General features: G+C 36.2%; 5 protein-coding genes across 9 annotated transcripts; 3 read left to right on the top strand and 2 right to left on the bottom strand.

Moving 5' to 3' along the window:
- Positions 1–2,228: 2,228 nt before the first annotated feature.
- Positions 2,229–20,354, top strand: LOC134843913 (uncharacterized). 3 transcript variants are annotated; one of them, XM_063860254.1, is made up of 2 exons: positions 2,229–2,650; positions 18,614–20,354. In XM_063860254.1, the coding sequence occupies exon 2, from the start codon at positions 18,840–18,842 to the stop codon at positions 20,040–20,042; it is 1,203 nt and encodes a 400-aa protein (XP_063716324.1). In that variant the 5' UTR covers positions 2,229–2,650; positions 18,614–18,839; the 3' UTR covers positions 20,043–20,354. The 3 variants fall into 3 exon arrangements, with proteins under 3 accessions (XP_063716324.1, XP_063716325.1, XP_063716323.1); XM_063860255.1 differs by lacking the exon at positions 2,229–2,650 and adding an exon at positions 6,900–7,141; XM_063860253.1 differs by lacking the exon at positions 2,229–2,650 and adding an exon at positions 6,900–7,145.
- A 27-nt stretch (positions 20,355–20,381) lies between these two features.
- On the bottom strand, positions 20,382–24,155 carry LOC134843914 (protein draper-like). The gene is made up of 3 exons (XM_063860256.1): positions 23,929–24,155; positions 21,225–21,443; positions 20,382–21,001 (listed from the first exon to the last, which is right to left on the bottom strand). The coding sequence occupies exons 1-3, from the start codon at positions 24,013–24,015 to the stop codon at positions 20,702–20,704; spliced, it is 606 nt and encodes a 201-aa protein (XP_063716326.1). The 5' UTR covers positions 24,016–24,155; the 3' UTR covers positions 20,382–20,701.
- An 83-nt stretch (positions 24,156–24,238) lies between these two features.
- Positions 24,239–63,033, bottom strand: LOC134845297 (cilia- and flagella-associated protein 44-like). Of its 3 annotated transcripts, XM_063862254.1 has the most exons (30): positions 62,319–63,033; positions 58,306–58,468; positions 57,747–57,891; positions 54,742–54,916; positions 54,232–54,368; positions 52,956–53,206; positions 52,550–52,654; positions 52,130–52,324; positions 51,616–51,819; positions 50,950–51,216; positions 50,028–50,264; positions 48,252–48,394; positions 47,424–47,718; positions 40,932–41,153; positions 39,639–39,769; positions 39,233–39,435; positions 37,837–38,015; positions 36,476–36,664; positions 35,923–36,110; positions 35,516–35,636; positions 35,013–35,126; positions 34,220–34,431; positions 33,915–33,938; positions 33,384–33,627; positions 32,809–32,995; positions 26,960–27,128; positions 26,402–26,540; positions 25,815–26,014; positions 25,164–25,524; positions 24,239–24,638 (listed from the first exon to the last, which is right to left on the bottom strand). In XM_063862254.1, exons 1-30 carry the CDS (start codon positions 62,999–63,001, stop codon positions 24,459–24,461), a joined length of 6,063 nt encoding a protein of 2,020 aa, XP_063718324.1. In that variant the 5' UTR covers positions 63,002–63,033; the 3' UTR covers positions 24,239–24,458. The 3 variants fall into 3 exon arrangements, with proteins under 3 accessions (XP_063718324.1, XP_063718325.1, XP_063718326.1); XM_063862255.1 differs by lacking the exon at positions 33,915–33,938; XM_063862256.1 differs by lacking the exon at positions 35,013–35,126.
- Positions 63,034–64,961: 1,928 nt separating this feature from the next.
- Positions 64,962–68,412, top strand: LOC134844002 (MORN repeat-containing protein 3-like). Its single transcript, XM_063860442.1, has 5 exons — positions 64,962–65,152; positions 66,855–67,006; positions 67,146–67,305; positions 67,476–67,660; positions 68,203–68,412. The coding sequence occupies exons 1-5, from the start codon at positions 65,005–65,007 to the stop codon at positions 68,284–68,286; spliced, it is 729 nt and encodes a 242-aa protein (XP_063716512.1). The 5' UTR covers positions 64,962–65,004; the 3' UTR covers positions 68,287–68,412.
- Positions 68,413–107,834: 39,422 nt separating this feature from the next.
- LOC134844929 (uncharacterized) lies at positions 107,835–108,671 on the top strand. Its single transcript, XM_063861754.1, has one exon. The coding sequence runs from the start codon at positions 107,835–107,837 to the stop codon at positions 108,669–108,671; it is 837 nt and encodes a 278-aa protein (XP_063717824.1).
- Positions 108,672–112,500: the final 3,829 nt, after the last annotated feature.

Below are 112,500 nucleotides of genomic sequence, written 5' to 3'. Positions count from 1 at the left end.
TATAGACATACATACATACATACATAAATATATACATACATACATACATACATACATATATATATACATACATACATACATACATACATACATACATACATACATACATACATACATACATACATACATACATACATACATACATACATTCATACATACATACATCCCCACATACATCCATACATACATACATACATACATACATACATACATACATACATACATACATACATACATACATACAAACATACATACATACACACATACATATATACATAGATACAAACTTACGCTCCTCGGCCAAACACAGTCGGTTTGTGCTCATCTTCAATTTTTTTGAAAATCGTTTTTTTTTCGGTTGAAAAAAATCCTCGAACGATTGTTTTAATTGTATCGAGCTCTTTGGAAGCGCAATTTTGCATTCGTTTTTCCCCGATTGCTGTTCATTTTCCTCAATTGCTGTTGGTCGCGCCGATTGACGTTAATTTTTCTTCGGTCGAGCCGATCGTGGTTAATATTACTTTGGCGGCGCCGGTAGCGAACACATTGGGTCGATCTGCAAAGTCTGAAATTACCAAACTTTGGTCGAGGCTGCATGGAAATATCCATTTTTGGTCGCGGCAGCCTGGAAATTTGAAAATTTGGGCGCAACCCTCTGGTCATAAAGTACAACCTCGACCAAGGTGGTTATTTATTTACCAGATAAGCTACAATTTTTGTTACAGTAAGCTAATAGTTATTCTAGATTAAGTTCCATAGCTGTTAGTATTCATATTTCTCGCCCAGTCTATGTCTCCAAAAAATGAAAATGATTTTTCTTGAATAAATTGCCATAATGATCCCAGTTGGGCCCATTCGAGCTTCCTGCAAAATAGCTGGCTAATATTGCTTCAAATAGGATTCAGGCGGTATGCAAAATGCGCACTAAGCTGCTTCAATGCGCAATCAAATAACTTTTTTTTTGCGGTCGCGCGGATCGCGGTTAACTTTCATTCAGTCACGCCGGTCGCGGTTAACTTTCCGTTGGTCGCGCCGGTTGTGGTTAATATTCCTTCGGTCGCGCCGGTTTTTCCTCGGTCCGCAAAGTCTGGAAAAACCAAACTTTGGTCGCGGCGGTTTGGAAATATCCAATTTTGGTCGCGACAATCTGGCAATATCAAAGTTTGGTCGCGACCCTCTGGTCATAAAACTACAACTTCGAGCTACGAGGTTATTTCTTACCAGATAAACTACAATTTTGGTACAGTAAGCTATTAGTTATACTAGATTAAGTTCCATAGCTGTTATTATTGATATTTCTCGCCCAGTCTCTGTCTCCAAAAAATGAAAAATTTTCTTAATTAAATTGCTATAATGATCCCAGTTGGGCTCTTTCGAGCTTCCTACAAAATAGCTGGCTAATCTTGATTCAAATAGGAATGAAGCGGTATCCTAAGGCGCCTGAAGCTGCTTCAATGTGCAATCAAATAAACTCCCCGATCAAATTCTATTTGAGCGTCTGTGGAAATCAAAAGTCAAGTCACGGACAGAGTGTTGAAAATTCCAATTGGGTTGAATTGACCCAGCCCTAATTATTTGGCTCAGTTTGGCTCATCATTTTCGCGAGTTCGAATGATGCGTGATGTCATTTTTTAGAAAACTGCTCTCTTTGTTGCTATATTCTGTTCACGTACTAAAAACTAAGGTCAACAAAAAAGTGAAAGAAGAATTGCGCGTAATCCTAATATAGCCCCTTTATAATGTGATATAGCCCAATTTAGAAATCCGCTGATGTCGGGTTCATCTGGATGAATTTTTAAAATCATATAGATAGAAAAAGTGCCCACAGCTTTATGGCTTGGCCTGATTTGATTCTTTCTTCCTTGTGTGAAAATGAGGCTTCTTTTTTGAATGGCATACAGCCAATTTTGAACACTTTGTCTCTATAATATCGGCTTTTTACAGTCTTGAGTTGCACTCAAATCTTACCACTGCCAAATTATGCACAGTTTCGCGTGGTATCTAAAGTAGAGGAGGGTAGTAAGTTAGTCCCAATTACCATTCTCCAATTCCCAAAACCGCTCGCTCCTCATTTTGGACTGACAAAGAAAAAGAAAAAAAGGTAGGTTTTCTTTTTAGACTGAGAACGGAAATGAGAGAACATTCTATAAACGCATTTGCACCAATTAACTTTCCTTTCCCTTATTTTTTCACGTTGTTGCTGCATATTTTTCCGCGTCACTAATGGTCGTTCTGCGCACACCATTTGTGTTACATTAGCCCAGAAATGGGAGTTTAAAACCTTCGAGGCTGCTTTTTAATCTCCTTATCTTATCGCAATTTGATAATTTGTCATTCATTTATTTCAATGGATGAAGATAAATTGAGCGTTGCATCGATTTCTAATCGCTCTCTTACTGCGTTTTTTTGACCTGTGACCTTGTTTTCATTAAGTCGCGAGACTCTTTGTTTTATAGAGTGTGATTTTCTGAATTGTATCACTAACATATGAAATAATTTTTTCTCATACAAGTTTTTCGGTTTTCAGTTGTGAGCAAGTTTTGATTCTATTTTATTGGAATTTTTTGGTTGCATTGAAAATCGTCTTTGCATTATAAAAAGTTATACCGAGGATTTGCTCGATAAAAAACCGTCTCAACATGCTACAAAGGTAGGCCCCGACTTGAGGAAAAACAATCATGTCAATTACCGAGATGTCTTGGATATCCAAATCGTACTGTAAAAAACAAAATTGAACAGCAACATTTAATGTTTTGCATGTTGACCTATGGATAAAGTGGCCGAATACAGTCCTGATTTACATTATCCGAAAAAAACGCAGCGTAAAACTTGAAATTTAAAACACTTTATTTCTCAAACTGGGCTGAGCTTAGGTGAGAACTGATGGAGAAAAAACTTGCTAAGAATTTAAACAGAATTAATATGATGCAATTTGTTCTGCGAAACACGGGCCAAAATTTTACCCCAAAAATGGATCAGCCAAACCTACCAATTAAATTTTTGAAGCATTTATAGAACAAATGAGTCTTGTTTGATGCGCAACAAAGTTTAAGGAGGGTATAAACTCCAAAATTGTTTTCAAACAAAAAAGGGTGTTTCAATTTGTAAAATAGCATTTTTGGCTATCAAACAAAAATGAAAAAATCATAATTTTAAACTTTGTTGAGCTACGTAAGAGACTCTCTTTGACATAATTTTGTCATTAATTGCCTCGGTAGTGTTGGCCTAACTTTTGATTGACTAAAAAAGCCAAAAATGATCCGTTTTTGAGGTAAAAAATTTTTGTCCGAATTTTACAAAACAAATTGTTTCATTTACTTTCTGCTAAAATCCCAAACAAATTTTGTCGCCATAGTTTTTCATCTAAAATAAAACCAATATGAGAAACAAAATGAAAACATTATAAGTAATCTATTGGCATAGCCTTTTTCGGCCAAGCGTCCTTTAAAAAGTTTTGTAAGGCAAATTTACCTAGATATATTTTCCAAACTTCATTTTTCTCCATAAAACAATTATAGTGAATTACCAAAACTTGTATATTTTTAACAGTTTGTTCTGAAACAACGACCTTGCTAAAGATGATTTAATTTTTGGCTCCATAAAATAAGACAACACCAGTATTTATAAAATTTTTAAAATAATAGTTTTTTTGTCAGCTGTTTTTGTCAGTTAACTTAGTTTGTTGTCAACAACAGCTCTCAGATTTTTTTTGGGCATCTTCAGCATTCTTTCAGCCTTGCTAACCGAAATTGACGTAGTTTCACTCATTGGGATATAACAAGGAAAAAACAAAAGCAATTGGCGTTTTAATAATTTTGTCATTAATTGCCTCGGTAGTCTTGGCCTAACTTTTGATTGACTAAAAAAGCCAAAAATGATCCGTTTTTGAGGTAAAAAATTTTTGTCCGAATTTTACAAAAACAAATTGTTTCATTTACTTTCTGCTAAAATCCCAAACAAATTTTGTCGCCATAGTTTTTCATCTAAAATAAAACCAATATGAGAAACAAAATGAAAACATTATAAGTAATCTATTGGCATAGCCTTTTTCGGCCAAGCGTCCTTTAAAAAGTTTTGTAAGGCAAATTTACCTAGATATATTTTCCAAACTTCATTTTTCTCCATAAAACAATTATAGTGAATTACCAAAACTTGTATATTTTTAACAGTTTGTTCTGAAACAACGACCTTGCTAAAGATGATTTAATTTTTGGCTCCATAAAATAAGACAACACCAGTATTTATAAAATTTTTAAAATAATATTTTTTTTGTCAGCTGTTTTTTTCAGTTAACTTAGTTTGTTGTCAACAACAGCTCTCAGATTTTTTTTGGGCATCTTCAGCATTCTTTCAGCCTTGCTAACCGAAATTGACGTAGTTTCACTCATTGGGATATAACAAGGAAAAAACAACAGCAACTGGCGTTTTAATAATTTTGTCATTAATTGCCTCGGTAGTCTTGGCCTAACTTTTGATTGACTAAAAAAGCCAAAAATGATCCGTTTTTGAGGTAAAAAATGTTTTTCCGAATTTTACAAAACAAATTGTTTCATTTACTTTCTGCTAAAATCCCAAACAAATTTTGTCGCCATAGTTTTTCATCTAAAATAAAACCAATATGAGAAACAAAATGAAAACATTATAAGTAATCTATTGGCATAGCCTTTTTCGGCCAAGCGTCCTTTAAAAAGTTTTGTAAGGCAAATTTACCTAGATATATTTTCCAAACTTCATTTTTCTCCATAAAACAATTATAGTGAATTACCAAAACTTGTATATTTTTAACAGTTTGTTCTGAAACAACGACCTTGCTAAAGATGATTTAATTTTTGGCTCCATAAAATAAGACAACACCAGTATTTATAAAGTTTTTAAAATAATAGTTTTTTTGTCAGCTGTTTTTGTCAGTTAACTTAGTTTGTTGTCAACAACAGCTCTCAGATTTTTTTTGGGCATCTTCAGCATTCTTTCAGCCTTGCTAACCGAAATTGACGTAGTTTCACTCATTGGGATATAACAAGGAAAAAACAACAGCAATTGGCGTTTTAATACTTTTGGGCTCAGCCTTCTGACTGAATGATTGATTGATGTATGAATTAAATGCATCCAAATTGTTGATATTGATTAAAGTCAGAGAACCAGGATATAAGCTTCTATTTTTTCATTTCATACTCATTAAAAATTTTCAAAATACTCTGTAAAAAATTTTACAAAAATAAAAAAAGATACCGAGCAATTAACGGCTTCAACTGAACTTAAATTTTTTGCTTCACCAGCGATTTGCTGATAATTCTTTGCCAAATGGTGCTGTACCATTTCCAGCATGAATAAAACGGTTTTGTGAACATCTCTATTTTGTGACATATTAACTCATAAATCCATAGACATTAGTTCAATTTCTACCTCCATGCCGAAGAAGAAAAGACTCTAAGTAAACCATTTCAATTCTTTCAGCAAAGTGCGCATAAGTGAATTTTGGAATAATTTCATGTTAAAGCCCATTTTGCATTCGGGCTTAAAAAAACTATATAAGACTTTATTCTAAAAACCATAAAAAGCGGTTAAAATAATCAACTATGGAAAGATTACAGCAAGATTTTTCGTCTCAACAGAAAAAAAAATGCTAATATTATTTTTTGTTTCAAGCAAAAAAATATCAGTACTTAACTGTTGCCATGAAAAAAATTGTCAAAATTGGCGCTCAATTTAACAACTTATCCTAATTTGCCCTAACTTATCTTCCATATAAATTTGAGATTTTAAACTTTGCTATTTTTGCCCCTTTGAAGATATCGAATCTTTGAAATCAAATCCAAAAAAAATTTTTATTGCGATTACTTTTCAAATTTTAAGGAGCTTGAAAAATGCCAAATTGGCCATGCTCTGGACTTATTTACGCACGATTTGTAGATTTTATCCACAATCCTGAAAACGTAACGCAAGTTATTTATGCGTGGCGCGTCATCTCGCACAACAAAATTGTTTCAAATTGAATTGACTCTTGTTAATTGGTCGTATAAACTTGTACGACTCAAATTTTTACACTTGATCTTTGATAATGTCTAAAATTTTTAGTTTTTCAAAAAAATTGTTTTCAGAAACTATTCGATATGAATTAAGATATATTTTGCCCTGATATACGAGCAATGTCAATAAGTCAATGTTAAAATTGGCAAGGTCAATAAGTCGCAACTAATACTCAATGATGACCTTTACTACTAATAAAAAATTGACAAAAAAATAATATTGTGACAAGTCTATTCGTATATCCTTTTTCGACCAAGCGTCCTTTGAAAAGTTTTCTAAGGCAAGTTTGCGTAAATTTATTTTTCAAATTACTCCGGGATACAATTACAGTGAGTTACAAAATTTGTAAACTTTTTTACAGTTTTGTCTGACACAACGACCCTGCTAGTGATGACTGAATTTTTGTCTCCAAAAGTTAAGACAATAACACCAGTATTTATAGTATTTTTGAAATAATAGTTTTTTTGTCCGCTGTTTTTGTCAGTTAATTTGGTTTGTTTTCAACAACAGCTCTCAGATTTTATTTTTGGGCAACTTCAACGTTCTTTCAGCCTTGCTAACCGAATTTGACGTAGTTTCACTCATTGGGATATAACAAGGAAAACACAACAGCAATTGGCGTTTTAATAATTTTGGGCTCAGCCTTTTGACTTAATGATTGATTGATATATCAATTAAAATGCGTCCAAATCCTTGATATCGATTAAAATAAGAGAACCAGGATAAAAGCCTCTTTTTTTCATTTCTTACTCATTCATAATTGTAGAAAAAGCTTGTAAAAAAATTTTCCAAAAAGAAAAGTAGATACCGACCATTTATCGACTTCAACTGAACTTAAACTTTTTGCTTCACAAGCGCTTTGCTGATAATTCCTCGCCACATGGTGCTGTACCGTTCCAGCATAAATAAAATGGTTTTGTGAACATCTCTCTTTTGTGACATATTAACTCATAAATCCATAGACAATAGTTCAAGTTCCACTTCCATGCCGAATAACAAAAGACACTATGTAAACCATTTTAATTCTTTCAGCAAGTTGCGCTTAAAGCCATAAGATGTGTTGTTTCCTTTTTCGTTATACATCAATTCGCAATGGAGATCATCTGCTCAAAACGTTGGTAAGACGAGAAGCATCTTTTCAAATACAATTTTTCTGGAGACTCCCATCGACAAAATTCCTGAGCACCTTCACTTGTCAGAATGAAAATTTGTATCACCAGTAACCCTAGAGTGGCTTCGTTGGGGGAGATAGGAGGGTAAAACTATCCGGGAACTTTAAGCGCTATCGCTGTCTGAGTACAAGACACGGTGAAAAGTTCAGAACTTCAAACCGACAACTTATGAGTATCTTCAGAGGCGGATCTAGGATTTTCTCGAGGGGGGGGGGGGGCGGAATTTCAACAAAAAAAACAAAAATTTTGTCGACCAAATTGATTTTCCGAGCTCTCCGAAAGCACTAAAAAGGCGCTTTTTGACAAAAATTTCATGCGCCACAGCCAAAATTTTGAAAAAACGGGCCAAAAAAGACGTTCTTAAACACTTTTTGGAAAGTTTTAACCAAAAAATCACGTTTATTCGGCGCGCTCCCCCCCCTCAAAATTAGCATATGTTGGCGCCGAAAGCGCCTTTAGAAAATTTTTATCGCAAATCTTCATCGCAAAAAATGGATATAGCAAAATTGTACAAAGGGTGACCCTTTGGGTCGGCAGGGGTTCAAATCCATGAGGAAAGGAAACATCCCCCCCCCTAAATCCGCCCCTGAGTGTTTTTATAGTTCAACAACTCATCCAAGGCTCGTTTCACCCATGGGATCACATAGTAACACCACCTAAATCATTAGACAAAAATATGAAAATATTAGCAAATTTCAACACTGAGTTGTTGTTGTTTTAACATAGTTTAACACTGAGTTGAACTTTATTGAGTTGTTTCAACTTTTTGACCTTACTCATAACCGATAAGCTCATGCTTGGCATCTATCTCTACCTGAGTATCTTTTTCACAAAATTATACTAATGGGGTTCGATGCTCTTTAAGTTGAGACGCTCGCTCGCATCATGAGCGTTCTTGTCCGGATTTTTCTCACCCAAACATTTATCGTATGGGGCTGAAAATTGGTCCCCTTTTTACCCGGTTTGAGTTCTGCAACTTATATTGCCAAAATTGCGACTCAAAACCGGTATAATCCCTTTTCGGCTCGAGTGACTTTTATTAATGCGTCACTCAGATGGTGGATTTTACGGGAGATGAAAATTTAGAACTTTTTCTTGTCCGGATTTTTCTCACCCAAACATTTATCGTATGGGGCTGAAAATTGGTCCCCTTTTTACCCGGTTTGAGTTCTGCAACTTATATTGCCAAAATTGCGACTCAAAACCGGTATAATGCGCTTATCACAACTCAAAATGGGTGAAGTCGCAACTATGGGCGGCCGAAGAAATTTTGCTCAAAATTGCTATACGAACTATAAGATTTTTTTGCGACTGCAGAGCCCATCACATATCACAGTTCTGCTCGACTTGCGCGACCAAAAAGAAATAATTTGCCTATTGGCGCGATCAAGCCTTTCCTGCGTGAATTTGAGCAACCAAGAACCTTCTGCTCTATTTGCTTGGCCTGAAAAAGATGTAGAGCGGGTTTTCGCGACCCATAATTTTAATTTCACGACTACGCATTAAATTATAATTACATTAAACGACTTATACATGGTTTATGGTTTTCACGTGAATTTTTGAGGAAATAGTTGACCTGAACAAAAAATAACTGTCGCCAGAACGTAAAACAAAATAAAACTAGTATTTTTTCAATTCGATAGTAAGACATATCGAAAAAAAATTTCTAAATTAGTTGCAAAAGTATTAAATCAGTATTTCAAAAATGTAAAAGATTTTCCATTAATTTCATTATTACCAATCACCAGAACCATAGATTTCAAATAGTTGAAATGATCAGGTATTCCCTTTTCGGCTCGAGTGACTTTTATTAATGCGTCACTCAGATGGTGGATTTTACGGGAGATGAAAATTTAGAACTTTGAAAATATTTTTACAATTTTTAAACAATTTTTGAACTTCATTTTGAAAACTTCTCTGAATTTTTTGCGCTATTCATGTTGAGATTTTGTGCGATTACAGTTGCGTTTTCACGGAACTTAGGTTGCAGTATTTGCGTTCTTTTTGGAAGTTGCACAACCAATTTTTCCTGTATATGCTTTAAATCTCAAATCAATCAAAAATTATTTTAAAAATATGGTTCTCATGTGAAATTTTGTGGGCAAAGTTGACCAGACCAGATTCAAAATCACAATCGGAAAATGACCTTGAACTGAAGAGAAAACTTTTCTTTGTTACCCTGACTTAAGGACAAATTTAACTTTTCTTTCTCAATTTGTGACAAACAATTATAAAACATTTGTAATTTGTCACTCGGATGAGTGAATTTTTCGTAGAAAAAATGTTGGTTCATTTTTGTCTGTTGATTTTTTAAAACAGTTTATCAAAATTTTGCCTTATTTATGATGAGATTTTAAATGACTCTTGTTGCCTTTTCGACCAACTTAGGCTGCGGTTATGCTTGACCTAACTGATGAATGATGAATGATTTAAATTTAAGTTAATTGAGGTGGGTTGATTTGTAATAGTTTGATGAAAGTTGAGGATAAGCCTCAACAAGTGAAGAAAGGTTCGGACGAATAGCAACATGGAAAGGTTGGATTTATAGATGATGGAGAAAAAAAATTTGTTTTGCAATTTTAGGTACTCTTAGATTGTAAATAGGGCCACTTAACTCCGTTTAGGAAAAGGATTGAAGATATTGAATAAGATTTTGAGCACTTTGGATGAACAAAAATTAGCGGAGTTGTTTGATAATATTGGGTTCATTCTGAGATCATGGCATGTTTATAGTCGATTGAGTGGAAAAGCAGATAAAAAGCGTCTAGCCTACTAGCAGACTAAGGTAGAGAAATTTTCCTTCAGGAAATTTGTATATTATTGCAAAAGTAGTCCTTGTTTAAATTTCATGAGCTAATTTTGGTCAGAAAGCTGTCTAATTTATCATCGCTATGGAGGAGTTTTGTTCGTGGGTGAATGTTAGTAAAGTAGTTTTTTTTTCGCCTAAACCCTACTAGGAATTGTTGTCAAGAAGAAAATTAAATTCTGTTTCTAAAGAAAGACGCCCATTGTCTCGGAGCTTTTTGAGGTTCAAAATTAACTGACTATGTTATTCACCAATTCTGATATAAACACTTTTTTTTTGTATACAAAGGCTATTCCGAGTGTGTTGGGAAAATGAGCTCGTAAGCAGTAATTCTCTACTGCTGTCGCACCAGTCCTACTAAGAGTACAATGCTGGTAGATCGCCTAGTAAGTTAGCCTAAATTAAAATTCTCACCTAATTTCGTCAATTTTTTTGACAAAAGTCATAGTAGAAAGAAGAGTTAGAAAACGAGCCTAAGATAATGACGTTGAACTTTTAGGAACATAGGTTTGTATTTCAGTCGATTGAATCTAACAGTTTAGAGAAATATAAATTTTTGGAGGGGGTTCAAAAGCCTACGGTACATTTAAATTATATTTTTTTTCTAGGTGTTGAGGTTGATTACTCGAGTGAAATCTGTGGGATGATGCCGGATGCCCTTCTACTGGAGAGTCGTTTGAGTATCCTTTGGTTGAGTGGTCCGTGGTGTACTCTCTTCCACTGGTTGCTGGGGTGATCGCCAGTTTTGTTGTGAGATTGTTGCACGTTTATAGTCGAGTGAGTGAAAAAGTAGACAAAAGGGTGTAGCCTACTAGCAGATTAAGGTAGAGAGCCCTTCGTTCAAAAACTTTGCATAATTTTGCAAAAGTAGTCATTTTTTATACTTCATGAGCTAATGTTGGTCAAAAAGCTGTCTAATTTATCATCGCGATGGAGGAATATTGTTCATGGGTGAAGGTTAGTGTAGGAGTTTTTTTTCGCCCAAACCCGACTAGGAATTGTTGTCAAGAAGAAAATTGAATTCTATTTCTAAAGAAAGACACTTATTGTCTAGGAGCTTTTTGAGGTTCAAAATTAACTGACTAAGTTAGTCACCAATTCTAATTTTAACACTTGTATTTTGAATTAAAAAGCTATTCCGATTGTGTTGGGAAAATGAGTTCGTAAGAAGTACTTCTCTACTGCTGTCGCACCAGTCCTACTAAGAGTACATTGCTGGTAGATCGCCTAGTAAGTTAGCCTGAATTAAAAGTCTCACCTAAGATCGTCAATTTTTTTGAAAAAAGTCATAGTAGAAAGAAGAGTTAGAAAATGAGCATAAGATGATGACGTTGAACATATAGGTGCATGGGTTTGTATTTCAGTCAAATGAATCTAACCGTTTAGAGAAATATAAATTTTTGGATAGTGGTTTAACAAAGCTTACAATACATTTGAATTTTTTATTTTTACTAGGTGTTGAAGTTGATTACTCGAGTGAAATCTGTGGCATGATACCGATTGCCATTCTACTGGAGAGCCGTCTGAGTATCCGTAGGTTGAGTGGTCCGTAGTGTACTCTCTTCCACTGGTTGCTGGGGTGATTGCCAATTTTGTTTTGGCCTTAAAATATCTCGATTTAAAACATAATAAAGCTAAAGAAAAACTCGGAACACTAATTTTTTTTGAGAAGACATTTTCAAAATAGGAAGAAAGGTAAGTTTGTATTCATATCAAAAAAAGCAAATGTTAAAGAATCTCTTTTCACTAAAACTAAATGCTGTTGTCAGCGCAAAAAGTTGCACTGAAGGTTTCAGGCCAGTATTTTTGCTCGCAAGTATAAACCAGCGGCTGTTCTGTCAATCAGAGTACTCAGGCTTCACCTGCTCTTTTATTCTTCCATCATCATGAAAGAATTTTCAACTAAGTTTTGTTCGATATTTTGAACCAAATGTCTTTTATTCATTAGTCAGTTTTTATCAAAACCGCAGCCTTCAGTTCTATTCGGTTCAAATTGTATAGTTTTATGAGTTCAAGGAAGTACAGGTGCAGTCAGTTTCCCGTTCATCTCTGCTGTATCAAAGCAAAAATGAAATCTTGGGTAGCCGACAAGACTAATAAAAAATATTAAATCATTTCTGTTCAATGTTAGATTCAGATGTGACGTATAAGTATTCACCCCTCTTTTTTAGAAAACGAGCTTGGAAAAATGAGAAAAAATGATAGACTTTTCATAAAATAATCAATTTTGAAAACAAGACTTTATAGTCTAAATAAGAGCTATTCAGTCAATTTCTGGTATATTAAATAGTTGTTTTAGTTTCAGGGACACATTTTGATAAATTAGAATTGAGCCGTGTTCAAGTGAACAGTTAAGGCGATAGCCTTGTATCCGTGTAGTATTCACAATACTACAGCCCATCCAATGTGACATTTCGGGTAAAAAATTGCGTGGCTGGGATAGCACTTTTGGCTGTGATCCTCACTCGTGATCTCTGGGCTTTGATCATTATTCGTTGATCATGGCTTTGAGTTTCAAAACATAATGGTTATTGACTCCGCACTATTATACAATGAGTTGTATTCTTTGGATCGACTTTCGAAGAGAGCCGAAAACTTATGCTTGGGGTGGTTGTTTTTGTCTAGTCAATATTTGTCGATTAAAAACATAGCTTTCAAAAATAAACATTTTTTCTGCCCCCTAAAATTATCGATTTTCGGAAATCGAATTTAAAAAGATTTTTGATCTCCAATCAATTTTTTGCAAAGCTTTGAGAGTTTGAAAATGCCAATTTGGCCATGCTCTGCACTATGTTGTGGACTATGTTTTTGGAATAAGCTTTGAAAATATTAGTCATACTGATGAAGTTAAAATGTGAACTGTTTAAGCGTGACAAATTATCCCGCACAATAAAACAGTCCCAAATTGAATTAAGTTAGTCGATCGTTTTAATTTCGCATTTTCAATTTTCACACTTGGTTTTCGATATGGATTCGATATGGATTCAGTGGCAGTCGGAACATTCAAGGTTTTGCCCTGATATACGAGCAGTCTTGTTATTCTAAACAATTTCCTCTCGCATCCAATTGTAGGCGTAAGTAATCGATTATAACTGATTTTTATGATGATTTTTTGACAAATCTCAATTCTAAGTGATTTAAATTACAAAATTAGAAGTTAGAAGGATTTATAAAACATTATAATCGTGATAATTTTGAGGACATTAAAATGTCTCATTATCGATTATAATTGATTATAGTTCAGACAAAAACCCTTAAAAGCATTTATAATCTACTATAATTGATTAAAATCTCTTCTTTTGCCAAAAATATGTCAACCAAAACAATATTCGAATTATATCTTATGGGTTATTAAATTTGTGTCAATAGGGAAACCTCTAAAAGAAAGGTTTCTTGTCCCACTTTGGTTCATCTGATTACAAAGTTTTAATAATAAACAAAAGTTTTCATAGAGATTCTCTCATTCTAGTTGAAAGATTCCAGCGGTAGGTGAAGAATATTTCTTCCGAATCAATCTCGAAGCCAAATTTTTTTGCTGGTGTTTTTGAGGTTAAAAATGCTTAAAATGTGCATCATAAAATAACTCTAATGGGGAAGAAAAGAAAAAATACCTCATAAATTTAAATTGATTTGAAAGTTTTAAAAACAGTTTTTTCTTTTCCTAGAAAACAACGTCTACAAAACGCATTAAGTATGAGGAGCAAATAAAATGTAACTTCGAAGACAAAATGGGCAAACAAAATTGATTATAATCAGTCGTAATTGATTATAATGGATTTTTGTGCAAAAATCATGAATTAGAAATTGGAAAATAAATAATGGTTTATAATCGAATATACTTGATTATAATTGTATCGAAAAATAGACGGATAAAAAATTGACTATAATCGATTAAAAAGTATTTTAATTGGTTAAAATTTGATTTCAAAGAGAGATTTAATAGGTTATAAATTGATTATAACCGATTGTTACTCAAAATTAAATAGATGGTACCAACATTGAAATATAATCGATACTTAACGCTTGAAATTTGATGCGGGCTCCACTCTTTTTAACTGATTCATTTTAGCAACAAAAACATCAAAACAATAAATTTTTTACCATGCCATAATTTTGCCCCTTAAAACATTTCACTCACTTAACACAATTTACTTCGTTTTTCAATTGTAATTTATAAAAGGTAGGGAATCATTAAAATATTGCAACGAGCGATATCGACCGAACTACGAAGCCTTTTGTAGTGCTCCGCATCCAAGTATCTGGAGGATAAGTAAACAATCGAAAGATGCTTTTAATCAATACCTGAATCTCTTGATGCATCTACCAAAAAAATCAAAATAAAAAGTTGCGATTTAAGCAAGAAATTAAAAAAAAAATTACACATACAGTAGGTTTCAGAATAAAGTTTTAAAACATAATTTAACTTTTGGTCAGAGTTAATGAAAACATTTAATTGTGTATAAAAAAGAGCTTTTCTACTCATGTCTGCTTATTTTATTCCAGGGCGCAATTGTATTTTGTATTTGCATGCGGAACGCATGTTCCTTAAATGTATGTGAGAGTGAACGTGAACAATGTTCTAGTCAGATTTCATCACTGGTTAGTCAGATCTCACATTCCAACCAGACTTGGTCATTTGATTAGTTGATCTATCCGGATCTGAAGTTATTTCACCCCTGCCCATTTGTGCTACTTTTTTGGTCACATCTGATTCCTTTTTAGAAAAGTAGTAAGCAAGAACAGGTGTGCCAAGAGTCACAGACTTTAGTACGGGTAGTTAAGGTTTGGAATGTTTAATATAAATTTTTAAAAATTAATTCAGACCAATCCATGAGGTAAGATCGAAAAATGTCAATTACAAAAAGTATTCTGTAGTGGTAATCTTTTATGGGCGCCATAACTAACTATTAAATGATAACAGTGAAAATTTATTTTCTACCTCATCTCTACATCTGCTTGTTTTTTTGTACCTTAAAAAAGAATTCTACAGCGTAATTTTTGAATTACGGAACTCTGCAATTACGGAAGTGACAGTATTGCGCTGTGACAAACACAAGGCAAAACGTGTCTGCAATTGCGTAATGCTGCCACTTTCTATTTTAAAAAACTTTTGGAATAAATTAACGAAATCTTAAGAAATGGGCCCGTGGTGGAAAAGCGGTCAGAAAAACCAAATAATTAGTTTTTTAATGGCTAATAAATTAGTGTCGTAGGCAGTGTATTGACGTATAATGAAAAAATTGTATAACTTATAATCGTGTTATCCGAGTATTGTATAACGCATAATCGTATACTTCGGCTTTTGTAGAAAAAACATATAATCGTTTAATTTTTGCTCAGTTATAGCAATCGCTGAAAAGTTTTTAGATTTTTTTGATGTTCGATTATAATTTTTGCTCGAAAGTCTCTGATTGCTCTCAGATGTTTTTAAATGTTGGAGTTGAGCCGTTCCTAATATCGATCATCCTGCAGTACTCAATGAAAAAATATTTGTCTCACAAAACAAAGAGTCGCCAATTGTCGTTTCGTATGATTGTCTAATTTATCGTATAAATCAATCTGATCTCTGATATAATCGTATTATCTTTTATCGTATAAGGTTTTTCTCGTATAATTTTTCGTATATCGTATGTGTACATAACGCTGGTTGTAGGGTTTTTTTATCACACACATTGCCATGTTTGTGTAACACCTTTTTAAATCACAAAATTCATTGAAAAATTTCAGGCATATAATAGTTTTTGTGCAAAGTGCACTTTAATATTTCAGCTCATCTAAAAACAAGAAAAAACTTTGATCACTTCTTACAAAGTCCTAATCTATTTGTTGACCTTAACCAACCTATTTAGTCAATGGAAATTTTCAAGCTTAATGATTTCATAAATTTTATCTTTGAAGTCGGCTTACAAAAGTAATGGTGAGTAATAAACAAACCAGACTACTGTTTTCAAATTCTTGTCTGATCTCTATTCGCAAAATAGCGGCAACTCATTGGTGATAAAATTAGAGACTGATTTTTGTTAGCTTGCTTTTATTAGGTTTATCTGAAAAACAAAGCCAAAGAAAAAGTGTCTGTCTTTTTCGTGCCGACATCAAAGGTCGCGTCGCTCGTGATGAAGGGATCGAATATTGAAAACAAATTTTCAACCAATTAAAAAGGAATATTCAAAAGTCTCAAACAAAGCGAGAAAATCTCAAACAAGGTGAAAAAATCCAGGCCATGAAAATTTATATTGACCGATAAAAAAGTGAGCAACTATTCAACTATTGTAAATCAAAGTTGGGTATTGGAAGAAAAAAAAAAACCGATTTGGAAAAAACAAAAACCCATATTAGAAAAAAAAACTGAAAAAAAAAATTATTTTATATCTGCACAAATTGTACAGCAAAACATGGCTGCAGAGCTGCTATAACTAGTTTTCTGTTAAGAATGATATCGGTTTTGCGCAAAAAAACTTAAGCTAACAGGAATCTTTAACGATTCTAATTGTTTTAAAGTTTTCCATTATTCGGTCCTTTATCATGAGAGTACCCATGACATCAAAAATAGCGCCTCCTTAGAAGTGAGTTACTTCATAGTTCATACTTGTGAAAAAATATTATAAACTACCAAAATACTTTGGTGTAAGAAAGTTCTGGGATACATTTCTGAGGAGTATAAGATAGACAAGTTAAAAACAGACGGAATCATATAATTTTACCTCCGTAAGAATTTGAAAAAAGTTCAAGTGTATCAAGTCCAGGGAGCCTCTTCTGTGAGCTAAGGACTCTTTGTTCATCGTAACGTCGATTCTTTCAAAAATTAATTGGATTCCGACAAAGCATATTTGTCTTTTACGCTTCATTGGCTAATTGTTTTTCGCCATTTAGGTGTCATCGTAAATTTTGTCTGTTCGATAATTAAAAACAAATTTGAAAAAACGTTTTGTCAATCTACAAAGATTAGTAAAAATTTATTTACCATTTTTATGGACTTCTATCACTTGTCGAAGCATTTTTCCAATTTGATGAGATCGTTTCATCAAATTTCGCGTTTGTCTCGAACTCGTCTAGAGCAAAAACTACATGCATCCGTTCGAGATTATCAAAGGTTTGAGTACAGAAACGGATAGGCACACAGATTTTGAAATATTTTTCCGAAAACTGCTAACAGTACTTTATGCACCAGCTTCCTTGACGTGGGTCGTTGGTTTCCACACCAGGCTAAGCCTGCAGTATTGAATTTTTTTGGTAAGTTTTTGATGACTAGCTTTAAAAGACCCGGATTTAGTTCCGCCCACTGAATGGATAACCTAACGAATCCCATAAAATGATCCGGCAGATCTTCAGTTTTACCGAGCTAACCTTATTTAGGGATATTTTTGTGTTTCCCTACTTGATAAAATTCTGGCAAGGCCTCGTGTTTCATCCTTAAACAGAGCTCCGAAAAGGTAATTTTGAAAATTTTGAGCAGTCCAATATCCATAAAACTTATTTCTTTTTTTTCCAGCAACGTTAGGACATAGTCAGCCGATCACCCATGTTTTTCATTCAGCCTCCTAATTTTTTCAAGTGCAACTGTTTTGGAAATATATGCTTAGAAAAAAATTAGTTTTTCAGTATTATGCAATTTCTTGGAGCCAAGTTCGTCTGGATTTGCTGCGTAGGGAAAGCCAAATTTTCTTATTTGCCTGTCAAAGTTTTGCCTTTTACTTGTCACTGTTTCTGCTTTAGCCGATTTATATCCAATTTAATGCTCAAGCACAACGGTTTTCTGTGTTTTTATGCTAAATGATTTTCGGATAAAAGACTTTTCAACAAGTCAATATAGGCGGCTTCTTGCTTGCCAACAGACTGGCGTGTTCGCATTGATTCCGTTGGAGTAGCAGTGTCAAAAAGTCTGTTACCACCAGTCTTTGAAATAACTTGCTCCAGTTTCAATTTCTTAATTCAATATTCAATTTTTTACCCATATCTGAAGTAGAGTGATACTGCTGTGCATGGGGTATGATAAAGAGCTCTATCAAATGTTTTCATATCCAGTCATTTTTCAAGTAACACAATCGAGAATTCTTAATTTAATTCGAAGAAGACTAGAATAGTGATTGCCCCTGCCGACAAAGAATAGATCAGAAATTTTTGCGACGTGGACAAATACACTCATTTCTGAAGCTCACTTTAACGTCAGATTTTTAAAACGGAACAGAGCTGACCAAAATATGAGCTCTTAAGCACGGAAGTGTACCGATTAGCATGTGTGCCTATTAGCATGCGATATTTGTTTTTAGCTGAGTGTGCATTCAGATGAAAAGCAAATTCGTCTACAATTTCAAATAATTTCGAAAACCATTTGATTTGTTAAGGAAACAAAAGTTTCACTTTCGCTTAATAAAAATTCGGCAAAGCGTACGCTGATAATAATTACAAATTTGATTAAACACAATTTGAAATAGCGAGTCTTCAAACTATATGCTTCTACATGGGCATGCCAATCGACACACATGCTAATAGGCCTGTTTCCCTTCAGCACTTTTCGGAGAACCTCTGTTGTATCCCTGGTTAAGAACTTCATGAATTTTTTTCTTTAGTTGTTTTTTTTTGGCTGGTGTAAAAATTGTTTATGTTTCAGAAACATATTCGCATTAGAGATTGAAGAGCGTCAAGTTTATCATTAAAGTCAATGGCTCAAGCTCATTTTGATTATTTCTCGTCTCTTATACTTGAACCATGTTAAGCTGAAGTTCGTTCATCTCCCAAAACAAAAGGCGGCTCGGAATCACAAATTATAATACACAAAAATTCAAATAGTTATTAATTATACCTTTCTGAAAAACATCGATCTAACGAAGTTAAACATGAGTGTAGACTTGAATTCGTGTTATGAAGACAAAAACAATACTCCTCGTTACTTTTACGCCAGAGAAAGGAGTCCATTATGGTCCAATTACCGAACTCTTGGATCGATTAGGGCATCGGAACTTTCTAGAAGAATTGGGCACATCGCAACACCCACAGGTTTCACGGAGAGACGACTTCAGAATAAGAATCAACAAACCGAAACCCATCAAGATCTCGAAACTAACAAAAACGCGAGCAAAAACTTGAAATGTCTCAACTGCGGTTTGAAAGGACATACAATTTTAAAATGCGATAAGATTTCAAGATTCAATGACTTGAGTTGCCGAGAACCGTCCAACTATTTCTCGGATAGCGAGGAGTCCAAAAAGATGTTCCGAAGAAGCTTCAGTAGTCGAGGTTCAGCAGACCGAAACTCTTCCGGCTGCTTCAGTATTCAGAAAGACATAAGCGTTGAATCGAATGACTCAAAGATTACAAGGTGTCGGCTTTGTGGCCTAAAAGGTCATTTGAGTTTAAACTGTCATCGTAACAGCTCTCCCAATCACAAAAAATGGAGCATTCCTTTTCCCTCCCATTTATCATACGTTGAATCTCCATTATTTTTGAAAAAGAATTTGGATTCGGCTAGTATCGAAGAATCAGATTACGATTCTCCGAGTAAATCAACAACTCAAGGTGCTAATTTCCTTGGTGCAAGCTTGCCTGCGTCATCGCTTCTTCAAACTCCGCTTAAATTCCGACAAGATTTGAGTCCAATTTCCGACAACGAAACTCCGTCGACCATGTCGTTGCCATCTCGATTTAAACGACCAAAACCAAAACGCGTTCGCATTGATGTGAACGGTGAATGTGGGGGTTCGGTTCCGTGGCGACCAGCATTATCAGGTGCCGAAACGGATAACGACAGCGGTCTCGGAGTTTGTTCGAGTGATGCAGATACGAATCCGCTAGACATGTTTAAAATTCTAGAGAATTCTATAAAACAATACGAGAAAGAGTTCGAAGAGAAACTTCACTTCGATTTGGAACATCACAATGAACCGTCCGATATTACGAATGGTCAATTGGCAGATGAACTAAATCAGACAAATGGAGATACAAAGACGGCAACGTCTCATGACCAGCCAGAGAAAAAGTTGCATAAACTGAGACTAAAGCTGATCAAATCTTGGTTCAAAAAATCGACCCAAAATAAATGATTCAATTAATTATTTACATGAATTACACCAATTGCATCAATGAATATGTTTCACGCATCAAAAATAATGGTTTGAGTTAATAATAAATAACATTTGTTAATTTATTAAACCATTTTAGTCAAGGGAAATAAACTTTCAAGCTATGGAAGATTTGGGTAATTTAGTTGTTGCGGCTGGTGATAGTAGTTTAAAGGGCGGGTGCGTCTTCAACCATTCCCCCTTATTTGTCGCAAATGTGACTTTTCTTTCACAAAAAAGTTCAGTCACAAAAACTGCTCTTAAATTTCATTACCCTTTAAATGTTTTTAAGAAAATGATTGCTCAATTTAAAAACCGTTCTGAGACTAATTAGTTGCCTTCAATCAGCAGTTACATTCAAAATAAATGGCGTGTCAAACTTTTAAAAACATTTTTAAAACCTAAAATTTCTACCACGCTTCATTTGAAACTTTTTCAAGTCCAAGCAAAGACTTTTTTATTTCGCGATAGTGCAACTGCAGCTTGCAAGATTAATATTTAGCATGAGCGGATGGATCTATCAAACACGGTTCAGACAAAATTTGATTTAAATTTAAATCCTTCGCATTTCAACTAGCACGTCTTTAATTTTGTCATGTCAAACTCTTTTATCTATGATCTTTGATAGTCTTTAAAACACACTACAGAATAAGTTTCACTACACTACAAATGCCAAGAAGCATGGCCAATTGAGGTCCAGCGAAGGACTCTGCATCACCAAGTACAGTCGGATCGCTGTTGCAGGATCCGTCGGGATGTTTGAACAGTCCCTCGGGACACTTGCAGACGTAGTGTCCCTGGTGTTCCAGGCACTTCTGACCAGACAAGGTGCACTGACTGTTCCAGCGACACTGCTTGAAGCACTTGGAGTCGTATCCGTCGCTGATACAAGTGCCTAACCCTTTAACCACTCCTCGCTCAGTGTTGCACTGAGAACTGCTCTGAAGATTAAAACACGGATTGAAATACACTATTCGATTATAACTTAAAGAAACAATTAGATTTTTTATCAACAACTATGTAATTTATCATGCTTTCAACTCTAAGCTCTTGAAAATTTTACTCAGTTTTCAACCATAATAAAGAATTGATTCTTAAAATCCAAAAGGAAAAAATCCAGCTAGCAAAATCTTTTCTTTTCACAATTTTGTTAAATTATTATACCGTGCATAATCCGCACGTGTTGTCTGTGAGTCGTGTATAGCCATAGTAGCACATGCACCGTCCATTGCTGCCGATAGTTCCTTCTCGACACAAATCGCCCGTTCGCCCGTTTGGAGCACAGACATCGTCTACTGCGAAGTAGCCCTCGTCACATTCACACTTACCCGAGTTGGCGTTGCAGAGCTCGTTGTTGCCGGTGTCACATAAGTAAGTGTTTTCCTGAGCAGAAAAGACAATTGAAAAGATCACAACAGACAACAGAAAAGTGCCAGGGAATTCAAGGAAATAAAAAAAATATATATATTTTTTGAAAAATGATATGATCAAAACATCTTTCATAATATCAATTGATGAGAGGAACAGGGGCCATTTTTTACGTTATTCTTTCCACTGCTATTTCAAAAAGATTCCAAAAATACTCCGACACAGCCAATTGAATAAAAAATGCTCAAAATAAAAGTTCCATTTTAAAATTTAGGCCTAATTTTATGCCCGGTGTGAGGAGAGAACCTAAAAAATATCATACCTTTTTTTTTTTACTTTTCTCCAGAATTCAAAAAGCAAAATTAAGGTTGAGATTAAATACAAAACAACACTGGACTACCTATGAGTACTCTTTCGGTTCGTAAAAACATAGAAAAGTGGCCATATGACATTGTTCTTTCAAAGTTTTGAAATCGCTGAACAGAAAGACATAGCTTTGGATTAATTTTAAAGTGGTTACAAAAATTAAAAAGTGAATTGTTGGGGTAATATTAGAAACAAAGACGATGCTGAGTTTTGCAAACACTAACAAGAAAACGAAAAAAAAAATCAGCTCTATCAATTGAAATAAAAAATGAAAAGAAAGGCCTGAAAATAAGCATTGAAAATTAAACTTTTGCAGTGGTGCATTCCATTCTACGACCAAGAGATTTAAGTTCAGCTGTCCCCGCATCAGCGCCGTGGTCCCTTGTAAATTTATTTACGCTAGACACAACTAAACCACCTACATATTCTAATAAATTGCCAAAGCCATGAAGCGAAAGTGGCACTAAATACGAGTAGTTTTTAGTTTCTTGTAATAGTTAGGAATATATTAAACTAAAAGAGTCCACTTAACTTTATATGTATTAAATTGGAAAGCATAAAGCCAATTTATGTATAAATTATGCATATTTAAAAAATTGCGAGATAATTAATTTTGAAAATGTCAGAACTCGAGTTTTTTAATATCGTAATGAGGCTTAAAACAAATAGTTTTTTTTCGGTTCATTTGAAAAGTTAATACCTTAAAATGCTTTAACTGTGTAAAGCATTTAAAGAATTAATTAAAATGCCTTAACTGTTTTAGCTTACTACTAATCGAATGCGAAAACACACGCTATCAAAAAACCAAAAAAGGACCTCATTAAAAGCACCAAGGTTTGCAATTTAGGTGGGAAAACATAATTGTCGTACTATTTGACTCCAATCGCAACTGTAAATATGTGGAATAACTGCAAATGCAAATTGCGTAGCGTGTAAGTTTTTTGTATAGCAAACTTTTTTGTAGTGTGTAAAAGTCATAACTCAAACTGTTTCGACCACTTCACGAAAAGTGAGAAAATTATAGAGTAGGATAGATTTTTTTTCAGGGCGATTATGAAAAATTTCAGCTGTGATTCGAAAATCAGAAAGAAGTTATCTCGAGGCTGACCTCCAATTTTTGTTCTATTATCATGTTATTATCAACTTATGCATACAGACCATTTATTCATTTATTACAAAAAATAACAAAAAATTAAGGCAAATAAATGGATCAAAGTTTGCTCATATTCAAAAAATTGTTTCGGTTTTCCAGTCTTTCCCATTGTTTTGGTTTTTTTTTCTCAAACCAGTAGGGTCAAAATGTTTTTTTTTCTACCTGAAAAGCAGCTCGCTATTTTTTTTATCTTTACAATCCAATCAGTAGCTGAAATTTCTCTCAATTTTTCTAAAAAGAATTTTAGTCAGTTTTAACTTGCTTTGTAAATAATTAAAATCTTCTAAAAATACGATGTTCTTTGTGTACCGATGACTACACACACTTGGGCTCACATCCAATTGTACTACCTGTGCTGATAGAAGACCAAATTCTTACAGAATAACATATGACTCAAATGAATGTCAACCGAACAAACCAAATCTACCGAAAACTTGGTGGCTGTAATGTAAATATTGAGATACGGATAAAATTTTGAATTTTCACCCTGAGACACAAAACAACAAAACTACTGTGATAAAAAATGTAACAAAACAACATAACCCGAAAAAAACACAGGTCACTTATCTTCTGAAATTCCCATTTGGCAATACTTTGTTTGACATCGCTTCAAACACGCCTAAATCACACCAGGACAGAAAAAATAGGCAAACAAAATAATTTGAAGTTTTGATGCGTTAGAAAATATTTGTTTCCAAAGTCAAAATTTGAAAAAAAAAATTTACATCTCGTAAAGATCATTTTCGATATTTTCAAGGCTGCAGTCTGCATTGAAGTACAAAATCTTCGTGCAATTTGATAACACCCGGTATGGTATGCCTGTCGAATATTATTTTCTATTGCGAACAAAAAAAACGTTTCTGTAACATTCTAAAAAACATTTGAAATCCCCAACTAGCCTGCGACTATGGGAGTGCTTAATTTTATTAAAGATCAAGTCAGGAGTTAGTTTCTTTTGCAAACATCGAACTTATCTCTTACCTGACATCCATATCTGTTCAACTTGGCCTCAGATGCATCCAAGTAAATGCAAAGTACCATGATAACAATCGGCAACACTTTTCTCATGATAAATCAAAGATGTATCTGTTTCACTTAAAGACAACTGATGTTTCTATAAAAATTAAAGTGTACGAATGAATTTTCCTGCATCAATCTGTGGATATTTGCTTGAATAATTGATGAAAATGACAGGTGGATTTTGGCCACTTTTGGAAAATTGTGTGGAGAACAGAAAGCAAAAAGAAAACAATTTTTTTTAGAAAACTAAATTCAAATGAAGCTTGCTTTTATATATACACATGTGCGTGATTATTTATTTTACGCATCATTTTCATTATTTTAGCACATATTTACAAATACAATATACAAGCAGAAGTTTAAATTTGAAATGATTACATCTTTTATTTCAAACAAGTCTTTCCATCATCGATGTTTTCTCCTTGCCACGACAAACGCGCAGCATTCATGATGGGCGGCCGAAAGGTGAATGGACAGGGGGTTTGAGAAAGTTAGGTTTGGTTGACGGGCATGGGAGGTTGTGCGGGTGGTAGAATGTGTCCCCCCTTTCGGGACAAGAGGGTGATCTCCTCCTTCAGTGCCTCTATCTCCTGGCTCTGCAGCTGAACTAGTTGGATCAGCCTTTCTCTCTCCCGCACATCGGCTTTTCTCTTCCCTTCATACTCTCCGCCCTACATAAAGTTAAATTTTTCAGCATATTTCAGCAAAAAAAAATCTAAAGTCAGTTCAAATTTTGATTTTGCACCAGTCTCTAAAGTTGATCTTTGATCTATCAAAAGCTGCAAACATCTTTTATAAGTAAATCAGACATTTTAATGTAATAATTTGGGTGTCAAAAAGGTCGCTAAATTACAGCTGAAGGACAGCCAATTCTCCCATGGTAAATCTTCTGATAACTTGAGAAACTTGCTGCTATGGTACAATAATGAAACGTTGCGTTCACTAAAAAAAGAACAGAAGGTTTCATCAGGAGAAAACAGGGTAGTATGATAGTTGAGTCCCTTGCAAAAGTAAGTTTAAAAACTGGAATAAGAGTAAAACAGTTTAAAAGAGAAATTTATCATTAATTATTAAAAGGACCTATTATTAAATTTCAGCTATCTAAATTTTTTAAGGACCTTAACTAATAAATAACCGAACTCCTAAAAATAGGGGTTCAGAACATGTCGCTAATTTATAAAAATGACAGCACGTACCAGTTTCTTCTGTTTAGCATTCAGAGTGTCCTCTATGACCTTCTGCTCCTCCAGCAACATAGTCATCTGGTTGATTCTTCTGGTGTTATCTCTGGTCAACATGGTGATGTTCTCCTTCTGCTGCTGGATAGTACCATCCCACTGCTGGATTTCCCGGTCACAAAACAGTTCAGTTTGCCGGTACTTTTCCTTCAATTCTTCCAACAGTCGGTTCACAGTTACCATCTCAAGGCGCTGTAGATCCACAGTTCGGCCAAACTTAAGCAGCATCATCTGGTCACACTCGGAAGCGAGTTCTTGTATTTTGGAACTCAGCATTTTCCGGCCCTTTTTCAATTGAACGTTCTGCAATTTGTTCTCTCTGAAAGCAAATCCATTCGGCATAGAGAAAAAAAACAGAAATTACATAAAATACAATATTAAGCTATTAAAATGAAATTAAGATTTTGAATTAGAGTTTAGATTCACGGTAATTTTCTACGCTAATAGATTTTGAACAAATTTCTATTTAACGACTTATTTCGTTCTCGGATTTTCCTTTAGTTTTCATTTCTCGTTTCTCGTTCAAAAGTGTCTTTTCGAAGATTTTCACTTTATTTGGACTATTCTATTTTTGGCTTCCTATGCAGCATTCTCGTTTTATTGACTTACTTCTGTTTGCGGTTCTGTTGCTGTTTCTCGTCGTGTAGTTCGTGGATCCTGGTCTGTAGACGCAGCAATCCGTTCCTCTCGAATACCAGTGCCTCCGAGAGGTCATTAGGCAACACTCCTCCCTGGACCAGGAACTCAATTTGGTGTAACTTCAATACCACAATCATCTGCAGCTGGTTCAACTTACCCTGCTTCTCAACCTAATGAAGCACACGATTAAAGTCATCTCAGCATTTGAGGGCGACACTTAGCTCAATCGTCTCTCAAGCAGAATGTTGATGGTTTGAGGCCTATAGCGATCTGTGTTCATAGCTCTTAGATGAAATCACAATAATTTAAAATTATAGAACAAAATTAACTCGCGGGAAGTTCAGCTGAAAAACCAATAGTCTGAATACACAGCAAACAGAATTCTTAATTTTTTTGCAGATAAAAACCTTTTAGAACCTTGACAACCGGATGAAAATAAAGCAACTAAAACATTTACTTCGACACAATTGCGAATCCATTTTAATCAGCAAATGGCTAGGCTATAGTTTATATGGCTACTAGAAAATTAAGAATTCAAAAGTGAAAGGATACAGCACCTGAAAATCCTCGAGATCTTTCTCGGCGGCCGAGAGGGCATTGTCGACTTGCTTGACCTTCTTGGTCATCGAATCTGCATCCTTCTTCATCATGTCAAAAGTCTTCTTCTCCTCAGCCAGCTGTTCCTCAAGGTCAAGTCTAGAAAAATAACAAACATAAACCCAAGCTTAATTTAAAACAGTGACGAAAAATTGATAAAAGTCACCAAGGGAAATTCAGCAACAAGATAGGCGAATGATGAACGATTCTCGATGATTTCAGATGAAATGAGCAACGAACGAAGGAAAGACAAAACCATTGTAACGATCGTTTTGAATACATTTAGAGGTAGGACTTAGTCCAATTCGAATGTATCAAACGTGCAGCCGAGAAAACTCCTCGCTCATCATCATACGGTTGATTTTAAATCGTCAAGTATTAAAAAAACAAATCATTCACATTTAGGATTCTTTAAATCAAAACTTAAAATCAGATAAATATTTTAACATTATTAAGAACATAAAACGTTACGTTTAGCTTCGTATTAGATGATTTGGTTTTTGATCTAATCTCCTTACCTAGTCTCCCTGAGATTGCACGCCATGTCGTACAATTCTTGTTCGCAACCTGGAGGACAGATGCTGTCGTCCAACACCACTCGGCCCTCGTCATCTTCGTCATCGAAGTCGTCGTCCTCCGAATCGCTCTCGTCTGAGTCACTCTCGTCATCCTCTTCTTCCTCGTCGTCTGTGAACAAATTTATGCGGTGGGTTATCAGAGTTCAGAACAGGTGATACTTTATCTACTATAGTACGATCGAAAGTATTACAAGCGAACCATTTTGTACATAATGCGGAGAAGATTATTGATAAACAGTAAAAATCGGAAGGCAACTTTCTCTTCTTAGACTTTACAAGATATCAGCACAAGATCTGTTTGCAATTTGATGGATTCCAATACGTTGATTCAAAACTACAAACCAAAAGTTGGGAAGTAGTCTTTCAACTTGGCCCAAAAATGTATTTTAAATTCTAATATATTGAGAAAAGATACACAACACATTGATGGATAAGTTAAATGTTATTTAACGAAAAGTTTTAAGCATTTATTATGCCACTAGACATTTAGCTACCGTTTACAAAAGCGACATATATCTCACTCCTTTGAGGAACAAATTGGAACTCTGATCCTACGGAGACGAAACTGCGACAAGTGTTGCGAGACCAACCGTCTCTTCGAGCCCCACCTTTTATATTTGAAAACAAATCAAGAAATTAGTATGGTTCAATTTATTGCTTGCTTTCCACAATAATGAGTTGCTTTTATGAATTGACAAAAACTCAAGACAATAACTTCTTTGACAAAAATAATTCGACAGCTTTGCTTCGAATTAAAAATTCGGTTAAATAATTATATAGTCATAGCAGCGAATACATAAACAGATCTTTTCGCGTTCCGAAACCAAAAAAGTTGGAAGAAAAAAAATCGAATTTTTTTTACTAAACACACAAACCTAATTCAAGATGCTGATTCAGACCTCCTTAAGGAGTCTTCACTGTCAACAGACAGTTGGCAAATATAAATGAGCTACCGAAAACAAAAATGACTGCTTTATGCAACTTTCGAACTTTACAAAAAAAAAACAATTTCAGAATTGTAAGCTAGCCGACAGAAAATGAGGGCAAAGCCATTATAGGGAAACAATTTGAAAAAAAAAGTTTAAAAATTAGAACACAGATTCCAGCGGTAAACGAGCAGGCAAAGGTTACCAAAGGGAAACTAAGCCGACTCCTTGAGTATATGACCGTTTAGTTTAAATCAAAAATGTGTTGTCAAAAATTCAAAAAACTTTGAAACTCGAAGTTACAAAATCCCCTTTTGAAGCACACTCACGCAAAACAACCTATTGCCTCTTTTTAAATGACGCAATATGAGGCGACTAAACCAATAAAATTTACGTGAAAATTATTTCAGCCGAAGCAAACTTTTAAACGAACAAGATTGCTCGTATCAGGGCGAAGCCCTGAATGTTCCGACTGCCTTTTAAGGTCTATAGAGCAGTAATAACATGAAAAATTAATTGTAATAAAATAAAATGAAAAAAAAATTTTTTGGAAAAAAAAAAGATTTTTTTTTTGTGAAAATCATCCCCCCCATGCCATATAAAGTACAAAAAGATAGTACTTGCTTCTTTTTACAAATCAATTATGACAACAAGGCTTCTTTCAACTAATTTGGAACGATTTCTAAGACGGATTAAATCTCCGCTTACGCGTTAATAGCGCGAATAATATCGCGCGTTAATTGTCCAAAATGGCAATCTTTAAACCCCCATAACTTAATGAAAAATGATCACAGGTAAAATATCTTTTCAAATTTAGGCTCAGGAAAACCATACCTTTTGAATGATATAAAAAAAATCCGTCAAAAATGGCTAGTTAAAATTCGAAATTTGTCTGAAGAAAAAAACCCACAAACATTCCGCTACTTTCGTTACTAAAGCCGGAACAACAAATGATCGTATCACAACGCTGCAAGTTAACTTCAAAACCGGCCAGCTATTTAAAGATGGAAATCTCTATCAGTATATGAAATTGGTGAAAAAAATCAATGTAACTGCGATTGTTTGTCACTGGAGTATGGATTCTCTTCGAGCAATCTTGTCAATCTTGCAATCCAGCTATCTGGTTCAGTGATAAAAAAACGCTGTAACAATGATAACAGTGTTTTTTATAGGTTGGTTTTCTCACATTCGGTACTCTGGAATTTCAAAAAAGACTGCTCGTATCAGTGCAAAACCCTGAATGTTCCGACTGCTTTTTAAGCTCTATGGATCAGTAAAAACGTGAAAAAATTAAATGTAATAAACTAAAACGAATTTTTTTTCGTTTGATTTTTTTGAGAAAACAACACCCCACACGCCATATTAAATACAAAGTGATAGATTTTGCTCCTATTTACAAATCAGTTATGGCATAAAAGCTTCCTTGAAAAATTTGGAACGATTTCTAAGACGGTTTAAATTTCGCTTACGCGTTAATAGCGCGAAATATATCGCGCGTTATTTGTCCCAAATTGGCCAAAAAAGCAATTTTTAAACCCTCATAGCTTTACAAAAAAGATCACAGGTGAAGTATCTTTTCAACTTTAAGCCTAGAACAACAATAGCTTTCGAATGATGTAAAAAAAAATTCCGTCAAAAATGGCTAGTTGAAAATTCGAAATTTGTCTGAAGAAAAGAAAAACCACAAACATTCCGCTACTTTAGTTACGAAAGCCGGAACAACAACAAATGATCGTATCACAACGCTGCATGTTAACTTCAAAACCGGACAGCTATTTAAAGATGGGAATCTCTATCAGAATATAAAATTGGTGAAAAAAAATCACTGTAGCTGCGATTGTTTGTCACTGCAGTATGGATTCTCTTCGAGCAATCTACTCAATCTTGCAATCCAGCTATCTGGTTCAGTGATTCAAAAACGCTGTACCAATGAAAACAGTGTTTTTTGTAGGTTGGTTTTCTCACATTCGGTACTCTGGAATTTAAAAAAAAAACAAGACTGCTCGTATCAGGGCAAAACCCTGAATGTTCCGACTGCCTTTCAAGCTCTATCGAGCAGTAAAACCATGAAAAAATTAATGTAATAAACTAAAACGAATTTTTTTTCATTTGATTTTTTTGAGAAAACAACACCCCACACGCCATATTAAATACAAAAAGATAGAGTTTGCTCCTATTTACAAATCAATTATGGCATAAAAGCTTCCTTGAAAAATTTGGAACGATTTCTAAGACGGTTTAAATTTCGCTCACGTGTTCATAGCCCGAAATATATCGCGCGTTAATTGTCCCAAATTGGCAACCTTTAAACCCCCATAATTTTACAACGTGTGTACACTGTGGTTGGCCTTTTAAGCCATTAATTAGGCCTAGTATGAAAAACAGAGAGTTTACCATATTTGATATAGAGAAGTGATTATCTGGGTGCTGCGCGATCTATTCACCGGCTTGCATATATACATTACTTAACTGTTCTTCTACTTTGTTGCTTACATGAAAAATGTTTGTTTCATTAAAGTGCTGTCCGGTCAAAACGTTAATTAGACAGCTCAAAAATTTCTGAATAAAAACAACTGAAATGGCGTGAAAATTATACGTACTGCTTCATATCAAAAAAAACTTGATAATATGGTGCGATTTTATGAAGGATGTCCCGATCAAAGTAAGATTGTCCCGATCATAGTAAGTTATTTTAAAAAATCAAATTTGAAAAAAAGTCTGGTTTTCATCTTTTACAATTTTTTTCTTCTTTTTTTTTGTGTTATATTTTCGTACCTATTTTTGTGTCTAAAATAGGTGTAAATAGCAAAGAACGATAAGCCCATAGTTCCTTTCCACTATTTGAGAGTGGTCGCAGCAAAAACATCCTTTTTGGAAAATTTTTATTTTTATGTTAAAAAGCCAACTATTACAAGAATGTTCGAAAAACTAAGCTTATAGATTCACGTCACAAATTTCAGACCAAAGGCAAGCAAATATTCAAACTCGAACTCATCGTGTATGAAAGCTGTAAAAAAAGTCTTGTGTTAATTTTTTGACACGGAAAATTTCTATTTTATGAATATGCTATGCTTTCCTCTGAAGAATTTCACAGACAAAACTCTGAGTAATATTAGAGAAAATCAATTAAACTACAGCACTCAATCATCATTGAAACACATTGTTTTCCATAATTCAACTCTACATTAGACAAGACTGCTCGTATCAGGGCGAAGCCCTGAATATTCCGATTGCCTTTAAAGGTCTATGGAGCAAAAATAACATGAAAAAATTGAATGTAATAAGATAAAATGAAAAAAATATATATATATAATTTGAGATTTTTTTTTGAAAATCATCCCCCCACACGCCATATTAAATACACAGTTATAGATTTTGCTCCTAATAACGAACCATTTATGGCAAATAAGCTTCCTTCAACCAATTTGGAACGAGTTCTAAGACGGATTAAACCTCCACTTTCGCGTTAATGGTGCGAAATAAATCGCGCCTTAGTTGTCCAAAATTGGCTAAAATGGCAACCTTTAAACCCCCATTACTTTACAAAAAATGATCACAAGTCAAATATTTTTTCAAATTTAAGCTCAGGGCAATAATTTTCAGGGCAATAATGTCATTTGAATGATATAAAAAGATTCCGTCACAAATGGCTAGTTAAAAAGTCGAAATTTGTCTGAAGAAAAAAAAACCCACCCGAGCACAAATATTCCGTTAGTTTCGTTACAAAAGTCGGAATAATAATGATCTTTCACATAACGAACATTCACTATAATTTTTCTGTACAATGAATAATAAAAAAGGCAATAATTATTCAGTATATGCAAACAGCATTTCTTGACGATAAATATCCTAGACAAAACACTCTAAATTTTCTAAAAATTTAAGTCTTTTTTTTGTGCCAGTGTGTAATTGTTTGTAGCAAATATTGTGAATAACTGTGGAAAAAGTGTATTTCAGTGGTCGTAGAATTCAACAGTGGAAACTCTACTAGCAATAAATTGTTAGGAATGCACATTTTTTAAGTCAAAACGCGGGCCCGGAGAGAGCAAAAACGCAATGCAGTAATTTAAATGCTTACCCGAAATCTGTTTCCAAAAAGCAATTAGAACATCACAAGCACCTAATTATTAAGAAATATTATTCAAATTTAGCTGATTTTTGAATTTTGAAGCCCAACACCAATGACGAAATTCTTTTAACAACTTAGTATTCGCTGGGACTGAAGTCAAAGCTCAAAAGTCAACAAAACTAAAAAAGACTACAAACCTAATTAAAAAACTGTTTTATGTCAAGAAAGGAATTTCAAGAATTTACCGAATAAAAAAGTTTGAACTGAAAAGTTTGCAAGTGAAGCGAGCTCATCGCTCTGCTAGTAAGTTACAATTGTAACAATGATAGCAAGCAGCACAGAATGTTGCGAATTTTCTTTAAAAATACATAAAGAGTTTTTTTTCATGTAAAAGACAATCACAGTAAATGGGCGAAAGTTTTTGACAAAATATGACTACCAAAGTCTCAAAAACAAAATAAAAAAAAAATTTCAATTTTCTTTTCCAGAAATTGTTTTGACAATAAAAAAATTTTTTTTTCTTCAAAAATGGCGCTAAAAGACTTCAAAAATAAAATTACTAAAATTTCATGGCTTATCCCTTTAAAATAAGCCTGTTCGCTTGCTTTAATTGCGCAAAATTAGACGCAAAATTGAAAATTTCAATTGAGTTACTTTCAAGAATGAAATTTTTTTCAAAATTTTTAAATTTCGTTTGAATCGAGATTGATGGTGCTTTAAAACGATATATCACTCGAACCATTCCGATGATAATTCAAGGTAATTTGCAGCCATCATTGTAGCATTCAACTCACCGTCACCTGTTTGCTCCTTCTTCTTGGCTCGCTTGATTTTTTTCTTGAACACTTTTGTAAGGAACTCTTCCCACTTGTTGTTCTCGCCCAGCCCTGCTTTGAATTCTTCTAAAAGATTCTTCTGTCGCTCCTCCAATCGTTCAATTTCCAGTCGTTTAGTCTCCACTTTAGTCTTGCTATCGAGGACCTACAAAAGAAGCTTTTAACACTACTACTAGTACTACTAATTCGTTTATTGTCTGTTTTCCCATTGTAGTGGTGTTGGACATCCGGAAAGCGCGTAAACAATGGTTTAGATAAGGGCATTCTGAATATCAGTCAAGCTATTAATTGGAGGATAACACGTTCAAAAGAAGCTTTTTAAGACAACCTAAGCTTTTGTTTTATGTGGTGCGTTTCAGAAAACGGCGACTGAAATAAATTTCAAAAAACTTCAAGAAAAGGGCAGAATACTATCAAAAACATATATGTAGATGTTTCTAAATTGCCATTAGGTCGTTTTATGCTAAATTTTTCGTGGAATATTTTAAAAAAAAATTGTAATACATTCAGTTATTTATACATATATGTTAAACCTTCTGTTCGATGTCCACTTTCTCGTCGTATTTGGCGTCCACTTTAGCGGCCAGATTGTTTTCACGCTTCTCAAACTCCTTCAGCTGAACGAACTCTTCGAACAGAGTGGTGTTCCTCAGGTCAGCTCTCTTCAGATCCACCTGAAGATTGAACTTCTCCGCCCTCAGTGACATCACTTGATCGTCAAAATGGCGCGTCAGTTTTTCAATGCGAGACAGAATTCTGTCCTGCTCGTTCAGCAGTCTGAAAAGGGTTTAAAAAATTTATAAATCAGAGTTAAATCAATATCTAGAACAGCACATAGATATAAACACGAATGCCAGAAATGATATATTTACAGTCGCATAGACTCAATAAGCACAACAATTAAATAAATAGCTAGGCTTCATTCGACATTGAAACTTTCATACTTCAAGAACATCAGCTCACAGGTATAGAACCAAATCAATTCAGAGCAGGAGCAGACAAAATATCAACAACAACAAAATAACAGTTGATATCAATATTAGATGAACAGAACAAACACTTACGATGCCTTTTTACGGAACCCAATCCTGAAAACAACTGATGCAACATGTAAATTGTATAGACAACTGGTCGAAAAGTCAATAATAGATAGTATGGGTTTTGATTTACCCATACTTAAAAAAATCTGAAGAACGTTGGATAAACAACTATAATTGACCTTTGTATGATACGTTTGTAAATCGCTTAATCGTTTCAATTAAATTTAATTTAATTGAACGTTAATTTGAATCTACATTCATTTTAGTGCAAATAAAGCTCAAATTGAACGGTTGTTTTGATCCAACTCAGCTCTAGTCCAACAACATACCTGGTCTGTCGAATTGAAGTGAAACTCTCCTCTCTCTCCATAGACCCCTGCGACTGCTCCTCTTCGTTTTCTCCTTCCAGCAGCTCGTCTCCAAGTAGTAGCCGTGGCACTGAAGAGGTATCGGGTGCGACAGTTGGCCTCTTGTACCCAGTCCCGTCCCCCATTTGATTCGTATTAGCCGAAGAGGGTTTAGTCAGATTGCTCTCCATCATCTAGATAAACATTTCAATTGTTGCTAATTTCGCTTTTCAGAACTTCACAATATTTTTTGTTGAAGAAATCCACAAATTCAGACGATCATGCATTTAGCTGAAATTTTTAAGCACAGCCCGTCAAGAAAAACTGAAAACGTTAAAATTTCGACATAATCCATAAATCAACTCCAATATGCTTTTAATGATACAACGTTCTAATATAAGGAACTCAAGCTGGAGGTTAGATAGTTTTTCAATATGATCAATAAAAGTTGAGAACATTTGAGATTGACATAAAATATTACCATCATTTTGAAAAGAGCAACTTAAGAACATTCTTCAATTTGAAAACACAACTAGTAATCACTTTTATCAAACGACACATTTTGATATTGCAAGAGGAAACTCCTCAAGCGCAGTTGAACATTTGCTGTGGAAAAACAAGAAATTTCATCAGACAAAGATTGCGGACTTCTTTCAGAGCAAACTTAAAACCACACCCACAATTATATGTGCAAATGTAATCGAGGAAAGAGAAATGCGAAAACGATAAGACTCAATCATCCACGCGTTCTCAGATGAGGGAGGGGAAAACATACTGAAGTGGCGGGGGACGGGGATCGGATAGAACCCGACGCTAAATTCACGCTTGGATTTGGGCTAAATCCACTGAACCCAGGCCTCGCGCTCTTTTTATCGCCCGATACAGCCAGCTAAAAGAGTCGAACTCTAACATTTAACTCAAAAAATGTGAAAATAACAGTAAGACAAAATGGAAAAAAAACATCGATAGCATTCAACCTAATGTAGATAGATATCTACTAGTATTTTTTCAAGTAAAATATTTCGAAGTTAAAATTATCTAATTAACTTTTTATCGAAGCTGAAATACAAAAAAAGACGTTCAAAAACGGACCAGCAGGTCTCATGAGAACCTATCAGGCTAATGTGCCTATGATTGTAAATGCCGTTTATGAAACAATCATTTGTCAAAAACCATGAAAACAATATATTATCATTCTGCGAGTTCACGGGAAAAGATTTCGTGATGTTCCGATTGAAGTTACTGAGCATGACCTGTTGACTTGACCATATGTGTTACCTGGTCAGTCTCAGTGGTCTGTGCTGTGAATGCGCTGGCTACTGCCATGGCCATCGACTGATCCTTAGCCGCCTTCTCCAGCTGGAATTTGATCAGCTTTTCCCGAGTGTAGTGGTACAGTCTAAAGCCAAAGAAAACGCCAACTTACACAGAGATAACAAACTTTCTGATATATATGTCATAAAACACACTGAACAATTTCATCATTATTGAATTAAAATCAAATGTGTTGTTAAATACTGGTAGCAAAGTGTAATCAAGGAAAAACATACAATACATTCGAGAAAAACTGTTTAAAATATCTTTAAGTTCCCTCCTAAAATAGAATGTAACAAAATCTAGCATGAAAAAAAAACATATTTTGATGTTTATAGCATTTTTTTGTTTCAGAAAGTAGTAAAACGAACTCTTCTGGTTTTTCGGCATCAGCCAACGTCGGCCTCTCGGGTGCCCTTTTGGTACTCTCGATGTCTTTTAATTCAGTGTGAATTGACTGCAGTTGCTCATTTAGCCGATCAATCTCATCCAGCACATCCGACTTCTTGAACTTCAGAGACAACATGCGCTCATTAAACGCTCGCTTTTTGTTGTACATCTAAGCAAATGAGTTTCATGTAAAACATTTCGCTATGTTTTTCAAATTCGGAAAACTAGTTAAAAAGTTTGATTAAAAACCATTTTAGAAAAACTTTAATTCATTAAGAAAATTCATTAATTCATTGATTAAAAAATATAAGATCCACCAACTTTCATATGTTTCAAAACCATGGAATTAACTGCTCGCATATTTTGAAAAACTAAAACAATGGCATAGTAAATAGCTCACAGTAGATACCAAACTAGACATCTACGAGTGTTTTTAGGTACTTTTTTCAGACTTTTTAATATAGATGTTTGTGACTGATTTTTGAATGAAGTTTTCAAAAAACTTATCATTAAGTGAATTTGGCCCAAACTGACCTTTTCCTGGAGGAGCATCAGCTGGACTAGTTTCCTGGCTGTATTCATACGTAGGTGCTCTGGTACCACGTAGTTTGCCGCCGTTTTCAGTTTGAAGTCCCCAATATGCTCCAATGCATACTTGATCTCAGCGACGTCTCTTGGATCTTCAAAATCATCAGAAGGTTTCTCTTTATTCAGATCTTCCCACTGAAAAGCACAAAAATTATTCTTTCGCCAAACTTTTATGAATTTATTTTTTACACAGAGGCGAAGCTGAGCTTTGCAGCACTTGCGATATAAAAATGAATGACTATGATTAAAATCCAAAAGAAAGAAAAATTAAAACTGAAGAAAAAACATCAAAAAGTCGTATTTGTCACTAAAAATTGCAACGAAAGCCCAAAATATCCGAAACAAAATTAGCTGCACCATTAGAAACTTTACAAGGAGGTCTCGGAATGCTAGAAAGAAGCCGAATTTTCAAAAAAGTCCTTTCTGTTGAACTAAACCGACAAAAATAAGCAGACACATAATAATCTTAGCTAGTCAAAAATTTTCAGTTTGCAAAAAATGATGTCCACTAGAATCTAGCTCCTGGCCTTTATCGCCTCAAGCATCGGTATTGCAGCAACTTGGAAGAAAGTTGAATTTTCAAAAAAAATCGGGCTACCGGAACTAAGCCGACAAAAACAAACAGACAGACGATAGTCCGAAAAAGCACAAAATCTCTAGTTTGCAAAAACATAATGAACCAGAAGCTTGTGCCGTTTCAAGTAGTTTTGATACCTCTACGCCAGATGCTCCGGATAATTGACTGAATTTAAAATTACCCAACGGTAACAAAGTCGAAATGCTTGGGCACAAATTCGTCTTGCCGAAAAAATTTTAAAAAATTTAACCTAATAAAAAATCTGAGTCCCTCTTCCCATCAGAAAAAACATTAAAAAAAAACTTTCAGTCATCCAACATTGCAAAAAAGACCACTAAGTTATATAAAACAGGCCGAAACCTCTTCCCCTGAGAAAAACACATAAATTTTTAAAAATCGAGTTGCTAAAATTACAACAAACATAAAAAGCAAATTTCGATTAGGTCGGATATTTAAAATGCGAAACGGCTCAAAACATGCGTGTTGCAGCAGAAAAGCCCAGCAGATTAATGAATCCAGGAGATGAGTCCTGTGAACAAAGTTATTTTGAGGAAAAAAATTTTGTACTCGATTGCAATACCCTTGCTTATCGCAAGGGTAAAGAAAAAAGAAAAACAAAAAAAGACTATTTGAAAATAGAAGACAGAAAAAAAGAAAAACCAAGTTTTTGAACTAAAAATTTGAAATATGTTGCTTGCTATTAAGTACTTATAAACTGTTCACAACTGGCCTGTTTCTGTCTAGCTAGCCTCCTCTGTCTTTGTTTCTCCATCTTGCCAAGTGCCTTGGCTGCCTTCTCGTCCACCCTGCCCCCACTCTTGTCCTGATCAGTACCCCCTGGTCTGTTCACACTTCCACCCCCTACACCAGCAGAGCCATCTTCATCGTGGCCACCACCCTGCGATTGGGCTAAAATTACAGACAATGAAAAACAAATTAAGCTTCGGATCAATACAAATAATTAAAAAATGGAGGACACGATTGAAATGAGGACACTCAAAAACAAAAAAGTCAAAACTAACTTAAACGTTTTGAATTTTTACACTTTATTGTCAACTTTAATTTTGTAAGTTTTTCAGTAAAGTTGAGTTCAATTAAAAGCTGCAAAGATTAGAGTAAAAACTGTAAAGGAATTAAAGTAAGAATTGAGTGTCATTCGTAAATTTTGTGTATTTTAGGGCTTTTATACAAAAAAAATTACAGCACTTCAAGCTTTCTTTCAATTGATTGAAATTGGGTGCAAAAAAACAGGTTAATCCATTGTTCCCTAAAAATAAATAAATAACAAAAAATAAGGAAAAATTGAAACAGTAAACATAGCCAACAGACAGTTGGAAAAGAGTACCAAACGCAAGGAGACAAAAAAAATACTTTTCTTTTTATGCTGGGAAATCTGAAAAATTCAAGTCCATTTTTGAAAGTAAAACACGGCCAGGGTTTGGCGCTTGATAGTGGTGTCTGCCTTGATTAGAAGAAAAAAAATCAATTAAACTTAAAAAAAATATCCTGAAAAAACAAACATCAAAAACTCAACAGGACCTATAAAAGAGTCTTCACTACGTTCATTGAATGTTAAAAATCATTGAATGTTAAAAATTAGTCTAAATAATGTTTTAAAAAACTATGATTTGGCAAGTATTTTTGTAGTGCGTTCCATGTTTTTTACTCCCAAGATTACGTTACAAATAACAACGAAAACAGTGCATAAGAAAACACTTCAAGAAAAAACGGTGCAAAGCATGAAGATCCATCACTGACAACAATTCGATCTCACACTAGCACATTATATCACTCCAATACCGTAGTCGGTTGGCGTTTCGAAAGAAGGCGTGAATGAATGTGGTCTTGTTTCATCCCGCCTGTCCGAACATGCAAAGACAACCGGAGTGTTAGTCTTCGGCACCGTTTCGACTTCCAGATCTGTTTGATCGACTGTTTTTACGGAAATAAATTATTATTATCATTATTATTGACAAACAAAGTCTTCAAGAAACTTCAATACGTGGGTGGCGAGTATAATAGAAGCTTCTGGAGATAAACCAAATCTTTCTCAACTAAGTAATTTTCTAGTAATTATAACCGCTGTCTGATTTAACAGAACTAGATTGAAAGTTGTTAACAACTACCTGCTTCGTTTTCGGCTCTCTGCTGGCTGATCAACTGTCTAGCCGCGCCCAGAAGACCCGCACCCTTAGACGCCTTGCCTATTAGCTCCAGTTTCTGGCTCTTGAACCCAGGCGGTAACTTCTCGGTACGGAACGAAGACACCTCCTGCTCGCTGCCGATGCATTGAACAATCAGCGAATCAAAGTCGAGTTTTGACTTGAACCTGGAACAAATTTATTAATGAGTGGATCACATCGCCTAATACTAGGATATTCGAAAATAATACGCCATAATTTAAAATTAGTCCAGAAAAACTCAATTCGATAAAATCTTGAACTAATTAAAAATTTGTACCACGAACTTTATGTGCGCTTGTTAATTGACGCATGTGCCAATTGTCCAGTAGGAAGAACAAAGAAGACTTACTGTTTTTCTAGTTTGGCCAGAGCCAGGGACTGTTTCTCGCTGTCCCACGCATACTCCGTCACCGCCATGTCTGTTCGCCCGAGTGTTTCATTCGACAGCATGATCTTACTCTGAGGGTCCAGCTCAAACTCCTAAATGCAAATCCAAATTAGAGTGTACTGCAACTTAAGTCACTCCACATTAATATTTAGATTTAAACCTTTTTCTTAAGCCGCCCACATCGATTTTCCGAGCTCTCTCAAATCACGATAAAGACCTTGTTTTGACCAATTTTTCTCTAAGTTTGAAGAAAAATTAATTTATATTAATTTGATCTTATAAAGTATCGGAGAAAGCTCAAAAACAATTTCTTGAAACCTTGCCTTGATTTATTGTTCCGACCATTGAATTTGGAGAGGAGCTTCGTACTCGGCTGTGTTTTAGTTCTGTTCTTTTTTTGTTTTCAACGCAAAATCAGGTACCACAAATAATCATCGCACTAGGTTGAGTGATATATCATATAAAAGACCGTCGTTATTTCAGTCGTGATTCGAACTACTATAAAAAAAATTCTAAAATTTTTTTCCCAGTGTCGAGAAAAACCGGTTTGAAATTTTTGATTTTTCTTCTTAATTCGAGCGAATAAATAAGCTTGCAATAGCTTATAATAATGGCTTAAAAGCTTACAATAGCTGAATTCAAGCCGTAATAACTTAGTTTTACTCGAGGAAAGATAGTTTTTTCTCAGTACTTAAGCGCTTTTTTGGAATAAAAACTTCAAAAATTCAAAAAAAAACTGCAAAAAAAATTGAATAAATTGTGAATTTTTTTTGTTTTTCTAGTCATTTTTCGACAAAAACTTTTTCCAATATGCTTATTTTACTTAAACTGTCGAAAAGGCCTAAGCTCTCGTTTTTTACTAAGATCATTTTATCACACCACGCCGAAAAAACTACCCTGATTTGAAAAAAAAAATTGTATTTTTTCAAAGACGATGGTCGGAACATTCGGTGCTACTTGCACAGTAACCGACTATCCTTGTTTTAATTTGGCCATATTCGATTGATTTAAAATTTTTCAACATAAGAAAAAGGAATTGAAGGCGAGCAAAAATCGAATCCAGAAATTCAAATACTGATCAAAAAGCAAATCACTCCGAGGGACAAATTAATTACATCCTTACAGTTTATATTAACTTAAAAGATTTTACGACTATTTAACTTTGATGCACATAATCATGCAATGAGATGAAAATTGAAATTCTTGAACTAAATGTTTAATTTCTCTTTTTAAAAAAATCAGAAGAATCCTCACATTTCGGTGCAGCTGTAAATGAGGTGCAATTTCGCCATTCTTCAGGAGGAGTTTCTTGAACTGCCGTCTCATCTCCTGGATTTTCTTCTTCAGTCCCGTTTTCTTTTCTTCGGCTAATTTCAACAGTCGATCTTGTTCAGCTTTTTGCTTTGCGTCCTCGATGCTATACGCTTTTGGATCCTTGATGTCTTCTAGCTTCCCAGCCGTGTCGTCTAGAATCGCCTAAATAATTCGGGACGTTAAATTAGCAGACAACCAAAATTTATTATGTATATATAACCTGGAGAGTTATGGTTAGGTTTGTTTTTTATTGGCTAAAACAGTGCAATACCTTTTCTCCAGAACTGTTTTTTTTTCAGAATTGATTTATGCAATATTCAATTGTGCACGAACTTGGACATTGCCTAATCACCGAATCAAAAATGCAATCAGTCCTAGCCGTAGTCCTTCTAAAACAATGCTTGAAGAATTGAACAATAATAAAGAACTGATGCTTGTCGCATAGGGGTGTGGAAAAGTGCAGAGTATGACAGATAGATGTTCAGAATCTGACTTACAGGCGAAGGCGAAGGAGATGGTGATACTGGCTGCCAATATTTATTAATTTTTTATTTCTAACTCTCTGTGTTTGACTTGTTTAAAGCTTCTTACTAACTTTATGATAAACGTTTATTATAACCTAACTAAACTACAACCTAACTAAATTCAATTTTAAGACTTGTATAGACGAAATTGATGTAAATCCAGTTTATACAAACAATTAGCACATTTTCACGGTATATGTTAAATAAAACAACTGATCGTTTCCCCTTCAAAATAGTGATTTTTTTAATCTTCAATGAAACTGAGTGATGCTCAACTTCGCATCCCTTTTTTCATAAAAAAAAAGGAGAATGCAAGGCTCGGATTGATAATTTTTTCATAACAGTAAACAAGCGAAACTGAATTTGATTTTGTTCCCGCCACTTCACGAACTAAAGGGAAGTAGCTAGAGCGTCGGGTGCGATTTTTTGCTCCCCAAATTCATATTCAAGCCGCCAGTACAACCAAAATTTGGATACCAAAAAAGTCAGAAAATTTTCTCATCGTGAGAACTTTTTCGATTTTCAGAACAAATGTCAGGAAATTTTTTGACATGACGAATCAGAGTCCCTTTGATTGTACTAAAACTTTAATGTGATTTCAGCTGCTAAAATTAACTCTCGCTTTTCTCGAAACTAGAAGTCAATCACGTTTTTGGTGACCTTTACACTTTTGCTGTTCGATAGTGGAATTTGCCCTCCTTTTAACAAAAGAAATGAATTCAACTGAATTGAACAAAATAAATCAAAAGTCAAACAGCGAAAAAGTAAACTTGAGCCTGAAAAAATTTAAAGACTGAAAAAAAATCATCGCGATCTATATCAGAGTCTGAACTACGTTCGTCGACTTTTATAAAAAAAACGTCACACAAGATGGGATTTTTGAAAAAAAATTGAGAGAATTTTTTTTTCACAAAATGAGATGCCAATAATTCAAATCAATTTAATGCAAAAATTATGGAGATTAGGACGACAAGTTGCAAGGACAAGTCCAATCATACTGAGAGGAAAAATTATCCAAAAGAAAAATAGAGCCCCAAAAGTTTTTTCTTTTTTTTTTCATTAGCAGAAACGCGTGGTGGCTATAAAAACCAAAACCTGTATGATAATATTTTGTTTAAAGTGGCATAGCAAATGACAAAAATTGTTTAACGAAACGAGAGGAAATCAATAAGTAACAAAGAGCGAAAAGCAACTAATTTTGATATTTGAAACTAATAAATCAGAAAAATTTAAAGCAAAGTAACATTAGTAAATTTTGGGAAAAAGTTCAATCTGATAGCACTTAAAGCTTTCTAAATTCGAGACTTCTGCTTAAAGTGATAAGCATTCCAAAAAATATAGACTAAAAGGTACTTGAGCCAATAAAAATATTTGGGGTGACTAAAAAACTGATTGAAAATTATACTAAGAAAATCGCGTTTAAACCAAGACTTCAATTAATTTCACCAAAAATTACAATACTAACAGCAAGCTGCTAACGTTTCGATTAAAACTTTATAGAAAGGAATGGAAAGACAAAAAATAAAAAAAAGAACATTTTTTTCGTGTTTTTTTTTTTAGTTTATAGAAAGAGGGCCAGAAAGTTGATTCAACATTTTCAGAATTACATTGTCTTAAATCCATTGACTTAAATCCATTTTTTAAAAAAACGATTAGAAACTTGTAGATAAAACATTAGCTTAAGAAACCGACCAAATTAAAGCCGATACCTAATAAGCTGAAAAGAAAACAAAACTTTTTCAGTGAAAAACAATCGTACAGCAAGATCTTGCATCTACCAATGCAAGAAAAAGCCCTTGGTAGGCAAAACATGTCATAGCATAGATACATAGCATATCTATATCTTTACTATTAGGAACTTCAAAACGCTCAAAAAATACTATTCTGTGAACAAATTTATTAACGGGGATAAAGTCTAGTACCCGGTTGCAACACGCTTGCTTATTGCGAGGGTCAATAAATTAAACTACATCTTTAAGTACAATTATAAAACCCCACATTTCAATTGATTGGCTCTGATACACTTTAGCAGATATTGATCCGAAAACAAGTCTTAACTTAATCTGGAGGTCAGTTCTGTTTGATTCTTTTTTAAAATGCATACATTTTAAAATGCATACAACCATCCAGAAACGCTGAAACTGGCCAGACGGTGTAGTTTGGTTTAGGTTCTAACGACGAATTAATTTTTTTTTCAGTCAGAACATGTTCCAATAACCCAGCTTCGCCGTTTTTCCAGTAATACGACACAGTCAAATTGGTAGACATTCAATGCAACTTAATAGAGGGGAGCCAAGATGGGAAGCCTTCACGCAGCGGCTCCTGCAGATCAAACGAGGATCTCAAATTCCCCATTCGACAGAGTAGTGTGTGCTGTCAAGATGCGAAACCCTTCCGGGATGTTGCCTAGGCGCACAGGAAACCCCGCTTACCTGAGGCGCCTGCTCCTTGCGGCGGGCGATATTGAAAGCAATCCTGGTCCCCCTCGCTGGCCATGCGGTGCTTGTGAAGAACCAGTGAAGTCCAGTGACAAGGACTGGTCAATCTGGTGCGTCGACTGTCGAAGATGGAACCACAGAAGATGCCTACAGATGACCGTGGAGGAAATCAAAAACCTAGCCAAGTACAGATGGCACTGCGGGTGCAAACCGTCTGTTGCAAAAACCAGAAGATCACAACCTGCTGCACTCGCACCCATCCTGCAGACTCAACAGCCTTCTCCAGCGACAAGAAAGAAGGTCTTCGAGTTGCGCAATTGAACATCGAAGGGTGGAGATCGAAGTTCGTGAGTCTGAACAAGTTCCTAGAAGAGGAGAAAGTAGACATCGCGGTCCTGGTTGAAACCAAGCTTCTCGAGAAGACTCCTACTCCGGACGTGAACAGCTGGGCAGTGGAAAGACTGGAGAGGAAGATCCACCTCTCGGAAACCGAGCAGCCACAGGGAGGCGCATCCATCATGTGCAGACCAGGTTTAGTGAGCAACAGGCTGGACCCTCTGCACCTTCCAGGATTGTGCGGCATTGAAAGCCTTGGGTGTGGAGGTCGAAACTGCACAAGGCAAACTACCGGTGCGGTCTATTTACCGTCCCCTAGCTAGGAGCGGAGCAGATGGGAGTGATGCCGATCTACACCTGGACGTATGGCCCCTGAACAAGAGCGTGATCATCTGTGCGGACGTGAACGCACACGGTCTCTGGGATCCCAACACGGAGCAAGACACCTTGGGAGACAAACTAGATGACTGGCTGGCGGCAAACCAGATGATCATCATGAACGACGGCTCGCCGACGCGCTACAGGGGGAAATCCAAAACAACGCCCGACGTGACGATCCTGCACAGCAGTCGGATCCACCTCGCCACCTGGAGGATCTACGACTCGATGGGGTCAGATAATCTTCCCCTAGTGACGCACCTGGAGAAAGTACAGACCAAGGAGAAGACGAAGAGCAGCAACTTCAATCTGAAGAAGGCGGACTGGACTCTCTTCCAATGTGAGATGAACGAGGGGCTCGAGAAGTGGGAGTTCAGCGACAGCTTGATAGAACATGAGTACAAGAGGTTCTCGGAGCTGATCCTTAGAGCTGCCAAAGCCTCAGTCCCAACATGCAGCACCAACCGAACACCGAAGCCGTGGTGGAACGCAGACTGCGACCAGGCTAGGTCCAGCTACCGTGAGAAGTTCAACCAGTGGAAGCTCTACCCGTCAGACGAGACCGCGACTCAGCGGGACCCGGCGAAGAAGAAACTAGACGAAGTGATCCGCGACGGAAAGTCCAAGGCCTGGAAGGAGTAAGCTAGCACCCTGGACCCGAGAGTGCCCAGCACGAAGGTATGGTCGACGTTGAAGGGCTTCGATGGCCGGAAAAAGCAGCCCCTGCCGGAAACCGCCATGTCATAGGGCAGCAAAGTACAAAAACCCACAAGCAGAAAGCGAAGCTTGCCGCGGCGACCTACGCTCAGGTCAACCGCGTCCCGGTGGAGAGACAGAAGCAGAAAGAGGCGTACCTGGAAGTGAGGAGGAGACTGGAAGAAGATCCAGACCCGGGAGACGGAACAGGCAGTCCTTTCACTCTGGAAGAACTGACAGCCGTGGTTCGCAGCATGAAGAAGAGCGCTGCAGGTCAGGACAAGATCTCGCAGGAGATGATCAAGAATCTCCCAAAGGCCGCCCTGCAAAAGCTCCTGAGCATCATCAACAAGAGCTGGACCCAAGGCCGCATCCAGGGTTCTCGCCGCAATGCCGCCATCGTGCCGATCCTGAAGAACGGGAAGCCAACCTCGCAGATCAAGAGCTAACGTCCGGTCTCCTTGCTTGCCTGCGTGTCGAAGGTGATGGAGAGCATGGTGACGAGGCGCCCGAAGAAGTGGGTAGCGGACGTGGGAACAATCCCGCCCAAGCAGTCTGGTTTCTAGAAGGGCCGGATGACACTGGACGTGATAGTCAACATCACCCAAAATGCTTTCTTTTGACAGCCTCCAGAGACGTGAGAGAACCGTAGTCGTTGCCGTCGATCTGAAAGCAGCTTTCGACAGGGTTTGGAAGTTCGGGCTACTCCGCGACCTTGCAAGGAGGAAGCTCCATCCGGTCGCTCTTCGGTGGATCAAAGCCTACCTGTCGGACAGACGCGCCTACCTGTCGGACAAAGCCTACCTGTCGGACAGTTATCACCGGTACTACGACAGGCACTCCGGCCTCGGCTACTGACAGACGCTCGTTTCGGACCAATTTACCAGGAGATCGAAGATAGTGCGGTGCTGCTGTGGGACAGATACAGAAGATTTCCAGAAGCACACCACCTACACGACCTGACGACACCAGGACCCAGACCAAGACCCCGATGAATAGGAAAACAGTCCTTCCGACAAGACTGGCGCTCGGTGGCCAGAAGACGTCTTGAACAGATCCCAGAAGGAGGAGACGTCATTGAGCACCTTGTCGCACAGCGCGAAGACAGACAGCTCCAACACTACAACGATAACGCCCCCGAGTCCTCAGCTCACCGCCGAGCCTCAGGGGGCAAACCGCTGGAACGCTCTGTGAACCGCTCGAGACAACAGGAAGTCATTCTGTTCAAACTGAGAGCCAACAGAGCCACTTTCCTCCGTCAGACTCAGAATCGGTTCGGATACACAGATGATCCGTTATGCGAGTCTTGCGGAGAACAAGAAGAGTCTTCCAAGCTCTTTTTGATAAGATGCAAAGCCTGGTCCGAAGAAAGAAAGGAGACGATAGGAAAAAACGACGATATCACCTGCCTACAGACCAATCCGGAAAGAGTCTACCGCTTTGTACAGCTCACAGGACGCCTTGCGGCGTCCCCTGATCAGTGAAAGGCTCCAAACACACACACACACAGACATACGCACACACACACACACGCACACACACACACACACACACACACACACACACTTAACAGAGCATTGTGCCTGAAACTCGTCCAATATACTATAAATTATACTTCAATTATAATTCAATGAACCGACCGACCATACAAGATCTCATATGTTTAAGGCATTCTTCGAATGTAAAAACATATGGGAATCGAAATTTCATTCCATGAGACCAAAAACAGCCAGATAGTAAAAATTACGAGATAATTTCAGCCACAAATTTTCCTTGGTTTTTTCCCGGAGGCAAGAAAGGAATCATGCCAGTTCAACTAGATCGGTTGCTTCTCCGATTACTTATTTTTCGAGTTTCATTTTACTTTTACACAATATCTGCAGGATCAGATTTTGTAGAGCTGACTATTTCCAGTTGTACAGCTGATAAGCCGGTTACCCTTTCAAAATAGTCAGTTACCCATAAAAAAAAATTTAAACTACAATTACAACTACAGATTTCACTAAAAAACAACATCATGACCCTAACGAAAAGCTTGACCCAAAAAGCACATCTCTTACTCTTGGTGATGGAAGCATAGCAGGCGCCATCGCCTCTTCCAGCTCATCTGGAGGCAGAAACGTGAAAACGTACAAGTTTCCATCTCGTCCGGCGGACACCAGAAACTTTCCATTTGCTGAAGTTTTCACGACTGAAAGCGATCCCGACTCTGTGTCGTGCATAGGGAGGACCCAAAATTTGGCCAAATCATTGAATGCTATAGGTTCGTTCGGATCCGAGACGTCATTCGGGATCTGTATTCGGATTTTGCCGTCCTCGAGACCGAGAAGAATCATCTCCGTGTTTTTAGTGACACTTAAACGGTCAATATTTCCCAGGTTAATCATCCAAATTGGAAACTGCATACCAAAAAACTGAGAACTTAGGTCAAAATGTAAGCGCAATTACTGGTTTCAAAAAATTGTTCAAGAGCTGTCCCAAAACAATTAATACGAAGACAGAGAGGCATATGCAGTTAAATTGGGCCAGACTGCTTAAATCAGATTTTCATTCAAGGATTGGGTGACTCCGCTCAAAAAGTTTTGAGAAAAATTATGGCTTGTATTTCTTTTGAAAAGAAAATAAACGAAAAGGAATGATTAATTATTTGTATCTAACTGCATGCCTAAAAGAGTACTCGAACGAGAGTTAAAAAGCATTATTTTTGTCGCCCTCATTTTACATTCATTATTTTTGAAAGCTCCCACTTTTGCCAAGAAAGCGTGCATTAAACTTTTTCCGATTATTTACAATCAGTTGATGGTATTGATTGCAATGGTACTAAAAAATTACTCAACTTTCAAATTGTCAAGTATTTGAGATAAATGAGGACATTGAGAGATTCCAACCATTGAGATAGACAGCTGACAGCTTTCTCCTGCATCTCGGGGATTTCTATCCACCTCAGGGGCTCCCCGTAGCTCTCAGACAGACGCACTGCCTCCGACTCCGCAAACTGACACTCATAGAGGAAGCCAGCGTCGAAACCACTCTAAGATAATAAACGAACAATTATAACATATTTGCCACCTTGTGTCATATCGGAAACTGTAAAAAAAATTTAATCATGGAATTGTTGATACTCATAGGGTAAATAAAAATTATTTTAAACTGGAAAACTTCATTAGCTCATACAGGTGATTTAAATTATCCGGACCAAAAATGTGAAAACAAACTTGAAATATATCTGATATTTTTGATAAGAACTCTAATTAATAAAATTTTACGGTTTTTTACAGACTCAACAAACATTAAAACAAATATTCAAAAAAAAACAGAAAAAGAAAAGAAAAAAACTTCGTTTATAATTTTCAAGTGCAAATTACAAAACATAGAAAATCTACGCAGCGAAAATGAAGCCATAAAAGAAGAAGCAAAGTTTTTTTTTGTTTTCTATTCGATTTTTGAATATTTATTTTAATGTTTTTTTTTGAGACCGGAGTCCGTAAAAAATCGTTAAATTTAACTAATGAGAGTTTTTCATATAGAATATCAAAAAACAAAATTCACAAATCTAGAGTTTGGGACTTTTTGGAAAAAGCTGTAAGTTGAAAGGTGAACAAAATGTTAAGCCCAAAAAAAAATAATAATATATGGTTGCAAAAAAACTCCTTTTGCAACGTCTCAAGAGCTTCGAAACAATTGAACAAGCTCTGTAGGTATCAGTCAGCAAAATTAAATCAATTCTGGCCGAGAAAGATTTTGAATCCCGAATCAGCACCAAAAAAACCCAAAACTTAGGACATAAATACAAAAAAAAAACACAAAAATTTGGACTAAAAATTTCCAAAAAATGTATTCTGGAAAATGTTGTGTTTTCAGACAAACGTATCATTGAATTATATGTCGGTGCAAACGTTTTTTTTTAAACTACCATCGCAATTATATCACTCCAATAGCATAATTTGGCGTAAAAGGGTGATGCTTTGGGGCCACGTGAAATTTTCTAGGGAAACAGATATTGTAGTCATCGATGGATATGTTAACCGGCCAAATATTGCTTATTACTCAAAACCGCAAGATGCAGAATATTTATCTGGATTAAGTTTTTCAGCAAGTCACTGTCAGTTGCCATACAAAAATTTTTAATATGATCACTCGAACCATTCCAATAAATATTTGTGGTATCGGATTTTGCGTGGAAAAAAACTAAAACACACCCGAACTCAAAGTTGCTCGCCATTTTTCAAATGGTCGAAAAATAAGGTGTAAATAGTGTAAAAACTATTAGTTTTCACAGATTTTTTTTAGTCCGGATAATTCAAATCAGCAGTGCAGTTCAGATCGTGCTTTTAATAATAAATCTCATTTCCTGAATAATTATTACTTACAGCTCGAAATCGAAAAATTTTGTCACAGTTGAATTGAAACCCCTGTAAATCGGCCACGCTGGCCTAAAATGTTCACCCAAGCGATGCAGATTTGATTTTATAAACTAGATATCGTTTAGAAAAATTTATTATTATAACTAAATCGTTAAATTAACCTTTACAAAAAATTCTTTCGGCCTCTGTGAGCATTAAATTTTTCCATTAAATTACCAAACCAATATCAGTTTAATGTAAAAGCTTTAAATCTAAAACGGATAGGCCATTAACTAAGGCATTGACTGGGTTGCAATTTACCAGAGATAGCCAGAACTTGTTGCCGTCTCTGGAGTAGAAGCCAGTGTTGATGTGGTATGTCTCGGGGATGTAGAGCGGGACCCCCTCGTCCGGATCCGGCTCCTCCTCCGAGTCCGGCTCCTCTGGCTCCTTCTCTGGGTCTATGAGGCCTCTATCTATCTTCTTCTGCCTGTCTTTGCGTCTTTTTTCCCGTCTCAGGTCTCGCTCCCTCTCTCGAATTAAACGCCGCTCCTCTCTCTGAAGTAAATAGTAATTGTATGAACTTGTAATTTTGTTTTCAAGAGGAAAAAAAATAGGCTACTTAGCTTGATTATTAACAACAATTTTATAGAGCAAAACAGCAACAAGAGCATTGAAAGGTAAAACTCGAACGGGTTAAGTAGAAGCATTTCGTACTTATTTTCAGGCGCGGAATTAGGATTTTCTTGCAGAGTAAGGATTTTCTCGAAATCAATTTTTTATAGATCGGTTAAATTGATTTTCTCCGATCTCTCCCAAAAGACTATAAAAACCAATATGTTTTCAAATTTTTTAAGCCGAAGGCAAGTTTTTGGCCAAAAAAGTTTAAGGGAGCTGTTTTGGAAGGTTTTGATCAAGCTTCATATGGGCGCCCGGTTGGTCGACCAAAAATGTTTGGCGGAAAATAATACCAACAAAGGACCCTTCAACTGATCAGGAAGTCGAATCCCTGAAAGAGCCTCAAATCTGCTATTGATTATTTTCAAATAAATACAGCAGGATATTGATCCAGAATTATCAGTACAAAATTGTTTAATTCTTTCGCTCGCCATTTTCCATTCTGAAAAATTTTGCAAAAACATGTCCCAAAATAATCATTTTGCAGGCATTGAACAGGAATGGGACAAAAGATAGACCACCAGTTTTGAGACGGCAATTTTCTTAATCTCAGTAATTAGCATACCCTCAAGCGGTCCTTTATACTCTTGAAGCGGAACTCCCTCGACGCTAGTCCAGATATCTGGAACGTTTTAGACGAGTCCACAGACCCAGGCTCGGGAAGCGCCATGTCCATCGCTCTTCCGTTATCTCCAATGACCAGCAGTTTGTTTTCGGCTAAGTGGGTCGCAAGCTGCAGTTGTTGCACTGCACAAGGGATTGAAGTGTATCCAATAGGGTTTAGTTTGAAGTCTTGGTCGACAGAGAAGAAGAAAATGGTCTTGTCTGAACTCTGAAAAATCACAGATACATACGATTTCCATTTTTTCGTATCAAAACATGCAAGATAATTATAGGTTTGACATAAATCGCTGTGTTAAATTCAAATTGTTCGCTATTTTTGTATCAAACCAGAAAAAGCCCAGCTGAAAACATTTCAGACAGTGTTTTTTTTTTTTTTTCGTTTAATTTTGTCAATTGTAATCTGTGTGTTTTTCCAAAATAATACCAGAAAATTAACGTTCAGTAAATATATTATATAGCATTAAATAACTTTTTCCAGCTAAAACTCAGTTATGGAGAGCATTAAAAAAGAGTTTTAATTGCCCGACGATCAAATTCAATACAGTAGATTTGTCGCAAATGCCACAATTTCTGTTAACCATTAAACATATGATTGAACTAGTCTGACCCCTGTGACAAGGTAAGTGTAGTCCTGGTTGAACTGAATGGCAGTGACGTCAGCATTGTGTGGTTTGAGCACTTGGGTGAGGGTGAAACTGGCAGAGCCCATGCGGGACTTCCGGTGTATGTCCAGCTCCCGTTTAGTGACGCGCATCACCCGCAGCACTCCGTCTCCGAAGCCACATACGATGGTGGAGCCCTTTGGGTCGACCTTGAAAACCAACAGCTAAGATTTAAGGGCGTCATCTCTATAAAACTATTCTACAGAAAAAGAGATTTTAAAAGACACAGTTACTTCAAGGCAACATAACTGAATTAAAAAAAAAGTTAATATGAAAGATATCGCCATATATAAGATTTCCAACAGAACCTTAAGTTACATTATCAAAGAAATTGATAAATGATATTATTATGTTGCATCTTGATGTACTCGTAACAGACTGATGGAATTAATATGAAACAATTCATTGACGTTTTGAAGTTTCCACAAAGTTCCACAAAGTTTCCATAAAGATACTCACACTGGTTGGCATCCACTGGGTACATGTGCCAGCTGCACTGAACTTTTGCACACATAGCTGGTGTTTGGTGACGTAATCATACACTCTCACAGTCTTGTCAGCTCCAGTGGTAACTGTCAAATCAGTGAGGGGCGAGAAACTCATGCCATTGATGGGTCCGGCATGGAACGAAAACATCTTCTCGGGTGGCTTCGTCTGCAAACAAAAGCTACGTAGTCAGCAGGCACTTAAAAAGTAAACGAACCCACAATGGAAACCAGAAAAAAAACCTTCAAACAAACCAGAAAGATAGCAAAGGGAGTCATACTGTCTCGAAAAAAAAATTCGCTGAAGCGTCGCGCAAAAATTATCTTTTATTTTCGCAAAGGAAGAATCAAGGGCCAAAAGTATAGATGATGCTTTATAAGACATGAAACGAACCGTATGCGAGAAACTGAGATCGAGTTTCCAGATTCCCCCATCTGCATCCTGTGCATACCAGAGACTGTCTCCATCTAGCGCCTTGATCATCCACTTCAACATGGCCTAAAATGATCACAATTTCATAAAACGCTTTCGACGTGTGCGTTCTAGTAGGCTTGAAAAAAAAACGACTGTTCCAAATGGGAAAAAAAAGTTATATAACGGACATTTTGCAAGATAGTAACTCAAGTAGCATACTTTCTAGATTTCGCCTAAATCAATAGAAAACCAAATAGCCGAAAATAAAAGCAACTAAATTTTAAACTCAAGTATCTCCTCTTCTTATAATACATCGTCGAAAAGTATCTTAACTTGTTCAAATATCTTTATCCTTGTCAAAAGAAGTCAACTTAAACGATCAGACCTTATTGTTGTTTTCATCTTTGACTAGCAGTTCATTCATTGAGTCCATTTCAAACAGAGCCCCTTCATCCGTAGCTTCCGCTTGATCTATGGACTCGAAGTCCCAAACGCGTATATAGCCATCAATTCCCACAGTCAGCAGCTCCCCCTCGTCCATAATGAACTGCTGTATTGGACCCAAATGACAGGGCTTCTTGCCTTTGCGCCCGATTTGGACTTTGATAAGGCCACCATCCCATAGCAACATGTTACCTATATGTCAAAATTCAAAGACAGTTCAAATAAAGCTAGAGTACCAAGGTATACGACAGGACAAAAATGAGGGTAAAAACGCTTATATATTATTTTTTAATAATTGTTGGCCGCGTCTAACAACCTGATTCCGAGCAAAACTAGGCATCTACTGTAATGGGGACAAAAATGAATGATGAACATGAAGTTTGACACACAGAGGTGAAGCTGAGCTTCGCATAACTTGCGATACAAAACAAAAATACTAAAAAAAACCGAACAGGTCAAAAAAATTAGATCTACTAAAATGAATAGGGCTAGTTTTGAAACAAAAAAATGACAAGACAATAAATGTGTAATAAGTATCGGGAGATAGAGTAACTAGCGCTAACAAAGCCGAAAATACCTTGTCAGAAACCCTTTAAGCCGAAAAAAAATCAACAAGACTTCAGACGTCTGAAAAGTTAATACGTCCACCTCAACCTCAAAACACTTCATTTGCTCGTCAAAGAAACAACATGAGGACTCTAAGCCGATATAGAATAGGCCGAAACCTATTAAGCCCAAAAAAAAGAAAATAAAAAAGCCAAAAAAATATTTTTTTAAAAATATTAAGACTATGAAGATGTTAAGTCCCCCTCAACCTCAAAACACAGACACGCACACATAAAATTTTTTTGCTTGTCGAAAGGCGCAATATGAGGCCAATAAACCGATACAATATACGCCGCAATCTATAAAGCGTATTGGTTACCTCCAGACCAGGCGCTTAGAAATTAGATTCATTGTGAACCAAGATACCAATTGATTCAAGTGATTCTGTTAAATATGTTCTTAACCCGAAAAAAGTCTATATTCCAGTTTGATTACGCTTGCTAATCGCAAGCGTGATAATATTGGAAAAAATCATTACAGTAGATGCATACTTTTAATTAGAGTTAGGATGTTAGACGCGGTCACCAAACTATAATCATTCATGTTTTTGATCTTGCAACTCAACTGATAAGTACTGCTATATTCACAAAATTGTGATTTTCGAAACTTACCTGACTCGCATCCGGAGAGCACTTTGCCATCGGGTAGTTCCACATAGCCTTCGATATCTGACAACTCTGTTTTGCCGAACCGGCCGATCTCTCCCTGCAGCTTTAGACCAGTGAACGTACGTGCCATCTTCCAAAATCTGCATTCAAAAGAATCACATTTAAAAAAGTCTCGAAAAACTTTGGTATAAATCTTGCGCTTCCAGACAAACCTTTAAGTAAACAGCGCAAGTTTTTGCGCAAGAGGTAATTTAAAATTCCACTTAAAAGTTCGATTTGTAAGCTAAATCAATTGTATTGCAAAGCCTTTGAAACAGTGCACCAAAACGTCATTTCCCCCTGAAAGTTTTCACCAAGTTTCTTCATCAAACTAGGCCTTTCAAATCGATGTAGGTAAACATGGAAAACCAATATAATCAAGTTAAGTTTCTGTTTCTGGCTTCCCAGGCCTCGGTCAACATATTTGAATTCGATTTTTAATTATTAACCTAATTAAATTTCCTATACACTGACCTTATGTGACCTTGACCTGCAGTTGTGAGAATGCCTTCGAGGTCATTTGAAAAAGAGACTCTGAATATCTCCTGGGAGAAGGCCTTGCACCTCAGAGTAATGTGCTCATGTCTCCAGTTCCAGATAGTAAGCATGTAATCCGGCTTGCCGCCCAGCGAAGCCAGCAGCTCTCCGCCTAAATAAGGTTTATTTAAATCCAAAATGTCTGACAAACAAAAAACTTCGATTTTGACTAGTCACACAGGAGAAAAAACTGTACTTTCAAAAATGTCAGTATATGAGATATGAGAAAATTTTTAGGTTAAAAAAATGAATATCCTGGAATGTAGTACTAAAACCCTAGCCATGCCGATTCAGTAAGAAACTACATCATCTTTTTTTGTTTTAGTTATCAGTTTTGCTAACAAAATCGCTGCCATACCACTGGCAGCAGTGAAAATGACACAGTTGTCGGACCACGAAATTTTTGCATCAATTTGACTTGAACTTGAGAATCCAACAAAAAAAAAAAACATTTAATTTTTGACGACACTCAGTTTTTTCTCGACAAGGGCTGGAATTCAAGTCAGGCTTCAAGGAAAGGATGACAATTGCCTAATCTATCTTAAAAACTAAACAAAGCTGGGCGGTTTCTTCATAGTAATGACATGAGTTGTACAGAAGAGTGTCCTATAGAAAAAAAAATTCCTTCTGGTCTTGCAACTGAGTGTTCAATATAGCACTTGCTTTGCTTTTTAATTGATCGACTGGGAACGCTAGTTGTTTGTTTCCGGCTTCTTTTTGACGTTCCAATGCTCATGTTTATGGTCTGAGAAAAAGAAAATTTCTTCTGTTTCAATTCTAGTGATTCCCGATTAGGGTATTTTAGCTTTCAGGTAAGTACTAACTTTGTCTTCTATTTAACTGATTTGTTTATTTGATGAGTGTACTTTTTTTGAATGATTTCCGTTCAAATTGATTGTCTTCTAACATATTTATCACCAGATTTTTTTTCGTCAGCTCAAAAATGCTCATATTTCGTTAGATCTAATGGTGCAGGCCTTCCCGGTGGCGGTTCTGTATACAATTTGCATGTAAAATGCAAGTCAAGCTAAATTGCGCCCTATTGTTCAACATTCTGGATTGCTTTACTAATTGAATCTGTTTGTGCTTAATAGCAATTAAAAAATCCAACAAACGAACTAATCAAAAAGTTAAGGTAAAACTTAGCTTAAAAATTTGCCCTAACTGAGTTAAGGCGAAAAATGCACGCCTCAATTTTGCCTCAAGCCACCTCAACTACTACCTTAACTCACCTCAAGTTTAACCTAAAATTGAGGGGGAACTACCTTAACTTTTACTTCAAGTCACTTCAAGTTTGCCTGAAAAAATTACCTTAACATTTACCCTAATAGGTAAAACTACCTTAGGCCGCCTAAACTATTACCTTAACTTACCTCAACTTTGAACTAAAACTTGAGGTGAAATTACCTTGAGTTTTACCCGAAATTACCCCAAAATAAATTGAATATTTACCTTAATTGTTAAGGTGAATACACAGTTCAGATAAATTTTCAAGGTAAGCTTGGGGTAACTTAAAGTAAAATTTAAGGTAATTTCACCTAAATTTTTAACGTAAAGTTGAGGTGAGTTAAAGTAAAAGTTAAGGTAGTTCGCCCACATGTTTTAAGGTAAACTTGAGATGAATTAAGGTAGGTAGCAGTTGAGGTGGCTTTAGGCAAGGTTAAGGTGAGCACTTTTTGCCTCAACTGTTGAGGTAACTTAAGTTACTTTTTAAGGTAAACTTACCTATTTTTAGAGGGTAGAAGAAGGAACAATTTCTACTCCGTACTTTGCATATTTCATAAGATAGTAGAAAAATCAAATATTGTTAGCAACTCTGAGAGGCCGGCGGGCTCAACCTTGAAATTGAAGGCGCTGCCCCAAATCTACAGTCTCTTGAACCAAATCGACAAGACTGCCTCTATCAGGACAAAGCCGTACATGTTCCGACTGCCTTGTAAGATCTGAGAAGTACTGAATGCTTTAAAAATTGATAAAATTTTCAACAAAAATGAAATTTTAAAAAAAAAAGATTTTTTTGAAAATCATCCACTCACATGCTTTTGTGTTATAAGTACCAAGTGTTACATTTCGCATATAGTAAAGTATTCAATAGATCCTACACCATCAATTCAAGTTGGAAGAACTTCGAAGACGGATTAAATCTGCAATTACAATCAAGTTTTCGATCACAAACGTGGAAGAGATTTCAGGTTAGGTAAAAAATATTGCAAGAAAATTTGTACAACCATTTTTGACGGAAAACACTCGGCTAAATTGGATAAAAAATGAAAAAAGTCTGAAATTTTAAAGACTTCAGAAACTCGCTAGTCGTCGTCTCCTTTATTGGGTTTAAATTATACGCTCAGCAGCCACTGCCTCTATTAATTGAGCCTCATACCTACAGGCTGATTGACACCAATAAAATCGTTAAGTGAAAACTGGAAGAAGATTCTTCCAGCCATTTTTCTTATGTCTATTTAGAATAAATACCTTTACGATACGCCTCAGGCAAAACATTCCAAAGTTTCTGAGAGGTTCATCTAAAACGTACCTAGTTTTTCTCGATCCTGGGTATATTGATTGGAACAATTCAAATACTCTTTCAAAAGAATACTTTTCTGGAAGAGACTATTTTTAACTGCTATGACCATTAACACGTTCTCTATTGTTTAATCTTTTTCGCTGGTCCCAACAATAGTCTTCTTAAAGATACAGCTGACATTTTTTTGGATGACGAAAGCTCAAATCTACCACAAAAGAGCAAATCTAGGATTAAGACCAAATCCTGAAACACTTAAGAACTTAATTTTACCAGATTTTTGCGTTGAAAATGATAGCTAACACTTTTGTGTTTTAAGCCCAAAACCGCTTTTTTGGTCTGCACCTACCTCAATTGTTTTTACAAATTGTTGCCTTAATACAATCTTTTCACAAATTTTCAATTTTTTTTCAATACTCACTAGGATCGAAGGTGACAAAGGAGTAAGTTTCCTCGGTTCCCTCTCGTAAAATTCGATAGAGTTTCAGGCTTGGGTACTCATAGACGCAAATATTGGGTTTGTTTCCTTTTTCTGCGACCACGAAGGACTTCCGCTGTGGATGTACCTGAAAAGCAAGATGCTTTTTTCACACGAAATGTAAGTAGTCAAACTAATACTTCTGTGACAATTATTAAGTAAATGCACAAAATATTGGTACCGACAGGGCTAATAAGTGTCTTGAGCAATCTTTAATGAAAATAATTAGCAAAACTTTGAATATCTTGGCGGTCAAGGCGCTTCTAAAAGAAATTTAGGGTTGCTGGACCGAACGTTGATGTCGTTAAACACTGCCAAAGAAGGGACCCTTTAGATAGTCAGGGGATCGAATCCTAGAGGAGGCCTCCCTGAAGGACATTATTCACAAAACCAATATTGCCGAAATAAATAACATCAAAATCAATTTAAAATAATTGTTTCATAAGCTTTTATACGAAAAAAAAACACAAACTTGCATCCAAATTTGACCTTAATCACTAACAGTTAAGGCGCCGACCGATCCTCCGCCGATCACTTTCAGATAAGTATGTTTGCGCAACTTGATGCTCAAAACTACTGTGAGGGAGCCGGCAGAGAAGAGGAGATGGTCCTCGTCTAGAATATGAAGATTGGCTCTCTTTGTACAATCATATCCAAACGCGTGGCTAAAAATGATGCAATTGTCACTTTAAATCGATCAAAAATAAAAATACCTATTTTGAAATCACATGTAAAAAATAATTGCAATTAACAAAAACAGTTTTGTATTCACAACCTAAAAGTTGAACAACCTTAATAGTTGTACAACCTTAAACAAATGTTGTACAACCTTAATGGTAAAAAACATGTTTAAAAATACTGAAAAGTTCATGTATACTGAAAAATTAGTATCTGGCTAGGAGCGAGAGATTAAAAAGATTCCAGCCAGGACGCACCAAGCTCCTTTTAATTGTAAAACTAGGCTTTGTTGTTGAAAAATTTTCCGTTAGTATCATAATTCATCACAAAATTACAGAAGTAAGAAAAGTTCTCAAAAAAAGACACATTCAAATGAAACAAATGTTTTTAACCCGATTAAATCAATAAAAAATGCGGCTCATATTCGAGAAAACACGGGTACAAGTGAGAACCAGAAACCATTTCAACACAAAATGTAAATTCAACACAGAAACGAAATGTAACGACAGCAAACTTGAAAATTTCCTCGGCTCTTAAATGGATTGACAAATATTGAGACTGGTGTCCTACAATTTAATACCAGCCAATTTAACGCCGTACATTTTAACACGTAGTCACTTCACTACAAAACAATTTACCCTGCATCGTGTTGAAAATTATGCTAAAATGAGGCTTCCTAAACTACTTAAGACCCTTATCGACAAGTTCGCAATTTATTTTCGATTAGATTTTTCACTAAAAAATTATGATTAGTAAAAAACCAGCTTGTGCTAATTCATAACAATTTGACGTAAAGTTGTCAAGCACATAAAAAAAATGTCATCAGGCATTTAAGAAATCTCAGCGAGAGATATACACCGACTGTCGCAGTTACTAGTGCGGTTTTGGGAGTGACAATTGCCCTCCCAACTAAAGAAAAACTGGTGGAAAGTAGTGGGCAGCGAAAAGTAATGAGCTGCGAAAAACTGCCTTTGTACAGAAAATTAATTTTTTTGATGCATCGAGTGGCCATAAGTTCTTAAAAAACCATACCGTGTTTTAAATGAAAGAGTACGAAACATAGTGTCCGAAACAAAACAAAACTGACTTGTACTTTTTCAGAGCATTATCTAGTTTGGGTTGAACCAGTGAAAAAATTTTCTCATTTTTGTTTGTCATTTCGTATTATTAAAACTAGTTTTTAATCCTACTTAAATTTTGTCAGCTTTTTTTGATTCCTTGCAGATTCCCGGAAACGTAACTGAACGCAAGAAGTTGACTCGTGCACTAGCAACTTTATCACAGGACAATCGCCCTAATTGTCGGGTTGCTTTCTTTGCGTTTATGTGCCAACAATTCGAAAAAAAAAGCTGAAAAAGCTATCACGTTATATGTTTAAATTTGAGAACGGTTCTCAATGTGAAAGATGTTTTGGCTGTTGGCGTTGATTAAACTGTTTTTACTATTCCTGTACTGGCTCAAAATGTCTGGAAATCTAGGCCCTATTAGTCAAAGGCCGTCTAATTATTTGCGGGCCTTTGAAACTCATTGAACTATTGCTTGTTTTTGGTTCATTTTGGAACGATTCGCAATTTATTGTTCCAAAATGAAATTATATGCAAGTTCATTGCATTTAATTTTGGAAAGATTCATTGAAACTATTGGCAAAGTCATTTCTGCTCAAAACTTGAGCGAATTAAGTAGCCCAAAATTGTCTGGCTTTAAATGGCAAAAATTTCTCTCGTTTAATTCTTAGATGCTTGCCGAAGTGCCCAAGTAAGTTTTATTTTCATTTTGGAATAAAACGGTGTTAAGTTATAAAAATGGTTTTAAACTGTGGCGATGTTAAATTGCTGAGGCAACAAAAAAGGGAGTTAAGTTATCTATGGTTTTAAGTTGTTTAGAGTTGAAAAAAGGGGAGAACCATTGAGACCAAAACCATGAAACTAGAACAAAAACAAATATTAAGCTGAAGCAAAAACAGATTCAACAAGACTCTTTTTTCATAAATAACAGGACAAAGCACTTTAAGGCTTTTCCGACTGAACTTTAGGGCCAATTTTAAAAAAAAAATGCTTCTAAATTGACCAAAAAATAAAAAAAACTAAAGTTTTTTTTTCTTTTTTTTTCGTATTTTTCCCAACACACACTAATGTAAACTACAAAGGACGTATTTGGCGTATAGCGTCTTGTCTTCCCAGAATACATGAGATGCTTCAATTCAGTTGGAACTTATTGATCCACCGCTTACGCGTGTTAAAAGAACGCAGTATATCGCGCGTTAATTATCCCAAATTGATCAAATTAACATTTTCCAAATCCCCATAACTTAACAAAAAACAATCACAGGTGAATTATCTTTTTAAATTTGAGCTCAAGAAAACAATGTTTTTTACATAATGAAAAAAATTCCGTGGAACATGCTTAGTTGAAAAGTCCAAAACTGACTGAATAAAAAAAATCGCGCAAAGCATAAATAATCCGCACTTTCTTCGAAAGTCGGAACAAAGAGAAAAAGTCAAAACACCGAGACTGCTGGCAACTAGGCGAAGCCCTGAATGTTTCGACTGCTTTTTTACTGGTCTCAAATAGCTTTGGTTTGAGACCAGTAAAAAAGTCGGAATAAAAAGATAAAGCCAAAACACAGAGACGGTTCACAACTAGGCGAAGCCCTGAACGTTTAGACTGCTCATTTACTGGTCTCAAATAGTTTTTAACCCCTCCAAACAATTAAAATATGTTTATATGATTAAGTGCTACAAACTTGGGTCGTTACTGATTCTTAGTTCTTAGATAATTTTTTTTAAAAAAGCCAAAAATTCGTAAACCGATTTTTTAAAATTTTTTTTTCAATTGTTTTTTCTTTTTGTGGGTGTGATAAAACGGGTCTGCACTAAACCCTAAAATTTAGGCATACTGGACGGTAACAAAAAATGGGCAAAATGCGCAACCTTTATTGTCTACACAACACACAAAAAAAACACACACTATACAAAAGTTGCTCCCCATTTTCAATGGTCGGGACAATTGTCCACCAATTTTTGCCAAGCAACAAAATCCAAGTTTTGTACAACTTTTTCTTTCACAAGATGAATTGCAAAAATTAATTTTTTCAGCTAGTGTTGACATAAACAAATGCGCTCAACGCTCGATAACCACATTGACTCAGTTTTTACATTAAGGGAGCATGCAAAGAATCAAATTTAGCCTTTAATTCAATTATAATAAATGTCTCTCATATGCCACAAAAATCGAAACTCAAAGAGAAGACAATGTTTCGCAGCGCTATCGAAAATGCATTAAAAACAGCAAGACTGCTCGTATATCAGGGCAAAGCCCTGAATGTTCCTACTGTCCCTTAAATCATATCGAATTGTTTTTGGGAAATGAAAATATTGAAAACCTATAAATTTTGGACAAAATCAAAGTGTAAAATTTTGAGTGGTACGAAATTAATACGACCAATTAGCTAGCCTCAATTCAATTTGGAACGATTTTGTTGTTCGGGATAATTCACCACGCATAAATAATTCGCGTTACACTCTCAAAATTTTCAATAAACTCTTCAAAGCGCGCATTATTTAGTCCAGAGCATAGCCAATTTGGCAATTTTCAAACCCCTAGATTTTTACAAAAAATGATTGGGGGTAAAATATCTTTTTAATTTTGAACTCAGGAAGTCGATATCTTTAATAGGATATAAAAAATGTTTGGCGAAAAATGATTGAATGAAAAAATTCATACCGAGCATAAATATTCCGTTTTCTTCGAAAGTCGGAACAGCAATACATTGACTTATTAAAAAATAATAGATAAACCATTAAAAAATGAACATAATATTTGATATAACGTTCTTACTGTAAAGTTAGAAGGGATTCGGGTATTTCTGAATTTTCGGATACTCTGGGTTTCGTCACCAATTCATGGTGATCGTAATAAAAATCTTCGGGAATTTTATGAAGAAGCTCTTCCTCGTTTGCTTCAACAAGTGTCGGCTCAGAATGAACAACTTGTGCAGAAACCTCTGTAACAGGAGGTACTTCTGTTTTGTTAACATCTGCGGAGCTCTCCGGTGTATCCTGTAAGCTTTTCGGTTCTGTATGTACTGATACGTCGGGATCAACAAATTGTTCTGGTTTCAGATTAGATTCATCGCTCTTTCTACTTTCTCTTTCCGCTTCAAAATTTAGTTCATCGTTATTATCAGTATTTTCGACTTCTTCTGGCTGTTTTTTGTCTTCATCTGGCTGTTTTTCGACTTCTTCTGGCTGTTTTTCGACTTCTTCTGGCTGTTTTTCCTCTTCTTCTGACGCAGGCAGATTTTCTTTTACTGCGTCTGTTTCCTCTGCCAAAGTATTTTCTGTGTCTTCGTCAGCTCCTTCGTCCCCAGTCCCATTATCGGCTACAGCGTCAATAACTGCGTTTACAGAATTTTGAATTTGTTCTTCTAATTGAGCAGCATTATCGGTTACGATTTCGTCCGCATCCTTCTCAGTGTTCTCGACGTTGTTTGCTGATGTTGAATCAGACTCTTCAGACATTTCTGAAATTACTCAAAAATAGCAGCGGATACCAATTGATTTATTTGCCAGATTAGAGTAATGGCTCAAAAAATGCAAAACTTGCAGAGTTTTGTTGTTGTAATTCCTACCAAAGTTATCTACAAATTGGAAATTGTCAACAAGGATAGCCTGTTGCTGTGCAAGTAGCAGATAATGTTCCAATCACCTTCAAAAAACTACAAAATTAGGTTGTTTTTTCTTGGAAATAGTGTGGTTTTTTGTGCGCAACGTGATGAGAGAAAAAAAACGCGTAGAAACTAAATGAATTAGGCATAATCGACAACAATTTTTTTCAAAAAATGATAAAAAACTAAAACTCAGCTTAAGAGCTTAATAGAGCTTCAAAAACTAGTTTTCCTTTAATTAACATCAAGTTTCCGTAGCCTCAATTAAAATAACACTCAATGTCAAAATTTTCAAACCGGTTTCTCTCAACCTCGTAACAATTTTTTGACTGAAAATGCTTTATTATGATGTATCACTCGACCCATTCCGATGATTAATTGTGAAGCCTGATTCTGTGTGGAGAACAAAAGCAAATCAAACTGCAACACAGCAAAAGACAAAATTCCCGTCACTTTTCAATAGTCAAAACAAAAAAAACAAATTCACTGTGTGGAGAACAAAAGCAAATCAAACTGCAACACAGCAAAAGACAAAATTCCCGTCACTTTTCAATAGTCAAAACAAAAAAAACAAATTCACTGGCAGGCAAACCTAGGAACAGGATAAACCTTATTTTATAATGAAGTCAGCCGTATAATTAAATCAACCGTCGTGTAAATTACCTATTTTTTTATTTGTTAGAAGAGAAAAAGATTTCAATCAGAGAACGAATAGTTTATTACGCGATACCATTTCTATGGCCAGAAAAAAAATTGGAAAACTCAGAAACTACTTTGAACAACTTCTTATTCCGACAATTGAAAATGAAGGAACTTCGTCTTCGAAGGTGCTTTAGTTTTTCTTTTTTTTTTGTTTTTCACGCACAATCAGGTACTATAAATAATCATAGTAACGGTTTGAGTGATATATCATACTGAAGCCCTTTCACTCCTGATCCGAACTATATCAACAAATTTGCAAAAAATTTCTCATTATCGAGATAATTAGTCTAAATTCGAGCAAACAAAACGAAAATAAAAGACTTATAATAGGCTTGAAATTAGCATAAATAGTAGTATTAAAAATCAAGTTAAGCCGAAAAAAACTTAGTTATAATCCAGTAAAATGTATTTTCGAAACTTTTTTAGTGATTTTATGGGAATTAATTTCTATATATTTATTGAAGTTCTAGGCTTTCGTTCAGAGCCTTTCATAACCACATGAAAAAAATACGATGCAAATTGAAAAAAAAGTTTCGTAGTGATTTTTTTTATAATGATCGGAAGTTTCTATGCTAATTTGTTTTAAATAATTATATATCAATAAAATTTAATTCTCAGCATAAGAGGCTATGGACATTTTGGAGTGCGGTCTGTATTTAGACAATCGCGTACTCTTGCCAGTAAGCATTCTCAACCAATCTGAACCGATATGAGAAAGCAAACTTACGAAATAAATAACTATTAATTATTATTTTTTTCCTTTGTCTCGATTCTGATTGGTTAATACATTATTTGTCTGCTTACTGACGCGGTTGTCTAAATACTGCTAATCCGACAGACATTTTTGTATCACAAATTGTTCCATGTTAGTTTTTATTTTTAATCATTTTCATGACCAGTTTTTCATGACCATTAATTATTCGAATTTTTTCTCTTGAAAATTACTGATTTTAAATTACAGTAAGAGAATGAAAATTGTTGGACAAAAAAAAAATGTTTCACAAAAGAAACAGAGGAATCTCGTTTTTTTCTTAAGAAAAATTTTGAGAAACAATCAAAATATTCGTTCGTTTATTGTTTTCAAGAAAACTGCTCATGTTGTAAAAGAAGCAATATTTATTTTCTTCTTCCCTATTCATTTTAGCAGTAGTTAAAATGCCGTTTTTAAAGGAACTGGATACAAAATCTGAACCTCTTTGGAAGGAATGGGACGAAAAAGCTAATAAATCTGGACTTCTTCATACAGTCTACTGGGTCAACGGAAATGAATATGCAGGAGATTGGGTTAAAAACAAGAAAACAGGTCAGATTGTTATGCTTGTATAATTTTGAATCTTTGTTCAAACTGGTGGCTAAGTCAATAAGTAGAATGGTCTGAGAGCAGAATGGGTCCAAGAGCAGAAAAACAGAAAAATATTAGTTTTTACAAGCTAATCGGTAAATTAATCATAAGAAATGTCAAGATTACCATACAAACGAATATTTTAAGTGGTAAAAACGGCAGATCAATGTAAAATAAATTCCAGAAACGTTTTCGACATAAAAGTCATCATCAGCCAATCTAAAAAACAAAGCACCTGTAAAACCGGAATAGAAATGGATGTGTAGAAATTACACAAAATGTATAAAAACTAACATTAAAAACAAACGGAATATTTTAAGCATAATTTAATCACTTTAATCAAGATGAAACTATTCAATTCATGTAAAAATTATGCATTTTCTTGCTGTTTTTGACAATTCTAATAATGTTTTTTTTTTTCATCAATTAGCCCATATAAACTAATAAAAGTCAATTTTTTTCTGCTCTTGGACCCATTCTGCCCTTGGACCATTCTGCTTATCGCTCCGCCTCCGTTCAAACTAAAGACAGAGCGTCACAGAGCAGAACAATACTCGTATAGTCGAAAACCAATAATCCTCGTTGTTCAAAGAGATTTTGCTCTTTGGATAATAGATTTGCTTTGATAACCAGCTAATCCAAGCAAACCTAATATCCATAAGATTTTCCTTTAGTCTATTGGATTTGCAGTTTCCTTGTAGTTTCCAAAAATAACTAAGTTCCGTTATTTGGTAGTTTCGGCATTAATTTTCGAATACAGCAACTCCAATTATGTGCCAATTTTGCTGATCTAGTCATATTTTATTTTGTTGCGAGTTGCTTTCAGCTAAATTAAATTTTCAGGTTTTTCGATTGATCGAGAATGCGGTGGTTCTGCGGGTACACAATTTTTTATTTCAATTTCTGTTCAATTTTGGGAATCGAGCAATGAGTAATACTGGGCTTTTTTGTGTCAACTTGAAATCCTCAAGCATATTCACAATTTTCCAATTCGACAATTCCTTGTCATCGCAGCTATTTGTTAAGATAACGGGCGAAGTCCCATTTGTAAAAAGATTGTTCATTTGTACCAAAATGAAAAACTGGTCCCACTTGTACCAAAATTATTCAACTTGATTTCGGATTGGTCGAATTGTGAGCCAGCGATTTATTACATTAATTTTTTTACTATTCAAACAAGAAAACTAAACAGCAGAATAGTGAGCGCCGCAGTCGCGCCAACGTGTTGCGAGCTCGCCAACAGAGAGTAGGACTGTATACGAAAAAAGGAGATGGTTATTATTTACCGGCGACCTTAAACCAAGAGCTTAAAATAGTCGGCCTAGTAGTCTTCGGCCAATTGAATGTTTTTTTTAGTAATAACGCGATTGATTTTTTATTTTGGTGCAAATGGGACTGATTTATCATTTTGGTACTGGTGATTACTCTCGATATAATGTAAACCCAGATGTAGTAAGATCAACCATAACGATTTTGGGTGAGTGGGTTATATAGGTCTAGTCGAAAGATTTTTTTTATGGATTAAATGATCTCAGTTTCATAGCTGTTTAAAAATTGTCCTAAAAATTAATTGACTCGAGAAATGGTCCACGAAATAATGCGTTATTGCCGGTTAAAAAAATTTTTTAAATGCTTTTGTATCAAAAGTTTTAAATTTCTTAAGGAAAGGGTACGCAGAAGTGGAAGAACGGGGCTGTATATGACGGAGATTGGAAAGATGACAAGATGCATGGTTTTGGAACGTTGAGCATCCCAGATAAAAACGGAGGATATAAGCGTCTCTATGCAGGCGGCTGGAAAAATGGCAAGCGTCATGTTAGTTTAAAATTAAATTGAGGCTTATTACAAGCATAATTACTATTTCGATTTTTAAAATGAGTTTTAAAATAACCTTAAATTGCCAATTAAAATATCTTATCTTATGTAAAGAACCTGTACTCTATATTTTTCATAGGGATACGGTACCCAATTTTATCCTAATAACGAAACTTTCGAAGGGGAGTGGTATCAAGACAAACGCTCAGGATGGGGTAGACATTACTACGTGGACACAAGCGTTTATGAAGGTGAATGGTACGATGACATGCGACACGGAAAGGGCATGCTTAGGCTGCGTAAGTTTTGTCTATCAATTTGAAACACGCACTTTATTTCTTGTGTTCATGTCGTTTTTCAGTTAAGTTCAGTAAATTAGGGTAGGTGTATCAGTAGTATTGTTCAGTTACATACAAAATTTTTTAGTAGATAAAAATGTTGCGGTATAATTTTAATTTTTTAACTATAGCTAATGACAACCGCTATGAGGGGCAGTGGCTGTTTGACAAGAAGAATGGACCTGGATCTTTCTATTATTTGGACAAAGGACAGCTGTATGAGGGCGTGTGGAAAGACGACATCCCCAAGTGCGGCCAGATGATTGATTACGGAAGAGACGTTGCCTCAAATCCGACACAGTACCCGCTGAGCGAAGTAAGCAAAACATTGAACCTCTCAGCCTAAAATTTTAAAAAGCATTTGCACAAAAAACTATCCCACTCCCGTGTTTGAAATAAAATCGCCTTTTTGCTTTAATCAAATCCTAATTTAGGAAGTTTCATACTAACAAAATTCAGGCAACTGGATAACTCATTTATAGAAAATTTAAATGATGTTTATTAATACTGAAAGTTATGTGCTAGTGCCTTGCTAAATCGTCAACAGTGTTACCGGAACCTGCAAATGAGTGAGTTATTCAATAGAAAAAATATCGAAATGATGTATTAGTTAAAATTGGCTAGTTTAAATAGCTTAGTTTTTACTTATAGAACTCTTAATCTTAATTTTCTCGCGACCGATGATAAGAAAAGTCTAAATGACTTTTTAGTCTCCTAGAGAATACGAATAAGAAATACATTGACACTTGAAATTTTGTCTTGTTCAATAATGTCTGTTGCATGTCTTATATTCGCTGATAGAAAATTATTTCGTATTCAATGGGTAATGATAGGTAATTAGCCAGTAAATGTTTCCAGGTTAAGCTAGCCGACGCGGAAGGAGTTCTCGACGAAGCTACCAATGCAGTTTTGAATGAATTGGAAGACGAAAATGGTTTATGAATCAACCTAGACTATAGTTTGCTTGTCAGTGAAACTGGAAAATTATGTTTGTTATAAAAATAATTGTCAAAAAACAAGCAAAGCCATATTTGTGGTGTTTTTTCTTTAAATAAATATGGTTCATTATTTCCTATCCGAAACTCATTATCATTCGTGCAAGGCTTGCATATTTTTCAAAAATGGAATGACAACAGCTTGTCCCTTGTTGAAGCCTATGCTTAATATAAGTAATTTTCTGATAAAAGTCAAGTTAATGTCGGCTCAAGGCTTAATAGAAAATGGTTTGACGATTTGATTTTAAAAATGTCCTCATCGACATATCATTATTAGATTGAGTGTTATATTCCTAGTCAACATTTGTTTCCAAAGTAATCATGTAATTCAAAGTTATCGCTTTAGCTTAACTATTTTTGGAGAACAAAAACTGAAAATATAGAGCTGTTTCATTGGTGTCAAAGCGTTAATTGGAGGGCTGAGGTCCGTGAGTTGTGCTACGACGATAAACGTCGCTAATGTGATCACCTTGAGGCGAAAAATCATCAATCATGCCTAGGTTAAAGTCGCGCAGAGTCGCAACATAAATCTCAGAATCAAAAAAGTATGTTAGTGTATTAATCAGACTGCTGGACTAGGGCGAAGACCTAAATGATTTGATTTGACTGCCCTTAAGTTTCATTTTTTTTGCGTACCGTCTGAAGATAGAACACTGGAATTCTTTTTTTGCATACCGGCTGTATATAGAACACAATATTTCTTTTTTTTTCTTGCGTAAGTGCTGTATATACAAAACTTCTTTTTTTTTGCTTTTTGCGCGCCGAGTATATATAGAGCATTGGAGACAATTCACGCTTTACCTGGGTTGAGGAGTTCCACTTTCTGAATCGGTCTATCACATTGACGATGTTCGGTTCAAAATACATGATTGAAAACAATTTTTCGAAAGACTTCAAAAGCAAAATAATTAGACAAAGATACAACAAGGATAATCCATTGCTGAGTAAAAAAAAACCAGTGTCCCAAACACAATGATTAAAGTAAACGATTGCAAAAAATTGAAACAAGTTCTAATTTTTTTCAGCTTATTTCAACTAAATGAACTAAACTGTGAATTTACGATTGACTCTCATCGTTTAGTTAGAATCTTTTGCGTCATTCGATCTAAAAAACAGGCAATTTCGAATATTTGTGCAGAAATGTTTGAAGTTTTTCCAAATGATGTTAAGAAATTTCAAAAAAAAGTACTGGAGTTTAAATAATATTTTATGGCTGTATGAAAGTGACAAAGCTTATCCTTATGTGATGAGCCTGCTCGCTTGTTTTACTCGATTGAAATTGAACTAAAACTCAAAACTTTAAAACTCGTTTTTCTCTACAATGGGACCACTTTTCGAAAAAAAAATAAGTTCAAAATATCACGCCACCCATTTCGAAAAAATGGTTTTAATTTAAAACATCACGCCGCCCGTTTCGACGATAAGTTGTGGGAGCTAATTCTGAGCGATAACCAAAAAATTGTTAAAAAACACAAAAACGACGTTCTTCTCTAGTTTCAATGGTAGAAACAAAAAATTTAAACGCATGTAATAAATGCTGAATTTAAACTCATCAAGCACAAACTTAACACAATCGCAAAGAACTTCAGCTCATTTTTGTACTGACTCTGCCGAAATATAGTTTGAGAGTCAAATACTGTTGATAGAGTTTTATTCCTTCAGTTAGATGATCAACAGAACCAAACATGCTTTTATTACTTTTCAGTTGAACCAATGGGAACATACTTTGTTTCGTTTAAAAAAAAATCAAACACGTTTTTCTGATAATTTGATAACTCTACCCAAAAAACTAATTCGAAAGTGTTGTTTCCAGAACGAAGTAGGAATGAAAAAATTGTATTTAGGTTTGTTTTGGTTTCTCTATACTTTTCCACCGCAAAATCAAATCAAACAAACGTCAGATGCATTTGAGAAAATTATTTATTAGAAAACTCTTAGCGTTGTAGTATCGATACTAAAAACTTAAGAACCAAAACACTCTGTGACGAGAAAAAGACTTGTGAATATTTATTATTTTGGTTCAACTTAAAGCTAGAAAAAAAATAGAAAAAACTTCCTATTTAGACTATTTAGCTGTTGAAAACAGTTAAAAACCTCGAAGATTTTTGTGTTTTTTTTTCAGATTTTTATACCTTTCTCTTCTCATACCCTATTTAAATAAAATCACATAAGTTTGAAGAAACAAAAACGAGAAAACATGCTCCAGAACCACGCGAGAACCAAATCGAGAGCCAAGTGAATTTTCCTTTAAATTTCAATCGGGGAGATTGATCATTGGATCCCAATTGGATAATTCAGATAAATTTGCCCTAAAAACTGATTTGACGTTTTCGGTTCCACCACGATTTGGAATCAAAATTGGAATCAAAGGTTTATTTAATATAGAAGTATATGTCACCTTTCATTGGCAAATAAATTAGGTACAATAAATACTATATCAGGAATACTATATGGACCGGGCCTTAACTGCGCAACTTGTTTTGGTCCTTAAAACATAACATAAAAAAAATGTTGAATGATATTTTAGCTAAAATACATGGGTTTTAAACCTTATGATCAGAGGAACATATCAATCAATTCTGAACTGTCAGTGAAGCAGTTTAATTTTAAGACTTTTACAAAAAGTTTTGTTGATTGGAGCTATTATATGTCATCAAATCAGCTGGTAGCAAACTGTTTTCTATCAGAAAGTTGAAGAATTTTTTGAGAACTCGAATTTTTCATTGTGTTTGATCTGTTGAAAGGGATTGGTATCACATTGCGGGCGTTTGTTCTAGTATTATATCAACATTTTACTTGCGCAGACCCGCAAGAAAGTTATCAGGAATTTTTGCAAAATTTATGAAACTGTTTCGCTAAGTAACTGACCGTGAAAAAAATTGTACACTGTTTGAATGCCATTATCTGCAAATTACATTTTGATATGATCATATTTCTATTTGTCTAGCATTGTTCGAGGATAATAAATTTTATGCAAAAAAAATTGTGTACGATTTCGTTTGTTGTTAGATCCATAAACAAGCAGCGCATATGAAACAATTGGTACAACGTACGCTGTTTAAAACCTGAGTAAGGAAAATTTTGATAAAATTTCACGTCCCCTTATAAATAATACGTTTAACTCTAGCTAATTTTCTGCAATTGGAATTGACAGGTTCTTGGAATTAATGTTTTGGAGCAATAAAAACTCTTAATTACTTGTAATTTTCTTTAAACTTAGGCATAACTTTCTTTTAAAAATGTCATGCACCATACGTTTGCAAAAATACAAAAATTTACACTTTGTTGATTCAATGGGTTCCCAAGCTTATCACCCCGTGTTTTGTAACCCCCTTTTTCTTAACCCCCTCACATATAACCCCCAAATCAGATAACCCCACTACAATTTAACCCCTTTTTAAAACCAATTGTTAGAATCAAAGTGAAAGTTACTTGAAAAGGATTCGGAACCATATCGTCGGTAAACATCAAAGCTTTAATTGCGAAAAATTTTGCAAACCAAAATGAGTTAACACGCACGCTGCTAAATGCGTTTTAGATTTGAACAGAAATGACCTTGCCGATAGTCTAGACTTTGATATGAACTTGAAAACGAATCCGACCGACATGATTCAAATTGGTGCATATACAAAACAGTCCAAAACCATTTGAATTTCTTGACCTTGATCTTTTGGCGCCGACAGAATTGATCTACGCGTTGAAAACTCAAACATGGGCTTAATTAAGATCAAAGAGCCAAAGATGGAAGAAATTTTTGGATAACAACCAAAGGCCTCATGGTATAATTGTTAAAGCGTTAGTCTCAAAATCTAGAGTTCAAAGGATCGAATCCCTGGCGGCACAAAAAATTTTCCAATTTTCCCAAAAAAGTTGAATTTCGGGTAAATTTGATAACGGGTATATCAAGGGTACAATAAATGGGTTAACCTTACAGGGTTGGGCGGAGGGATTTATGTTGGGCTTGTATGTATTTGGGCTTGTATGTTGGGCTTGTATGTATTTATTATTTTGCCGGTTTCAAATCGACTCTAGCTCAATTTTGAAAAATCAAGGAAAATAATTAAACTTGGAAAAAATTTTATTGCTTGGCAATATAGATTAAATAGCAAATATTTAACTCAAGTTCGCCATAGCGCGAAAGAAATGCAAATCAGTTTTTTCTTCGTAAACATGCATAATATTCTGCATTTTTTCGTTGAGCTCCCGGTATTTTTTCTTTTTTGTGAATTGGTGCCCACTCGAGGCGTTATAGAAATTAAGTTTTTGGACGGACGCGTCTTTTTGCAAATTTGCAATCACTTTCCATATACTGGGATGCGATCCACTGAAGTATGACTGTATGCCATAATGCCAGCCCTCTACAGCATTTGTTGTTCTGGCCAAACCCGATGATGCCGCATCCCTTTGATTCCATAATGAAGGGGGGAATAGGGCTTCCCGATTCGGGACGAGACTTTTTATGTAGTTAGATCCAAAATAAAGGCAAAGCTCGTCAACTTTCGCTATTTTTTCCGACTCTTTTATGGTGCGATCGCAAACTATTTGAATTTCCTCCACTATTTTATCGTATGAATTTCCTATTTCTTCTTCTTTTTCGAAAGCCAGTGCGGGTAACATTTTGAGTGCTAAAGCGAACTCGTGGTTAGTTTCGTAATCCTTTTTCAATCCGAGCTCCCCGATTTTTCTCAAAAAACTTTGTGAAAGATGGAAGAAACATCCCGACAGCTTGGTCTCGGGAAACTTTTTCTGAAACGCTTGAATAGCGGCCTGCTCAAAATCCAGTAAAATTTTTTCAGGTCTACTATCAGGGACTAGTATTTTTAGGGCTTCTAAGAAACGGTGGTAAGTTTTTTCTGTTTTATTTGGCAGGAACGCATATACGCAAGCAGGGGCTATTCCTGAAAGACTAACGTGTATGGAGTAAAGTTGATAAAACATTTTCGGGGTGACTTTAAAAGTTCCATCAGCCAACCAAAAGTTGGATGTTTCAAGCACACGTAGCATTTCAGGGTCACCGAATAAAATAATCCTCTCGTGATCATTTTGCCCACTGTCAAATCTAATAAAATTTTTGAAAAGTTCGGGTATTTCGAAACTTCTGTTTGCTGGCGAGACTGGTAAGACTTCTTCTCGTTGCTTGCGCGCTCGTTGTGCGGTGCGAACTAAATTTTCTTTGGATGGTAGGGCTAGTTGAGTAGCAATGTTGTCTGTAATTGGCTGAATGGCAGTTGCGACTGCGACGGTTGGGGTGTTACTATCGCTTAGCTCCTTGATGTTTTTCAAAACTAGTCGAGCATCAGGTTTGCCCGTGGAAATATCGTGATTATGTTGACCCCTCGTTTCAATAAAATTTTCTCCTTCCGTAATTGCTGTTGCGCGGCATTTATGGGTTTGGTACTTTGAGCAGTTCCAATTTGTTGTTGTCTTGTTTTTTCGTTTAAGGTAATACTCGTGGCCTGATACCACTAGCATTTGTCTATCTTTCGAAGATAAAGTAAAATGGAATGACGCTTCAAACATTATATCTGATCTGATAGAGTGGTATAACAATGGTTAAAGAAATAGGCAGTATGATTTTTATAAAACTCACAAACGTCTTTTGTTGCCTTCAATTAGCACCATGTAGGTTATCTCTGTTTTAAACGCGTGAGTGAGGGATTATTTCTCTAACTAATCGAAATGCAATTACTTTTGAGATGCTAGAGGCATCAAGTGAATTAAGACTAGCTTTTCAGGCCTCAATTAGTAAGCTTAATTGGACTACTCCTGTACTTATAAAAAGGACTTAATTTGAAACAAATTATCGTCATTAAAAGGGGGTTAAATTGTTGTGGGGTTATCATGTTACGGGGTTATGATATAGGGGGTGTAAACAGAGGGGGTTAAATATCGTAGGGTTAAAGAGTGGGACACCGATTCAATGATAGTTTATTTTTGCTGCACCATTCATCCAAGGATCGAACGTCAATTGAAAAAGTCCTGATTTCAAAATTTTTGTTTGGGGACCCAACTAAAGCGATATTGTTAGTAAAAAGGCTAAAATTACTTTCTAGAGTACTGGAACTGGTGCATTACGAAAAAAGAAAAAACAAAGGTCAAAGAATGGAATCTTTTGGCAAACCACAATTTAGTTTGCCATTTGAAGGCCTATCTTTCAGCTTGTTCATTTTTTGCAGCTGGTTTTTTTGCCTTAGAGGTAATGTTTTTAGGTATTTTTTTCTGACAAGGAATTAGAATTTGATTTTTCAGTTCAGAGTTACCAATCAGAGTTTTTGAAAATTGAGTTCCGACTAAATAAATTTTAAAAAAATTTTAGTAACATGACACGTCTATAATTAAGGTTATACTAGAGTTAAGTGGAATTATAATCTGACTCATATATTGTAAAAGACATTGTTTTTTTAAACTTTGCTAGTAAATGTTGAGAATTAAGTTTTGTTGGTTGCAGATTTTTAACAGATGTTGCTTGATCGAGAGCTGTATCAAGTTGTCCTTTTCTTTGTGATCTGTTCAAATTTTTTTTCCCAATTTTGTTTTGATTTTGCCTAGTTTGTCAAAAGTCGGCGGTGTAATTTTTTGTCAATTCCATTACTACCACAAATAGATAATAAGTAGTGTTGTTCAAACCAGATCGTAGTCATAAAAGCCTCAGGCTAATAAATCTAACATTTTGAGTTTAAAGTCTTGCTAACAAAATGAACCAAATCAACAGGCCCGCTAACCGGCGGTATTAGTCGGTCCTATTTTGGCATCAATAAGCGCAAATAAATTTAAATTTTTAAAAGTTATGAAATAATCGAGTATTATGGAGAGATATAAATAAATCAAATATTATATCCTAGTAAAACGAATAAGAAGGTTTTTGTCTTAAATGCCAGCGGCCAAACGATATAAGCAAACTAATTATGCCAATCATAAATTATTTCCATCAGTTCCGATAAAACAATCAAAAAACTTATCCGAATAATCTGAAAAAGAATGTTTTATTTTAAAAGCCACAGGACAAACAACATAAACAAACTATTTATGCCAATCATCAATTATTTTCATAATTTCTGATAATATCGCATTGTGCGCGTACGATCGCAGTGAACATAATCCGTGTTTGATTTGGAGTTGGGTTCTACGAAAATCTTCGCATAATTTTTTAGGAACTTTCTCTCGAGAAAATTATTAAGAACGTCTTTTTCTGCTTGTCAAGCTTCTCTTGGTAGAACAGATACAAGGAGAATTCTTTTTTGTGGTACTACGTCAGACCATTTTTTCATAGCTTTTGTGATGTCATTTTTTATCGATGAAATCACACGCTTTTTGATTTTAAAAACTCCTTTCTAGGTCGAAATTAGTCATCTTTTCTTTCACGCTTAGTTTCAAAACCGCCTGTCTTTAATGAATCTTGCGTGTTAACTCTATCTTTCCAACACGTAACCCTTAATCCAGATAAACCTTTGAAGTGATTTCCGTTTCATAGTAACCATTCGAGCAGGCTTTTCCCAGATAGTTAAAGTGACTTTAGCCAAAAATTGCAACACCCTTTTGCGTTTTCTCTAAATTAGATTCAAGGGCTAATTTCAAATATGGTTCTGGTATGTTGCCTTTGAGTGTTTCTACAAGTCTTACAATTGGTAGTTTATAAGTTTGCTTTTTTGTTTAAGTTTCTGCAGATCGTGCAGTAGTATGTTCACTATACCATAATTTCAAAATCCTTCCTAAGTGAAATTTGTCAGTGAGTTTTTGTGAATCTTCAATCAATTCATGATCACGTTCTTGGAATCGCGTTTTCTGATCTTTGAATCTTTTTTTCCTTGCCAGATCCATCGGTATCTATTCCTTCTGAAATCTGCGACAGATTTGTTTAGTCTTTTTTTGAGCTGCCGTGAATTTTCCCCGATGACATTAATACTTTTTCGAGTTTATTCGGGCTATTTGTGATTCTGATAATCCCATTAAAGATTGATTTAGGTTGATCGCTTCGTAAATAACAAAGGCATTCGAAAAGTTTTTGAAGAGTTTTTTGTTTAGAATGCCTTCCACTATGCAGACAGTTATAGTCAAAGTTTCTTCCGTCATGTTTTGTGTTCTCATGACATTATATTTTGCCTTTTTTGCACTTCTCACTAGTAGCTCCCTTGTACATCCAAAGTGTGGCGCATTTGATGGATTGAATCTCCGTTCAATGTTTACTTTGTCGCCAATTTTTCAATTTTTGTCTACCATTATTTATTTTGTTCTTGTAATTGAATGTTCGTTCATTCCATCAATAATTGTCACATTGTCGCTCGTTAAGCAGCTTAATCTTGAGACTATTGACATTTTATGAGAGATTTTAAGATGCACGGCTCTTGTGGTGAGACAAGTCATCAGACGCATCCATTTTTTTCTCTCACGATGTTTCTTATACACTGAAAGGTCCAAAATATTCTACACCAGTAACTTTGAATGCTCTTGTGAAATCAATCCTGAATATATGTGAGACTGCCATCAATGGAATTTCATTCCTCTGGTTTTCTACAGTGTACACAATAGGCCTTGATTTGTCTAAGTATGTTTCTTTCATCAAAATTTCAGTAAGTCTCTTAAACCACGCTTCTGAGTTGTTGGATACCATATATTGATTTTCCAGGTGTTGATTTCTCAGCAAATTTACAGTTATACACTGTTTTGAACTCAAAATAGTTTGGTGCTTTTTGCAAATGATAAGTTTTTTGGCCTTTCAATCTGCTTTTTGCTCTCATCGGCCCTTTTTCATCTCGATGGGTTCAATTTTTCGAGATGAGTTTGTTTTTCTTCTCTGAAACCTACTTGTTGAACAAACAAGAAGATGATTTTTGTAGCTTGCTGCTTCTCTTCAGCTAGTATACTAAATTTTTTAGGTTTTTCTTTCCTGTTTTGATGTTGTTGAAAATAACTAAACTTATGCCAATCGGCCAATGGTTTAACAATTGTAACCTTTTTTACAAGTATCTTCTATTACTTCATCGACTTCAACTTTTTTGTATTATTTTCTTTAGCCATTTCTCTTCATTCTTGATCCAGGTCGGCCCGTGTAATCAGTTACTTTCAAAAATATGTGTTACTACGAGTGCCCTTGTACCTAGATCTGCCGGATTCATTTCTCCTTTATAATTTCTCCTTTTATTAGTCGTCATGGAGCCTAGAATCTTTGAGATTTTAATTGCTACAAAATTTGGAAAGTTCTTATCAGAAGACAAACAAGCTCTTTCAAAGCTAGAATCTGACTACATGTAGACCTTGCTCACATTGTTTCCTTGTGTTTCCAATATATTGTTTTTAATTATTGTGGTTATCACCTCTGCTTTCAACTCCACACGCGATATGCTCAGTTTTTTCTTTGGCGCAACTCTCGTTTTTCCATTAACAAAAGATAATTTTTTGGTGTCACAAGCTCCGATGAACAAACAAAAGCAAATGCGCATAGTCCTTCTAATGAAACGTCAGCGGAAACGTGGAGATCAAACTCTGTTTGAATGAGGCTGAAGTAGTTTTTGAGATTTCAAAGTTTGTCGTCTGTTAAATTTCTCGTCTTCAAGTTTCATATTCTTCAGCAAAATTTTTCGGAATTGTTTTGTCCCATTCACCACATTCAGATTTCCAAAGTTTCTTCAATACATTTCTTATCCGAATTGTAAAGGGTGACAACAGTTCTAGTGGATCGAAGGAACTACGCTATGCAAGTCACTTAGAGATAATCCTGCGACTGGCTTATCCTTCGTTCGACAGACTGCTAAACTATCCATTACTATTTCCAGTTGGTTCCCAGAATCGATTTTCCCTTTCCTTTGACGTTTTCAGCATGGTTACTTTGAATTTTCATCAGCCTGAAACCCTCTTGTGTAAGTTTTGAACTATTTGTTGTTTGAGGTTATCGGTTTTTGTTTATCATTGATTGAGACTAAAAAATCATTAATTTGGAAGTGATTCCAAATTTGTTCTAAATTGTCAAATTTTAATGATTTCGTTACTGCATAAATTGCACAAGTTGGTCAACTTCTGGCTTCAAATACATATCTGTTTTATTTGTATATCGCTAATTTGTCACTTTTTTGGAATCTGCATAAATGTCTTAACCTTGACTTGAAAGAACATTTGCTCAATATCAGGTGTGATTGCAATTATTCATTCCCAAATTTGAACGAGGTTTCCACAAGCTTCTCTACAAAATCTTGTTCAGGTAGAAATTTATCACTCAAAGATATCCCTTGATTCATTGAAGCTGCTTTACAAACTCCCTGGCTTTTGTGGTTGAAAGACTGGATGATGATGAAAATACCAGATTATGACATTTTAAGTTTTGGATATGTCGTTTTGAGACACTCTCCCTATGAATCTTTTTGAGACCTGTTTTTGTCGTGTTTTGATACTTTGCACTTTGTCATCTTTTTTGAGCCTTCTTTACAAAGATCTAAGTTGCCCCAAGACATTTCCAACGTTGTTTTGGAAAACTCGTTTGCGGCGAACACGATAAGTGCGGATGTTTCCCTTTTTAGGCACTTTAAATGTAGTTCATTCACCCAACAGACAAATCGGTTTGAACCAAACAATTAATAAATCCAGGTTTGAGACTCTTGGTGGGTTTTTTTACTGTTACCCTTTCCGTGATGCTTAATGAACTGTTAAATCCAAATCAATTTTTCTGCAGTCTCTTGTATCTAATTTCAAAAACTCTTTGAGAGATTTGTCAATTAGTGTCACTGTTGATACAGTGTCTTGTAATTCATATGCCATCATTGATTTGCCTATTTTTGGATTAGTTAGTTGTACTCCTATTATCTTGCTACCGATAATAGGAGTACAACTAACTAGAACTACTGGATGGCATGCTATACAAGTTGATTGGTTTCGATGTTTCGGATCTTTAGGATCAATTCTCTTGGAATACTCGGTTCTGCTTTCGTCACATCCATGTTTTTCACAGAGATTGAATTTTCAATCTTTGATGCTAGAGGCTTTACCCAAATATCTTAAGAACAATTTGTTTCACGACATCATATGTTTGTTTCACATTCATCGTCTTGACTTAGGGTTAGTTCCAGAGTTTGTGTATCCCCTAATAGCAACACAAGCATTGATCTGGCTTTTGTTTTTGAAGTCTTGAAGCCTGTTTTTTCTAACCTAATTTCTGGCTTTTGTTTGGTGTGTAAATTAGGTTTTGTGTCCAGTTACTCCTCTAGGTTCAAGGCTGCGCTTTGCTTCACTAAGGCATTATCAATGTCAATTCATTCAGATCAACCACATTTGGTTTTGAGTATTCCATTTCAATTGTGAAGAAAATCTGCCCCTCTTTGAGATCAAGCTGAAACTTGCTCAATGTCAAGTTTATATTCAAAGTTGCTTTCAGATCAATATCAAGTTTATATTCAAAGTTGCTTTCAGATCGCATTCGCATCCAAAATTTGTCGAAATGCATGCAAACGTACTCATGTCGCCTGCAAATTTTGATATTTGATGAGAGTCGTGTATCCTTGCAATCGGAAAGATCTGCAACAGCTTTAGTTGCCAATCAACTATGATATGTGGCTGACCAAAATACCTGGACAACAGTTTCCATGCATATTCAAATTGATTGCCATCAAAGCTGAGACCTGTCAGAAGCTGATGAGCTTTGCCAGATACATAGTTTTTCAGATAGTACTTTTTTTCTATTTTTTTTAATGTTCGCGTTATGCACCATTTCTGTGAAAAACCCTGATCATACTGGCCATTCCAGTGCATTGCCACCAAATAATTTTAGCTGTACCTTTGGTTTAGTTCCTCTGAAGATCCGTTATCTACTTGCATCATGAAGTTTAAGCCTTCCTTTGGACCTAAGCTTCTGCTCATCTGTTTGGCTTTGTGGTTTTTGGCTTTCAACCGGTCCTTTGTGTAGGTCCTATCTGGGTCTTCTTTGGTGAACGTTACTGATTTTCTAATTTGAGATTCATATCTTTCACTCCCATTTGGAGACAGGTATCTTTTGCTTCTGGCACGTGCGAGTTTGGATTGTTCATCAGCATACAAAAACTTGTTTTCACAAAGCTCTTTTGTTAGCTTTCTGCTTCTTCTGCGTTTGTGACCTTCATTTTTGAAAAATGCTCAGAAAATCTTTGTTTCGTATTTATGTTTTCTATCTCTAATTCTACTTTCCTTGCCTCAGTTGCTAGTTTTCGAGGGCACTGAATTAGTTGCTAGCATGCGGCAATTTTCTATGGAATAGCGTCGTTGAATCATTCCTGAGCTTAATGGAGATTTTTTACTGGTAATCAATTCGGCCTTGCCAGTGTCGTCAAAATACTCTTGAAATTTTTTGATACAAATTTTGTGTAAAGCTATGGGTTTCCTGTTGTCGACTTTTTATTGTATTGTTTGTTCTCCACTTTGACGTCAATGTGTTGTGCTTTCTCTTCCGTTTTCTCAACAAAGTTTCTTTCTTTTTCTTTCGTCGATTTGCTCGTCAATTGTCTGTGCTTCTTTGATCGAGTCGTTCGACTGTGTCAATGTGAATGTATTGAGCATAATGATTTTTTTTCAAAGAAGAAATACTGTTACCATTCGGCGTGCAAATGGAATTATTCAATCAAATAATTTTTGAAATCCTTTTTCAATTTTTTTTGCAAACTGCTTCCTGTTATCATTAAAGTGGAGCCACTAATTAAATGAATAACCATTTTTAAAGCCTGTTTTTTTTATCTTAGAGGTTCAGTTTCTAAGGAATTTTTTCTGATGCGGAAATTTAAATTGTTTTTTTTTTCTGTTGAAAGTTTCCAATCAGGGTTATTAAAATTTAAGTCCCGATTAAACAACATGTTTTATTAACTTGAGACATATACAATTAAGATTATAATACAATTAGAAGGAATCTGACTTTAAAAAAAAAAACAATTTCTTAGACTTTGCTTGTAAAATTTGAGAATTGAAAGTTGTTGGTTGCAGACTTTGAGCAGTTCTCGATCGAGCGAGAATTGTATCAAGTTGTCCCACTTTTTGCAATCTATTCAATTTTTATTCTAAATTTAGTTGTTACTTTCTCTAGCTTGTCAAAAATCTTTTATCTCTCCCAGTATTACCTCAAAATTGTAATAAATAGTGTTGGTCAAATCCAGATCGCAGTCATAGATGCCTCAGGCTATTATAATAATATAAAAAGTTGTATGTAAATGTTAAATGTATTCACTGGCAAAATGAACCAAATTAACAGGTCCGCTGCTACTAAAAGTAAAATGCGTTTACGTGATTCATCTAGAATATTTACTACATGCTGTTCTCTGCTAGTCAAGTAAATTCTCACAATAATTTCAAGTTCTGACAGCAGAATATCAAGATTGACAGTGTCAATTGCTGTGCGTAGATCAATAAACAGGACCATCTCAATTTTTTATTAGTTTTTTTTTCAAAACTGTGATTCGTGTTATTGCATGAGCACAAGAATGCTTTTCTCTGAACGCGAACTGTTCTTTAATCAAAACATCATGTTTTTTAACAGAAGAAAGCATCAACGCTTTGCTTATTGTAGATAGAAGCTTCTCTCAAACCTTTTGCATATTGTAGATAGAAAATAATTGGCCGATATTTGGACTGATTGTTCTTTACACCATTTTTAACCAATACATTTACCTCGGCAAGCTTAACAGAGTCAGGAAAAATTTTCTTTTCAATGCACTTGTTAAAGCAGAATGCTAGATACTCTCTGATGACTGGTGCACACATTTTCAACATTTCGTTTGATATACAGTCATAAAAAGATTATTGAAATTGTGTGCACCAGTCATCAGCGAGTAACTAGCATCCTGCTTTAGCAAGTGTGTTGATGAGAAATTTTTTCCTGATTCATTCAAGCTTGCCAAGGTAATTGCCTTGTTCAAAGATGGTGTTAAAAACTATTCGCTCAACTATCGGCCAATTAGTCTTCCATCTGCTGTTTTTCAGCAGTTGCCATTTTCTTCTAATTGTATTCTGCTGTTTTATTTTTTTTCCAATTACCTATCCTCTCGAGCTCATCTACATTAAACAAATGTCAGATGCATTTGACAAACTCTCAGTGTTTTTTGATCGTTATTGAAAAAATAAAAGCAAAACCTCGCTGTCGAGGAAAACCAGTCTCAACATTTAGCGTTTTAATCTAACTCAAAGGCGAGAAAATAGATTGCAAGTTAGATTGCATGGCCATGACCGAAATCTGAGAAAGATCCAGTTTTTTTTGTTGAAGTAGTGTATTGTATAGTATAGAAAGAATAGTTGTGTAACTTAAGGGCATCAAATCTGAATCTTACTGCAGCGTTCTGTTTTAGTTCCTACCGGACGATAGATTGCAAGGTCACGACAGCAGGTCCCCAGACAGAAACGAAACACACTTATACAACTTACATAAACTCAAACTGGTCCCTATCTCATTCGGGTAACCACAATTAATTTTAGATCGTAGATGTAAAATTCATCGACTCATCAAAATAGCCAAAGTTTTAATGAACAGTTTTATTTTCAACTTGAGTTTTCAGGCATGCTTGCCAAATCTCTCCCTAAGTTTTTCTCTGTCTCTCATTTGTGCTCGATCCGGTGAATCATCACTCCACCCTTTTTTTCGATTCCTCTCCGTTGTCGCGTCAATCTGCGCGTTGCCTCCTCACCCAGCTTCCTTTTACCGACGGTTTTCGGTGTCTGTTCTCTGTCCGTTCTCGACGGTTCGTTCTCTCCGCTCGCTGCCGTTAAAACTGCAGTTTTCTCGGATGCGCCCGCTCGACCCGCGACTGCTCATTTACTATCCTCATCTTCGTCGCTTTCGTCCTCGCTGTACTCGACTTTTCGGCTTTTCCTCGTTTTTCGCGCTCGTTCCATATCTTCGTCTTCGCTGTATTCAACTATTCGGTTTTCTTCGTTTTCCGCGCTTGTTCCATTTCTAATTGGTCCTTCTCCGCTTGCCTTTTATGCTTCGTAGGCTTGCTTGGACCCGGGGTGTTAGCGTTGATCCCCTTCTCAATTCGGCTTTCATCAACTGCCGATCTAAATGAAACACTAATTCGCCTTAGTAACGACCCTTTTTTCATTTGCACCGTGTGTTTTGTTAATTTTTCAATTTTTTGTGGTAAACGTTTATACCTTCTTGGGTCCTTTGGGTCCTTTTTCCCGGTCTTCTGGTATACCGTCGTGGTACTGGTTTCGTGTCGATTTAACCAATCTGGTGCCTTAGGCAACTCTCGTGCCTTGGGATCTACCAACTCTGTGGCTTTAATGTCCACGTCTAATTGGTCATTTTCCGCGTCTGTCTCGATCAGGTCACTCTCATCCAAAACCCTTGGGGTTTTACGGTTTTCCGGGGCGTACACGAGATCACTACGTTTCTCCCAATCGAGATACAATTCCACATCAGGAAGAACACTCGCCTTGTCTAAACAAGATAATTTCTGGTTAGTGACACTTTTCCAATTTAGATTTTTCAATGATGGTTTTTTCGTCAAAGTTCGAAGGACCCTATTTGCTTCTCTTCCATGGTAGGCCTCAAATGGCGTTAGCTTAGTCTTATAATGCGGCACGAATTGTAAGGCGCTCAGGGCACGGGATATCATTAATCCAAATTTATAGTTTTTGTTTTCCTGGAGATATAAGAGAATGTAGTTTTTTAATGAGCCAATTGTCCTTTTGACCATCCCCGTAGCACGATGATCCTTAACAGGAGATTTTATAAGTTCAATGCGCTCGTAATTACAGAATTTTTGTATTTCATTCGAGAAGAACCCAGTTGCCCGATCCATGTGTAATTTCCTTGGGTGCCCATGTGTATTCAAGTACTTCCGTAGGAATTTTAATACATTTTTAGACTTGTTACTGGAACAGACATAAGTCGACGGCCAATGCGAAAACGTATCTACTGCTACTAGAACATATTTTTTTCGGCCCCGTATAATTTACCGGACCCCAGAATTCTAATTGAATCAAATCATTAGATTCCCTGGGTACATAGGTGTCCCCCATATCATTTTTTGCAATGTCCGGTTTAAGATTTTTAGCTGCTCCTAGGCAGCTTTTACAATATTTGGCTGTGGCCGCAAGGTTCCTATGCATCAGAGGTATCCAGACGTCATTCGCCGCCGCAAACTTTTTATCCCGCCCATGATAGTTGTGATGCAATCGGTTTAATACTGCTGACGACATATCCTTCGGCAGCGAAGTCGCGCAGCGAAGTCGTTGTAATGTTGAGCGTAATATTGCCCCAATCTAGTAACGATGTCCTTGGCCCGTGGGTTCTTATCTCGGATCGCGTCACTTATTGGTTCCTTTTCTAGGTTGGCTTCAATTAATTTCAAATTTAAAATCTCAAATTATTCAATTTTTTTAACTATTCGACTATCAGTAGGCACTTTTGATTAAATCCATTTATAACTTTGCACAAGGGGATAAGATAAATCTGGGAACTGAAGGGGAAATGAAATTTTTGAGTTAGTCGCTTTCGGAATAACTTTATCTGGCGGTATTACTTCTATATCAGAATCAGAACTTAAACACGGCTGCTGGTTTAATCGATTCAAAACTGCATTGAGGTTTACATTTCCGGAATGAGTGGAGGTATTGACAATAGCGGAAGGGGTTTTCGGATCGCTTTTCGGAAGGGTTTTTGGACCATCTTTCCGCCGACTTGGGTTTTCGGACTGGTTTCCGCCAACATGTATCGGCTTTTTGGAGGAGTTTTCGGAAGGGGTTTCGGATCGCTTTTCTCAGGTGAATTTATCGATGACATATTCGTAATTTTTTCTTCGGAATTTGCATATTTACGCCGGTATGCAAATATCTCGATTCTGATTGGTTAACTGTCGGTTGCATGTAACCACGCCCTCTAGTGAGCGCTTGTGCTCACGGTGAATATTTGCATATTTAGCCTTTCTTTCAATTTCATTGGATACATTTTTTCTCTTTGAGTAGAAACATGACCGTCCGCCCTCTGCCGTCGGATTTTTCTTAATTTGATTCACTTTTTGACCCCAGGCTTTAACTGGTCCTTAGGTTTCAATGCATCGTTGATCGTTTTTATTTTCGCTACTGTAAAATTTTCATCGTAATAACTTGTCTCGGGCGCCGCTGCAGATGGAAACCGAGACAAATAGTCTGCCATTCCCATTTTTGACCCCTTTCTCTGTTCAACTTTGAAATCATAGGGTACTAAGCGAGCGTACCATCGAGTCAACCGGCTAAAGAATGTTTTATTTCCTTTTGGGGAAGAATTTAATACTGTAAGCAACGCCTGCAATTTGCAAACTGTGCATCGAACACATTAATGATTTTAATTGCTTTCTAGATTTTGGGGTTTTCAAATCTTCTACCTTTTGTGTTTTCCGGACTAATGGCGCGATGCCACTTTCCCCTATTCAAAACCCTAACCATTCACACTCAGTTTTTGCAAACTCGCTTTTCTGTAACTTCAAAGAAACATTTGATACGTCCAACTTCTTCAATATCTTTTCCATTGACGCAATATGCTCTCTTTTTGTTTCCTTGGACGCAATTAGGATATCGTCGGTGAAAGCATTTGCCTGAGGGAATTCCTTAAGTAAATTATCAATGACTTTTTGAATTCCCGCCGGCATTGATGTGAGCCCGTAGAAACGGTTTTTAAAACGATATGTTCCCGTCGATTTTCCGCCGACTAGTGAAAAATTGCATTGCTCGCTCGTCTTTTGTTCTAAGGAAACTTGTCTGTACGCGTAAATGAAATCCAAAGTTGTAAAATATACATCCACCGCTTTTTGTTCTGCAATTATTTGACTTACTCCGTCAACTAGTTCGTCAATATTTGCCATTTGGTACTTATTTTTGTGTATCTGCTTGTTCGGTTCTCTCTATTCTAATGCCAATTTTATACTTTCGTCTTTTTTTACTGTGATTACTATAGGGGAGACAAAGTATTTATTTGAAATTTCTTGTAATATGGTGATATGACCTTCTTTTATCAACCGATCAGTTTCTTTGTCTATCTTATCTTGTAGACTGATAGGAACTCGACGCCTTTTTGTTGTATCTGCTTTAGATTTTCAAATATTTTCTCGGATTTTCCCTATTCGAAACCCTAACTATTCACACTCAGTTTGTGCAAATTCGCAATTCCGTAACTTCAAAGAAACGTTTGATACATCCAAATTCTTCAATATTTTTTCCATTAATGCATTATGCTCTACTTTTGTTACCTTGGACGCAATTAGGATATCGTCGATGAAAGCATTTGCCTGAGGGAATTCCTTAAGTAAATTATCAATGACTTTTTGAAACTCCGCCGGCATTATTGTGAGCCCGTAGAAACCGTTTTTAAAACGATATGTTCCCGTCGATTTTCCGCCGACTAGTGAAAAATTGCATTGCTCGTTTGTCTTTTGTTCTAAGGAAACTTGTCCGTACGCGTAAGTGAAATCCAAAGTTGTAAAATATACATCTACCGCTTTTCGTTCTGCAATTATTTGACTTATTCCGTCTTCTAGTTCGTCAATATTTGGCATTTGGTACTTATTTTTGTGTACCTGCTTGTTCGGTTCTCTTGATTCTAATGCCAATTTTATACCTCCGTCTTTTTTTACTGTGATTACTATAGAGGAGACAAAGTATGTATCCGAACATTCTTGTAATTTGGTGATATGACCTTCTTTTATCAACCGATCAGTTTCTTTGTCTACCTTATCTTGTAGACTGATAGGAACCCGACGCCTTTTTTGTTGTATCGGCTTTAGATTTTCAAAGATCTTCTTTAGCGTTTCGGATTTTCCCTATTCTGGTAAATAAATTTGGGTACAACTTACAGAAATATGTTTGTTTTTCATCGTATTCCTCCTCTTCCTGACAGCTCCCTTCCCCGTGATTCCCATCATTATTCTTCTTTGAACCAACTCCAGTCCTATGGTACCCATCAGATCGCGCCCAAGGATTGACTGATGATTTCCAGATATTACTGACACTTGCACTGGAGCTGCCCTGCCGTTCAACGCCATCGTCACCGCTACTTTCCCAAGTATGTGAATTTGGTTGTTATTGTAGTCCAAGAATTCATCTTGAGATGGTTGTAACTGATTATTAGTTTTACCTAATGTTGGTTTCAGGTCCGTTATGCTTAAAATCGTCACTGCAGATCCGCTATCCATCCACAGCCACATCTTCCTTCCCGACACCTCAACCTGGAATCGGGCTCCTGGGATCTTCAGCTCCGTCACGTTCTGTTTCTTGATCGACATCACCATGTAGTCATCGGATCCTGACGTCATGGATTCATTATCCCTGCTTCCCTTCTGATTCACCCATGCCACTTGATCTTCCGCCACTTTGTCGACACTATGCATGCTCTGGTGATGCTCATTTTCATCCCTCACCAGTCCGACTCGTCTTCGTCCTCTCCATTGGTTAGTACTTCTTCTAACTCCCCTGCATGTGCGTTCAAAATGTCCCAATTTCCGACCCGCATTACATGTAGCTCCCTTTGCAGGACAACTAGCAAAATAATCGAGAGTAAAATTCGGCGCATTACAATTATAACAGCTACGGTTGTTTCCGCCGCCCCCACTACTTGATCCTTGGGTATATCCGCCGCGTGTCCCACGTACTCGACCTCTGAAATACCCCTGTCCCCTTCGAATATTATTAACTGGCTTTTGTTTGATAGTTATCGGCGGCACGGACGAAGCTGGTTTTCCGGTGTAGGATTTATATGCACGTTCACCTCGCTCAAACGACAGTGCGAGTCTATAAACTTCCTCTGGTATCTTTGTTAAACGTGATAATTCTCTTCAGCAATCCGATTCCCGCATGTTCATAATAAAAATATCACGAACATTTTCGGCCGCGTTTGCAAAATCACACCTGCCCGCAACAGCACTTAATTCCGCTTAGAATTTCACAAACGTTTAATTTTCCCTCTGCTTTCTTCCATAGAACAGTCCCCTTTCATGGGTCACATTTCGTCGAAATTTTGCATTTCGTCCAATACCCGTGGGTACCTTTCCGTTTTAACATTTACCGCCGGTTTTCTGGTTTTAAATATCCGTTGCGCTTCGTCTCCAATACAGAGATATAGGTTAGACTTCAACTATTTCTCCGACTCGATACGATTTTTCCCATTTACATCCTCTGGCAACGCTACAATGGCCGCCCCATTTAACGTACGCGCAAAATAAAAATCATCAGGGTCAATGTCATGTTTTGCGATCATGCCCCAGTGGAACTTTATGATCCACTCCTCGCAATAGATAGGGGGTTTTGGCGTCCGTGCGTCCCAGAATGATACTATATTAAGCGGATTTTTCCCCCCACCTTTTCGTTCCGCTGACAGCGCTAAGTTGAAGTAGTGTATTGTATAGTATAGAAAGGCTAGTTGTTTAACTTTAATTGTAAAGCAACCGTAAGGCATCAAATCTAAATCTTACAGCGTTCTGTTTTAGTTCGTACCGGACGATAGAGATCGCAAGGTTACGACAGCAATTCCCCAAACAGAAAGGAAACAAACTTATATAAAATACATAAACTCAAACTGGTCCCTATCTCATTACCCCTTACCATATGAAAAAATAAGTTTTTCCCATAATTTTCTACGGCGACCGGCTAATCTTTTTGTTTTGGTTCAAATGAAACCAGAGGAAAATTTCTTTTTGGGGCTTTGTTTATTCGGACAAATTTTAGAGATCAAAGTGAGGCTTCCCAAAAAACCACATGAACCCCGGTGGGACCAAGTTAACATCCTCATCCCTAAGCACGTTTAGGGCGGAGGATGTTAAGTTGGTTCTACGGTAGGATTTTTCAGCCAATCAGAACCGAGCGTTTTACATGCAGCGCTTAGCAAATTTAATTTAAATTCAGCGCTGGGTTGGAGGATCTTAACTTGGTCTGTTTGGGGAGGGGGAGGATGTTAACTTGATCTTCCCGGTGAATACATCGATTTATTTCTTAGTTTTTGATCGTTCTGCATTTTTTTGATAAACATGTGAGAGTTTGAGTATTGCCGTTTAAGTCATGTACATGGACTCACTCATATTCGATTGAAAGCGTTTAAACTGATCACTCTAATTTACGTCCGTGGCGAATCATTCCAAACTTGAAAACGTTTCAAATTTTATTGAAATAAGCAAGCTGCTCATATTCACTCATCAAACTTTCTTGAGCAAAGGCTATTCCAGACTAATTTAGGGCAGTCGGAATGGAAACTTTGGGGCCTTAAGTTTCTGAAAATAGACGTTGATTTTCATGCTCACACGCTAAAAACTAAATTTGAATCATTTCGATCATTTTTCAGTCTATAATTCTTACAGTTTTTAGAATTTCAACATGATTGCTCGTATCAAGGCAAAATTGTGAGTTTTCTGATTGCGGTTTAAGTTCGATGACAACGTTTTTCAAAATTGATCAAATACTTCAACAAAAATGCAACCTATTTGTTTATCCATCTTTTTCTTACGCCATACGCTATATAAAATACATATGTACATAATTTGAAACTGGTTTACCATGAGTCGCATTAAAAAGAGCAAATTGCCTGCATCAGTTCAAGTGGAATTATTGATTGTTCAGACTTTCGTATCGAAAGTAACGGAACATTTATGCTCGGTGTGGTTTTGTTCTTCAGACAAATTTGGATTTTTTAACTAGTCATTTTTGATTGAATTTTCTGTATCATTCAAAAGGTATCCTTGTCTTGTGCTTAATTTTAAAACAATATTTCACTTCTGATTGTTTTCCCTGAAGTTATGGGGGTTTAAAGATTGACCTTTTGGCCAATTTGGGACAAATAACGCGCGATAGATTTCGCGCTATTAACGCGTTAGCGGAGATTTAATCCGTCTTAGAAATTATTCCAAATTGGTTGAAGGAAGCTTATTTGCCATAATTGATTTGTTACTAAAAGCAAAATGGTGGCCAATCAAAAAGAAGAATGGTATAAATGGAAAATGGGTCCGAGAGCACAAAAACAGAAAAATATCAAATTTTATAAGCTAATCGGTAAATTACGTATAAGAATTGTTAATTTTACCAAAGAAGCAATAGTTCATGCATAGTTTGAATAAATTGATTGATTTGTTTTTAAAAAACTCAATTTAAAAAACTGATAAATTTAATCAATTATTCCATATTTTATTCATTTTCTAGGTAATAATGACGATTCTAATAATTGTTTTAACAATTAGCGCGTATAAATCATCATAAAAAAATATTATTTTTCTGTTTTTCTGCTCTTGGAACCATTCTGCTCTTAGACCCTCTGCTTTTTGCTCCGCCTCCGAGTAACATCTATCGTTTTGTACTTAATATGGCGTGTGGGTGGATGTTTTTCAGAAAAAAAATCAAATTAAAAAAATTTGTTCTTGTTCACTAAATTTAATTTTTTCATGTTATTGCTGCTCCATAGACCTTAAAAGGCTGTTCAAACTTTCAGGGCATTAAGGATAATGATTTTTTTCAAAGAAGAAATACTGTTACCATTTGGCGTGCAAATGGAAACATTCAATCAATTAATTTTTGAAATCTTTTTTCAATTTTTTTTTGCAAACTGCTTCCTGTTACCATTAAAGTGGAGGCCTATTTTCCAGCATGATCAACTGTCATTAAATTTTAAATCCTTTTTATCTTAGAGGTTCAGTTTCTAAGGAATTTTTTCTGATGCGAGATTTAATTTGTTATTTTTCTGTTAAGAGTTTCCAATCAGGGTTATTAAAAATTCAGGCCCAATTAAACAACATGTTTTATTAACTTGAGACATATACAATTACGATTATAATACAATTAGAAGGAATCTGACTTAAAAAAAAACAATTTCTTAGACTTTGCTTGTAAAATTTGAGAATTGAAAAATGTTGGTTGCAGACTTTGAGCAGTTTTTGATCGAGCAAGTATTGTATCAAGTTGTCCCACTTTTTGTAATCTATTTAAAATTTATTCTCAATTTAGTTACTTTCACTAGCTAGTCAAAAATCTTTTATCTCTCCCAGTACCACCCCAAAATTCTATTAAGTAGTGTTGGTCAAATCCAGATCGCAGTCATAGATGCCTCAGGCTATTATAATAATATAAAAAGTTGTATGTAAATGTTAAATGTATTCACTGGCAAAATGAACCAAATTAACAGGTCAGCTGCTCGGCGGTAAAATGCTGTTACGTGATTCATCTTGAATTTTTACTATATACTGTTTTCTGCTAGTCAAGTAAGTTCTCAAAATAATTTCAAGTTTTGACAGCAGAATATCAGGATTGACAGTGTCAATTGCTGTGCGTAGATCAATAAACAGGACCATCCCAATTTTTTATCAATTTTTTTCAACTTCGTGATTCGTGTTATTGCATGAGCACAAGAATGCTTTTCTCTGAACGCGAACTGTTCTTTAATCAAAACATCATGTTTTTTAATAGAAGAAAGCATCAATGCTTTGCTTATTGTAGATAGAAGCTTCTCTCAAACCTTTTGCATATTGTAGATAGAAAATTAATTGGCCGATATTTAGACTGATTGCTCTTTACACCTTTTTTAACCAATGCAATTACCTCGGCAAGCTTGAAAGAATCAGGAAAAAGCTCCTTATCAATGCACTTGTTAAAGCAGAATGCTAGACACTCTCTGATGACTGGTGCACACATTTTCAACATTTCGTTTGATATACAGTCACAAACAGATTATTGAAATTGTGTGCACCAGTCATCAGCCAGTATCTAGCATCCTGCTTTAGCAAGTGTGTTGATGAGGAATTTTTACCTGATTCATTCAAGCTTGCCAAGGTAATTGCCTTATTCAAAGATGGTGTTAAAAACTATTCACTCAAGTATCGGCCAATTAGTCTTCCATCTGCTGTTTTTCAACAGTTGCTATTTTCTTCTATTTTATTCGGCTGTTTTCCAATTACCTCCCCTCTCGAGCTCATCTACCTTAAGCAAATGTCAGATGCATTTGAGAAACTCATCTTAATAAAAACTCTCAGTCTTTTTTGATCGTGTTTGAAAAGATAAAAGTAAAACCTCGCTGTCGAGGAAAACCAGTCTCAACATTTAGCGTTTTAGTCTAACTCAAAGGCGAGAATGTAGATCGCAAGTTAGATTGCATGGCCATGACCCAAATCTGAGAAAGATCCAGTTCTTACTGTTGAAGTAGTGTATTGTATAGTATAGAAAGAGTAGTTGTTTAACTTTAATTATAAAGCAACCGTAAGGCATCAATTCTAAATCTTACTGCAGCGTTCTGTTTTAGTTTGTACCGGACAATAGAGATCGCAAGGTCACGACAGCAGGTCCCCAGACAGAAAAGAAACAAACTTATACAACTTACATAAACTCAAACTGGTCCCTATCTCATTCGGGTAACCACAAACAAATTTTAGATCGTAGATGTAAAACTAATCGACTCATCAAAGTAGCCAAAGTTTTAATGAACAGTTTTAGTTTCAACTTGAGTGTAAGGCATGCTTGCCAAATCTCAACCTAAGTTTTTTTCATCTCTCCTTTGTGCTCAATCCGGTGAATCATCACTCCACTATTTTGTCGACTCGTCTCCGTTGTCGCGTCGATCTGCGCGTTGCCTCCTCATCCAGCTTCCTTTTACCGACGGTTTTCGGTGTCTGTTCTCTGTCCGTTCCCGACGGTTCGTTCTCTCCGCTCGCTGCCGTTAAAACTGCAGTTTTCTCGGATGCGCCCGCTCGACCCACGACTGCTCATTTACTATCCTCATCTTCGTCGCTTTCGTCCTCGCTGTACTCGACTTTTCGGCTTTTCCTCGTTTTTCACGCTCGTTCCATATCTTCGTCTTCGCTGTATTCGACTATTCGGTTTTCTTCGTTTTCCGCGCTTGTTCCATTTCTAATTGGTCCTTCTCCGCTTGCCTTTTATGCTTCGTAGGCTTGCTTGGACCCGGGTTGCTAGCGTCGATCCCCTTCTCAATTCGGCTTTCTTTAACCGCCGATCTAAATGAAACACTACTTCGCCTTAGTAACGACCCTTTTTTCATTTGCACCGTGTGTTTCGTTAATTTTTCAATTTTGTGTGGTAAACGTTTATACCTTCTTGGGTCGTTTGGGTCCGTTTTCCCGGTCTTCTGGTATACCGTCGTGGTACTGGTTTTGTGTCGCTTTAACCACTCTGGTGCCTTAGGCAACTCTCGTGCCTTGGGATCCACCAACACTGTGGCCTTAGTGTCCACGTCTAATTGGTCTTTTTCCGCGTCTGTCTCAATCAGGTCAATCTCATCCAAAACCCTTGGGGTTTTAGGGTATTCCGGGGCGTACACGAGGTCACTAAGTTTCTTCCAATCGAGATTGAATTCCACATCAGGTAGACCACTCGCCTTGTCTAAACAAGATAATTTCTGGTTAATGACATTTTTCCAATTTATATTTTCAATGATGGTTTTTTTGTCAAATTTCGAAGGGCCGTATTTGCTTCTCTTTTATGGTAGGCCTCAAATGGCGTTAGCCCAGTCTTATAATGCGGCACGAATCGTAAGGCGCTCAGGGCACGGGATATCATTATTCCAAATTTATAGTTTTTGTTTTCCTGGAGATATGTGAGAACGTAGTTTTTTAATGAGCCAATTGTCCTTTCGACCATCCCCGTAGCACGGTGATCCTTAACAGGAAATTTTATAAGTTCAATGCGCTCATAATCACAGAATTTTTGTATTTCATTCGAGAAGAACCCAGTTGCCCAATCCATGTGTAATTTCCTTGGGTGCCCATGTTTATTTAAGTACTTCCTTAGGAATTTTAATACATTTTTGGACTTGTTACTGGAACAGACATAAGCCGACGGCCAATGCGAAAACGTATCTACTGCTACTAGAACATATTTCTTTCGACCCCGTACATAATTTACCGGACCCAGAAATCTAATTGAATCAATTCATTAGATTCCCTGGGCACATAGGTGTCCCCCATATCATTTTTTGCAATGTCCGGTTTAAGATTTTTAGCTGCTCCTAGGCAGCTTTTACAATATTTGGCTGTGGCCGCAAGGTCCCTATGCATCAGAGGTATCCAGACGTCATTCGCCGCCGCAAACATTTTATCCCGCCCATGATGGTTGTGATGCAATTGGTTTAGTACTGCTAACGACATATCCTTCGGTGTGGCCAGCCGGCCATCCATCCATAAGCAGTTTTCGCGCACAGCGAAGTCGTTGTAATGTTCAGCGTAATATTGCCCCAATCTAGTAACGATGTCCTTGGCCCGTGGGTTCTTATCTCGGATCGCGTCGCTTATTGGGTCCTTTTCTAGGTTGGCTTCGATTAATTTCAAATTTAAAATCTGAGATTAATCAATTTTTTTAACTACTCGACTATCAGTAGGCACTATTGATTAAATCCATTTATAACTTTCACAAGGGGATAAGATGAACCGGGGAACTGATGGGGAAAGGAAATTTTCGAAATAGTCGGTTTCGGAATAACTTTATCCGGCGGTTTTACTTCTATATCAGAATCAGAACTTAAACACGGCGGCTGGTTTAATCGATTTAAAACTGCATTGAGGTTTACATTTCCGGAATGAGTGGAGGTATTGACAATAGCGGAAGGGATTTTCGGATCGCTTTTCGGAAGGGTTTTCGGACCTTCTTTCCGCCAACTTGGGTTTTCGGACTAGTTTCCGCCGACATGTATCGGCTTTTCGGAGGGGTTTTTGGAAGGCGTTGTCGGATCGCTTTTCTCGGGTGAATTTATCGATGACAAATTCGTAATTTTTTCTTCACAACTTGAGTTTACGTACTGAGAACTACGTCTGATTTTCTCCCTTCGGAATTGGCATATTTACGCCGGTCTGCAAATATCTCGATTCTGATTGGTTAACCGTCGGTTACATGTAACCTCGCCCTCTAGTGAGCGCTTGTGCTCACGGTGAATATTTGCATATTTAGCCTTTCTTTCAATTTCATTGGATACATTTTTTCTCTTTGAGTAGAAACATGACCGTCCGCCCTCTGCCGTCGGATTTTTCTTAATTTGATTCACTTTTTGACCCCAGGCTTTAACTGGTCCTTAGGTTTCAATGCATCGTTGATCGTTTTTATTTTCGCTACTGTAAAATTTTCATCGTAATAACTTGTCTCGGGCGCCGCTGCAGATGGAAACCGAGACAAATAGTCTGCCATTCCCATTTTTGATCCCTGTCTATGTTCAACTTTGAAATCATCGGGTACTAAGCGATCGTACCATCGAGTCAACCGGCTAAAGAATTTACTAGTGAAAGCAACGCCTTGTGATCTGATATAACCGTAAAATAACGTCCATAGATATATTTTCGAAAATGTTCCGTAGCCCATACTACCGCGAGTAATTCTAACTCGTTTGTAGAATACTTTTTCTCGGACGGATTGAGATACCGTGACGCAAACGAAATTGGGTGCCATCCGGAGGCGCTGTACTGTTCTAACACATCCCCAAGGCCATCAAGACTAGCATCGCAAATTTTCCTAGTTTCACGGTGAATATCGAAATGTCTAAGTTCTACAATGTTTTTCACTAGCAATTTTAATTGTTGAAACGCGTTCTCGCAATTCGTCGTCCAGACAAAATCGTTATTCTGACTCAGTAAACGTCTTAATGCTGAGCTCACTTCGGCGAGTTTTGGCAAAAATTATGCAAACTGTGCATCGAACCCATTAATGATTTTAATTGTTTTCTAGATTTTGGGGTTTTCAAATCTTCTACCGCTTGTGTTTTCCGGACTAATGGTGCGATGCCACTTTCCCCTATTCGAAACCCTAACCATTTACACTCAGTTTTTGCAACTTCGCATTTCTGTAACTTCAAAGAAACGTTTGATACGTCCAAGTTCTTCAATATCTTTTCCATTGATGCTATATGCTCTACTTTTGTTCCCTTGGACGCAATTAGGATATCGTCGATGAAAGCATTTGCCTGTGGGAATTCCTTAAGTAAATTATCAATGACTTTTTGAAACTCCGTCAGCATTGATGTGAGCCCGTAGAAACTGTTTTTAAAACGATGTCTTCCCCTCAATTTTCCGCCGACTAGTGAAAAACTGCATTGCTCGCTCGTCTTTTGTTTAAAAGAAACTTGTCCGAACGCGTAAATGAAATCCAAAGTTGTAAAGTATAAATCCCCCGCTTTTCGTTCTGCAATTATTTGACTTATTCCGTCTACTAGTTCGTCAAAATTTGGCATTTGGTACTTATTTTTGTGTATCTGCTTGTTCGGTTCTCTTGATTCTAATGCCAATTTTATACTTCCGTCTTCTCTTACTGTGATTACTAAAGGAGCGACAAAGTATTTACCCGAAATTTCTTGTAATTTGGTGATATGACCTTCTTTTATCAACCGATCAGTTTCTTTGTCTACCTTATCTTGTAGACTGATAGGCACCCGACGCCCTTTTTGTTGTATCGGCTTTAGATTTTCAAAGATCTTCTCGGATTTTCCCTATTCGAAACCCTAACCATTCACGCTCAGTTTTTGCAAATTGGCATTTCCGTAACTTCAAAGAAACGTTTGACACATCCAACTTCTTCAATATTTTTTCCATTAATGCAATATGCTCTACTTTTGTTCCCTTGGACGCAATTAGGATATCGTCGATGAAAACATTTGCCTGAGGGAATTCGTTAAGTAAATTATCTATGACTTTTTGAAATTCCGCCGGCATTATTGTGAGTCCGTAAAAACTTTTTTTAAAACGATATGTTCCCGTCAATTTTCCGCCGACTAGTGAAAAATTGCATTGCTCGCTCGTCTTTTGTTCAAAGGAAACTCGTCCGTACGCGTAAGTGAAATCCAAAGTTGTAAAGTATTCATCCCCCGCTTTAAGTTCTGCAATTATTTGACTTATTCGTCTACTAGTTCGACAATATTTGGCATTTGGTACATATTTTTGTGTACCTGCTTGTTCGGTTCTCCTGATTCTGATGCCAATTTTATTCTTCCGTCTTTTCTTACTGTGATTACTATAGGGGAGACAAAGTATTTATCCGAACACTCTTGTAATTTGGTGATATGACCTTCTTTTATCAACCGATCAGTTTCTTTGTCTACCTTATCTTGTAGACTGATAGGCACCCGACGCCCTTTTTGTTGTATCGGCTTTAGATTTTCAAAGATCTTCTCGGATTTTCCCTATTCGAAACCCTAACCATTCACGCTCAGTTTTTGCAAATTGGCATTTCCGTAACTTCAAAGAAACGTTTGACACATCCAACTTCTTCAATATTTTTTCCATTAATGCAATATGCTCTACTTTTGTTCCCTTGGACGCAATTAGGATATCGTCGATGAAAACATTTGCCTGAGGGAATTCGTTAAGTAAATTATCTATGACTTTTTGAAATTCCGCCGGCATTATTGTGAGTCCGTAAAAACTTTTTTTAAAACGATATGTTCCCGTCAATTTTCCGCCGACTAGTGAAAAATTGCATTGCTCGCTCGTCTTTTGTTCAAAGGAAACTCGTCCGTACGCGTAAGTGAAATCCAAAGTTGTAAAGTATTCATCCCCCGCTTTAAGTTCTGCAATTATTTGACTTATTCGTCTACTAGTTCGACAATATTTGGCATTTGGTACATATTTTTGTGTACCTGTTTGTTCGGTTCTCCTGATTCTAATGCCAATTTTATTCTTCCGTCTTTTCTTACTGTGATTACTATAGGGGAGACAAAGTATTTATCCGAACACTCTTGTAATTTGGTGATATGACCTTCTTTTATCAACCGATCAGTTTCTTTGTCTACCTTATCTTGTAGACTGATAGGCACCCGACGCCCTTTTTGTTGTATCGGCTTTAGATTTTCAAAGATCTTCTCGGATTTTCCCTATTCGAAACCCTAACCATTCACGCTCAGTTTTTGCAAATTGGCATTTCCGTAACTTCAAAGAAACGTTTGACACATCCAACTTCTTCAATATTTTTTCCATTAATGCAATATGCTCTACTTTTGTTCCCTTGGACGCAATTAGGATATCGTCGATGAAAACATTTGCCTGAGGGAATTCGTTAAGTAAATTATCTATGACTTTTTGAAATTCCGCCGGCATTATTGTGAGTCCGTAAAAACTTTTTTTAAAACGATATGTTCCCGTCAATTTTCCTCCGACTAGTGAAAAATTGCATTGCTCGCTCGTCTTTTGTTCAAAGGAAACTCGTCCGTACGCGTAAGTGAAATCCAAAGTTGTAAAGTATTCATCCCCCGCTTTAAGTTCTGCAATTATTTGACTTATTCGTCTACTAGTTCGACAATATTTGGCATTTGGTACATATTTTTGTGTACCTGCTTGTTCGGTTCTCCTGATTCTAATGCCAATTTTATTCTTCCGTCTTTTCTTACTGTGATTACTATAGGGGAGACAAAGTATTTATCCGAACACTCTTGTAATTTGGTGATATGACCTTCTTTTATCAACCGATCAGTTTCTTTGTCTACCTTATCTTGTAGACTGATAGGCACCCGACGCCCTTTTTGTTGTATCGGCTTTAGATTTTCAAAGATCTTCTCGGATTTTCCCTATTCGAAACCCTAACCATTCACGCTCAGTTTTTGCAAATTGGCATTTCCGTAACTTCAAAGAAACGTTTGATACATCCAACTTCTTCAATATTTTTTCCATTAATGCAATATGCTCTACTTTTGTTCCCTTGGACGCAATTAGAATATCGTCGATGAAAGTATTTGCCTGAGGGAATTCCTTAAGTAAATTATCAATGGATTTTTGTAATTCCGCCGGCATTATTGTGAGTCCGTAGAAACTTTTTTAAAACGATATGTTCCCGTCGATTTTCCGCCGACTAGTGAAAAGTTGCATTGCTCGCTCGTCTTTTGTTCTAAGGAAACTTGTCCGTACGCGTAAGTGAAATCCAAAGTTGTAAAGTATTCATCCCCCGCTTTTCGTTCTGCAATTATTTGACTTATTCTGTCTACTAGTTTGTCAATATTTGGCATTTGGTACTTATTATTGTGTATCTGCTTGTTTGGTTCTCTTGATTCTAATGCCAATTTTATACTTCCGTCTTTTTTTACTGTGATTACTAAAGGAGAGACAAAGTATTTACCCGAAATTTCTTGTAATTTGGCGATATGACCTTCTTTTATCAACCGATCAGTTTCTTTGTCTACCTTATCTTGTAGACTGATAGGCACCCGACGCCCTTTTTGGTTGTATCGGCTTTAGATTTTCAAAGATCTTCTTTAGCGTTTCGGATTTTCTCTATTCTGGTAAATCAATTTGGGTACAACTTACAGAAATATGTTTGTAATTCATCGTACTCCTCCTCTTCCTGACGGCTCCCTTCCCCCGTGATTCCAATCACTTTTCTTTTTTGCACCAACTCCAGTCCTAGGGTACCCATCAGATCGCGCCCAAGGGTTGGCTGATGATTTCCAGATATTACTGACACTTGCGCTGGAGCTGCCCAGCCGTTCAACGCCATCGTCACCGCTACTTTCCCAAGTATGTGTATTTGGTTGTTATTTTAGTCCAAGAATTCATCTTGAGATGGTTGTAACTGAATATTAGTTTTACCTAATGTTGGTTCAGGTCCGTTATGCTTAAAATCGTCACTGCAGATCCGCTATCCATCCACAGCCACATCTTCCTTCCCGACACCTCAACCTGGACTGGGGCTCCTGGGATCTTCAGTACCGTCACGTTCTTTTTCTTGATCGACATCACCGTGTAGTCATCGGATCTTGATGTCATGGTTTCATTATCCCCGCTTCCCTGCTGATTCATCCATGCAACTTGATCTTCCGCCACATTGTCGACAAAATGCATGCTCTGGTGATGCTCATTTTCATCTCTCACCAGTCCGACTCGTCCTCGTCCTCTCCACTGGTTAGTACTTCTTCTAACTCCCCTGAATGTGCGTTCAAAATGTCCCCATTTCCGACCCGCATTACATGTAGCTCCCTTTGCAGGACAACTCGCAATATGATCGAGAGTAAAATTCGGCGCGTTACAATTATAACACCTACGGTTATTTCCGCCGCCCCCACTACTTGATCCTTGGGTCTATCCGCCGCGTCCCCCGCGTGCTTGACCTCTGAAATAACCCTGTCCCCTACGGATATTATTAACTGGCTTTTGTTTGATAGTTTTCAGCGGCACGGACGAAGCTGGTTTTCCGGTGTAGGATTTATATGCACGTCCACCTCGCTCATAATACAGTGCGAGTCTATAAACTTCCTCTGGTAGCTTTGTTGATCGTGCTAATTCTCTTTGGCAATCCGGTTCCCGCATGTTCAGAATAAAAATATCACGTACATTTTCGGCCGCGTTTGCAAAATCACACCTGCCCGCAAGAGCACTTAATTCCGCGTAGATTTTCACAAACGTTTAATTTTCCCTCTGCTTTCTTCCATAGAAGAGTCCTCTCTCATGTGTCACATTTTGTCGAAATTTTGCATTTCGTTCAATACCCGTGGGTACTTTTCCGTTTTAACATTTACCGCCGGTTTTCTGGCTTTAAATATCCGTTGCGCTTCGTCTCCAATACAGAGATATAGGTTAGACTTTGACTATTTCTCCGACACGATTCGATTTTTCCCATTTACATCCTCTGGCAATGCTACAGTGGCCGCCGCATTTAACGTACGCGCAAAATAAAAATCATCAGGGTCAATGTCATGTTTTGCGATCATGCCCCAGTGGAATTTTATGATCCACTCCTCCCAATAGATAGGGGGTTCTGGCGTCCGTGCGTCCCAGAATGATACTATACTAAGCGGATTTTCCCTCCACCTTTTCGTTCCGCTGACTGCGCCATGTTGAAGTAGTGTATTGTATAGTATAGAAAGAATAGTTGTTTAGCTTTAATTGTAAAGCAACCGTAAGGCATCAAATCTAAATCTTACAACAGCGTTCTGTTTTAGTTCGTACCGGACGATAGAGATCGCAAGGTTACGACAGCAGGTCCCCAGACAGAAATGAAACGACCTTATATAAAATACATAAACTCAAACTGGTCCCTATCTCATTACCCCTTACCATATTAAAAAATAAGTTTTTCCCATAATTTTCTACGGCGACTGGCTAATCTTTTTGTTTTGGCTCAAATGAAACCAGAGGAAAATTTCTTTTTGGGGCTTTGTTTATTCGGACAAATTTTAGAGATCAAAGTGAGGCTTCCCAAAAAACCACATGAACCCCGGTGGGACCAAGTTAACATCCTCATCCCTAAGCACGTTAAGGGCGGAGGATGTTAAGTTGGTTCTACGTTAGGAATTTTCAGCCAATCAGAATTGAGCGTTTTACATGCAGCGCTTAACAAATTTAATTTAAATTCAGCGCTGGGGTGGAGGATCTTAACTTGGTCTATTTGGGGAGGGGGAGGATGTTAACTTGATCTTCCCGGTGAATACATCGATTTATTTCTTAATTTATTGCAGTTTTTGATCCTTCTGCATTTTTTTGATAAACTTGTGAGAGTTTGAGTATTGCGTTTTAGCCATGTATATGGACTCACTCATATTCGATTGAAAGCGTTTAAACTGATCACTCTAGTTTACATCCGTGGCGAATCATTCCAAACTTGAAATTGTTTCAAATTTTATTGAAACAAACAAGTTGCTCATATTCACTCATCAAACTTTCTTGAGCGAAGGCTATTCCAGACTAATTTAAGGCAGTCGGAACGGAAACTTTGGGGCCTTAAGTTTCTGAAAATAGATTTTGTTTTTCATGCTCACACGCTAAAAACTAAAATTTGAAACATTTCGATCAATTTTCAGTCTATAATTCTTACGGTTTCTAGAATTTCAACATGATTGCTCGTATCAGGGCAAATTTGTGAGTTTTCTGATTGCGGTTTAAGTTCGATGACAACGCTTTTTAAAATTGATCAAATACTTCAACAAAAAAGCAAACTATTTGTTTTTCCATATTTTTCTTACGCTATACGCTATTTAAAATACATATGTATATAATTTGAGTCTGGCGTACCTTGAGTCGCATTAAAAAGAGCAAATTGCCTGCTTCAGTTCAAGTGGAATTATCAATTGTTCAGACTTTCGTGACGAAAGTAACGGAACATTTATGCTCGGTGTGGTTTTGTTCTTCAGACAAATTTTGACTTTTTAACTAGCCATTTTTGATTGAATTTTTTTAAATCATTTGAAAAGTATCCTGGTCGTGTGCTTAAATTTAAAACGATATTTTACTTTTGATTGTTTTCCCTGAAGTTATGGGGGTTAAACGATTGACATTTTGGCCAATTTGGGACACATAACGCGCGATATATTTCGCGCTATTAACGCGTAAGCGGATATTTAATCCGTCTTAGAAATTATTCCAAATTGGTTGAAGGAAGCTTATTTGTCATAATTGACTTGTTACTAGGAGCAAAATGGTGGCCTATCAATAAGAAGAATGGTATAAATGGAAAATGGGTCCGAGAGCACAAAAACAGAAAACTATCAAATTTTATAAGTTAATCGGTAAATTAAGTATAAGAATTGTCAATATTACCAAAGAAGCAATAGTTCATGCGTAGTTTGAATAGTTTTATTGATTTGTTTTTAAAAAACTCAATTTAAAAAAAATGATAAATATTTTCAATTAATGCATATTTTATTCATTTTCTAGGTAATAATGACGATTATAATAATTGTTTTAAAAATTAGCGCGTATAAATCATCAAAAAATATTATTTTTCTGTTTTTATGCTCTTGGAACTTTTCTGCTCTTAGACCATTTTGCTTTTTGCTCCGCCTCCGAGCAAAATCTATCACTTTGTATTTAATATGGCGTGTGTGTGGATGTTTTTCACAAAAAAAATTCAAATTAAAAAAAATTAGTTTTAGTTCATTATATTTAATTTTTTCGTGTTATTGCTGCTCCATAGACCTTAAAAGGCTGTTCGAACTTTCAGGGCTCTGCCCTGAGCCAAGCAGTGTTGATTGCTAATTACGCTTAAATAAGCACGAAATTTCACGTTAGTAAACAGAAGTTCGCGAAATTATCAATGTTCAAAACCCCATACTCCTAGAAAAAAGAATAGTCACAGATATAATTATCTTTTTAAAATTGCAGTCACTGGATCAGTGCCTTTTTGAATAATTTAAAAAACTTGACAAAAATTTTAGTTAAAAGGTGAAAAATTGTCTAGTTACACATTGAAATCTTGGACAAAAAAAGCCCCGAGCACAAATAGTTTGTTCTTCGGAGCAATAATGGCCAATGTCGTGGGTGCTGGACATCAAGCTGGGTGCCGGACATCAAGCTGACGGGATTTGAAGCCGAATTGTAAAATTAGGGATTTGGAGCCAAACATTTTCACATTAAGTCATGAAAAATGATTAATTTGAAATTTTTTTTGAAGAATTTCTCATTTTCATGATCTTTCTTCAGTAGTTATTGGCGTTTTCAAAAAGCTTAAGCCTCTGAATGATGTTAAGGAAAGTTGAAAAGTAAAACAGGGCTGAGGGCGACTTTCTTGTTTATAACCTATGCTTTTCAAAAACCGGCTGATTTTATTGACGGATGCCAATCCCAAGTGATTCATTGCCATGACTAAAGCTTATTATGAGCTAAACTTGCCTAAAATTTTGAAAAGCAACTTTTTACAGATGAAAAAATAGTGATTTGAGGTGCTTGTAAAGTTTAAATTTCGGCCTGAAGTCCCTTCGATCTGAAGTTCCGTCGGCTTGTTGTCCTAGACCCAGTGTTTCTCAGCAGTCAGACAAATTCCCTTGCTACCTGAATTTTTTTTTGCTAACTCATTAATTAGGGTTGCGATCCCTCATGATGGAGGGACCGAACTTTATTTTCAGTTGTTTTTAGTCATAAGAATTGAGTATTGAAAAATCTCAAGAAAAGTTGCAAAAATCTCAAAAAAGCGAATAAATACAGGCCATAAAAATAACTTTGCTAATAGAAAATAAGCAGATACATGAATTTTCAAATATTGCGAAATCAAGGTCGGGTATTGAAAAAAAAACGAAAAAATGGAACAAAAAATTATTGCATATCTGCACCAATTGTTCTGCAAAACTTTGCTGTGCTGCTTTAACTCCTTTTTCTGTTAAAATGACTTCGGTTTTGTGCAAAAGTCACCTAATCAGTAGGAACAAAAGGCTCAAGAGACAAGAGTACTATTCAAGTAGCCTTGAAACATGAAACAGACTCTATAATTGGCGCGAACAAACAATTTTGTTTCATTGTTTCCTTCTAGTATATTGACCTTTCATCTATCAAAACCAAAAGTAGAAGCTATTCGGGTGGCACAAGGTGCATGTGGCAGAAAATAGGTCCAACTCTTTTTTATCATAATTTGAAAGGAATTAGCGCCAAAGTTCAATTGGAATCTTTGGTAGCAAACCAAAGGCCAAGATATTGGTGATAATAAAAAAATTCAATCGTACTCGCACTTCATCGTACTCATACTCAATTTTAAGCCTCCAAATGATGTTTAGGAAAGTTGAAAATAAAACACGGTTGAAGGTAACTTTCTTGTTTATAATTTATGCATTTCAAAAACCGGCTGATATTATTAACGGATGCCAATCTCAAGTGATTCATTGTCATAAATAACGCTTATTATGGAGTAAAATAGCCTACGATTTTGACAAGCAACGTTTTACAGATGAAAAAATAATGATTTGAGGTGCTTGTAAAGTTTAATTTTCGGCCTGAAGTCCCTTCGGCTTGAAGTCCCGTCGGCTTGTTGTCCTAGACCCGTCATTGGTCAAGGGCAGCGAGCCGGCGAATACTCAAGCGGAGAAGCGAGAAACTTACGAGAGTACAAGACGAATCCCAACAAAAGTCAGTTTATGTAGTAACTCGTAATTACTTTTCCGGCAGTTCAGGTTTGCTCGATAGCATTCGAGTGCGTATTTTCTCTTTCGAACAATCAATTAGGCGGAGGGTGGGCATCTTTTGTGATGGCTACATCGTAAATCTTCCAATTGTGATAAACTTGTGACGCAATTTGGCGGCGTACGTACTGCTAAAATTATGAAATTTAGTTAAACTCTTATTCGTAAAACGACGCCCTACAAACCCAACAACAGTAGAGAAGCTTCGAATATTTGCGCAGAAAGAGTTTATCACTCCAAATAAGATCTCACGAACCAAGGTGAACTTCAGTTGAATTGATAAGCCGAGTTGTTTTAAAATGTTATTTGTATGGTAAAAGTGCAATAGGCCGATCAATCAATAAGCATTAATTCTTTCTAAGACAGAAAAAAAACGGAATCAAAAGAAATTCTATAAGTTATTCGTAAAACGGGTTGTCTGTTGATAAATCATCTAGACAAATTTTCATTTTTCATGCTCCGTGAAGTTTTTCGGCATATTGAAACATCTGCCAGCTACTCTGGTGCCATTTGTCTGACTAAGACACGCCCTCAGAATCTACCAAATCAGTACACTTTCTCTCAAAAACCAATTCTCATTATGAATTGATGAGTAAAACTGAAATAGCGATAATTCAGATAAAACTACCAAGATTTCAGCAGTAGTTTTGTTAACCTTCTTTTTATTAATTTTTTCAAGCTCTACTAAAACACTAACAATTAAACAACAAAAATAAACACCTTTTGTGCCTATAAATTCTCTGCACCTTCGGCAATTTTCAAACGAACTTGCTGATTTTTAGACTTTTTGGGTATTTTGAAGCAAGGACTGTTGTTTCGTCTCGAATGACCCACGTTCATTCTCTCTCACATGCAAAGCATTTTCGAACTCAAGGAGGCTCTAGAAGAATTGTGGAACTCGAAGGCTAAAAATTGGGTTGTGACGTAACCAAAAACCAAAAAATGGTATTTGTGACGTAATCCAATAAATTGGGCTCCGTTAACAAAGCAGCGTAGGTACAATTATTGTAGTTCGATATGAAAAGTTGATACCACCTTTTGGAGAACTTGTGATCATATAATTGCACTGTCTGTAAATGATGACTGTCTATATACGATGACTACTGACGCCGACTTTTTTTCTGGGTCAGTCGGGCAAAGAAAACTAATGCAGTAAAAAGATAAGAAACGGTCGAAATATTTTCAGGAAATACCAAAAAAAGTTCAAAATTAATAAAGCGGACACAAGTTTAGAAAGCTCGTAATACTTTACAAAAACCCCCGTTATTCTGTTTTTGAGAAAAAGATACTTTGTTTTCATTGGCAAAAAAAGCTAGAGAACTGAAATTCATGTTGATAACCGCAGCTGCGTCGCTTTCTGATAGCACTAACATTAAGGATAGATCTAAATTGCTGACCCTAAGAAAATTCCCGGCACCGAGAATAAAAATTGAATTTAATTCTAATTCTGGACCACCGTGGGATAAAATGTGGGTTATTGTGGTCGGGAAAGCCTCCAAACCTATTTCATTGTATGGTGTCAGCTGGCTGCATGTGGGTCAATAACTACTTCAGTAGTTGTTCCAACTTCTGAGTAATTTGGTCACAATACGCGCAACCAATAACCTGGAAAACCAATTCGAACGTTTCAAACGCACAGCACCTCATTTTCATTCATAAAATTTGCGCTGCGTTATTTTAGCTTTTTCAAAAGTTTAATTATTAAGATGGTTTTTGAACATAGGACTTTTTAAACTCTGTTTTTTTTGGCGTTATGAACACTCAAATCCAATTTTAGCTGATATCTTTGTTTTAGTTTACTCATCGCCCGATATTCAATATTTTGACGATTAATTGCTCGCTATTCGGTCGCACATGTGCAAATAAACTTTTGAGAATCATAATTCATTAATCCAAATTGGAATTTAACCAATTGTTCTTCTGTCGACGCTTATCTGATCTCCCACTGCAATTGTACTGCTGAATACACACCAACGTAAACTTACCATTTACCGCCTACAGTCAGCCAGCCGCATCTATTAGTCTTTATGATTCGAAATGTCATTAGAACAAGTCACAAACAGCGATAGGTAATCCCCAAGTCCAAGTTGACTATATAGACCTGTCCCTGTACACCGCAACAACCATAGACTCAACAGTACCACGCGATGGTATTGGCAACGCAGTGGCACATCGTAATTGCGAATCAACACGAATTCAGTCAAGTTTATACCTATTAAACCAAGCGCAAATAATCACAAAGTTTATTTGAACTTTCATTTGAAAACAATCTAATTTGTCTACACCTTATCTCCTTTTTAGTGTTCAATCGCACAAATATCCAACTATGACATAATCAATGACATAATCATTGCCTAACAAAAGTTCTTATACTTAATTTTACATCTCCCCTTTTCACGACGTGACCTGTTATAGTTTTCCGGCTATTTAACGGCGTCCGTTTTTGTTTGCTGTTTATCGACTATTGTGTTCATATTCCGCGCGTATTTTTCTATTCTTTCCGATTATCGTTCGTAAATTCTTTGAAGCAGTAAAGATCGACATTGCGGTACCTGTCGTTTTCATTATTGGTAGGTCTAGCCACCAAATGTCAAGAGAATTTCGACCTCTAACCGATTTTACAGTTCCACCGACTTCAGTTTACCGAGCGATTCTTCGAAATAAGAAGCAAACATCTCGAATTTTGCTGCAGCCAGAAGTCGATTCAAAATCGCTTGTTTCGCTTGTTTAAAAAATTAGTCTCGAACCAGTGAATTATGCAATATTACAGTCCTTTTGATGATTTATTCGGCCTAGCAGCGTTGGTGAAGTCATGCGCCAATGACAGCTTGTCGGCAAGTCCACAGTCCGACAACAGTTACTGGAACGAACATGAGCGCGAGAGGTTCTCGGATAGTGAGGGCAGTGTGTTCGGAAGCGACAAAGATCCTGGCTCGCCCACTGGATATCTGACAAGTGGATTGATAATGCATGTGGAAAGTCCAACTTTCGGAAGAACGAGCTCGCCAAAAGAGTTCGAGTTCCCGAGCGCATTAAGCAAGATTCCGCCAGCTGAGCCGCGTTCAAGCCACCGAAATCGCAATCAACGAATTAACTCAGTGCCTGTAAGTAGATCACAACCATTTATGACCTTAACTTATGAAGACTTTCTGAAGAGTTTGGAGTGTATGGGACCGTTGATCACCCCGAACACGACGAATCCGGACGAAAGAAATGCTTCGCCTATCGTCAGCCAGCCTTGCGGAACCCGATATGACGCTACGTTACTCCTCGGAGCCCGAAGCAACTCGCTATCACTAGGAGTTCCCGGAACCTCGGTGATGGAGAAAAAAGTAGGGGCTGCTCGTTACTGCGTGTTCTGTAAGAACAACGGCGAGGAAGAGTATTTTTACAACAATCACGTGCTGAAAAGTGACAATGGAATAATCGTATGTCCCGTTTTGAGGGCATATCAGTGTCCAATTTGCCATGCATCAGGGGATTATGCCCATACTATCAAATACTGCCCGCTAGGAAAAGGAAACGAACACGATTGGCTGAACAATCGCGGCAACCGAAGTCAGGCGACTAGAAACTCGTCTTCAAAAGTTTGAAACAATAGAGGAGCTTTAAAAAGAACCCTCATGATAAATGATTCTGCCAATTCTTGCCATTGCTAGCAATTAGAGGAGCATCGGGGAAAAACTTGTTGCAAACGATTCTAATAATTTCAAACTTTGCGTTTTTGTCTTGTGAAATAAATTCTATAATTACTTGAATATTGTTCTGATTATTTCTTGGTGTCATATCGAAAATATTTAAGGTTTATTTCGGTACTCTATTCGCAGACTTGCAGATTTAAAACTGACTTCAAATTTGGATAATATTTGATTAAATTAATGGAAAATTATAGTCTGAAGGTAATGATAATGATTCGTCGATAAAATGCGCAATATGAGCTGTAAAGCTATTCTAACATTTTGGTTCGTGTTTTACATTACTTAGATTTAAAAATTGCCATTTGTGCAGTAACTTGTACTTTAAATTTCAGTTCACTTTATTATTACCAATTCAAAATTGCGGAAATATGCTTTTGAATGGGTCTCCGAAACCCCCTGAGAATCATACGCACAACTAACTTTATTTAAAAGCGAATCATCGACTTATGGCTCTTTAATGCTATCTCCTGATAAATAAACTTCGGGCTTTTGATCATTTAATCAGTTCCCGCACTCCCAACTATAACATGATTAAGAAAAAAATAACATAAAATAAAATACATCTAAATTTAAATATCAACCACGTTCTATGAGGATAAAAGCTCCAAAATCTTTATAAGAGAATATATTTTTGCTTGATAGCCCATGGTCAGTTTTGCATGAAAATTTTCGCTTTAGAACAAATTTCAACTATTTTGCACATTTTGTCTATACTTGAAAAAATGTTAAGGTAAAATTACCCTAATTGAGTTAAGGTTAAAAAAATTAAGGTAAAATTTACCCTAGCATTACCTTAACTTAAGCTAAAAAAATTATAAAGGTAAAATTTACCCTAACTGAATTAAGGTAATTTACCGTAACTTAACCTTAACTTTAAATAAAAAATATAGGAATGAATTTTACTTAGTTTTTTAAGGTAAATTTTTAAGGTTAATTTACCTATATAATTTTTTAAGGTGTTTCTTAAGGCTGTTACACATTATTTTTTTAAGTAATATACGGTAAATGTTTAAGGTGTTTTAAGGTAAGCTAAGGTGTACTTACGGTAGTGCAAATGTACCTTAATTGTTAAGGTGTTTCAAGGTACTTTTTGAGGCAAATTTGCCTTAACTTTTTTTGGGTGTACTTTTCTAGTGCGTTGTTAGGCTGAGCAAGAGACTCTTTTTGATATAAATTTTTTGTCAATTAACATGGTAACCTTAGCGTAATTCTCAAACTAAAAAAGCCAAAATGACAAATTTTTGACTAATATTTTGGTTCCAAATTTTGCAATAAAAGTGCAGCATGAAACTTGGATAACTTAAGGTGAATGTTATTCTAATCATTCATTATATAATTTTAGCCCAAGTTGAGAAAAACTCGCAGGAAGTTCCAGTATTTAAATCAGCACTAAAAACTCTTGGAAAAAGCGATCGCAGGTAATTTCCAAGAAAATTTCATGCTGAATTGAATATATCGACTTACTGGAAATGAGTTTGATCAATTTTCCGGATAAATTCAATGAGCACTAAAGTTTCGCAGAAAGCGATTGCAGGTAATTTTAAGCAAAAAAATTTTAGTCTAAATTAAATATATATACTCCCTGAAATCATATTTAAAAAAAAACTTTTGCAAAAACTTGAAAAACATTTGTGGGAAGTACCAATTTTTGCCTAACTTGTCCGGATGATTTAAGTCAGCACTAAAACAATTTTGCAAAAAGCGGTCGCAGATAGTTTTAAACAAAACATGTTTTTGCCCAAATAAATATGTAGACTCCCTGAAATCGAATTTGGTCGTACACTTAATCCGTTTATGGGTGGAAACCGATGAAGCAAAACTGTTCCAATTGTCAATGCTAGCAGCAAGTTCTTTTTGAACACCAACAATATTTCTGCCGCTGTCGAAAAGAACGGTCGAGGGAGTGCCGCACCTTGCAAGGAACCTCTCGATATTCACAATGAAGGAGCTTAAGTCGAGAAGTGTAACCGCTTCAATGTGTACCGCTGTAGTTGTGAGGTGACTGAATAAAAACCTGCGTCTTTTCTTAGTTTTTCTGTGTATCGGAACCAAGAACGGTCAGAAGTAATCAACACCCGTAATCAAGAAGGAGGCTTGCTTGTAACCCAACCTGTCAACAGGCAGATCAAACAAAATAGGGCAGACGGTTTTAGCGTTTCGCTTCCGGCATGTCAAACAAATATTTTCTATGTTTCTGAGCAACCAACGAAGCTTCTGATCGTTGAGGTTCAAAATGCACGCATAAAATCCAAGCCTTGATTGAAATGCTTATTAAGCAAATGTCTCGTTTTCAACCAAACCAAAGGGTGGCATGCATCTAATTTTATTATTGGATGCTTACTATCATATTTGGTATCAACCAAACGACTGATGCGCCCAGTCGAGCAAAAAATTCTAGCTGGGCTAATTAAAGGTGAAAACTTGGCAATTCTGTTGTCTTTGCTGAGACGGATAGAAAAATTTTTGTTCCGGCAACTCTATCTCAGCGGGACTGATCATCTTGATAGAGTTTGAGCAGAAGTGTCTGAGCGAGGGCAGCAGATAAAACAAAATTGCCAGAGCATTTTTGTATTTTACAATTGAGTTTACTCGAGTTCCCACAAATTCGATTTAGCCTTCGTGTTTGCCGAGGCCCGCATAGCGCCTATGAAAACGTTTTCGATGCCGAAACTGGAGCTTCAAGCAGCTCTTTCAGGAACCCGTTTGAATGAAGAAAATTTAAAATTGCCCTCTTAATGTTACTGATTTTCTTATGTGGACAGACAGTACCACAGTTCTGCATTGGCTTAACTCGTGCAACAAACTACTTGTCTTCGTTGACAAACTGACAAACGCACTGATGACATTCTGGAGTCTACCACAATTAATCAATGGCAATTTTTACTTAGTGGTGATAACCTAGCTGATACCGGTACACGGAGGATTTCTTCGGAAGCCTTCAAGGAAAGAGCTGGGTTAAAGGCCCGAGTATATCAAAAATTACTCATTATCCTTTCAAACCAGACATGAGGGATATCAGTATGCTCCGAGTAAAATGAAGGTCCTTCGTGTGACACTGACATCTATTTTGAGCTTGCATCTTTCTTTACGGAGTTTTACCGAGGAAAATTACTAAAAACTCAATTGTAAAAGAAAAACTTGATGTGGCAATTTTGTTTTATATGCTGCTCTCGCTCTTATACATCCACTCAAACACCATCGAGATAAAAACCGCAGAGTTAGGTTTAGCGTAACAAAAATGTCTATCTGGCACAGTCTTAGTCGTTCCCCATCGAAATGAGGTTGCTGAATTGTGGTTAAACCATTAAAAAAACACCAAAATTGCCAAATATTTGGGTCAAAACCGTCTACCCTATTATGTTTTGATCTGCCGGTCGACAGGTTGGGTTACAAGCAAGTCCTCTCTGTATTATGGGAGTTGGATACCTCGGTTTATTCTAAATTCCGATACGCAGAAATACTGAGAAAAGATGGGGGTTTTATTCACTTGCCTCATGACTACAGCGATACACATTGAAGCGGTTACACCTCTCGACTTAAGCTCCTTCATTATGAATATCGAGAGATTCCTTGCAAGGTGCGGCACTCCCTCAAAGTTTCTTTCCGAAAGCGGCACAATTTTTGTGGGTGATCAGAAAAAATTTGTTGCTTGCATTGAGTTATGGAAAAACTTACTCTATTGATTTCGCTCACGAAGTGACTAATTGGAGATACAATCCACCTT

This window comes from Symsagittifera roscoffensis, chromosome 4 (assembly GCF_963678635.1).
Source record: "Symsagittifera roscoffensis chromosome 4, txSymRosc1.1, whole genome shotgun sequence".
NCBI classification, from domain to species: Eukaryota; Metazoa; Xenacoelomorpha; order Acoela; family Convolutidae; genus Symsagittifera; species Symsagittifera roscoffensis.
This window is presented reverse-complemented; position numbering and strand designations above follow the sequence as displayed.

What these genes read in the sequence shown, in the direction of transcription:
- LOC134843913 (XM_063860254.1), top strand. Translation starts at nt 18,840, where the DNA reads ATGAGTGTAGACTTGAATTCGTGTTATGAAGACAAAAACAATACTCCT.
- LOC134843914 (XM_063860256.1), bottom strand. Translation starts at nt 24,015, where the DNA reads ATGAGAAAAGTGTTGCCGATTGTTATCATGGTACTTTGCATTTACTTG. An exon ending in TGAACAGATATGGATGTCAG is followed by an intron (nt 21,444 to 23,928) that starts GTAAGAGATAAG and finishes TTTTCTGCTCAG; the next exon opens with GAAAACACTTACTTATGTGA. An exon ending in ACACGTGCGGATTATGCACG is followed by an intron (nt 21,002 to 21,224) that starts GTATAATAATTT and finishes TTTAATCTTCAG; the next exon opens with AGCAGTTCTCAGTGCAACAC.
- LOC134845297 (XM_063862254.1), bottom strand. Translation starts at nt 63,001, where the DNA reads ATGTCTGAAGAGTCTGATTCAACATCAGCAAACAACGTCGAGAACACT. An exon ending in GATCGGTCGGCGCCTTAACT is followed by an intron (nt 57,892 to 58,305) that starts GTTAGTGATTAA and finishes CTTGCTTTTCAG; the next exon opens with GTACATCCACAGCGGAAGTC. An exon ending in GATGCCGAAAAACCAGAAGA is followed by an intron (nt 35,637 to 35,922) that starts GTTCGTTTTACT and finishes CTTTGGCTTTAG; the next exon opens with ACTGTACCACTACACTCGGG.
- LOC134844002 (XM_063860442.1), top strand. Translation starts at nt 65,005, where the DNA reads ATGCCGTTTTTAAAGGAACTGGATACAAAATCTGAACCTCTTTGGAAG. An exon ending in GGTTAAAAACAAGAAAACAG is followed by an intron (nt 65,153 to 66,854) that starts GTCAGATTGTTA and finishes AAATTTCTTAAG; the next exon opens with GAAAGGGTACGCAGAAGTGG. An exon ending in AAAGGGCATGCTTAGGCTGC is followed by an intron (nt 67,306 to 67,475) that starts GTAAGTTTTGTC and finishes TTTTAACTATAG; the next exon opens with CTAATGACAACCGCTATGAG.
- LOC134844929 (XM_063861754.1), top strand. Translation starts at nt 107,835, where the DNA reads ATGCAATATTACAGTCCTTTTGATGATTTATTCGGCCTAGCAGCGTTG.